The sequence below is a fragment of the Phalangium opilio genome, unplaced genomic scaffold, assembly GCF_054372755.1.
Source record: "Phalangium opilio isolate 3A_F unplaced genomic scaffold, DU_Popi_V2 ptg000062l_1, whole genome shotgun sequence".
Taxonomy (NCBI): Eukaryota; Metazoa; Arthropoda; class Arachnida; order Opiliones; family Phalangiidae; genus Phalangium; species Phalangium opilio.
Genome location: NW_028324179.1, coordinates 564,132 through 708,310, shown reverse-complemented (window position 1 = coordinate 708,310; position 144,179 = coordinate 564,132). Strand labels below are relative to the sequence as shown.

General features: G+C 40.1%; 6 protein-coding genes and 1 long non-coding RNA gene across 14 annotated transcripts; 3 read left to right on the top strand and 4 right to left on the bottom strand.

Moving 5' to 3' along the window:
- Positions 1 to 7,813: 7,813 nt before the first annotated feature.
- Positions 7,814 to 8,706, bottom strand: LOC149663428 (uncharacterized). Its single transcript, XM_089842199.1, has 3 exons — positions 8,298 to 8,706; positions 7,966 to 8,233; positions 7,814 to 7,870 (listed from the first exon to the last, which is right to left on the bottom strand). The coding sequence occupies exons 1-3, from the start codon at positions 8,704 to 8,706 to the stop codon at positions 7,846 to 7,848; spliced, it is 702 nt and encodes a 233-aa protein (XP_089698325.1). The 3' UTR covers positions 7,814 to 7,845.
- Positions 8,707 to 24,284: 15,578 nt separating this feature from the next.
- LOC149663427 (uncharacterized) lies at positions 24,285 to 34,647 on the bottom strand. Of its 7 annotated transcripts, XR_016368515.1 has the most exons (5): positions 34,452 to 34,647; positions 34,309 to 34,361; positions 34,154 to 34,233; positions 33,990 to 34,096; positions 24,285 to 25,336 (listed from the first exon to the last, which is right to left on the bottom strand). It is a non-coding gene; the product is annotated as an uncharacterized LOC149663427 (long non-coding RNA). The 7 variants fall into 7 exon arrangements; XR_016368512.1 differs by having other exon boundaries at positions 33,990 to 34,233; XR_016368516.1 differs by lacking the exon at positions 34,309 to 34,361.
- Positions 34,648 to 40,075: 5,428 nt separating this feature from the next.
- LOC149663426 (uncharacterized) lies at positions 40,076 to 52,395 on the bottom strand. Its single transcript, XM_089842198.1, has 3 exons — positions 50,788 to 52,395; positions 40,151 to 40,306; positions 40,076 to 40,087 (listed from the first exon to the last, which is right to left on the bottom strand). The coding sequence occupies exons 1-3, from the start codon at positions 52,393 to 52,395 to the stop codon at positions 40,076 to 40,078; spliced, it is 1,776 nt and encodes a 591-aa protein (XP_089698324.1).
- Positions 52,396 to 70,384: 17,989 nt separating this feature from the next.
- LOC149663425 (uncharacterized) lies at positions 70,385 to 70,802 on the bottom strand. Its single transcript, XM_089842161.1, has 2 exons — positions 70,675 to 70,802; positions 70,385 to 70,617 (listed from the first exon to the last, which is right to left on the bottom strand). The coding sequence occupies exons 1-2, from the start codon at positions 70,769 to 70,771 to the stop codon at positions 70,385 to 70,387; spliced, it is 330 nt and encodes a 109-aa protein (XP_089698287.1). The 5' UTR covers positions 70,772 to 70,802.
- An 8,203-nt stretch (positions 70,803 to 79,005) lies between these two features.
- On the top strand, positions 79,006 to 80,886 carry LOC149663424 (uncharacterized). The gene is made up of 2 exons (XM_089842216.1): positions 79,006 to 79,978; positions 80,056 to 80,886. Exons 1-2 carry the CDS (start codon positions 79,872 to 79,874, stop codon positions 80,732 to 80,734), a joined length of 786 nt encoding a protein of 261 aa, XP_089698342.1. The 5' UTR covers positions 79,006 to 79,871; the 3' UTR covers positions 80,735 to 80,886.
- Positions 80,887 to 85,031: 4,145 nt separating this feature from the next.
- LOC149663423 (uncharacterized protein F54H12.2-like) lies at positions 85,032 to 86,369 on the top strand. The gene has a single exon (XM_089842197.1). It carries the CDS (start codon positions 85,032 to 85,034, stop codon positions 86,367 to 86,369), a length of 1,338 nt encoding a protein of 445 aa, XP_089698323.1.
- Positions 86,370 to 92,519: 6,150 nt separating this feature from the next.
- LOC149663422 (uncharacterized) lies at positions 92,520 to 93,749 on the top strand. Of its 2 annotated transcripts, XM_089842215.1 has the most exons (4): positions 92,520 to 92,656; positions 92,715 to 92,822; positions 92,926 to 93,000; positions 93,097 to 93,749. In XM_089842215.1, the coding sequence occupies exons 2-4, from the start codon at positions 92,719 to 92,721 to the stop codon at positions 93,263 to 93,265; spliced, it is 348 nt and encodes a 115-aa protein (XP_089698341.1). In that variant the 5' UTR covers positions 92,520 to 92,656; positions 92,715 to 92,718; the 3' UTR covers positions 93,266 to 93,749. The 2 variants fall into 2 exon arrangements, with proteins under 2 accessions (XP_089698341.1, XP_089698340.1); XM_089842214.1 differs by having other exon boundaries at positions 92,520 to 92,822.
- The last annotated feature ends 50,430 nt before the right edge of the window (positions 93,750 to 144,179 follow it).

Sequence of the window (144,179 nt, the reverse complement as noted above, 5' to 3'; positions counted from 1 at the left end):
ATAAAGCTAGATTACCGACGACTGGTAATAAAGCTAGATTACCGACGACTGGTAATAAAGCTAGATTACCGACGACTGGTAATAAAGCTAGATTACCGAGGACTGGTAATAAAGCTAGATTACCGACGACTGGTAATAAAGCTAGATTACCGACGACTGGTAATAAAGCTAGATTACCGTCGACTGGTAATTAAGCTAGATTACCGACGACTGGTAATAAAGCTAGATTACCGACGACTGGTAATTAAGCTAGATTACCGACGACTGGTAATTAAGCTAGATTACCGACGACTGGTAATTAAGCTAGATTACCGACGACTGGTAATTAAGCTAGATTACCGACGACTGGTAATTAAGCTAGATTACCGACGACTGGTAATTAAGCTAGATTACCGACGACTGGTAATTAAGCTAGATTACCGACGACTGGTAATTAAGCTAGATTACCGACGACTGGTAATTAAGCTAGATTACCGACGACTGGTAATTAAGCTAGATTACCGACGACTGGTAATTAAGCTAGATTACCGACGACTGGTAATTAAGCTAGATTACCGACGACTGGTAATTAAGCTAGATTACCGACGACTGGTAATTAAGCTAGATTACCGACGACTGGTAATTAAGCTAGATTACCGACGACTGGTAATTAAGCTAGATTACCGACGACTGGTAATTAAGCTAGATTACCGACGACTGGTAATTAAGCTAGATTACCGACGACTTGTAATTAAGCTAGATTACCGACGACTGGTAATTAAGCTAGATTACCGACGACTGGTAATTAAGCTAGATTACCGACGACTGGTAATTAAGCTAGATTACCGACGACTGGTAATTAAGCTAGATTACCGACGACTGGTAATTAAGCTAGATTACCGACGACTGGTAATTAAGCTAGATTACCGACGACTGGTAATTAAGCTAGATTACCGACGACTGGTAATTAAGCTAGATTACCGACGACTGGTAATTAAGCTAGATTACCGACGACTGGTAATTAAGCTAGATTACCGACGACTGGTAATTAAGCTAGATTACCGACGACTGGTAATTAAGCTAGATTACCGACGACTGGTAATTAAGCTAGATTACCGACGACTGGTAATTCACTTTCCTTTGCAGGCGACTGTTCATACTAAATTCGGGACTTACACAGTAGCTTCTCCTATGTGGCCAATTTCAGTTGGAAAAGTCCACCAAATAATACAATATTTAAACTTTTAATGATACTAAATGAACGCCTCTCGTTATTGGGAGTAGATTAGTTGCAATGGGGCTGTTTTCGAAATCCAATAGAAATCGGGAACCCCTTGAATAGAAGCATAAATTGCTAATGGAGGCGGACATTAATAGTTACATGCTCTCCATAAATACTCCACTAATTATGACGGATAAGCAGGAGAAAGAGTTTCGATTTTCATCTCACTGTAGGGTTTGTCAGAAGAATTTCGCCGATGTTGATGACGATGATGACCGACCAGTACGTGACCATTGTCATTTAACTGGTCAGTTTCGCGGAGCGGTGCATTCATCGTGTAATTTGAAAATCAAACCTCCTAAATATCTTCCATGTATTTTCCATAATCTCTCCAAGTTAAGAGTTTGAATATGAAATTCTAAAATAGGACTAATAACATAACACTATTTTTCCACCTATGATTTACATTTAATTCTACAAAAGGCTGGATCTTTCAAAAATGAAAAACTGTCCTGCATCCCCTCAAACACGGAACGTTACATGTCGTTTACGTTTAGTAATATCCGATTTATTGACTCATTTAGGTAAGAAATTTCATTATTTTGCTTCGGTAAAAGTGATTATAGTAAATGTTTTAGATTTCTAAACACTTCATTATCCAATCTCGTGACGAATTTGGGTAAAGAAGGGTTGGGGAAATTTAAGGTTCTTAATAACTTATTTGATAAGGACAAAGCGAAATTGCTATTAAAAAAATTAACGTATCCATACGAATACGTAACTTCCTTGAAGGGTTTCGATGAGACAGCGCTTCCGGATAAAAAAGCGTTTTTCAGTACTCTATCAACTATCAGATAAAAGAATTGATGAAGAGGATTATGAACACGTGAAATTAATATGGAATACATTCCAATTGAAAAATATGGGTAAAAGCTTTTTATTTCTAACAAGAAAATCTAAAGGCTGAAGTTTTTAAAGGATTAATTTAAATATCTAGGTGAACTCCATGATCTATACGTGCTTGCCGACTCTGTTCAATTATGTTTCAAGCGATGCTTTTTTAAAACTGGGGTGAAACTAGAATTATTATTAGACATCGACCAGCATCTCTTCCTAGAATCGAAAATCCGTGGAGGAGTTTCTATGATAGCGCACCGATATGCCGCTGCCAATAAGCCGCTTATTTCTCAAACATATGATAATGATAAACCAACGAGTTACATTCTCTATCTGGAATGCAATAACCTGTGAGTTACATATTGATTTTTTAAAAAGTTACAAGGGGTTAATGTTAGTTTACCATTTCAGATATGGAACAAGTTTAAGCGATTATTTACCAATTGAAGGTTTTAAGTGGGTCCCCGAACCGGAATTAAATAGTTTAATGTCAAAAATCCCCGAAATACCCGATGATAGTAATCTAGGGTACATAATCGAATGGGACCTTCTTTACCCCCCGGAAATTCAGGAAAGTTGGGAAACCTGAGCGTTCAGGTTTCCCAACTTTCACCATATTGTCAAGTTGTGTTAGCAGAATTTAACATACCTCCTAAAGAATCAAATCTGAAATTAATTCCTAACCAAATGTCTAAAACGAAATATGTTCTTCATTTTAGAAATCTTAAATTTTACTTACAACAAGGTATGACCTTAACAAAAATACATAGGGCGTTAGAATTCAGACAAGATCGTTGGCTTAGACCGTTTATTGAATTCAATACCGAACAGAGGAAGCTCGCGCCCGACGAATTTACCCAATCGTTGTTCAAACTAATTGTCAATTCATTATTTGGTAAATCAATGGAAAACTTAAGGAAAGAATAGTATTTCATTTAGCTCACACGAAAAAAACGTTGTTAAAGAAAGTTAGTCAACCCTCGTTTAAAAGTGTGACAGTATTTAACAAAGATTTAGTAGGCGTTTCCATGCACCCCAAAAAATTACTTTAAATAGACCAATTTACATAGGGTTTTCTGTTCTTGAATTATCAAAACATCTCATGTTTGATTTTTACTTCAATTTCTTAAAGCAAGTATATAATGATCGTGTGAAATTGTTATTTACCGACACTGATTCATTCTGTAATGAAGTTCAAACAGAAAACGTGTATAAAGATTTAGAAAGACATGAAGATAAATTTGACTTTAGCAATTATCCTAAGAACCATTTTCTCTACAATGAGGTCAATAAAAAGCGTTGGGAAAGTTCAACGATGAAACTTCGGGGAAGCCCATTCACGAATATGTAGAGCTCCGTAGTAAAATGTACAGTCTTTTGTTGAGTGAAACGGACAAAAAACGTTGAAAGGGATTTGTAAAACTGTTGTGAAAAACAAAATAAGACACGAGGACTATAAAAATTGTCTTTTCAAAAGGAAACGTACGTCAGAGACCAAGTATCGATTCTAGTCTGAGAATCACGAACTTTATACCTTGAAAGTTCAGAAAGCCACGTTATCGTGTTATGATGATAAACGGTATATTTTGGAAGATGGTGTTTCTTCATTACCTTACGGGAATAAGGATATAGAGGAAAAATAACCCTATTTTGTATTGTGTGAAAATAAAAAAATATTACTAAAGCTAGATTCCCACTCGACGGAAAACACGACGGAAACCCGGCAGAAAGGGGCTCGATCGAAAAGTCTTTACGCCGAGCCCGACGGAATTACCGTTCGGCCGGGCGTAAGTTGTGTTCTATTTTTTCTGTCGTGTTCGGCGTTACGCCGGTGTCTCAGCCAATGAAATTATCATACTGACTACGTCATAAATTTCAAGAGCGCACGCATACGCGAGATAGATTGATAGCCGCCATTTTTTTGTGGTTGACCAAGAAAGAAAAATGAAACTTATGGAAAAAAAAGAGATTAGATAAATAAGAAAGATTAAATAAGGAAGATTTTATTGAGGAGGTTAGAAATTATCCCTTGTTGTACTTGATCAAAGCGACAAGGGGACAAATATATCAATTCAGAGTGCGAAATAGATGTTGTGGAAACCACTCAAATCTATCACGTTACCCAATAAAATCTACCGCCAAACCCTAAATTCAGTCGTAGTGTGAACGGTCTACCGCCGGATTCCGGCGTAAGTTAAAATTTCTTCCGTCGGCTGCGTGATTTCTGCCGGGTTTTTTTCGGTCGAGTGGGAATCTAGCTTAAGATGTCTATTATATCTAGTTGCGTTATTTTCCTATAAATAACAAGTGTACGAATAAACCATACTCATTCATAATTTGGATCCATGATGTTACGTAAGAGAATTATAATAGTCCCGTCTAAGGTTGCGGAGGTAGCTTGTGTATCACAGAGGGTAGTAATCGTGTCCGACAGGACCAGGGTACGAGCGCGGTTATGGATAATGTCAACCCTCATTCGGTCTATCTGGGATACACGTTCAGTAATGTCATCACGCAGGTTATTAATTTGAGACCGAAAGCAGCTTACATCTTCAGCAAGAGATTTAACTTGGGAGCTTAGGGCAGCAATACCAGCTGACCATGGCGTATAGAGTATCACAGGTGGGTCGCGAAGACTGAGGACGTTGGGAGGAAACTTCTAGAAGTTGTGAGGCTAGAGTTGAATAATGTTCACGTAGTGATGAAATGTCTTGAGGGAGGGAGGCCACATTTTGTTTAAATTCTGTGAAGTCTTTCATGAGTGACGCCACAGAGCGAAGCACCGGCGGCCCTTTCGCAACACAAACCGGGCATAGGAACAAAAAATTACTGCAATCAGAAGCAATGTGAAAAGTTGAGAGCTCGTCAGAAACATTGACGCAGGCAATGTGACACCACGCGAGACACAAGGTACATTGAAAAGCCTTATGAGATGCATCGACGTTAAGTTGACAGGAGGGACAGGGACTCTTTGATAACTTTTTTGGCACAGTTGTGGTGGTTTTGCGAATGGGAGTTTTTAATTTAGTTCGAAGTCCAGTGCGCTTGGAACGGGGTCTTGAAGCTTTAGCTTTGCATGGATTGTCAGGAGCTCCATCAATACCGAGCGTTGATGAAGACACGTTTAAGGATTGGCAGTTAATCTGAGTTTGGCGTACAGTGTCTGACTTAAGTATAGAACATGAGGGCAGAAATACCTTGGCTTCCAGTTTCCTAATTCGATCATCCTTGGCTTTTACTTCTTTGATCAAATCATCTTTGCTTAAGTGATCATAGTTAAAATTTTCCTCATCTTTCATTTCCTCTTTAATTGCCACCCTTTGAAGATTTACCAAACTCATTTCGGAATTTTGTAAAGAGAGTTTGTAAAATTGTAAATCTTCCCAGCTTTAACATTCGACCATAACACGACAATCTTTCAGAAAATCCATCATACTTCTAGCACAGTTTCACTGCTCCGTTTTTCTTGCCTTTAGGAAAAAGAATTTCCACTTTCATTAAGAGCTTTTCTTGTACATAGACACTTTGTCACTTACTTTAGTAGGAGCGCAACTTCGCAACAGAGAGAACGTGTAGCAGACCATAAAAAGAAAGATGGAATGCTTGTCAAATATGTTGTAACAGAGCACCCCTGGTAGAATTCTACAGGGCCGGTAGGCCCTTGTAGATATGACATGACACCCTTCCGTAATGTTAAAGAAAAAGTCACACCTTTTAGGGTTAGCGTCCCATAGAAAAAGCATTAAAAAATTTTCGGTTTTTTAAGGCAATTGAAGCCGGCCATACGGAAAAACTATAGCGAAGTTAGTTTTCGGGATACTTCTAAATTAACAAGCATTTATTAAATCGGAAACTTACCTGTTTCGATTTTTAATTAATGAATTCTAATTTTTGTAATTTAACTAATTAAGATAGTACGTCAAAAAATTACTTTTGGGTCAGATGTCAGCCTAACCTTTTTTATGCTACAAACATAGCCTAACCGGGTTAACCCTAGGTTTTTTATGCTGTATTTACTTTTACCAACAGTGGATTTTGCTAATTCATAAATATAAGTAACAGTGGTGCTGATTAATCCTGGAGTACAGTGTCGTTATGTAATTTAATTAGTCAAATAATTTCCATGTTTAGATCAGCGCAGATTTTTCCAATGTAACCACGTCAGCAACGGAGGGTTACGTTGTTCGCTATCAGGGTGGGAAATAATATTTTTTTTTAAACTGGACATTGGGCCAGCGACCCCTCTGGCCTGGAATAAATAAACTAGTCCATGACCACTGACCAGGGCGCGTCGTCTGCTAAATTGAAGAAGTGGATAATTAAAATATATTGCCTAATGTCTGGACTCTGGAAACCCTTGAATTTTCTTAGTGGTCCTGTGGACCACTGACCCCCCTTCGATTTAATTTTTAAGCTGGTCCAGGCAATTTTTAAACTGGTCATTTGCCCTGTGCCACCGCCTTATTTCCCACACTGTTCGCTATCTCCACAGTTCACATTGCCGTTTGTTTATTAGTTTAAATTGCTATGAATTGTTTAGGTATTTAATTTAATTACTGTTATTGAAGCCAAAGTTGCTAAACTATAGAATCACATCATTCATTAACATATGTTATAGATGATCTATATGTTACCGCAAATTTAGTACGTGGTATGATAAAAATTGAACACATTGTGTTGGCAAGAATGAAAAACTCTTCTAAAATTTACAATTAAGGTGCTTTGAAACTCATTTTATAAGCTAAATCAACACTGCCAAACCTCAATCCTTGATTAATTTAAACTTAATTAAGTATAATTAACGGGAATTTAAACATGAAATATACATTATGGATGAGAACTCGAGTAACTTTGAAATAAAATACTTAATTAAGATTAAAACTGCACAAGCTGTTAGTATAGCCCCATGTTTTCTATCTTATACTTAGTTTATTTAAATTATCTTTAAAGTACATTAATAGGCGCGAAATTCGAAAGTTTAAGGTAAAATAAGATTCAAAACCCGCTAAAAATTGCAATTAAGGTTAAGTATATATTGAAAGTCATTTTTAACCTAAATGTACACTGCCGAAACACAATCCTACGTTAATTTAAAATCAATTAAATATAATTAACGTGAAATCAAACCAAAAATATTCATTTTTTGGATTCAAAGCTCAAATAACTTTTAAATAAACTGTTTAATTAAGATTAAAACTACCCAAGCCGTTGGTAAATCCAAACATACTGCGGTGTCACTTGTTGAACGTTAAAGCGACCTTCTTCACTTTAAATCCCATGACCTGCTCAATCTGGCAATCTTTGAAAACTCAACTTTCAGGTACTTCCAGTCCCATTTGATATACAGGGTCTTCAGTGTAGGAGCTAAGTACCATATCAAAATTTTAACAACGGAAATCTACCTGAGGGAGAACTGACAGAAAGTTCATTGTTTTTTGAACACTGGAGCTGTTTACATTAGCGCAGTTCTTTCAACATTACCATATAAAATACACAGGGATTATGCGAGAAAAAACATCGTCTCTTTTTTTAAATAACTGTTTTATTTTTAAAAAATTATTGAAGAAAAAATTTTGTAAAAATTAAAGGACATTTTTCTAATAAAAAAAAATTATAATTTTAAACAATTGTAATTAGGAAAAAATAAAGTTTAAAATAATTCATAATATTAAAAAAACTATAGTTTAAAATAAAAAATTTCATTTAAAATAATAACACTTGAGAAAAAAAAAATATTTACAAACCAATTAAATTTTATTGTTAATGCCAATCCTGTAAGGAAATCGTTTAAAATTGTGACTTAAATTATAATGATGAAGGTCCAATTCTGTAATTGTTTTAGTTGTGATAAGGGACATAAAGCTTACGAATTTAACTTGGCCTCTAGTTCATCCAGGGACATGTCGTCCCCGGAGCCCTCCTCCTCCGCCGGCTCGTCCAAGGAGATATCCTCCTCAACCGGCTGCTCCCCAACGCCTTCAGGCTGGGCCGGCTCCTCCCCAGCGCCTAGAGGCTGGGCCGGCTCCTCCCCAGCGCCTAGAGGCTGGGGGGGCTGCACTCCAGCGCCCTGAGGAGGGGTAGGCGCCTCCCCACGCGGAATCTCCGCCAACGGATTTTGTTGGCCATCTTGGACCCCTTTCAACAGAATTGAATAATACTTTGTACATTTTGACATTTAAGTATCAAACGAATTTTATACCACGAACGCGGCTCCAACAGTCGCGTGCCAAGTGGCCATAGCGATCACAATTATTGCAACGCCGGCCTCTGGCGTTGCGACCGCTATGGCCAACATGGCCTATGCGGCCTCCACGGCCTACGTGACCTCCACGGCCCCCGCGTCCTACGTGGCCTCCACGGCCCCCACGTCCTACGTGGCCTCCACGGCCCCCACGTCCTATGTGGCCTCCACGGCCCCCGCGTCCTCCACGGCCCCCGCGGCCTCCACGGCCTCCAGGACCTCCGCGTTCTCCACGACTTGGAGGCGGCCCCATTTCCCCCGTCGCAATACGGCCTCCTCCTCCACCTTCCTCGCTTCCATTACTGTTAAGGTGCACATGGTGCACCGTAACATGGCAGTTTTCCGAAAAATAAAATAGTTTTTCCATTTTCGTAACTACAATTTGAAATAAAGACATTTATTTTTATGGTACTAATCTTTCTTTCACTCACGGACTATTTTCACATTCATGGAAGCTGATTTTAATAGTAAAAAATATTAACGGGATTGAAAAACAGGGAAGAAAAAGGTTGCACTGGAATAATCTTAAGTCTTATTAATTTTAACAGTCTTGTAACCTTGTTTATCTTAATTACGGGCCTGTATCGTAATTTTAATATTCTGCCTTCTTTCTACTTCCCCTAAGCCTTAGCTGCAGCCATGAAAGAAAGCAGCGTTCATGAACCGAGGCTTAAGGGATATATTTTGAAAAAAGACGTTAAAAAGATTTCAAAGTGAAAATATAAGCTGTTGGTGCTTGAAAGGCTACTAATAATGTAATTAAAGGCAAAATAAATTCTATTTGTTAATAAATTTTCCATTTAAAATCATATTCCATGACAATAAGTATAAAGCTAAATTCGCTTACTTCTTCTGGACGCAATGTTTTAAAAGAGTAAGTGCGTTCAGCAATCACAACCAAGTTCTCGGTTTAATGCCGAATTGTAATTTTATACGGAACCGTAACCCAATGCGCTTTTATGGTACACCTAGCTGAACGTTGCTAATGAAACCGGGCAATACGGTAAACTTAGTTTCTACATCTATAGACCTTTTCCGTGGTTTTAAAGATAAAATAAGAAAATTCAAATAATAACAGTTATATTTGCAATATTTCTTTATTTTTTTTCTAGGATAACGACTTAAATTGCAGGAAACAATCACATAATAATTTTAAAAGTCGCGGTATAGCAAGTTTGTACTGTTTCAAGCGACATCTCTAGGAAAAACATGTTGAGGCTCTCTCTTAGAAGGGACGGAAAACAGTATAATTTCGGCATTAATGTTCTGTTTGTAACCTTTTTCTTGATCTTAATATAAGTTTAGTCATTATGGGTAATTTCTTTACTAAACTACCTGTTTAAAGTAATAAGCAAGTGTTCAGAATCTATTTACAATGCCATACAATAAACGATGCGTCATTCTTGGATGTTCAAGTTGTAGTGACAATCTAGCCCAAGATGGTTCTTACAGTTTACATTTATTCCCGAAAGGTATTGTAAACCTTAACAAAAAGTGCCTTTTTGGGCGACTGGGGTATTTGGCTAAGTATTTCCCAACATAAAGGTAATGGTGATCTTACTGAAAAGTGGATTCTGGCTACAAATCGTGGTAAAAAGTGGAAACCGAACAAAGTTTCCGTTATTTGTTCAAAACATTTTAGTGACGACGATGTTATTGTTACTAAAGGGAGAAAAAGGATGTTACTTAAACCACATTCAGTACCAATTCTTGGAACAATTTTACATAACGAGCTTGAAGAGAGCTCAAATTCTAAAATTCAACTAACAGTACATGACGATATAAATCTAGTACATGTTCAAGCTTCTGATGATAATGAAAGAGAAACAGCAATTAAATCAAAACCAACTGAAGGTAACCCAGCGCTTGTAGATAAAGTCATGACACCCTGCATGGATAGAATTAGTATTGAAACAGCAAAAATTGGCACCGAATGTAAAGCTACGCAAACAGTCATTACAATGGCTTCAAAAGGTACTCAGACACTTAACATAAACAATGCTTGGTTTCAATCGAAAGAAGTTATTCGGGTATTGCTACTAGAAGAGAAAACATTCCGAAATGATTGATTAGAAACAGTATCAAAACTAACCACAAATGAAGAATGTAGTATGAAGAATAGTTCGAAAGAAGAAATGGAAAACACTTTTTAATATTTTAAACAGATGCCAGAGATATTTGTAAAGAATACCTTTTAAATTCCTTCCAAGCTTAATTGCAACAATTGCAAACAACATGCAACGGAAGATGAAGTCTAGAAATTGTGAAAGGAACTAAATGCAAGAGTAATTTTTACTAAACATTTTGTCATTAAAAATCAAGGACTATGACTATAGAATTGCATCAAAATAAATGTTTGCCTAATTTTCACAAATTTAAATAACATCAATGGCAGTTTTGAAAAATAGCCTCGCTTATTATTTCTTAATTTAATCCATTTTTGTGATTTCATTCTGTGTACATTATTTCAAATAAACGTCAAAATTATTGAGATCACATTTTCCATAATTATTTTAATTATTTCGAGGCTTATGGGTTAAAAGTTTCAAATTCCTTATAATTGAATAATCAGGGGTGTGCAGGTATCGCGGGTACCCGACTCGATATCTGAAACATATTTTTTTATGAGTCTGACAAAATCCCTATGGGTCCAGTTCATGACGCGCATGTTTCAATATTTCTGTCTTTCATAATTTAACAATTTAATTAGTAACAAGTTATTAATTAATATTGTTATGGGAAAATGGCTCAGCTTTGAAATCTAGGTTTTAATTGGACTGTAAGGAAAAACAAAGACTTGTCTGAATTGGACACGCGCAAGCTAATTTTAGGGATTTTGACGGACCCTAGGACCTGACGGGTAATTGAAAATTGAACCCTATACCCGCGGGTAAAATTTTCTATTACCTGAAGTTTACCCGCACAGCTCTTATCATAAGAGATTTAAAAGAAAGCAAACCTATTTCTTCATTAATAGACTTTTCCGTGCTTTTAAAGGAAAGAACAATATAGTTAGAATATTTCTTTATTTTTTTTCTCAAATAGCAACTTTACTACAGGAAATAATCACAACCACATAATAATTTTAAAAGTAGTAGTATATAACAAGTTTGTGCTGTTTCAAGTGACGACTTTAGGAAACGGTGTAGTTTAAGAAATATGTTTATCTATTTGAAGGAACAAACAGTAATTTTCATCAAAGAAGGTAAAAAACGAGTAGTAGAAGGCTTGACTGAAGTCTTCTGGCTTTGAAATATTCTCTCTGAACTTCCTATGTAGTCCTAAAATGCTTTGCCAAAGCTGCTAGTTCCGCTCCCGTTCTTCTTACCCTCTTTCATTTAATATAGTTTGAATTCCAATTGCAACGTGATACTTGTCGGTTTCAGTATTTCTTCACTAAACTCCCTTTTGCATACAGTCATGCCACCCTGCAACGAAGGAAGTATTGAAACAGGAAATATGTCACCAAATGTAAAGCTCAACTCTACCTGAATTTTACCACTTCTTCAGATTGAAGATTCCACGCGAGTTTTCTTCCACACTATTTAGACGCACGTTTAATGTTTGAATCAAAACTCAAATTTATATCCTGGTCATAGGCCTAGTTGTGAATTTGGCTGTTAATAATTTCAACAATATTTCTCAAACTCCATCTTTCTAGAAAATCCAATGGCGTTTTGCATTTTTGTTAGCCACCTTTTAATTCATACCTTTAGACAGACGTGGATCGTTGATATGGGTAGCAATGTGCAAGTTGTTGTTTTAAGTCATTTTAAATCAAAGCAAGAGTCATATTATATTGGCCTTGAATAAAGGCGTAGTTCAACTCACTAGATTATTACTTATTATTATTATTATTAATTAATTGGCCTAAGTTGGCTATAAGTTTACTAATTTCGAAACGTAGCATTTAATTGAACGTTCAAGTGTGCATTGCGATACGGCAACATTAAAATTGTATAACTTACGTTCGCGGGATCCGGAAATTTAGTCATAATTAAAAGAAAAGCTCTCACATAATACATAAAATTAAAATTTAACTTTGAAGTCATACAAACAAGAAAGATCGACCAAGGCTTGACTAAAACCATTGATCATCGTTAAAAAAACCCCCAAATTTCAATGGAGGGTTATTCTCCGCATCTGAGTGGGGCGCTGTTTGTAGGTCTTACCATGTTCCTATCTCTATGGTCTTACCCAAGCAATCTATTACCATGGAGTAATATTAAGTGATCCAAAGAGAGAATTGGTGTATTTTAATAAGAACTTACACGACAATAAATCTACTCCACGCAAAATATCCCACGGAAACGACAATCAAACTCAGCCTCTAAGCATGCTCTAAGATTTGCAAATTTCTTCGATAACATTTCAAACTAAACAGAACTGAACTGAATCATAAGCTAGCTGGAAAATATAACACGTTGACTCGTGTTCATTTTTGGCTCGAGGACAGATAAATTCTTGTATTTTTGAATTTATTTCACGAATTCTAGGTTATAGGCCTACTTTTCTCCAAGCCGTTTAATTACTTTTGCTGCAAGGGCTGCTTAGGGTTTACGCTTTTTTAAAAGCGTTCTAAGCTTAACTTTGCTGCTTTGAGGATTTATTAAAGTAAGATTTCTGTTGACTTTTTTTCTTTGTTTGTGCTGTATTCTTTTATGTTTCCTTTGTTTGTGTTGTATCCTATTTTTCTTCTCTACGGCTCCTGTTACACTGAATAAAATAGACCTATTGTGGCACACTGAGAAAACCTTCAGTGACTTGGTAATAGACCTATTGTGGCACACTGAGAAAACCTTCAGTGACTTGGTAATAGACCTATTGTGGCACACTGAAAAAACCTTCAGTGACTTGGTAATAGACCTATTGTGGCACACTGAGAAAACCTTCAGTGACTTGGTAATAGACCTATTGTGGCACACTGAGAAAACCTTCAGTGACTTGGTAATAGACCTATTGTGGCACACTGAAAAAACCTTCAGTGACTTGGTAATAGACCTTCTCTGGCTTGCTAAAAGACCTGTGGCTTTGCAAAAAAATAACTATAGTGACTTGGAAAGCGACCTTTTTGTGGCAACGAAACACATCTTTGTGTGCTAAATTTAAAAACTCAAAATGGTTTCTCGAGAAAAAGCTAGAAGGGACAAGAGACGTTTGAGACAACAAAGTCAAAGAGGGTTGATAGCTAAAACTAAGACTTTAGCGAACAAAAACAAATCAAAGTGCAAAAGGTACTATATAAAAAAAACAGCTCTTTCAGAAGAAAAAATCGAGTGATGGACTCAATCGCAAGTCTTTATTGACAAGTTCAATAAAAACTCAAAAGGTTTTGCAGGCCCCTAAAATAGGTGGCGCTTCTCGACAAATAAAAGTTGGTGCGAACCCGACTAAGAATTATGTTAAAAAAGTCTCCTTTAACAAAGGAATTTTTAAAACAAAAAATAAAAAAATGATTGCCGAAAGTTTCAAGCGGTTTTTGGTGACGCGACTTACGGACCGTTTAATGACGAAAAGAACTTTTGGTAATTCACGTAAAAAGCAAAGTTCCAAATTTGCATCCCACAAACTCCTATGCCAGTTGCTATCTGGAAAAACATTCTATTTAAAAAGGCGAATATATTCGGCCTACCATGCAAGGCGCTCGTTACTTATTGAAGATTTCAAAAGTTTCGCGAAGAAAGTGCAAGAAATTGGATTGGTGGATAGTGACAATTTTATCAAAGTCATTGGAGGAAAAAGGCTTCACAGTAGTCTGGAAGAAGCTTTTTATCACCAGACAACATATTTTACTTTGGGGAATGATGGCAGAATTTTGAAAAACGAGGACCACGAAACGCGTTTTGAAAAAATTTTGCAGTTCGACGAAAATGGTCTATTAATAAAAGTGTTAAGAGAAAGCTCTCGTATCGGCGAAAAGGTTAATGAATTATGGGTTGATGAAAGTGGTAATTTTATTGACCAGAAAAGACTGAACAAAGGCATTGAACGCTGCTTGCAAGTTAATGATTTAGGGGTTGTCACGAATCTATTCAATGCAGTAGAAAACGTGTCAGAGGAAAAAAATCCCAAAGCGAATATCGTAATTAACGAATCTGGGTTTATTGAAACCAAAGAAAAAGCTTCGTATTGGGAATGCAGCGACATTTGCAACGTTAGAGAGCGGGCAATTTTTAAAGTCGTAGCTTTCATTAACCAGGCGGCAAAGGCCAGTGATAGCGACCTAAATGAACTTTTTGGCTCTGATTTTGACGTTTGCTCCTACAAAAACAAGTTTTGCCAGAAATCCATTGTCAAATTGCCATTGGACGATTCAGATTTTGAAGTTAAAGTTTTGCCGTATCTTGGTCATTTCTTATATTGCTCTGAAAGCGAGGAATGCCAAAGTTACTTGAGGGCCTTCAGAGAACTGGCTCCGCATTACTCTGGGATTAGAACTATTTTGAGTAAAATCTACTCCGTTAGAGCGTTGCTTAACGCTTTTTCAACATTGACCGATGAGATTGAGCATGGTGATTACGAATCTCTTCAAAAAGTTATACCCAAAATTAGTAAAGTTGTGGAGGCACGTGGATTAAAAATGTCAAATGCCGAAAACGAGGCGACGAAAGGCGGTGAGAACGATATAAGGCCTTGTCTCGATGAGGGTGAAATCTTGGCTTTCTACGCTAAACAATTTGCTAGAGCTGAGCGTGATACGAATGAATTTCACGACACATCTTGCGATTGTTGCGCTAGATTATTGAAAAATTCTGATTTGAGGACCGTGGAAAAATTAGCATGCACTTCAGTTTTTGACAGCCACGCCTTTCTCATTTTAAGAGCTGGTCTACTGTTGAAAAATCCAGACTTTAGAGAAATGGACATGCTTTTATGCCCTTATTGTTCTAAAGAGTTGCAAAAGGGAAAGGTTCCAATTAGATGTTTCCTCAACGGCTTGGGGGTTGATGTTCCTCCGACCGAGGTCACGAGTTTGAACATGTTTGAAAAAGCCTTAATTCAGCTTGTGAAGGCATTTCACACTGTTGTCCGGTTAGGTACTAAAACTAATTCCAACATGCAGTTTGGCGCGGTGAAAGCTTTGAAAGGTAGAATCATATATTTGCCAATTCCAGTCCAAAAAAATTTGGATATGATACCAACAGCACTGCCTAAAGATCACGAATTGCACGTCTTGGTTAATGGTTTGCCCACTAGTGACAAAAAGATTTGGCAAAAAATTGTTCGCCTTGATGCTTTGAAAAAGGCCGTCGCTAAACTGAAAAAAATTAATCCATTGTACAAAGACATTGATATTACTCTTATCAATGAGGATTACATTTATGGCACCGAAGAGATTAACGGAACTATTGAAGACGAAAATTCATTAACTCCCGATGAATTATTGGCGAAAACGGATCCTCTGGCGCTGTTAAACAACCGCGACGAGGTCAATACAAACGGCTTCAGTACAGTTGCAAAAAATCCGCAAGCGGAATCGCACCAAATCGATATCGATATTATCAATGATGGTGTGATCGAATCAAATCTTTCGCCAGACGACCGTTATAAAATTTTAACTCAACCTGAGGCACTGTTGCGAAAACTCTCAAAAGATGAAGTGAATGAGCTGTACGATCACTATACAATTCACCCGGTGAATGTTCAGCCGTCAAAAGATTTGTTGGCTTCTTACCAAATGAAGCGTGTCGAAGCCGAGCCTATCAGTAATTGGGACAAAAATCTAGAATACATGTCATTCGTGCACTTGTTCCCAATGGCTCGCTATGGCAAGCACGACGAAAGACCGTTTGGGAAAATGACGGAAACTGAATACCGACTTTCTCGTCTTTTGAACGCGAATCCAATGTTTAGACGTGATTATGCGTTTATGTTCCATTTATACCAAGAGGCCGAAATGAAATCCATTAACAGTAGTTTGAATTACGTTCTACGCGTGAAAAAACCCATGAACGTATCGGTCAATGATTTCGTGAATCAAGTTGATTCTCGAGATTCGGAGCTCGAGAGCAATTTAGCGACTTTCATGGCCCACATTCGAGGAACCAAGGATTATTGGTATAAAGTTCTCAAATGTGTTTTGGCCATGATTAGGGAGTATGGCCCCCCTACTTGGCTTTTAACTTTTAATCCGGCCGAATACGATGACATTGAACTTCACGACCACCTACGACGAGTGAATGCTGACGTGCCAGGGATCGAATCTATGTCGGTGGCTGAACTATTAAATTTAGATCCTCTTAGCGTTAGTTTACATTTTCACAACAAAGTGAGGTCTCTCCTAAGCAACTTTGTGCTTTGTAAAGAGAATCCGGTTCTTGGACCGATAGCGCATCATTTTGTGCGCGTCGAGTACCAATCTCGCGGCTTAGCCCATTACCATTGCTTGTTGTGGGCCGAGGAAGCTCCCGTGATTGGTTCCTCTTCGGCAATAGCTATTTTAGAATACGTGCAGAAGTATGTCACGTGTTCAATCCCAAAAGCTGCTGAAAGTCCAGAACTTTACCGGCTAGTAAAAAAATTTCAAACACATAAATGTTGCAGCAGTTGCTACCGAAAGGTTAAGAGAGGAAATAAGGAGCTCAAAGTGTGTCGTTACGGTTTTCCTCGAAACGTTACAAACGTTGCGACATTGAACTCTGCTGAATCAGTTACGCGTCATCGTAAAATGAAACGAAGCCAGAAACGCCTATATGATTTGCCCAGAAATGAGAGCGAAGTTTTTATCAATGACTACAATCCGGCATTACTTTTGGCATTGAAAGCCAATATGGATTTGCAGTTTGTCGCCGATTCCTCGGAACAAGTGGCGATATACGTCACGTCGTACGTGACAAAGGGAGATCGGGCTGAAATGGATCAGTGTTTCGCAGAGTTGGCACACGAAAGCTTGTCTAAAAGACTGTTCGCTTATGGACTGAAATCTTTCACAAATAAATCGGTCGGTATTTACGAAGCCTTGGACATGATGTTGGGTCAGAAATTGTTTCAAAAGTCTGACAGCACCAAATTTATTAACACTAACGTGAAGGAAAACCGATCCAAAGTTTTGAAATGTTACAAGGATCTTGCGCGCTTGAGGGAAATTGATCCTGAAAGCGAAGACATTTGCCAACCAGGGTTTGTGGACGATAAGTATCCCAACAGACCCGATAGCTTGGAAGATTTAAGCTTGCGCGAGTTCGGCCGATTTTACGACTACGTCAAGTACTCGGAGGCAGCGAAAAAATCTGAAAATGTAATCGAGTTGAAAAATAATCTCGGTTTGATGAGAAAGAGGATTAAGCCCTACATAATAGAACATTACGTTCACGACCCAATAGAGGAACCAGAAAAGTACTGCCACTCTCTACTTATTCTGTTCAAACCATGGCGAAACGAAACTGAATTATTGGGCGAATTTGCAACCTTCGCTGAAGCTTTCAAAAGCTCATTATCGACGCTAAAACCCATGAGAGAATACCATGAGAAATTTTCGGTTTCCAAAGAAGTTGAAAAGAAGCGCAAAGCCTCCGAAAAAGCTAAAGAGACTTCAGCTCTTTCGGATACAGAAAGCTATGACGATGAAAATGCCCTTCAAGGGAAAGAAATCGTCGTTGAAACGGAAAATGCGATGCACGATGTCGAAGCCGCTATGGAAATTGATTTCGAGGGCATGACACTAGACCAAGTTGCACTACTCAACACTGATCAAAAAAGGGTGTACGACAAAGTCATGGATCACTTCACCCAAGAGGGAGGGCAAAAGGAAAATTTTTGCCATTTTGTGTCTGGTCCGGGTGGCACTGGAAAGTCCTTTCTTATTGCCACTATCGCCAACGCCGTTAGACGCCACTTTAAAAATGCCGGTAGTGTCGCGATCGCCGCTCCCACGGGCTTGGCTGCTCTAAATGTCAACGGCGTAACGTTGCATAGATTACTTATGTTGCCAGTAGAACATGGGCGTACCGCGGAATACCATTCCCTCAATTCCGAAAATATTTCCATTATGAAACAAACTCTGGGAAATTTGAAACTCTTGATAGTCGATGAGATCTCTATGGTGTCTTCGGTCTTACTAACTTACGTTCATTTGAGGCTAAATGAATTTTGGGAAATGAACAAGCCTTTCGGCGGTGTCGTTTGCATTCTCGTTTTTGGAGATTTCTTCCAATTGCCGCCTGTACAGGGTAATCCCGCGTTTTTAAAAGTCACTTCCCAGGAAGCGAGACTAAGATTTAATAGCATTGGTGGCACTGATCTTTGGAAGTATTTCCAATACGATGAACTAACGCAAAACGTACGACAGGCCGGCGACAGAGTTTATGGCGACCTACTTAACCGAATTAGAATTGGAACTGTTACAAAAGATGACGTTTCAACCTTAGAAAGTAGACTAGTTCCGGGAGGGAACAAAATTGAGGTGGCTATGAATCTTTACGTTAAGCTGGTTAAAGAAGGATTTCATCCCATCTGTTTGATGCCGAAATTGGCCATGTGCGATAAATTCAACATAAAAATGCTCGAAGAAAGCCGACAGAAAGTTGAATGCGTTGAAAGCGAAGACAAACTCGTTGATTACGACAAAAAAATTACCAAAAACATTATCAGGAGACTCAAAATGTTAGACCATGAGCCGTCTAAAACCGGAGGTCTTGAGAGCAAGCTGTATCTATGCGTTGGATCTCGAGTAATGGTTAGGAGAAACATCAATTTCGAAGAAGGTGTTATTAACGGCACCATGGCCGTTATAACGGGATTCCAAAAGAACGACCGTGGAAACATCATTGGTATCCGTATCAGAGTAGATCGGGAACCAAACGACGAGAACAATAAGCCCGACTTTGTAGTCGAGAAAATGAGCGTCAAGTTCTTGCTAATGACCAATGTATACGTGAAACGAACGCAATTCCCCATAATCTTGGCATACGCCATTACTATACACAAAAGCCAGGGAATGAGTTTAAAATGCGCAATTATGGATTTGGGATCAAGTTTATTTGGAACCGGCATGACATACGTTGCTCTATCGCGAGTGACTTCCTTGGCCGGTCTCCATCTCTTGCAGTTAGACCCGAATAAAATTATGGCAGATGGACGAGCCATTGCGGAGTATAACAGGCTGCGTCAAAAACACAGACCTGATCTTCCACTTATAGAAATAGTGGGGTCGGAAGCAAAGAGAGGTACAAAAAGGCCAACGTCGAAGAGTATTTTAGAAGGTGAAGGAGAGCGATCTGATGAAACGGCAAAAGAAAGACCAAATAAAAAGATTAGACTAGGTCTTCAAAGTGTAGACATTTTTCCCTTGAAAGGATTTGAAAATGGAGATGGAGTAACGTGCTACGCAAATAGCGTTTTGCAATTGCTCTTACTGATTCCGGAATTAAGAAACATGGTTAAAGGGCATAAAGGATCATTGAGCGATAAGCCTATTTTGACTTGCCTTCGTAACACTATTGAGCATCTTGAAAATTCAAATTCGAGTTCTGGCGACGATGGTTTCAATTTGCGAACGGCTGTTGGTCTGCCTTTTACCCACAAACAACAACAAGATGCTAGTGAATTCTTATGGGTTCTCTTGCCAAAACTTTGCGAAGAAATGGAAACTTGTGACTCTGACGCTCTTCAAGAACTATTATGGACAAAGTCGCAAAACGTTACCAAATGCCCGAACTGTCACCTTGAAAAAAGTTCTGGAAACATTATCCAAAGCTGCATCTTCACTCTTCCTTTGCCAAACCTCGCTAAAATTGATTGGAAACTATTAATCGAAAGGATGAGACCAGCAATGATGGCATGCGGAACTTGTAAACACAGAGAAATTAATGAACGTGATGTATTGATTTCTGCCAGTAAATACGTATTTCTGTGGTTTCCAAGAGATACTGTAGTAAATGGTCACCCTATTAAGATTTTAACCAAAATATCGGGATTCGAAAATCAGAAAGTGGTTTTAAACCAAAGCGTTTACAAAACTAGGGGCGTGATCATTCATAAAGGTTCATCTTTAAACCAAGGTCACTATCTGAATTTTATTCGAAAAGATAACAGCTGGTACGAGGTTAGTGATACAACAATCACCAAGCGTGACAGATTCGTCAGTAACTTGACTGATGTCTCAATTATCCTTCTGGAGAAAGTCTCTCCTTTTTAAAGAGAACCCAGCCTAACTAGCGTTGTTAGGGGTGATCACTAAAAAATGGTAAATTAAGGAAACATAGGAAATTTGCCCTTGAAATATACGGAGATGTTGGTGTAAAATGTAAGCGAGAAAATAATGAAATTGTGGGGAAAACTAGGGAGAATTTGTGGGGGAAAAACTAGGAAGAAATTGTAGGGAAAAAACTAGGAAGAAATTGTGGGGAAAAAAACTAGGAAGAAATTGTGGGGAAAAAACTATTGTGGGGAAAAAACTAGCAAGAAATTGTTGCAAAATAAACGAAAAGTACATAAATAAATTATCAATCAAAATCTACTTTCAAATGAAAAGTAGAAACTTCATTATAATTTCATGGTTTGAGAGTTTTACAAAACTATTCAAAATCTAATTATATTACTTTACGATTGCGAGTTAAATTCCAGAAATTTTGAAATTTCCTCGAAGCTATAGAAAGTATAGCTATAGTTATTTAGAAATTATCGAGAAACCCACAAGAAACTAATTCCCCGCTATCTATTGCTATTGCTAAGTATTCCTCACAAACGAAGAACGTTTAGAAATATTTCAAAATGTAAGTTTTCCATTTAAATTTCAATATATCAATAAAATAGTTCGCAAAATCAGAAGCGCCAATTAAATCTAGCAACATTCAATATCGTAATGCTGCCAAACAAGAGAATCGACCCCGTAATTAAGTAACATCGCTTGCGATTTCTCGCTATCCCTGATTCAACCTGTTTCCTTCTGCTGAAATATCCTCTAGTTGGCTGATGATTGAGAGGGGTGGCGGGGGGGGGGGGCGGTTATTTCCTTTGCCTTTGAGACAACGTGGATAACACGTTGTTTAAGGCCATACTTCCTCATATCAGTTAAAAAAATACAATGGCTATAATCTTCGAAGCAGGGTCCTATACAAAACTCTCTTATGGCCGATTGTATCTCCTTTTCCTTTCTCTTGAAGCTCATTTAACACGTGGTCAAAAATATATAGACATCTTCTTCAAGAAATGTTGGAAGAAATGTTGGTAGATTCTAACAGTTCTGAATTTACTAACTCATCAATAAGTTTTCTTCTTTCTCTACATCTGGCTCTAGACTCTCTTGCTTCTGAACTTTTCACACACACAGACTGTTGGTATGGTAACTTCATAGAAGGAACTCCGCTTGAATTTAACCGTCTTTTAGGCTTCGTTCCCATCAGTTCAGCTTTAAAATCTCTTACAAAATCTTCGTCTTTGAAATGTTCCGAGCAAATTCTTGCATAAGTAGTATTAATTTTAGGATTGTAACATTTAGAAATCCATATTCTTCGGATTTTTGAGTCCTTTGGTAATGTAAAGTGACTGATATGATTCTTGTCCACATTTTTAGAAGTTACGGAAAATTTATTATCACATCCAGTTATTGCACACTTTGCTCCACCGTACGGCATGTTAAATATTTTATTTAGGTTTTAAAACAAGTTAAAAAATAGGAACTAATCAAAATTAATTGATTTTATCTAAGCCTTGTCCATAACTTATAGCCTCTACGCTGTATATTTGAGCTATGGTCGTCTGCAGAATCTCCACGTACTACGTCACAGAGAGAGTCAGGGAGAGACCAATCAAATAACGAGAAAAAATCAAAAGAAAACGGCGCGATCGAGGCAACCTTATATAGTGCTTTCTTTTCGAACCTTTGGGTTAAGCCCCTATTTAGCGAAATCGTTCGAGAACCTATTCTATTCAATGGTATTTTGGAGAGATGCAGGGATGTTGAGTTTTTTCACGCTGGTAGGGGGTGTGTTGTCGATTGTCGTGACGCTAGCCTGATGGCCAACATGTCATAAGAGAAGCCCCTTTTTAGACCGTATTCACCATAAAGGGTTCCCCTCTCTACAAAAGTGCAACCATACCTATTTTCAACTACTCTTTTTGATCATACCGACATTCTTATATTGGTCAGGAAAAATAGGGGGTTGACCTTTCATACGGTTGCTACAATTTGAAATAATTTTCATTGGTATACTACCTGTATTTCCTTCATTTGATTTTCCGTAATTATTTTTTAGACCAAATAACAACAAGAAAAATTAGTTGTCAATGTTAACAGGGATATTTGTTAAGAATGATGTGTGCACTAAAGGAGCTAGAGCAAATGACTCGCGACACTTGTCTAGAGTCAACTCTTAATTTGGAAAGTACGTTCGTTATTACAATCCCAAAAACCCAAAAAATCTTCCCCATTAAATAAAATTCTCCGATGTCAACGTTAAAATTCCTAGTTTTTTCCACACATTTTTCCCAAACCAGTGGCAACACTACATCTAAACCAAGAATAAGCGAACAAACAATCGTTATTCGTCGAACTCCGAGCTCCTATTTGATCCCCCCCATATAGTAGTATTAAGAAAAATTAGGCAATAACTTTATATAATTTTAAAAGCATTCTCATATATACTGAATTTGGTTTCTTGAAGCGGATAAAAAAGGTAGTTTTAGGCGGGACTAGGGTAGCGTATGGTCGAAAAGAGGGCCCAACGTAAGGGTCCCCGCTTATTTTTAACATCTTTGAAACCCAATATGATCTGGGCATCGCCATATAAAAATAAGGCTTCCATTTTTCTAGACTCCTGAAAAGGTGTTTGCCAAACGTTTTTCATTTCTTTACGGGAAGTTTTAAAACATCCAACCCATCTCCGGCCAAATGTTTAGAGAGAAGAAAAAAAAAACGCATCTCAGTTTAATCCCTCGATTTCTCAAAGAAAACCTAATCCATAACCTAAACTCGGTATGAGCACTTCGAAAGAGTACTTACTATACAGGGTGTTTCTGATAAGTCTGCCATAAATTAGAGATTGTGCTCTTATAGGGTCAAACTGAGTGGAAAGTGTAAGCAGAACTTTATTTACAACGATAGGGGCCAATCCATGCTTTGGGAGCTCATATCTCTGCACGTAACTAAATGTTGTAGACCCCATCCATGATCTGGTGACACTTGCCACTGACTCAGTTTGACCCTAAGAACACACCTTTTAATTTACGTCAGACTTATCGTAAACACCCTGTACATACCACCATAACTTCCAAGGAGACCCGAGGACCGCGAAACAAAGACGCACATATGCAGTTTAAACGGCAGCCGACATAAATAAATATGAGATCCCAATACAAAAAACAATAAAAGCCATGGGAAATCCTCGAATCATTCCATGAGAATTTTTATTTTCAAAATCTCGTGCGGCGTTTTGCTTTTCCTTGTGACAGAGAAATTTTGTTTTGAATCACGTGACACGGTGGGGTGTTGTTTTCTTTATTGACAACCAAACTTTAACTTGACATATTTTATAATTCAGTTATGTTTAATGCATTTAATCTTTCGAAATTAGGGTCTAAATAACATGAGGTTTTTTAATAGGTTTTTGGAGAGTCAAATATTTTTAAAAACAAAACAAATCTACAAAAACAGGTGGTTATACCTGAAACGCTATACTACACCTTTATACTATGAGCGACGAAGCGTTAGAAAATTCGTAATGTCACCGTGTACCTTTAAAAAAACCGCTCTGATGTATATTTACGCTTTCTTCGACAACATCTAAGGATTAAAAAAGTCCCCTTCTTCCCTGGCTGCTTCTTCCCGTATACTTTAAGGGAGGAATTCTTTTTTTCTCTCTCTCTCTCTCTCCAAAGAGGCGGTATATCTGGTGTCAAATAACGGACTTTTTTCACTAAGAGTATTAGAAGCATGGGGTTTTCAAATCTCGATGGGCTCTAAACAATATTTTTAAGCCTAGGTCTAATTTAAAAACATTAAAACCATTATGATTGGAGATATCACGTTTTTATTAAAGAAAAGAAACTTCTACAACTATAGAAAAGAAACTTCTACAACTATAGAAAAGAAACTTCCACAACTATAGAAAAGAAATATGCTTTTTTTCGGTTGTCGGTTTATTATTAATTCTTTACTCGCGACATACGTATTAAAATAAAAGCAATTTCTGTTTCATAACCGTTACTTATCAAGAAATATTTACAAGATTATAACGATTTGAGATTAATATCAACTTTATAAAGAGGATCTTGTACTTAAGTCTTGTTAGTGGGGAAATAAGTAACCCCGTTTTTAGTTTTAAAAGGAAACAACAAAATGGTAAAAAAAAAAGTATTCCCCATCAATTATTAAACATTCGAGCAAATATTCTTTATTTGCTTAAAATTATTAACTAACTAGTAATTAATTATAGTTACATTTCTATAATGAAAACTACCTTAAAACTTTTATAAAAGAAAATTTTGACAAGGATGTTTTTAATTTTGCGTGCATTCTAAAAAAATCGAAAGAAAAAATTCAATAATTATAAAGTACTCTTTCTTTTTATAGAGAGACTTTTTCTTGTAAATAACAATAAGAAAAAGGGGTATAGAGAACTAAAGAAAAAAAAGAGTTTCGACTGAATCTTTCAGGGTTATTAAAGTTTGCGGTCATGGTTCAGGTACATTTTCAAAGGATTTGGTATGGGAAGGAGGTTAATTTTCTCTCTAACGAACATCGTATAGCTTTCCTCTTCCATTTCAACGTCATTTGGATCTTTATCTTCATAGGCCACCCTTTTCCAAATAATTGGGGGTTGCCATTGACGGAATGATCTTCTGAAAGCGCTAGAGTTGTTAGATTTGTCACTCGCGGATGAATCGGGAACAGTTTTACACAGCCGCCATGGTTGAAATTTTTTTCAAAAGTAGCGAGCATGGCGTCAATCAACTGGCCCATGTTGAACAGTTTGCTCGAAGATCCCGGCATGGGCCTTTATGGCATTTGGCTATTTCCTCTTTCACGTACCCAATGGTGATGCAGTTCATCTTGAAGACTAAACGATAAACGGATATTCAATGAATAAACAGAAGTAGTCACCTGTACTTAACATAAGCCAATCAGCGGTATAAGTAACAGCGTTAAGTTTGCCGGTGTAACGAGACAACAGTAAGTGTTTGAATAGATCAGGGCTTTTAAAAGGTTAGGTATGGCTAAAACCATATTACCTATGCGTTACTTTTTCACCCAAATAACATTCTCGGCCAAAGGGGTTTGGGCTAATCAAGAACGTTATTTGAGTCAAGCTTGACCCTAGTAATGTATGGCTAATAGTATTACCTATATATTACCTTTTCACCCATACGACTCTTTCCAAAGGTATTCCCCATTATAATAAAAACGGCAACCATCTACGTAGCTATACTAGCGTACCCCATGTATAGTAACAAGAATCCATACATTTAAGAGGAATCATTCTGTAGCCTCCCCGACTCCCTTTTATAAGTCGCCAAAGATTGAGTGAGTAGCCCCTCGACTCCCATTAAAAACAGGCAATGATTAAGTGAGTAGCCCCTCGACTACCTTTAAAATCTCCAAACATAAAGTGAGTAGCCCCTCGACACCCACTAAAACAGGCAATGATTAAGTGAATAGCCCCTCGACTTCCTATTAAAATCTCCAAAGATTAAGTGAGTTGGCCCTCGACTCCCACTAAAAACAGGCAATGATTAAGTGAGTAGCCCCTCGACTCCCTTTATAAATCGGCTATGAATAATTGTGTAGTCCTTCGACTCTGCTAAACTGGCCAGTCATTGAGTGTACTCCATTGAATTGAAAGATCGCCGATTAAGTTAGTAGCCCCTCGACTCCCTTTATAAATCGGCTATGAATAAGTGGGTTGCCTCTCGACTCTTTTAAAATCGAAAATGATTGAGTTATTAGTCCCTCGAATCGCCAATCATTACTTATGAATTAGTGAATAGCTCCTCGATTCCCTTTAAATATTACCAATTATTAAGTATAGGTCACCATTGAATAAGTGAGTAGCAACTCGAGTGACCTTAAAAATCGCCAATGATTTAGCGAATAGCCCCTAGACCCCCCTTTTGAAATCGCCTATGGATAGCCCCCTATAGACTGCCTTTGACGCGTAAGCGTTTGAAAGAGAATTTTTCTTAGGGTTACGAATAGGAAATACGTAAGCGATTGAAATGAATTTGGTTTAGGGTTTCGTTTTCATTCTCTACTTAAGTGAGGCTAAAATTTAATATCAATTATAGCATTTCCCAACGTATGTCAGCGAAATGCTATAATTGATCGTGACATTTCCCAACGGATGTCATTTAAAAAGTTTCTTCAAAAATATGTGGCATTGCGCATCCGCACCGAACTCTTATTTAAATCATGACCGCTTCTTTTCCGTTTTCACTCTCCCTTTAAAAAGGCGAACGATACTTTTTCTTCAGACCGAGTGAAAATAATAGCCCATCGTTAGATGTTCACCAAAGGATGTAGCGAAAAACCCTGGATAAAGAATGCGCGTGAGCTTGAAATTTTATTATCACGCTATAGGATCGGCAACTCCCTATCTCGAACGACAGCTTATTCCGTATATACTCTATTACAAGATCGGTTGTCAGCACTCGCAAACCTAGGTCTCAATTTAATTTAGCCTTGCGCGTGCTGACAATAGGCTAAAAAACTTCGGGATATTTTAAACGATTTTAAATCCTGAGGATCCTGAAGTTTTTTGTCTCTTGACAGCACGTACATGGCTAGGTTACATCGAGACCTAGGTTTGGGCGTGCTGACAACCGATGTTGTAACATGAGTATATACAGCATAAGCTGTCGTTCGAGATAGGGAGTTGCCTATCCTATAGCGTGAAAACAAATTTCACGCTCTCAGGCATTCTTTATCCATGGAAAAACTATCGCGCTACCTTTAAGATTGCTAAATTATTATCCGTAACCTGAAAAATGAAAAGCAAAAAGCACGCGTCTTCTATTCATCGGATTCTATTCTTAATTCTGGGCACCTGACACCCTTATCCCGCGTCTAATTGCCCCGCTTTCAATTTGAGAGATTCTCCGCACTTTCCAAGAAGGACAATCGCGTTTAAAGATACGAGATCCCACGCATTTTTATAAACCAGCTCAATCCATTCAAACAATTACCATTCAATTACTAATTTTAATTTGTTGAGAAAATTAATTAACGCGCAAATATGGCTAATGGTAATAAAAACATCAAACTATATAATGAACCTAATGATTAGGTTAATGTAATTTGATTACTTGATCGATTAAACCATGAATAAAACCCGAAAATTCTAAATTAGACGGGGGCGCGTGCTACGAATTGCCATTTGTTAACGCGGGTTTAACATGGCTTTGCCTGTCCATGGGTCAGGTGCTATGAGTCTAAGGTAGCATGGAAATTGACCAATTTATTTATGGAAACGTTTTTAAAGATTTAATATGTAAAACGTAAGACAATTTTCCATTTTCTTTGTGTTACTTAAATATTTGGGATCGAAAGGACTTATTTGACCACGGGACGAACAATACTAAACGGGCCATAGAGCCCAACCAATGCTAATTAAGCTGACTTGCCCCTTGGTTGGCAAAAATCCGGGCAAAACTAGTTTTTGCCGGGACACGTGGAAAAAACCGGCAAAAACTAAATTCATGGTTACAAAGTGGTAAACTAGCGAGTTTTAAGTGCATTTTCGTGATGTTTGTTGATGTTATGTTAGAAAAACAACAATAGTATTTTTAATTTTTAAATTTGAGATGGTTATTGATGTATTTAATGTTTAGTATTCAAATTTGCCAGGCGTCTTTCCACGAGCATTTGTCAACAAAACAAAAGTAGAAGCGGTTTCATTCTTTAACCTATTTCAAAGTTTTCCATTAATGAAAGACAAGAGTAGAAACATTCTTTCTATCGAGGCTGAGCTATAACATGTCACTATATTTGGTTGGTTACATGGCCAATAAGAAGCGTGTGGAAAAAGAACTGAATTTTCTAACGCTCTCTAGAGTAGTGGCACTTGTACCAAATGCTAGTAAATTAAAAGCATAATGATAACTGATATCAGAAGGGAATAAGCGAGAAGGGACACACTTTATATCTCCATAATGCTTTACACTCGTAACAACAGTCTTACCAACCTCAAATCAACTACCCTTAACTGATTGGCTATCTAACTTCTGTCTTAGCTGTGACGTCACATAAGAAGGTAACGTCTCGGTTGACGAATAAAAAGTAGTTTTGTTTACAACTTTACATTGAAGGAGATAAAAATAGCCGAATTTCAAGTTGATAAACGAAATCAAGCTGTGCAATTAATTTAGATACAAGGGAATTGAGAACATACCAAAATCAGATAATTTGAAAGTATTAAATTGATGAAAACTAATTATTCTGAATTAATATTAAAAATACAAATTAGTTTCAATAAAATACATACTGGAGGTTATAATTACACAAGAACGAAACATCGACAGCCCTAAGCCTTTGGAGAATGAAAATCTAGCAGACAAATAGGCCGCTTGATAACGCGGACTCGGAGAACTTAAAGAACTATATTTGCAGTAAATTGGTTAAAAGCTGTGTACTTAAGCAAAGTTTTCGCGGTTTTCTTGAATTGGTCGGACTCTCGTTACCAAAGCAGGCTCCAATGTCTCCCTTCTCTCTTATTCCCTTCTGCTGATATTAATTTTTTTTATATTTATTTGGCTTCAAGTTGTGCGCGAATATTTAACGAATAATTAGTCAAATACTTTGCATAGAATTCGGGAAAAAACCTTAAAAAGTGGAAAAAACCGCGGAGACAAGTTTTTGGCACCGGTTTCAACCTGGTTTAAACCGCGCGGAAAAAACCGCGGAAAATTTAGCTTTTGCCACCCGGTTTTAACCAGGTTAAAACCGCGGTTTTTTCCACCCCTTGCAAAAACTTGCCAACCCTGTGGTGGGTGGGGTTATGAAAAATACTGAGGCAAATTCTGGAAAAAACCAGCGCCATCTAGACAAAACAAGGCGTTGTTAGCTCAGCTGCTTCCAAAAAAATGCTACTATCTGCCGCTAGACAGCGAATTAACGAGTATTTTTCAAGTTTGACTCCTTATAACCCATTATTTAGCATTGTCCGTCCATGATTCCACCTTGGTGGATCACCAGATTGAGTGGAGCCTAAAAGCTAGCCTATACCCATTACTAGAGATGGGCCGATACCAGTTTAAACCGATACCGATATGATCCGATACTTGGGAAACCGATACGTACCGATACCGATATTTTACCCGATCCTTCGATTAAACCGATATCAAACCGATACCGATATGGTATCGGTATCGGCCCATCTCTATAGATGATTCTCGATCCAATTTCGGTACTTGAGACTATAAAACTGGTTTATCATACGAAAAACCCATTTTAGACACTAGTTACGTTATCCAAAAATAGATGAAAAACTGTGCTGTCTCAGAGTTTAGGTCTTAAGTATTTATTTTCTTCAAAAAATATCGGGTAGAAATATCGGTTCATTTTTAACCGATACCGATATATCGGTTAAAGCCAAATATCGGTACCGATACCGATATGGTATCGGTATCGGTCCATCTCTACCCATTACAGAGGGGCTTGCACCCATGGATGGCAGTTTAAAACACCTTCTTGGGTTACCTTGAGACTACTACTTAGGTGGCATCTAGTGGACAAAGTAGCGAGGGTCTTTTACGTTCACGCAAATTAGAGGTTTGCGGTTAACCGTTTAAATCGAATATTGCGATCCGGTATTCAATAAGCCTTATATATTTCGTCGCGTGATGGCGCTAGATGCTATTCATCTATAAAGGGATCATTCATTAAAGCATGAACCTTCTATAAAATGAACCAGAATCTTAACGGCAGATTCCATGTTAAAATTTTCTAGCTAAAGTGTCCCAAAATAATAAAGAAAAAAAAAGCTAGCAGACGACAAGGTCTTGGTGAGAGAGACGGTACAATGCAGGGTGGGAAATAGGGATTTTTTTTGAAAATGAAAATTGGGCCAGCGACCCCCCTGGCCTGGAATAAATAAACTGGTCCATAACCATTGACCAGGGCGCGTCGTCTGCTAAACTTTAGAAGTTGATAAATAAAATAGTTGAGATAATGTCTGGACTCTGGTTTGGTTACCCTTGAATTTTCTTACTGGTCCCGTGGACCACTGACCCATCGCCCTTCCGATTTAATTTATAAACTGGTCCAGGCAATATTTAAACTGGTCATTTGCCCCGTGCGACCGCCTAATTTCCCACGTTGCACGGTACAATTTAAACAAGTAAAATGGCCGCTTGGTCTCATTTCGCTAAGCCTTGGGACCAATGTTAATTTTTTTGCATCTATTTCAAAGTGAAGTTTAATAAAGCAATTAACAATAGTTAAAATAAGGATTTGCGCCTTTGCCAATTGTGAAAGTGATTCAAGGAAACTGAAATGGAAAAACGAACGTTTTGTACCCTTCCCAAAACCACCACGTTTGTTTACGTTGCACCGCGGGTGAGCGTACCTTGCGAAATTGGCGAGCAACTGCGCAAAGAAAAAAAAAACCTCCCAGTTTCTTTCTGGCAGAGAGAATTTAGAAGGGGAGTGGAAGGCCCCCCCTTTGACTCTATTAAACGTGATGACGCCCAAACAAGATGTCGCGTTGAGCTTTTTGGGGTAGGCGAGTTTCTGGTCACGTGTTCTAAAATCTATCTATTACAAACGCATCATACCGGAAATCGACCTGCCTAGATAACGTTTAGCAGACGACGTTGCGCTACATTCCAAACCACCCCTTCCACTCCCCTTCTAAATTCTCCCTGTTTCTGGTCCTTCTAGATTGATGGCTCATGATTAAAGTAAATTTTGAAAACTTTATTATTTAATTTTTTTATTATTAAATATAATTGTATTAATTATGCTAAAAGCTGAAATTATAAATCGAGAAGCATAGACAGCGCGACAACTAACATAGGATAACCTTGTAGGAAAAGAACTTCTATTTTAAAGACCCCCAAAACGTAACCCTCATATTTATTTTCGAAGTTTCTACACATTTCTATTCGTCTTGATCTAGTTAATGGAGTCACGCGGGGGAAAGGATTGAAAACCGGTAAAGAAATCTATCCATAATCTGTTGATCCCGAGACCGGGCTCACTAAACCTGTATTATCTGTACCTATGTACTGTTCAAAATAATGAGCTAAGGCTCTTCCTTTACGGAAATCCATAAACAGAGTGAAACAATATTTAAGCTTTCCATATATGCGGCCATAGATGGCAGGAAATTCCACTTTGTTAGTAGGTTGGAGTTGGTAGTACCAAAGAGAATATACCAAGAGGAGCAGAAACCTTGTAAATGGGGACTGGTTGTTCACGTGACCGCGTCGTCTGCTTAAAAATTACCTTTAGTACGTCAACCCTTTGCCACCACCAAAAATAAGCAGCCGACGTAATTTAACCCATAACAGGCGTCGCTGCTTAGCCAATCAACAAAAACCGGATGGATCTAGTTACTCCGAAACCGTGACTGCACAGTGCTTTTCAAAAGCCTTGTGAAAGGCTAGACTTTCTGCTCCTCTTGGTATATTCTCTTTGGTAGTACTTGCGTAATCTAATACATAGTTTACAGGCATGGAGGATTCCTACCATTAACACAAGGAGACCAAGCGACTTAGTGTAAAATCGTCTGCTATTTTACACTCTAAGTTGCCCGGTCTCCTTGTGCAAATGGTAAGAATCCTCCTCGCGTGTAAATAATGTATAAGAGAAGAAAAATGTGACTGAGGTGAACGCTCAACGAGTTTTAGTAGCTGAGACTGACGTGAGCTCGAAGTTAAATATCGAGCCCCGCTTGAGCCCGAACTTTATAAAGCGATGTTCCCGAGCCGCGTCCCGTTATTTAAACTGTAACTGTTCTGTCGAACCCCGGTCAGAATTTCTCAGATTAGCATAAGTCAGATCCGATCCTAGTTTAAGTCTTTAAGAAGACAAGTATTTAAATTAAGACAAGGTTGTAAGTGCAAGATTCGAATTTGGTGGGGACTGAATAACATCAGTGACAATAGTGACATCTAGTGGTATATTTTGTGTATATTTAGTATTCTTGTATATCCACTCGGTGTGGCTCTTGTTGGTTGCTCTTTTGTTATTATTAACCCGCTGCCAACTCTAATACAAGGCCTCGAAATGTACGACAAAAGCATTTTTTATGTGACATTTTGAATTTGCGCTTAGTAACCGTTAGATGGCTTTTCTGAGGCGAATTTTCGCGATGACGAAAGTAAATTCGTACTGCGCAGTCTCCCATGACGTCACGTGGGAAATAAGGCTTTTTTTAAACTACTAAATAACCTGGTCCATGACCATTGACCAGGGCACATCGTCTGCTAAACTAGAGAAGTGGGTAATTAAAATATTGGAGTTTATAATGTCTGTGTCCGAATTCAGCTGCCAAAGAAATATCCTCCTACCTCTCCTAAGCTCGCTCATTGGTCAATCCAAATCAAACTTAAGGCATTTCATTGGCAGTGGCAGTTTATGGGAAAAACTTAAGGGCTGTGATAGGTTCAAATTTCCATGCAGACGCCATTGACACGTGTCAAAACGAACACCAAATTTAAACTAGTATTTTTCGAACCCGGAAACCGTTCAGCATCATGAACCGGTTTATTGACCGGGTTTTCTGCTTTCTTTTTCGAGCCGAACTTAGCAGATTACACTTCGTCGTTGCTAACAATTTCCCATAGTTTTGAATTTGCCGCCAGTTTAAAACCTCAGAAAAGCGACATCTAGCGCCATTTGTGAAATCCTAAATGCCACCCCCCTTTTATTCCTATCGCAAGGCCTAGTATTAGAGAAGGCAGAGATCAACCATGCGTGATTATTTCCCCGACGTTAAGTCCTTACTCTGCAAATATAACACAGGTAGCCTTTCATAAAGGGAGCCCTTACAAAACTATCAAATTTGAGTCCGAGCTGAGCTCAAACTTATTATAACGATGAGCCCGAGCCTGAGCTGAGACCCGTTATTTAAATAATCAAATTTGAGCCCGAGTTTAGATTACTTTAGAAAGTGAAAATTTCGTGAGCCAGCCCGAGCCGGACTACTTTTTATATTCAAGAGGTGGGGGTTACTGGTCCTTGGGACCACTTTATCAATTGCAAATCTATAGAACCAGAACCAAAGCAGGGACCAGTTTATTATTTTGAACACTAGAGGGGGGGGGTCACTGGTCCCAAGGGCTAGTTTCAAAAATACTCTAACATCCCAGACTGCCAGTACAAAAACCCGTAGGTAACGAGCACGGGAAACTTAAGGAGAATAAAAGGCCCTTAACACTCTCAAAAATATCGACCAATTACGTCTGAATCGGGCCAAAATATCTTTTCTAGGCACAAATTGCGGCTCTGTAAACGAACGGGGGTTAATTTTGTATGAAAACCAGCTCTAATATCAAAAACGGATCAATGTAATTATATTTCATTGAGAAACGTCGTCTGCTTATATTTCAACCGCACCCACAAATCTTAAGGCGCCTTCTATTGGTCAAAAATGTCTCTATTTTCCGGACCAGTTAAATAATTCGGTAATAATAAGTACAAAGGAGGGTTCGTGATGTCATTAATACCAAATTAAGAGTGAATTGAATTGAATGGGGGGGGGGGCTTCTTACCCAATCGGTCAATTCCTCGCTACTAAAATATTCTTCAGCGGGAACAGCAGCGTTGGCGTGACTTTGCGCGGGCGTACCCGAAGACGAGACCACGGAACTGTTGGGTACTACAAGTAAAGAAGAACTTGAGGTCGGAGGTGTGCTGTGTTTGGGCGTTCTACTACCATCGCTTCCTGGCCCCGATCCACCCCCGCTTTTACGATGCAGCAATGGACTTTTCTTGCGTTTCATAATCTTAGTTAGGCTTAAAAGAACACTCACAATCATAATCACTTTAATGTAGAAATAATTAAAGGTCAAATAGAGTAATGGCACCTACTTGCCTTTGACTGTATTAAGCTCTATGGGTAGTTAACATGGAGTGCCACTACTCTATAGTCCAAATGGTAGTTTATTAACCAAATTAGTGTAGAAAACTTAATTAAAATCCTAATGATAAACATTTTAATTAAGAAGACTTACCCTAAGGTTCCTCGATTCCTGAATGACGCGTTATTAATTATAAATTAATTAACGCAGCTTATTATCATTAAGCCTTGGTTCTTTTCCTTTCCCGTTGGAAAAGATGAGTAAGTGGAGGAATATGGGCTATTTATATCTCACTTTGAAACTGTACGAATAACAATAATAAAACTTGGCTCCATGTTTAAAATTGTAACAAAATGGTAGGATTGCACTTTACGTGACCCACCCAACTAACAATGGTTTCTAGTTAATTGGACCCTGAGGAGTCCGAAAAAAATAGTTAAAAAATTATTTGGCCGCCGCAAGTTGGTCAAAAATTTTTTTGAAAATTTTAAAATCCATGCACTTACCGCCATTGAAGTCGCTATCCCCTTAACGCATTCTGCACTCAATCTTTAAAAATAATCCGAGGGTGACTGTGAAAAATTGACGTACTCGCGCCGGAGTTATAGCTATGGATTTTTTTAGGCTTACGGAAACCGTTCATTTCTTATAAAAGGACGGAAATATAAATGCGAGAAAAACTGCAATGTTTTGGGGAAATCTTTGAAATTTTGGGAAATGCCGTCAAATTTTTTTGGGAACTTGATAAAAGTGAAGGACGATATTTTGGAAAAGGTGTCAAATTATTCGGGAATTTGATAAATGTGAATGACGATATTTTGGAAAGGTGTCAAATTATTCGGGAATTTGATAAATGTGAATGACGATATTTTGGAAAAGGTGTCAAATTATTTGGGAATTTGATAAATGTGAATGACGATATTTTGGAAAAGGTGTCATATTATTCGGGAATTTGACAAATGTGAAGGACGATATTTTGGAAAAGGTGTCAAATTATTCGGGAATTTGATAAATGTGAATGACGATATTTTGGAAAGGTGTCAAATTATTCGGGAATTTGATAAATGTGAATGACGATATTTTGGAAAAGGTGTCAAATTATTTGGGAATTTGATAAATGTGAATGACGATATTTTGGAAAAGGTGTCATATTATTCGGGAATTTGACAAATATGAAGGACGATATTTTGGAAAAGGTGTCATGTTATTCGGGAATTTGATAAATGTGAAGGACGATATTTTGAAAAAGGTGTCAAATTATTCCTGAATTTGATAAATATGAAGGACGAAATTTTGGAAAAGGTGTCATATTATTCGGGAATTTGACAAATGTGAAGGACGATATTTTGGAATATGTGTCATTATTCGGGAATTTGATAAATGTGAAGGACGATATTTTGGAAAAGCCGTCAAATTATCCCAGGATTTGATAAATGTGAAGGACAAAATTTTGGAAAAGGCGTCAAATTATTCATGAGTTTGGTAAATGTGAAGGACGATATTTTGGAAAAGGCATCAAATTATTCCTGAATTTGGTAAATGTAAAGGACGATATTTTTGAAAAGGTGTTTACATTTATCAAATTGCCGAAAAATAGGCACTCTTTCCAAAATATAGTTGCAATGACTACCAAAATATTGATGTTGACGTTTGTTAATTGACCAATAGTTTGTCGCCTTTTCCAAAATATAGTTGAAATAAATTGACGCCTTTTCCAAAATATAGTTGAAATAAATTGACGTCTTTTCCAAAATATAGTTGAAATAAATTGACGCCTTTTCCAAAATATAGTTGAAATAAATTGACGCCTTTTCCAAAATATAGTTGAAATAAATTGACGCCTTTTCCAAAATATAGTTGAAATAAATTGGCGCCTTTTCCAAAATATTGTTGAAATAAATTGGCGCCTTTTCCAAAATATTGTTGAAATAAATTGGCGCCTTTTCCAAAATATAGTTGAAATAAATTGGCGCCTTTTCCAAAATATAGTTGAAATAAATTGGCGCCTTTTCCAAAATATAGTCGAAATAAATTGGCGCCTTTTCAAAAATATAGTCGAAATAAATTGGCGCCTTTTCCAAAATATAGTCGAAATAAATTGGCGCCTTTTCCAAAATATAGTCGAAATAAATTGACGCCTTTTCCAAAATATAGTTGAAATAAATTGACGCCTTTTCCAAAATATGGTTGAAATAAATTGACGCCTTTTCCAAAATATAATTGAAATAAATTGACGCCATTTCCAAAATATAATTGAAATAAATTGACGCCTTTTCCAAAATATAGCTGAAATAAGTTGAAGCCTTTTCCAATATATTGATGTTGACATTTGCTAACTGCCCAATAATTTGTCGCCTTTTCCGAAATATTGTTGAAATAAATTGACGCCTTTTCCGAAATATTGATGTTGACATTTGGTACTTTCTCAATAATTTGTCGCCTTTTCCAAAATATTGATGTTGACATTAGGTACTTTCTCAATAATCTGTCGCCTTTCCCAAAATATAGTTGCAAAAAAACTAGACTCCTTTTCAGAAATATTGACGTTGACATTTGCTAATTTCCCTATAATTTAACACCTTTTCTAAAACATAGTTGCAATAGCTCTACGCCTTTTATTTCAAATTTTTTTACAAAAAAATCAAATTTACCAACGATTGTTAATTGACCAATAGTTTGTCGCCTTTTCCAAAATATTGTTGAAATAAATTGGCGCCTTTTCCAAAATATAGTTGTACTCCCATTCACATTTGACAAATATCCCAAGGATTTGACACATTTTACAAAATAATGTTGAGTGAATTAAAAAAAATCCCCGAATAATTTGACGGCTTTTTCCAAAATTTACCGTTATCAATTATCGAATTCCCAAAAAATTCAACGATTTTCCCAAAACATTTCAGTTTTTCTCGCATTTATATTTCCGTCCTATTATCAGAAATAAAAGGTTTCCGTAAGCTTAAAAAAATCCATAGCTATAAAACTCCGGCGCGAGTCCGGCAATTTTTCACAGACCTCCTCGGCTTATTTTTAAAGATTGAGTGCAGAATGCGTTAAGCGGATAGCGACTTCAATGGCGGTAAGTGCATGGATTTTAAAATTTTCAAAAATTTTTTGACCAACTTGCGGCGGCCAAATAATTTTTTAACTATTTTTTTCGGACTCCTCATGGTCCAATTAACTAGAAACCATTGTTAGTTGGGTGGGTCACGTAAAGTGCAATCCTACCAACAAAATTATAACAGCGCTATTTAAAACCACAAAACCTACAGTTAAACTTCAGGAGTATCATTTACAAGTCAAGGATTAGTTTACCCAGCTTCTCCAGCCTATCACGGCAAACGGGGGAACACTATATTACCCCAAAACTACTAACATATTCCCGAATTACACCAAAACCTAAGAAATAGGAGAATTCATCCTATACGTCGTCTGCTAAAATATTCTAAATGACTTCGAGCTACGGCTTTTCGAGGTAAATAAGTGTCAGAGGGGATAATAGAACCTTTACATTGTAACAGTGTGGGAAGTAAGGATTTTTTTAAACTGGACATTAGGACAGCGACCCCCCTAATCTGGAATAAATAAACTGGTCCAGGACCACTGGCCAGGGCACGTCGTCTGCTAAACTAAAGAAGAGGATAATGAAAATGTTAGAGTTTTAATGTCTGAACTCTGGTTACCCATGAGTTTTCTTAGTGTTCCCGTGGACCACTGACCCCCCCTCCGATTTAATTTTTAAACTGGTCCAGGCAATTTTTAAACTGGTCATTTGCCCTGTGCCCCCGCCTTATTTTCCACACTGGGGGTACGTTCAGTAACGAAAATCTCAAAGAAATCGCTGTTTTCTTGATGTTTGGTTGATGGGCTCGAGACGTCACAGTGACGTAAAAGGTTGTTGAACGGAAAAGTCACATTTTGAAGTTAGCGCTGTTTTCGAAAATGGGGTTGGGGAAATGTCTTACTGGCCCTCAAAACGTTACGAAGCGCAAATGGTTCTTGTCCACTATTAACGAACTCGCAAATAATGAAATTGTTTAAGAAAATTATGTCCATTTGAATGGTAGAAGTATTTTTGTAAAGAAAACTAATACAATTACTGTTGAAATAGCATTATTGGAATTTAATTTTTAAATCCCGCGCCAACAACAGTCAAGCACTACGTCACGCCATCAAAAAAACCATATCGATTAGATGGTTTTTCTGATGAGCAAGCGCTGAGCATCATGACGTCAAAACCGGAAACGCGAAAAAGCGTACAGTAGGGCTGTGCGAATAGTACTTTTTAAGGTATTCGTCGAATACCAAATAGCAGTGTTTTTGGGAGCCATCTCTCGGCTCGGAATAGGAAAATGACCAAATAATTTGACCAAATAGTGTGAAGTTCAAAAATTCGACCAAATTAAAATTTCAATAAAACTATTCTACCAAATTTCAAATTTATAAATAATGGGACACGGAAAGGTACTATTGAACGGCTGAAAACTTATTTTTGAACGAATCAAAGGTTTTATTTTAATCAAAATTAGGTTAGTTGTCAATATATCCCTATTCGCTTTGCAATGTATGACCTCTTCCATGATACTATATTTTTTAATAGGTATACTATAGTGACATATTATTAGGAAGTTCAATAATTAGCTCCGCAGCGAGAAGTTGATAATAACCAGTACCCTTTAAGTTAAAACCTTTAATGATTTATTCTTGTCCATGAACTTCTAAAGACTGAGTGGCTGATTCCAGCTATAGTCTCCTAGATCACGCGACTCGGTGAACGCGGGTAATACTTAACAGTAGCCACGTCAGAATTTTAAGGCTGTGTCTGCCGAGTCGCGTCATCTACGGGGCCACGGTCCAGCGGACACTATGACAGCGCCCATAGGGATAGGAGCGTAACATTTATGTTCCTATCTCAATAACAGCGCCCTCAAATTCACAAAATCAACAGAAAAATTCAAAAACTGGTTGCGAATACCAAATAATTTGGTCAATAGACTGTTAAAAACATTCACTTTCACATTGTTTTATCCGCTATAGAATAGTCGGTTTTTCGAAGCTCATTATTTGGTATTCTAGAATTTTGAAAACCATTATTCGATTCGTCGGTGCGAATAGTAAACGTCAATTTTGACCAAATTATTTGGTCCGACCAAATAGTAACGAATAGTCTGCACGGCCCTAGCGTACAGTAGTGAAAATCTGGCATCGCTTAGTAAGCGCTGTCATCAAAGAGGGTTACTGAACGTACCCTGGTACTGGCTAGCGAATAGCACCTGGTGAGTCATTTTGGAAGTAAACACAGAAATAATTGATCATTTAAGAGTAAAATGAACATTTAATGCGTAGTAAAAATGTTTGGTAATTTACCACTTACCGGTAAATTACCATTGTAAAATTACGGTATGATATAAAACGGTAATTTACGCGGTATTTGGTATATTACTAATACTGATACGACTACTGACAACTAGTACTGGCTATGATCAAGACTGTCGACTACAAGAGACTCAGTCTAGAGTATACACGCTAGACAAGATCAATAGTCAATAGACTGCAAAACTTTTGTAGGGAAGTTGTAGCCAAGGAGTACTAACTACTTATGAGTAGAATTAGAAGAAAATGTGTTGAGCTAGAAAAATACTAATAATGAACCCCGAATTAATAAACTGGTCCCACCGTCTATTTTTTACAAAAACCATAATTAATAAAGTGGTCTCTGGGACCACTGACCCCAAGTTTTGGAATAAATAAACTTGTTTTGGACTTGTAAACCTGTCTTATTTCCTACCCTGCACGGGAGACGAGAAGTGTAATACTTTTCTAGGTAATGTGTCTTATCCCTTCTAAAATACCCCTGCTTTGGCAAGCACGCTGACGAATCGCCATTCCTCGATTTTCCCTTCTCGCCTCTCTCTCTCTAGTCTCTCTACGTTACTCAGCAATAATTTCTTCGTTTCCATTTCTCGGAAGACCGCGCGGCACGGTGGTACTCCATTGTCACCGGGCCGCTTAACACGGGTTGAAATTAGATTATATTGTAATGAAAGTGACTTCAAGTTGATTAAATTAAAAGTATGAAGTTCCGAGAGAAGTGCGGACTTCTCTGAGAAGCCTTAATGCGCTCTCGGAACGTAAATACGGCTTTCTTAGTTAGAACACAGAAACCTTTGTTTCTCGCTGATGTCGATGGAAGTTTAAACAATTCAACATTATGTGTAAACAAACTGACTACTGTAGAACGAATAGGAGGCAGTGAAATAAGCAAAGTATCTTCGTAAGAACTTGTACTATTAATGCTCAATGTATTTTAAATATTTCAATATCGTGGTACGGTAGGCTTGGCCTTGTAAGCCACGCCAGACGTAACTTCTCCCTTCCAATTTGTTTGAAAAATATAAATAGCGGTTTGAAATCTTTGTTTCATGGCAATGTTTATTATGAGTAGACATGTTTGAGATAAAAGGATTTGAATAGATTTTGATATTGCAAATAAATAGGAATTTAATCTGGTTTAGATATATCTCGAATTGGAAATAATAGAAATATCTTTGATTCAAAATCGGTTTTAAAAAAGTAAATATCTGGGATTTGAAACGTGCCCTTGGGGGCTGCAAATATCTGGGATTTGAAACGTGCCCTTGGGGGCTGCAAATATCTGGGATTTGAAACGTTCCTTGGGGGCTGCAAATATCTGGGATTTGAAACGTTTCTTGGTGGCTGCAAATATCTGGGATTTGAAACGTGCCCTTGGGGGCTGCAAGTATCAGGGATTTGAAACGTGCCCTTGGGGGCTGCAAATATCTTGGATTTGAAACGTTTCTTGGGGGCTGCAAATATCTGGGATTTGAAACGTGCCCTTGGGGGCTGCAAATATCTGGGATTTGAAACGTGCCCTTGGTGGCTGCAAATATCTGGGATATGAAACATGCCAGCCCTTGGGGGCTGCAAATACCTGGGATATGAAACGTGCCTGCCCTTGGGGCTGCAAATACCTGGGATATGAAACGTGCCTGCCCTTTTGGGCTGCAAATATCTGGGATTTGAAACGTTTCTTGGGGGCTGCAAATACCTGGGATATGAAACGTGCCTGCCCTTGGGGGCTGCAAATACCTGGGATATGAAACGTGCCTGCCCTTGGGGGCTGCAAATACCTGGGATATGAAACGTGCCTGCCCTTGGGGGCTGCAAATACCTGGGATATGAAACGTGCCTGCCCTTGGGGGCTGCAAATACCTGGGATATGAAACGTGCCTGCCCTTGGGGGCTGCAAATACCTGGGATATGAAACGTGCCTGCCCTTGGGGGCTGCAAATACCTGGGATATGAAACGTGCCTGCCCTTGGGGGCTGCAAATACCTGGGATATGAAACGTGCCTGCCCTTGGGGGCTGCAAATACCTGGGATATGAAACGTGCCTGCCCTTGGGGGCTGCAAATACCTGGGATATGAAACGTGCCTGCCCTTGGGGGCTGCAAATACCTGGGATATGAAACGTGCCTGCCCTTGGGGGCTGCAAATACCTGGGATATGAAACGTGCCTGCCCTTGGGGGCTGCAAATACCTGGGATATGAAACGTGCCTGCCCTTGGGGGCTGCAAATACCTGGGATATGAAACGTGCCTGCCCTTGGGGGCTGCAAATACCTGGGATATGAAACGTGCCTGCCCTTGGGGGCTGCAAATACCTGGGATATGAAACGTGCCTGCCCTTGGGGGCTGCAAATACCTGGGATTTAAAACGTGCCTGCCCTTGGGGGCTGCAAATACCTGGGATTTGAAACGTGCCTGCCCTTGGGGGCTGCAAATATCTGGGATTTGAAACGTTTCTTGGGGCTGCAAATATCTAGGATTTGAAACGTTTCTTGGGGGCTGAAAATATCTGGGATTTGAAACGTTTCTTGGGGCTGCAAATATCTGGGATTTGAAACGTTTCTTGGGGGCTGCAAATATCTAGGATTTGAAACGTTTCTTGGGGGCTGCAAATATCTGGGATTTGAAACGTTTCTTGGGGGCTGCAAATATCTGGGATTTGAAACGTTTCTTGGGGGTTGCAAATATCTGGGATTTGAAACGTTTCTTGGGGGTTGCAAATATCTGGGATTTGAAACGTTTCTTGGGGGCTGCAAATATCTAGGATTTGAAACGTTTCTTGGGGGCTGAAAATATCTGGGATTTGAAACGTTTCTTGGGGGCTGAAAATATCTGGGATTTGAAACGTTTCTGTGGGGCTGCAAATATCTGGGATTTGAAACGTGCCCTTGGGGGCTGAAAATATCTGGGATTTGAAACGTGCCCTTGGGGGCTGCAAATATCTGGGGTTTGAAACGTGCCCTTGGGGGCTGCAAATATCTGGGATTTGAAACGTGCCCTTGGGGGCTGCAAATACCTGGGATATGAAACGTGCCTGCCCTTTTGGGCTGCAAATATCTGGGATTTGAAACGTTTCTTGGGGGCTGCAAATACCTGGGATATGAAACGTGCCTGCCCTTGGGGGCTGCAAATACCTGGGATATGAAACGTGCCTGCCCTTGGGGGCTGCAAATACCTGGGATATGAAACGTGCCTGCCCTTGGGGGCTGCAAATACCTGGGATATGAAACGTGCCTGCCCTTGGGGGCTGCAAATACCTGGGATATGAAACGTGCCTGCCCTTGGGGGCTGCAAATACCTGGGATTTGAAACGTTTCTTGGGGGCTGCAAATATCTGGGATTTGAAACGTTTCTTGGGGGCTGCAAATATCTGGGATTTGAAACGTTTCTTGGGGGCTGCAAATATCTGGGATTTGAAACGTGCCCTTGGGGGCTGCAAATATCTGGGATTTGAAACGTGCCCTTGGGGGCTGCAAATATCTGGGGTTTGAAACGTGCCCTTGGGAGCTGCAAATATCTGGGATTTGAAACGTGCCTTTGGGGGCTGCAAATATCTGGGATTTGAAACGTGCCCTTGGAGGCTGCAAATATCTGGGATTTGAAACGTGCCCTTGGAGGCTGCAAATATCTGGGATTTGAAACGTGCCCTTGGGGGCTGCAAATATCTGGGATTTGAAACGTGCCTGCCCTTGGGGGCTGCAAATACCTGGGATTTGAAACGTTTCTTGGGGGCTGCAAATGCCTGGGATATAAAACGTGCCTGCCCTTGGGGGATGCAAATATCTGGGATTTGAAACGTTTCTTGGGGGCTGCAAATATCTGGGATTTGAAACGTTTCTTGGGGGTTGCAAATATCTGGGATTTGAAACGTTTCTTGGGGGTTGCAAATATCTGGGATTTGAAACGTTTCTTGGGGGCTGCAAATATCTGGGATTTGAAACGTTTCTTGGGGGCTGCAAATATCTGGGATTTGAAACGTGCCCTTGGGGGCTGCAAATATCTGGGATTTGAAACGTGCCCTTGGGGGCTGCAAATATCTGGGGTTTGAAACGTGCCCTTGGGGGCTGCAAATATCTGGGATTTGAAACGTGCCTTTGGGGGCTGCAAATATCTGGGATTTGAAACGTGCCCTTGGAGGCTGCAAATATCTGGGATTTGAAACGTGCCCTTGGAGGCTGCAAATATCTGGGATTTGAAACGTGCCCTTGGGGGCTGCAAATATCTGGGATTTGAAACGTTTCTTGGGGGCTGCAAATATCTGGGATATGAAACGTGCCTGCCCTTGGGGGCTGCAAATACCTGGGATTTGAAACGTTTCTTGGGGGCTGCAAATGCCTGGGATATAAAACGTGCCTGCCCTTGGGGGATGCAAATATCTGGGATTTGAAACGTTTCTTGGGGGCTGCAAATATCTGGGATTTGAAACGTTTCTTGGGGGTTGCAAATATCTGGGATTTGAAACGTTTCTTGGGGGTTGCAAATATCTGGGATTTGAAACGTTTCTTGGGGGCTGCAAATATCTAGGATTTGAAACGTTTCTTGGGGGCTGAAAATATCTGGGATTTGAAACGTTTCTGTGGGGCTGCAAATATCTGGGATTTGAAACGTGCCCTTGGGGGCTGCAAATATCTGGGATTTGAAACGTGCCCTTGGGGGCTGCAAATATCTGGGGTTTGAAACGTGCCCTTGGGGGCTGCAAATATCTGGGATTTGAAACGTGCCCTTGGGGGCTGCAAATACCTGGGATATGAAACGTGCCTGCCCTTTTGGGCTGCAAATATCTGGGATATGAAACGTGCCTGCCCTTGGGGGCTGCAAATACCTGGGATTTAAAACGTACCTGCCCTTGGGGGCTGCAAATATCTGGGATTTGAAACGTTTCTTGGGGGCTGCAAATATCTGGGATTTGAAACGTTTCTTGGGGGTTGCAAATATCTGGGATTTGAAACGTTTCTTGGGGGTTGCAAATAACTGGGATTTGAAACGTTTCTTGGGGGCTGCAAATATCTAGGATTTGAAACGTTTCTTGGGGGCTGAAAATATCTGGGATTTGAAACGTTTCTGTGGGGCTGCAAATATCTGGGATTTGAAACGTGCCCTTGGGGGCTGCAAATATCTGGGATTTGAAACGTGCCCTTGGGGGCTGCAAATATCTGGGGTTTGAAACGTGCCCTTGGGGGCTGCAAATATCTGGGGTTTGAAACGTGCCCTTGGGTACTGCAAATATCTGGGATTTGAAACGTGCCTGCCCTTTTGGGCTGCAAATATCTGGGATTTGAAACGTTTCTTGGGGGCTGCAAATACCTGGGATATGAAACGTGCCTGCCCTTGGGGGCTGCAAATACCTGGGATATGAAACGTGCCTGCCCTTGGGGGCTGCAAATACCTGGGATATAAAACGTGCCTGCCCTTGGGGGCTGCAAATACCTGGGATTTGAAACGTTTCTTGGGGGCTGCAAATATCTGGGATTTGAAACGTTTCTTGGGGGCTGCAAATATCTGGGATTTGAAACGTTTCTTGGGGGCTGCAAATATCTGGGATTTGAAACATTTCTTGGGGGCTGCAAATATCTGGGATTTGAAACGTGCCCTTGGGGGCTGCAAATATCTGGGATTTGAAACGTTTCTTGGGGGCTGCAAATATCTGGGATTTGAAACATTTCTTGGGGGCTGCAAATATCTGGGATTTGAAACGTGCCCTTGGGGGCTGCAAATATCTGGGATTTGAAACGTTTCTTGGGGGCTGCAAATATCTGGGATATGAAACGTGCCTGCCCTTGGGGGCTGCAAATACCTGGGATTTGAAACGTTTCTTGGGGGCTGCAAATGCCTGGGATATAAAACGTGCCTGCCCTTGGGGGATGCAAATATCTGGGATTTGAAACGTTTCTTGGGGGCTGCAAATATCTGGGATTTGAAACGTTTCTTGGGGGTTGCAAATATCTGGGATTTGAAACGTTTCTTGGGGGTTGCAAATATCTGGGATTTGAAACGTTTCTTGGGGGCTGCAAATATCTAGGATTTGAAACGTTTCTTGGGGGCTGAAAATATCTGGGATTTGAAACGTTTCTGTGGGGCTGCAAATATCTGGGATTTGAAACGTGCCCTTGGGGGCTGCAAATATCTGGGATTTGAAACGTGCCCTTGGGGGCTGCAAATATCTGGGATTTGAAACGTGCCCTTGGGGGCTGCAAATATCTGGGGTTTGAAACGTGCCCTTGGGGGCTGCAAATATCTGGGATTTGAAACGTGCCCTTGGGGGCTGCAAATACCTGGGATATGAAACGTGCCTGCCCTTTTGGGCTGCAAATATCTGGGATGTGAAACGTTTCTTGGGGGCTGCAAATACCTGGGATATGAAACGTGCCTGCCCTTGGGGGCTGCAAATACCTGGGATATGAAACGTGCCTGCCCTTGGGGGCTGCAAATACCTGGGATATGAAACGTGCCTGCCCTTGGGGGCTGCCAATACCTGGGATATGAAACGTGCCTGCCCTTTTGGGCTGCAAATATCTGGGATTTGAAACGTTTCTTGGGGGCTGCAAATACCTGGGATTTGAAACGTTTCTTGGGGGCTGCAAATATCTGGGATTTGAAACGTTTCTTGGGGGCTGCAAATATCTGGGATTTGAAACGTGCCCTTGGGGGCTGCAAATATCTGGGGTTTGAAACGTGCCCTTGGGGGCTGCAAATATCTGGGATTTGAAACGTGCCTTTGGGGGCTGCAAATATCTGGGATTTGAAACGTGCCCTTGGAGGCTGCAAATATCTGGGATTTGAAACGTGAACTTGGGGGCTGCAAATATCTGGGATTTGAAACGTTTCTTGGGGGCTGCAAATATCTGGGATATGAAACGTGCCTGCCCTTGGGGGCTGCAAATACCTGGGATTTGAAACGTTTCTTGGGGGCTGCAAATGCCTGGGATATAAAACGTGCCTGCCCTTGGGGGATGCAAATATCTGGGATTTGAAACGTTTCTTGGGGGCTGCAAATATCTGGGATTTGAAACGTTTCTTGGGGGTTGCAAATATCTGGGATTTGAAACGTTTCTTGGGGGTTGCAAATATCTGGGATTTGAAACGTTTCTTGGGGGCTGCAAATATCTAGGATTTGAAACGTTTCTTGGGGGCTGAAAATATCTGGGATTTGAAACGTTTCTGTGGGGCTGCAAATATCTGGGATTTGAAACGTGCCCTTGGGGGCTGCAAATATCTGGGATTTGAAACGTGCCCTTGGGGGCTGCAAATATCTGGGGTTTGAAACGTGCCCTTGGGGGCTGCAAATTTGGGATTTGAAACGTGCCCTTGGGGGCTGCAAATACCTGGGATATGAAACGTGCCTGCCCTTTTGGGCTGCAAATATCTGGGATGTGAAACGTTTCTTGGGGGCTGCAAATACCTGGGATATGAAACGTGCCTGCCCTTGGGGGCTGCAAATACCTGGGATATGAAACGTGCCTGCCCTTGGGGGCTGCAAATACCTGGGATATGAAACGTGCCTGCCCTTGGGGGCTGCAAATACCTGGGATATAAAACGTGCCTGCCCTTGGGGGCTGCAAATACCTGGGATTTGAAACGTTTCTTGGGGGCTGCAAATATCTGGGATTTGAAACGTTTCTTGGGGGCTGCAAATATCTGGGATTTGAAACGTTTCTTGGGGGCTGCAAATATCTGGGATTTGAAACGTGCCCTTGGGGGCTGCAAATATCTGGGGTTTGAAACGTGCCCTTGGGGGCTGCAAATATCTGGGATTTGAAACGTGCCCTTGGGGGCTGCAAATATCTGGGATTTGAAACGTGCCCTTGGAGGCTGCAAATATCTGGGATTTGAAACGTGCCCTTGGGGGCTGCAAATATCTGGGATTTGAAACGTTTCTTGGGGTCTGCAAATATCTGGGATATGAAACGTGCCTGCCCTTGGGGGCTGCAAATACCTGGGATATGAAACGTGCCTGCCCTTGGGGGCTGCAAATACCTGGGATATAAAACTTGCCTGCCCTTGGGGGATGCAAATATCTGGGATTTGAAACGTTTCTTGGGGGCTGCAAATATCTGGGATTTGAAACGTTTCTTGGGGGCTGCAAATACCTGGGATATGAAACGTGCCTGCCCTTGGGGGCTGCAAATACCTGGGATATGAAACGTGCCTGCCCTTGGGGGCTGCAAATACCTGGGATATGAAACGTGCCTGCCCTTGGGGGCTGCCAATACCTGGGATATGAAACGTGCCTGCCCTTTTGGGCTGCAAATATCTGGGATTTGAAACGTTTCTTGGGGGCTGCAAATACCTGGGATTTGAAACGTTTCTTGGGGGCTGCAAATATCTGGGATTTGAAACGTTTCTTGGGGGCTGCAAATATCTGGGATTTGAAACGTGCCCTTGGGGGCTGCAAATATCTGGGGTTTGAAACGTGCCCTTGGGGGCTGCAAATATCTGGGATTTGAAACGTGCCTTTGGGGGCTGCAAATATCTGGGATTTGAAACGTGCCCTTGGAGGCTGCAAATATCTGGGATTTGAAACGTGCCCTTGGGGGCTGCAAATATCTGGGATTTGAAACGTTTCTTGGGGGCTGCAAATATCTGGGATATGAAACGTGCCTGCCCTTGGGGGCTGCAAATACCTGGGATTTGAAACGTTTCTTGGGGGCTGCAAATGCCTGGGATATAAAACGTGCCTGCCCTTGGGGGATGCAAATATCTGGGATTTGAAACGTTTCTTGGGGGCTGCAAATATCTGGGATTTGAAACGTTTCTTGGGGGTTGCAAAAATCTGGGATTTGAAACGTTTCTTGGGGGTTGCAAATATCTGGGATTTGAAACGTTTCTTGGGGGCTGCAAATATCTAGGATTTGAAACGTTTCTTGGGGGCTGCAAATATCTGGGATTTGAAACGTGCCCTTGGGGGCTGCAAATACCTGGGATATGAAACGTGCCTGCCCTTTTGGGCTGCAAATATCTGGGATGTGAAACGTTTCTTGGGGGCTGCAAATACCTGGGATATGAAACGTGCCTGCCCTTGGGGGCTGCAAATACCTGGGATATGAAACGTGCCTGCCCTTGGGGGCTGCAAATACCTGGGATATGAAACGTGCCTGCCCTTGGGGGCTGCAAATACCTGGGATATAAAACGTGCCTGCCCTTGGGGGCTGCAAATACCTGGGATTTGAAACGTTTCTTGGGGGCTGCAAATATCTGGGATTTGAAACGTTTCTTGGGGGCTGCAAATATCTGGGATTTGAAACGTTTCTTGGGGGCTGCAAATATCTGGGATTTGAAACGTTTCTTGGGGGCTGCAAATATCTGGGATTTGAAACGTGCCCTTGGGGGCTGCAAATATCTGGGGTTTGAAACGTGCCCTTGGGGGCTGCAAATATCTGGGATTTGAAACGTGCCCTTGGGGGCTGCAAATATCTGGGATTTGAAACGTGCCCTTGGAGGCTGCAAATATCTGGGATTTGAAACGTGCCCTTGGGGGCTGCAAATATCTGGGATTTGAAACGTTTCTTGGGGTCTGCAAATATCTGGGATATGAAACGTGCCTGCCCTTGGGGGGCTGCAAATACCTGGGATTTGAAACGTTTCTTGGGGGCTGCAAATGCCTGGGATATAAAACGTGCCTGCCCTTGGGGGATGCAAATATCTGGGATTTGAAACGTTTCTTGGGGGCTGCAAATATCTGGGATTTGAAACGTTTCTTGGGGGCTGCAAATATCTGGGATTTGAAACGTTTCTTGGGGGCTGCAAATATCTAAGATTTGAAACGTTTCTTGGGGGCTGCAAATATCTGGGATTTGAAACGTTTCATGGGGGCTGCAAATATCTGGGATTTGAAACGTTTCTTGGGGGCTGCAAATATCTGGGATTTGAAACGTTTCTTGGGGGCTGCAAATATCTGGGATTTGAAACGTTTCTTGGGGGCTGCAAATATCTGGGATTTGAAACGTTTCTTGGGGCTGCATATATCTGGGATTTGAAACGTTTCTTGGGGCTGCAAATATCTGGGATTTGAAACGTTTCTTGGGGGCTGCAAATATCTGGGATTTGAAACGTTATTATTATTTTATTATTATTTTATTATTTTTTATTATTTATTATTTTCAATTTGACTCTATTTTACACAACAAAGCTATCAAGGCCAAGTCTAAAAAGACTTATGGGCCAACGCAACTCATTTTCGACAGAGCCTTCTCAAATTAATACAAATAGTAAGAGTGAATAGTTAAATAAAGTAGATTAATTATATACAGTATATTAATTGCTTGGTTCAGGGTCACGTATTGTTACTAAAATTTGAAAATTGAGGAGAGAAGACGGAAGGACGGAATTATATTAGTGGGGGTTTGTAACAAATAACTTGGCAATATTTTTAAATTGTTGTAGATTAACAGCATTATGTTTGGATAAAGAATTATACATTTTTGCACCTTTGTAGAAAATGGAGTTAAGTTTTTTTGATGTTCTTGAGTAAGGGAGTTTAATGAAGGGCTTTATACGGGTATTGTATTTTTTTGTACCTTCCAGATCGAAAAGATTGGAATTTGTAATTGTCAAAGATTTATATATAAACACCAGGGAACAGTATTCGTATAATTGAATTATCGTCAATATTTTGAGGCTATTAAATAAAGGTGTACTATGCTCTTTAAAAACTTTCTAAGAATTAATATAATTACTCTTTTTTGCAATAGGAGTAGCCTATTAATATTGTACTCAGTGGTATTACCCCAAATTGGGAGGCAGAAAATAAGATGTGGATATATTAGTGAATAGTATAACTGGTGACACAACTTGTCCGTAAATATACTCCTATTTTTTGCTATAAGATATGTACTATAAGAGATTTTTTTAGCAATTTTGTCGATATGTGTATTCCAGTTCAACTTTTCGTCAATCCATAGCCCAAGATATTTTACCTCCCCAACTCTTTTCAATACTATGTTATCAAATTCTAGGTTGCAGCCAGAAGGGACATCTTTCTTTCCTTGGTTCTTAAAAGTTATATATACTGTTTTTTCCGTGTTAATTTGAAGGTTATTATTTTTCAGCCAGCAGCTAATCAGCTGAATATTATAATTAAAGCGATCAGTTAGAATTTCATAGTTTGCATCCGTGTCAACTACCGAAGTGTCGTCTGCATACAGGGTTATGATATCATTATCAACTGTTCTTGTTAAGTCATTAATAAAGATGTTAAACAGAAGAGGAGACAATATTGAGCCTTGAGGGACCCCACACGTTACGCAGCTCAAGTCAGAATAATTGCTGTTAACCCTCGTTTGGCTGCAGCGATTTGTGAGATAGGAACTAAGCCAATCATATGCGGGGCCCCTAATTCCTAGTCGATACAGTTTGGCTAGCAGAATTTTGTGATCAACCATATCGAAGGCCTTTCTGAGATCTAGAAAGAGAGCTATCACATAATTACCCTTATCTAACCCTTCTATAATTTGTTTATATACTCTGGCTACTGCTGAGTCTACTCCTAGATTCTTACGAAAGCCGAATTGCTTTGAATTAAGGATATCGTATTTATCACAGAAGATTAATAGGCGTTGATTAAAGCATTGGTCGAGTACTTTGGCCACTACTGATAGCAAAGATATGGGTCGGTAATTGTTGGGGCTGGTGGGATCTCCGTTTTTAAAGATGGGTGTAATTATCGCTTTTTTAAGAATTTTCGGATAATGACCACTTGTAAACGTTAGGTTTATTAAATAAGTTAGAGGCTTTAGTATATATAGTTTTATCCTTTTGAGAATTTTAGGCGCTATCCCATCAGCCCCTGGGGCCGATCCCTCCCGTACCTTGTTTATAGATGTGAGGACCTCGTTTTCTTCTACCGGTATCAGGGCCATGGAATTCGTAATATGTGTAATATTTTCTAATGTGGTTTGGGAATCATGGGTGTCCCTGGGGACCGGGGGCTTAGTGAAGAACTTATTAAGCTCATGTGGTGTGATTTTTATGGGGTTGTTAGCCTTGTTTTTAGTTTTTCCCAAAAGGTTGTTTACAACTTTCCATGTGTTTTTTAAATTATTCTGCGTCAGCAGTTGCGAGCGGAAATAGCTATTTCTTGTATTTCTAATAGTGTTATTGCAGCGGTTTCTGTAAAGTTTGTATTTGTTGATATTTTCGGTTGACGGGTGTGACTTAGCTAGTTTTTTATAGTGGTTTTTCGTGTGTATGAGGCTTTTAACTTCTGCCGTGAACCACAGGTTCGAATTCTGGCATTTAGATTTATTTTTATTAACGAATTTTTTAATTGGACAGTATTGATTAAGTCGACTAACAAGTTTTTCTAGGAACCAGGCATATGCCTGATCTACACTACCAATTTTATATATATCACTCCAATCCATCGCCGCGATGTTAACTGCAAAGCCCTCTATGGCAGTTTTTGTAAAATTACGCCCCATAAAAGATGTGGTATCTACGGCAGATGTGCCAGTCGTATCAAAAGTAGCTAAAACCGGGTAATGATCTGAGACATCCCAATCGGTGATAACCCTTACATTAATATCAAAGTTAGAGTAGCAATGGTCAATCATAGTAGCGGTAGAATCAGTGACTCTAGTAGGGACATTTACCAACTGGTCAAGACCATAACTTAGTGCCAGGTCAATCATATGTGCTACTTCATTACCCGGGGCCAACATATCAACATTAAAGTCACCAAGAATTATTTTATACGTGTTCATATTGCCCATTTCTTGTAGAAGTACTTCCATTTCTTCTGTAAATTCACGGACGTTGCCCCTGGGCCTATATATCACACACACATAATACCCACCAACCTTAATTCCGTATGATTCTATATTATCTTGCATTCTTATAAGTTTAGGTTGGATTTCAAATTCAATTTCACTTTTAATATAGAATCCAATTCCCCCACCCCCTCTTGTGCTACGTCCAAGACCCACAAAAGTGTAGCTACTTAAAAAATCGTAGTAGGTGTCTCTATACCATGTTTCGGTCAGAGCAAAAATATCTATTCCCTCTTTATGGTTAAATGTTGCGTTACAGAACAGATAAGGAAAATTTGCACTAGCGCTTCTAATATTATGATACAAAATTTTAATCATTGAAATATAAAACTAAAACAATTAGATATACTAGGAACATAATTGAGCATCATTGTTTAGTTACTTTTTGCATTTCATAATCATACTTGTATCTATCATTCCCAACTTCAATTTGGTTTGTACTAACAAATTTGTATTTTTCAGGACGCATATTTTTGACAAAATTTCTAAGTTCGTAACGTGCTAGGTCCTGCGCGGGAGTATAGTCATGCTCCACGTATATATTTGATCCTTTAAGCTTGGGGCTGGCTTTCAATATGTCTAACTTCTGATCATAAGTATCTGCTTTAAAAATTATAAATCTATTACGTCCTGTCTTGTAGGGCCCCCTCCTGTACACATTGCTCTGTTTAACTTGAAATTCTAGCTGAAGCTGATCATAGAAAAGAGTCACCACTTTTTGGGCCAGTGAGTTGCGCGATTCAGTTTCCTCGTCAGATATACCCTTAATAACTATATTGTTCCTTCTAGCTGCAACTTCCATGTTTTCAATCTTAAAGTTAGCCTTAGCAATTTCCTTTTTCAAATCTACCCTTTCATCCTTAAATTTATCTTGCAGCAGATTGATTTCATGTTCAAGAGTAGGAAACTTATTTTCTAGGATAGACACTTTCGTTCCAAGACTACTAATCGAATTTTCAATGTTTATCATTCGCGTATTAACATTAGTTAGTTCCGTATATAGTGTGCCTAATTTCCCATTCACCGTAGTGAATTTACTGTCAATATTGTCATTCATTTTTTGTAGTTGGGACATAATGCCGTCATAACCTATTACCTTATCTGCCATTGGGCAGTTTCTTTCCGCGTTATAATCAACAAAAATTACAAATAGGCCACTCTCAGACAGAGCTCTAGACAAGAAAATAAATAGAAATTGCAAATTGCACACTTATATTTACCTAAAAAAATAGTAAAGTCCAGATTAGCCGAAGTTTACTAGAAGTTATGCTTATGAGCTCTGTCTGAGTTGTGAAGAGATAACACGTCGGTTGCCGTTACACGAAACCTCGGTCGGGCCGCTAGTCCAAAGGTCACACTATGAAGTTCACAATCAAAGCGGGAAAAAAAAAAGTTTTGGTTTTTTGGCCAGCGGAGACTTTTTAGCAACAACGTTGATTGGTAACCGGTGTTTTTTAGAAATCAGCAGCACGATGATCGCGGTATTTCCGTTTTCTCGTTTCGATGAATTAAATCATACTGTGGTTCATTTGTATCGGATTGGCATTTAGACCGCAAATAGTATAACCAGCACTGGAATAGAGTACAGCAACTAAAAAAATAGTAAAGTCCAGATTAGCCGAAGTTTACTAGAAGTTATGCTTATGAGCTCTGTCTGAGTTGTGAAGAGATAACACGTCGGTTGCCGTTACACGAAACCTCGGTCGGGCCGCTAGTCCAAAGGTCACACTATGAAGTTCACAATCAAAGCGGGAAAAAAAAAAGTTTTGGTTTTTTGGCCAGCGGAGACTTTTTAGCAACAACGTTGATTGGTAACCGGTGTTTTTTAGAAATCAGCAGCACGATGATCGCGGTATTTCCGTTTTCTCGTTTCGATGAATTAAATCATACTGTGGTTCATTTGTATCGGATTGGCATTTAGACCGCAAATAGTATAACCAGCACTGGAATAGAGTACAGCAACTAAAAAAATAGTAAAGTCCAGATTAGCCGAAGTTTACTAGAAGTTATGCTTATGAGCTCTGTCTGAGTTTCTTGGGGGCTGCAAATATCTGGGATTTGAAAAGTTTCTTGGGGGCTGCAAATATCTGGGATTTGAAACGTTTCTTGGGGGTTGCAAATATCTGGGATTTGAAACGTGCCTGCCCTTGGGGGCTGCAAATACCTGGGATATGAAACGTGCCTGCCCTTGGGGGCTGCAAATACCTGGGATATGAAACGTGCCTGCCCTTGGGGCTGCAAATACCTGGGATATGAAACGTGCCTGCCCTTTTGGGCTGCAAATATCTGGGATTTGAAACGTTTCTTGGGGGCTGCAAATACCTGGGATATGAAACGTGCCTGCCCTTGGGGGCTGCAAATACCTGGGATATGAAACGTGCCTGCCCTTGGGGGCTGCAAATACCTGGGATATGAAACGTGCCTGCCCTTGGGGGCTGCAAATACCTGGGATATGAAACGTGCCTGCCCTTGGGGGCTGCAAATACCTGGGATATGAAACGTGCCTGCCCTTGGGGGCTGCAAATACCTGGGATATGAAACGTGCCTGCCCTTGGGGGCTGCAAATACCTGGGATATGAAACGTGCCTGCCCTTGGGGGCTGCAAATACCTGGGATATAAAACGTGCCTGCCCTTGGGGGCTGCAAATATCTGGGATTTGAAACGTTTCTTGGGGGCTGCAAATATCTGGGATTTGAAACGTTTCTTGGGGCTGCAAATATCTAGGATTTGAAACGTTTCTTGGAGGCTGCAAATATCTGGGATTTGAAACGTTTCTTGGGGCTGCAAATATCTGGGATTTGAAACGTTTCTTGGGGCTGCAAATATCTGGGATTTGAAACGTTTCTTGGGGGCTGCAAATATCTAGGATTTGAAACGTTTCTTGGGGGCTGCAAATATCTGGGATTTGAAACGTTTCTCGGGGGCTGCAAATATCTGGGATTTGAAACGTTTCTTGGGGGTTGCAAATATCTGGGATTTGAAATGTTTCTTGGGGGTTGCAAATATCTGGGATTTGAAACGTTTCTTGGGGGCTGCAAATATCTAGGATTTGAAACGTGCCCTTGGGGGCTGCAAATATCTGGGATTTGAAACGTGCCCTTGGGGGCTGCAAATATCTGGGATTTGAAACGTGCCCTTGGGGGCTGCAAATATCTGGGATTTGAAACGTGCCCTTGGGGGCTGCAAATATCTGGGATTTGAAACGTGCCCTTGGGGGCTGCAAATATCTGGGATTTGAAACGTGCCCTTGGGGGCTGCAAATACCTGGGATATGAAACGTGCCTGCCCTTTTGGGCTGCAAATATCTGGGATATGAAACGTTTCTTGGGGGCTGCAAATACCTGGGATATGAAACGTGCCTGCCCTTGGGGGCTACAAATACCTGGGATATGAAACGTGCCTGCCCTTGGGGGCTGCAAATACCTGGGATATGAAACGTGCCTGCCCTTTTGGGCTGCAAATATCTGGGATTTGAAACGTTTCTTGGGGGCTGCAAATACCTGGGATATGAAACGTGCCTGCCCTTGGGGGCTGCAAATACCTGGGATATGAAACGTGCCTGCCCTTGGGGGCTGCAAATACCTGGGATATGAAACGTGCCTGCCCTTGGGGGCTGCAAATACCTGGGATATAAAACGTGCCTGCCCCTGGGGGCTGCAAATACCTGGGATTTGAATCGTTTCTTTGGGGCTGCAAATATCTGGGATTTGAAACGTTTCTTGGGGGCTGCAAATATCTGGGATTTGAAACGTTTCTTGGGGGCTGCAAATATCTGGGATTTGAAACGTTTCTTGGGGGCTGCAAATATCTGGGATTTGAAACGTGCCCTTGGGGGCTGCAAATATCTGGGGTTTTAAACGTGCCCTTGGGGGCTGCAAATATCTGGGATTTGAAACGTGCCCTTGGGGGCTGCAAATATCTGGGATTTGAAACGTGCCCTTGGAGGCTGCAAATATCTGGGATTTGAAACGTGCCCTTGGGGGCTGCAAATATCTGGGATTTGAAACGTTTCTTGGGGGCTGCAAATACCTGGGATATGAAACGTGCCTGCCCTTGGGGGCTACAAATACCTGGGATATGAAACGTGCCTGCCCTTGGGGGCTGCAAATACCTGGGATATGAAACGTGCCTGCCCTTTTGGGCTGCAAATATCTGGGATTTGAAACGTTTCTTGGGGGCTGCAAATACCTGGGATATGAAACGTGCCTGCCCTTGGGGGCTGCAAATACCTGGGATATGAAACGTGCCTGCCCTTGGGGGCTGCAAATACCTGGGATATGAAACGTGCCTGCCCTTGGGGGCTGCAAATACCTGGGATATAAAACGTGCCTGCCCCTGGGGGCTGCAAATACCTGGGATTTGAATCGTTTCTTTGGGGCTGCAAATATCTGGGATTTGAAACGTTTCTTGGGGGCTGCAAATATCTGGGATTTGAAACGTTTCTTGGGGGCTGCAAATATCTGGGATTTGAAACGTTTCTTGGGGGCTGCAAATATCTGGGATTTGAAACGTGCCCTTGGGGGCTGCAAATATCTGGGGTTTTAAACGTGCCCTTGGGGGCTGCAAATATCTGGGATTTGAAACGTGCCCTTGGGGGCTGCAAATATCTGGGATTTGAAACGTGCCCTTGGAGGCTGCAAATATCTGGGATTTGAAACGTGCCCTTGGGGGCTGCAAATATCTGGGATTTGAAACGTTTCTTGGGGCTGCAAATATCTAGGATTTGAAACGTTTCTTGGAGGCTGCAAATATCTGGGATTTGAAACGTTTCTTGGGGCTGCAAATATCTGGGATTTGAAACGTTTCTTGGGGCTGCAAATATCTGGGATTTGAAACGTTTCTTGGGGGCTGCAAATATCTAGGATTTGAAACGTTTCTTGGGGGCTGCAAATATCTGGGATTTGAAACGTTTCTTGGGGGCTGCAAATATCTGGGATTTGAAACGTTTCTTGGGGGTTGCAAATATCTGGGATTTGAAATGTTTCTTGGGGGTTGCAAATATCTGGGATTTGAAACGTTTCTTGGGGGCTGCAAATATCTAGGATTTGAAACGTGCCCTTGGGGGCTGCAAATATCTGGGATTTGAAACGTGCCCTTGGGGGCTGCAAATATCTGGGATTTGAAACGTGCCCTTGGGGGCTGCAAATATCTGGGATTTGAAACGTGCCCTTGGGGGCTGCAAATATCTGGGATTTGAAACGTGCCCTTGGGGGCTTCAAATATCTGGGATTTGAAACGTGCCCTTGGGGGCTGCAAATACCTGGGATATGAAACGTGCCTGCCCTTTTGGGCTGCAAATATCTGGGATATGAAACGTTTCTTGGGGGCTGCAAATATCTGGGATATGAAACGTGCCTGCCCTTGGGGGCTACAAATACCTGGGATATGAAACGTGCCTGCCCTTGGGGCTGCAAATACCTGGGATATGAAACGTGCCTGCCCTTTTGGGCTGCAAATATCTGGGATTTGAAACGTTTCTTGGGGGCTGCAAATACCTGGGATATGAAACGTGCCTGCCCTTGGGGGCTGCAAATACCTGGGATATGAAACGTGCCTGCCCTTGGGGGCTGCAAATACCTGGGATATGAAACGTGCCTGCCCTTGGGGGCTGCAAATACCTGGGATATAAAACGTGCCTGCCCCTGGGGGCTGCAAATACCTGGGATTTGAATCGTTTCTTGGGGGCTGCAAATATCTGGGATTTGAAACGTTTCTTGGGGGCTGCAAATATCTGGGATTTGAAACGTGCCCTTGGGGGCTGCAAATATCTGGGATTTGAAACGTGCCCTTGGGGGCTGCAAATATCTGGGATTTGAAACGTGCCCTTGGGGGCTGCAAATACCTGGGATATGAAACGTGCCTGCCCTTTTGGGCTGCAAATATCTGGGATATGAAACGTTTCTTGGGGGCTGCAAATACCTGGGATATGAAACGTGCCTGCCCTTGGGGGCTACAAATACCTGGGATATGAAACGTGCCTGCCCTTGGGGCTGCAAATACCTGGGATATGAAACGTGCCTGCCCTTTTGGGCTGCAAATATCTGGGATTTGAAACGTTTCTTGGGGGCTGCAAATACCTGGGATATGAAACGTGCCTGCCCTTGGGGGCTGCAAATACCTGGGATATGAAACGTGCCTGCCCTTGGGGGCTGCAAATACCTGGGATATGAAACGTGCCTGCCCTTGGGGGCTGCAAATACCTGGGATATAAAACGTGCCTGCCCCTGGGGGCTGCAAATACCTGGGATTTGAATCGTTTCTTGGGGGCTGCAAATATCTGGGATTTGAAACGTTTCTTGGGGGCTGCAAATATCTGGGATTTGAAACGTTTCTTGGGGGCTGCAAATATCTGGGATTTGAAACGTTTCTTGGGGGCTGCAAATATCTGGGATTTGAAACGTGCCCTTGGGGGCTGAAAATATCTGGGGTTTTAAACGTGCCCTTGGGGGCTGCAAATATCTGGGATTTGAAACGTGCCCTTGGGGGCTGCAAATATCTGGGATTTGAAACGTGCCCTTGGAGGCTGCAAATATCTGGGATTTGAAACGTGCCCTTGGGGGCTGCAAATATCTGGGATTTGAAACGTTTCTTGGGGGCTGCAAATACCTGGGATATGAAACGTGCCTGCCCTTGGGGGCTGCAAATACCTGGGATATGAAACGTGCCTGCCCTTGGGGGCTGCAAATACCTGGGATATGAAACGTGCCTGCCCTTGGGGACTGCAAATACCTGGGATATGAAACGTGCCTGCCCTTGGGGGCTGCAAATACCTGGGATATAAAACGTGCCTGCCCTTGGGGGCTGCAAATACCTGGGATTTGAAACGTTTCTTGGGGGCTGCAAATATCTGGGATTTGAAACGTTTCTTGGGGGCTGCAAATATCTGGGATTTGAAACGTGCCCTTCGGGGCTGCAAATATCTGGGGTTTGAAACGTGCCCTTGGGGGCTGCAAATATCTGGGATTTGAAACGTGCCCTTGGGGGCTGCAAATATCTGGGATTTGAAACGTGCCCTTGGAGGCTGCAAATATCTGGGATTTGAAACGTGCCCTTGGGGCTGCAAATATCTGGGATTTGAAACGTTTCTTGGGGGCTGCAAATATCTGGGATTTGAAACGTTTCTTGGGGGCTGCAAATACCTGGGATATAAAACGTGCCTGCCCTTGGGGGCTGCAAATATCTGGGATTTGAAACGTTTCTTGGGGGCTGCAAATATCTGGGATTTGAAACGTTTCTTGGGGGCTGCAAATATCTGGGATTTGAAACGTTTCATGGGGGCTGCAAATATCTGGGATTTGAAACGTTTCTTGGGGGCTGCAAATATCTGGGATTTGAAACGTTTCTTGGGGGCTGCAAATATCTAAGATTTGAAACGTTTCTTGGGGGCTGCAAATATCTGGGATTTGAAACGTGCCCTTGGGGGCTGCAAATACCTGGGATATGAAACGTGCCTGCCCTTTTGGGCTGCAAATATCTGGGATATGAAACGTTTCTTGGGGGCTGCAAATACCTGGGATATGAAACGTGCCTGCCCTTGGGGGCTACAAATACCTGGGATATGAAACGTGCCTGCCCTTTTGGGCTGCAAATATCTGGGATTTGAAACGTTTCTTGGGGGCTGCAAATACCTGGGATATGAAACGTGCCTGCCCTTGGGGGCTGCAAATACCTGGGATATGAAACGTGCCTGCCCTTGGGGGCTGCAAATACCTGGGATATGAAACGTGCCTGCCCTTGGGGGCTGCAAATACCTGGGATATAAAACGTGCCTGCCCCTGGGGGCTGCAAATACCTGGGATTTGAATCGTTTCTTTGGGGCTGCAAATATCTGGGATTTGAAACGTTTCTTGGGGGCTGCAAATATCTGGGATTTGAAACGTTTCTTGGGGGCTGCAAATATCTGGGATTTGAAACGTTTCTTGGGGGCTGCAAATATCTGGGATTTGAAACGTGCCCTTGGGGGCTGCAAATATCTGGGGTTTTAAACGTGCCCTTGGGGGCTGCAAATATCTGGGATTTGAAACGTGCCCTTGGGGGCTGCAAATATCTGGGATTTGAAACGTGCCCTTGGAGGCTGCAAATATCTGGGATTTGAAACGTGCCCTTGGGGGCTGCAAATATCTGGGATTTGAAACGTTTCTTGGGGGCTGCAAATACCTGGGATATGAAACGTGCCTGCCCTTGGGGGCTGCAAATACCAGGGATATGAAACGTGCCTGCCCTTGGGGGCTGCAAATACCTGGGATATGAAACGTGCCTGCCCTTGGGGACTGCAAATACCTGGGATATGAAACGTGCCTGCCCTTGGGGGCTGCAAATACCTGGGATATAAAACGTGCCTGCCCTTGGGGGCTGCAAATACCTGGGATTTGAAACGTTTCTTGGGGGCTGCAAATATCTGGGATTTGAAACGTTTCTTGGGGGCTGCAAATATCTGGGATTTGAAACGTGCCCTTCGGGGCTGCAAATATCTGGGGTTTGAAACGTGCCCTTGGGGGCTGCAAATATCTGGGATTTGAAACGTGCCCTTGGGGGCTGCAAATATCTGGGATTTGAAACGTGCCCTTGGAGGCTGCAAATATCTGGGATTTGAAACGTGCCCTTGGGGCTGCAAATATCTGGGATTTGAAACGTTTCTTGGGGGCTGCAAATATCTGGGATTTGAAACGTTTCTTGGGGGCTGCAAATACCTGGGATATAAAACGTGCCTGCCCTTGGGGGCTGCAAATATCTGGGATTTGAAACGTTTCTTGGGGGCTGCAAATATCTGGGATTTGAAACGTTTCTTGGGGGCTGCAAATATCTGGGATTTGAAACGTTTCATGGGGGCTGCAAATATCTGGGATTTGAAACGTTTCTTGGGGGCTGCAAATATCTGGGATTTGAAACGTTTCTTGGGGGCTGCAAATATCTAAGATTTGAAACGTTTCTTGGGGGCTGCAAATATCTGGGATTTGAAACGTATCTTGGGGGCTGCAAATATTTCGGATATGAAACTTTTCTTGGGGGCTGCAAATATCTGGGATTTGAAACGTTTCTTGGGGGCTGCAAATATCTGGGATATGAAACGTTTCTTGGGGGCTGCAAATATCTGGGATTTGAAACGTTTCTTGGGGGCTGCAAATATCTGGGATTTGAAACGTTTCTTGGGGGCTGCAAATATCTGGGATTTGAAACGTTTCTTGGGGGTTGCAAATATCTGGGATTTGAAACGTTTCTTGGGGGCTGCAAATATCTGGGATTTGAAACGTTTCTTGGGGGTTGCAAATATCTGGGATTTGAAACGTTTCTTGGGGGCTGCAAATATCTGGGATTTGAAACGTTTCTTGGGGGCTGCAAATATCTAGGATTTGAAACGTTTCTTGGGGGCTGCAAATATCTGGGATTTGAAACGTTTCTTGGGGGCTGCAAATACCTGGGATATGAAACGTGCCTGCCCTTGGGGGCTGCAAATACCTGGGATATGAAACGTGCCTGCCCTTGGGGGCTGCAAATACCTGGGATATGAAACGTGCCTGCCCTTGGGGGCTGCAAATACCTGGGATATAAAACGTGCCTGCCCCTGGGGGCTGCAAATACCTGGGATTTGAATCGTTTCTTGGGGGCTGCAAATATCTGGGATTTGAAACGTTTCTTGGGGGCTGCAAATATCTGGGATTTGAAACGTTTCTTGGGGGCTGCAAATATCTGGGATTTGAAACGTTTCTTGGGGGCTGCAAATATCTGGGATTTGAAACGTTTCTTGGGGGCTGCAAATATCTGGGATTTGAAACGTGCCCTTGGGGGCTGCAAATATCTGGGGTTTTAACGTGCCCTTGGGGGCTGCAAATATCTGGGATTTGAAACGTGCCCTTGGAGGCTGCAAATATCTGGGATTTGAAACCTGCCCTTGGAGGCTGCAAATATCTGGGATTTGAAACGTGCCCTTGGGGGCTGCAAATATCTGGGATTTGAAACGTTTCTTGGGGGCTGCAAATACCTGGGATATGAAACGTGCCTGCCCTTGGGGGCTGCAAATACCTGGGATATGAAACGTGCCTGCCCTTGGGGGCTGCAAATACCTGGGATATGAAACGTGCCTGCCCTTGGGGGCTGCAAATACCTGGGATATGAAACGTGCCTGCCCTTGGGGGCTGCAAATACCTGGGATATAAAACGTGCCTGCCCTTGGGGGCTGCAAATACCTGGGATTTGAAACGTTTCTTGGGGGCTGCAAATATCTGGGATTTGAAACGTTTCTTGGGGGCTGCAAATATCTGGGATTTGAAACGTGCCCTTGGGGGCTGCAAATATCTGGGGTTTGAAACGTGCCCTTGGGGGCTGCAAATATCTGGGATTTGAAACGTGCCCTTGGGGGCTGCAAATATCTGGGATTTGAAACGTGCCCTTGGAGGCTGCAAATATCTGGGATTTGAAACGTTTCTTGGGGGCTGCAAATATCTGGGATTTGAAACGTTTCTTGGGGGCTGCAAATATCTGGGATATGAAACGTGCCTGCCCTTGGGGGCTGCAAATACCTGGGATTTGAAACGTTTCTTGGGGGCTGCAAATACCTGGGATATAAAACGTGCCTGCCCTTGGGGGCTGCAAATATCTGGGATTTGAAACGTTTCTTGGGGGCTGCAAATATCTGGGATTTGAAACGTTTCTTGGGGGCTGCAAATATCTGGGATTTGAAACGTTTCCTGGGGGCTGCAAATATCTGGGATTTGAAACGTTTCTTGGGGGCTGCAAATATCTGGGATTTGAAACGTTTCTTGGGGGCTGCAAATATCTAAGATTTGAAACGTTTCTTGGGGGCTGCAAATATCTGGGATTTGAAACGTTTCTTGGGGGCTGCAAATATTTCGGATATGAAACTTTTCTTGGGGGCTGCAAATATCTGGGATTTGAAACGTTTCTTGGGGGCTGCAAATATCTGGGATATGAAACGTTTCTTGGGGGCTGCAAATATCTGGGATTTGAAACGTTTCTTGGGGGCTGCAAATATCTGGGATTTGAAACGTTTCTTGGGGGCTGCAAATATCTGGGATTTGAAACGTTTCTTGGGGGTTGCAAATATCTGGGATTTGAAACGTTTCTTGGGGGCTGCAAATATCTGGGATTTGAAACGTTTCTTGGGGGCTGCAAATATCTAGGATTTGAAACGTTTCTTGGGGGCTGCAAATATCTGGGATTTGAAACGTTTCTTTGGGGCTGCAAATATCTGGGATTTGAAACGTGCCCTAGGGGGCTGCAAATATCTGGGATTTGAAACGTGCCCTAGGGGGCTGCAAATATCTGGGATTTGAAACCGGCCCTTGGGGGCTGCAAATATCTGGGATTTGAAACGTGCCCTTGGGGGCTGCAAATATCTGGGATTTGAAACGTGCCCTTGGGGGCTGCAAATATCTGGGATTTGAAACGTGCCCTTGGGGGCTGCAAATATCTGGGATTTGAAACAAGCCCTTGGGGGCTGCAAATATCTGGGATTTGAAACGTTTCTTGGGGGCTGCAAATATCTGGGATTTGAAACGTGCCCTTGGGGGCTGCAAATATCTGGGATTTGAAACGTTTCTTGGGAGCTGCAAATATCTGGGATTTGAAACGTGCCCTTGGGGGCTGCAAATATCTGGCATTTGAAACGTGCCCTTGGGGGCTGCAAATATCTGGGATTTGAAACGTGCCCTTGGGGGCTGCAAATATCTGGGAAGACTCTGAATTTCGCGAGAAGGAGAGGGCCAGCATGGTGGAGAGAAGGGTAGACCGTTACTTTCGCGATAAGGAGAGGGCCAGCATGGTGGAGAGAAGGGTAGACCGTGATTTTCGCGATAAGGAGAGGGCCAGCATGGTGGAGAGAAGGGAAGACCCTGAATTTCGGCAAAAGGAGAGGGCCAGTATGGAGGAGCATAGGGAAGACCCTGAATTTAGGGAAAAGGGTAGGACCGATATTGCAGAACGAAGGAAAGACCCTGAATTTCGGGAAAGAAGAAGGGCCAATATGGCGGAACGAAGGGAAGACCGTGAATTTCGGGAAAGGGAGAAGGACGATATGGCGAAACAAAGGGAAGACCCTAAATTTCGGGAAAAGGAAAGGGCCAATATGGCGGAACGAAGGGATGACCATGAATTTCGTCAGAATGAAAATTTCGCTAGCTCCTTCAGGAGGGCTATTTAAAAGGATGACCCAATGTATGAAGAATTTTTATATTCTGAATCGATTAAGGATGTACCTACGCACAAGTGAGAATTATGTTCTAGACTTTGTTTTAAGAACAGCTCGACCACAATTAGTTTAGAAACTTTTCAGGCACGCGTCGGATTAATTGCCAGTGTTTTGACTCCCTTAGTGTAGTTATGCATGCCTTGTCATCTGAAGGGTTGGTTCCGAAATACAGCCCCGTTAATGGCTTTTTTTTCCTGTCGTAAATGAGACTATCACAGGGTTATCTAATCTCGAGCAACGGCTTGTTAGCTCTAGAATTCCCTTCATTCAAATACGATCTCTTGGCTGTGATTCGCAAAAAGGGTTAAAGGGCACCGTTGTTAATGTTCCTTGTAACGTGGACACGTCCTGGTCCGTTTTACCAAGGTTGCCTGACAACACGCATACATTACAAGTGAAATTAATGCGTCGCATGCAGTATAATAACCCATTTTTGTTTGAAACAGTGCGCCCTAAGCTTATTTTAGCCGCGCTTAAGGCTTTGATGCAATCACCTCTTTATAAGAAACATTCCATCACTCTTTCGGAGGACCTCATGAACACGTTGGTGCAAGAAACGGTTGATTTCGTCGTAAACGAAAACGACAGAAATATTGCTCAAAGTGAAGCCGCATAAGTGAACGAGACTCCCTCAATCGAAGGTGATGGGCAAGTGGGCAAGAGTGTCAATGTGCAGGAAATTGATAGTGACGAAGAATGGGTTGAGGAAAAGGAAGAAGAAAGCGTCAATTGTGGAGCCGGAGATTCGTTGCTATTATCAGCTGATGATTTATTGGACACTAATATCACGATAACCTTTGCACCAGGAGAAGATAGCCGTCCCGTGTCTTTGCTATACGATGAAGATTGTGAAGAACTGTCCTTTCCTCGAATTTATGGAGGGCAGAAAAGGGATATTAGGGTCAAATGCAGCTATCAAGATATTGTAAAATGGGAATTCCTGTCTTCAGACAGAAGTTGCGCTAGTGACGTCACCAATCTATTTTTTAAATGGTTAAAGATTGAGACTATGAAAGTCAGTCAAGCAATTCAAATTTGTTTACGCAAAACTAAATCTGCTGACGGGCGTGGACTAACAGCGGGGACACTGAGGTTGGAAGGTGGAATTGAATCGCTACTTCACCATGACGATGGTTTCAGAATACTGGAGCGCCTTCGCAACTCCCCCGCATTTTGGCAACGAAAATCGAGGGACCTTTTGGCCATGGTGAGACAACTCGGAATTCCTACGTTTTTCCTGACTGTAAGCGCGGCCGAAACCCGATGGCCTGAGTTATTAAATGCGTGGTTGGTAACTGCTGGCAAAAGGATAACGAATAACCAAGACATTGAAGCTATGGCTTTCAAAGATAAAGGCAAGTTGATTCAGGAGGACCCTATTACATGCGCAAGATATTTTGATTACAGATTTCAAGCATTATTAAAGTACCTCAGGAGCAAGGTTGGACCTCTGGGGCTAGTGGTGGACTACTATTATCGAGTTGAGTTTCAACATCGTGGGTCGCCTCATGTGTACAGTGTAATTTGGGTTTCCGGCGCTCCAAAATTAAAACCGGATGGTTCAAACACTGAAGAAGTCGAGACTTTTGTTGAGCGCTTCATTTCTTGCGCCAAATCAGAAAATGAAGATTTGGTTAACCTGATTCCTCTTCGAACGCACATACACACAAGAACGTGCAAGGTGAAACGGGGAGAAGAAACGATTTGTCGTTTTGGAATTCCTTGGCCTCCAATGCCGAGAACATATGTACACGATCCTGTTTTAAGAAATTGGACAGAGGAATACGGTGAATATATCGCATTGGAATATAAGAAAGTGGAAAAAGCTATAGCGCTTCTGACGACTGAAAATTCTCCTAAAACATTTGAAGAGTTTTTGCGGCCTCTTCAAATGACGGAACGGGTCTATATTGATTGCGTTACGTTCAATCTTAAGAGAAAAACCATTCTCCTGAAGAGATCTCCTTTGGAAGTAAGAGTGAACGCCTACAACAAAGACATTCTTAGATTATGGAGAGCCAATATGGACATTCAATTTGTTCTCGATGCTTACGCGTGCATTATGTACGTCATCGCTTACATTGGAAAATCACAGCGTGGCATTTCCCAATTACTTATGGAAGCTATGAGAGCCGCTAGGCAGGCGGGCTCTACTGTTAAAGAAAGGCTTAAAGTTATCGTCAACAAGTTTCTCACTGGTCATGAAATTTCCGCCCAAGAAGCGGCGTACTTGTGCCTGCAGATAACCGTGTCTAAGTCTAGTAGAGCTACCATCTTTATCAACTCAAATATACCAGAGAAACGAGTTCATATTCTCAAGCTAAAGAGTCAGCTTGATGATTTGCCAGAAGATAGTACAGATATTTTTTCGGAAGGCCTAATTGATCGTTACCCATTAAGGCCAGATGATATGGAATCAGTCTGTTTGGCTGAATTTTCAGCTTGATATGAATTGAGGTCGGCAAGTTTCAAGTCTAAACGAGGATGAACGACATGATAGCGAGCCCGAATCTAATGTAGCTTCGGTTTGGATCGCTTTGAAACATGGCCATGGGTTTGTACGCAAACGTACACAGGCAAAAGTTCTCCGATACAGGAATTACAGTATCGAGAAAGATACATTGGATTTCTACAGAGAGCAAATTGTCTTGTTCTATCCTTGGCGCGACGAGGCCACAGATGTTTTGGAAAAAGATTTCAAAGAAGTGTAACGCCAGTTTTTGGGTTTATAAAATAAACCCAAAGGAGAGCGAAGAGTATTTTTTTGGGTTTTGTAAATAAACCCCAGTAGGGGATTGGCTCCACGTTTCAACGTAAACGTGCCTTTGTTAATCCTTTCTAGAGCCCCCAAAAGAGAGGGCCGAGGAAAGGTAGATCACTTCTGACCACGGAACCGAGAGGTCGCTAAGATGTATCTCGTAGTTTCTCTTTATGTAAATAAACTTCCAATTTTTATTTAATGTTATCTGGAGAGAACAATTATTTTGTGCGCGACATGCCTAAAACGTCCCTAACAATAAAGGCCTAGCAATCCCGCGCTACAAAATTGGTGGAGGCGCCGGGCTACTATTTTTGATGATTCAGTAGGAAAGCTTGCCCATGAACCCAATTAATCATAGTTAAAAAAATTATCTCCGCTTAACCGAATTCAAAACTACGAACGAGCCATCATCGAGACGAAAAACGGACAAAAACCATCCTTGGAAATCCAGCAATCCTGACGAATTAACCCCAAGAATATCAGCGTTTTGTACCTAATATCCTCGTGGACCGCATCCCGTAAACGAACTAGGCAAGGCAACTATCCGACGAACAATACACCAAAGACAAAATAAGCCTTCAAGCCCTTCCTGAAGTTCATCCAGTGAAGTGAAGATCAACCTTTTCTCGTTAAAACGAACTTTTGAACTATTAATCCGGATAACTCAAGACTACTGGAATCTGAAGAAATTTACTTAAGTACCCAAATTTACATTTATAAATATTAAGTGCATTTGTTACATATTCAGAGGTTAAGTTAGCGCTAGATAATTTTTAAAATACTATTTCTGCTGTAAAACTTTATAGTATTGTGATAGAGTAGGCCAGAATCCATATCTCCTAAAACCCAAAGGAAAGACTAGCTTTAAACCCTAGTATAAATTAATAATTAAATCCCAACGATGGCCGACCAATATGAGGAGGAATCGTTAGAAGGTCAGGTTAAAACACTGGCTGAGAGCATGAAGCAAATGATGGAGTTGCAAAGACAATGCAACAACATCTATATAACGGCATAGGGGATCGTCCACAAAGTACTCCTACGCGTAACGCGACTCATGTATACAACGTGGAGGACCTACCTAACCCTAACCGCGTGGCGAACAATGGCCACCGGCCAAACTCCCGCTCAGAACGCCCGAGAATTCGGCGCGAAACGGCTACTTTATATCGAACTTCAATCAAAAAACCTGTTTCAAATATTCACTGCTGGACAGATTCTACAATTGTCCTGGCCTGGGTCACGTCGCCTCCTCAACGTTGGAAAACATTCGTGGCCAATAGAGTCGCCGAAGTGCAAGAAGCACTGCCTAACGTTCAATGGCACCATGTTTCAGGTGAAACAAATCCAGCAGACTGTGCATCACGAGGACTTCTGGCAAATGAGATGGGTCAACATCCGTTATGGTGGCATGGACCTTCATGGTTGCCGTCTTTCAAACCTGAAGAAAGTTCACATCACGTAACGGAACCAGAAGAATGTCGTGTCGAAGAAAAACTAGTCACACTAGTCTCAGCACCATGTCAATTGGACAACTCCATGCTAAACAACTACTCGTCTTTTAAAACTTTTTAACGCAAGAAGACCTAAGGATCAAAGAAAAATCGGTCCACTTACTCCAGATGAGCTTGAAACAGCACTACTGCATTGGATCCGACGAGCGCAACTTGAAACCTTCGCCGAAGACTTCGATCGGCTAAGGCAGCCTCCTCCCAAAAGCAAACTATTACCACTACACCCGTTCTTAGATGAAGTGGGTGAGTTCAGACCCGAAAGACTTGTCGGCTTTAACTCCAGGACATTTCTAAATTGGATGCCCGATAACTGCCATACCTGAACCAGACTTAACCTCACAAAAACTCAACCGCGTATCCCATTGGGAGTTGAGCCAGAAACTTGTTCAACACTTCTGGAAGCGATGGAGTAATGAATATTTATCCCGACTACAACAACGCCCAAAGTGGGTCCTACCAAAACCAAATTTGAAGGTCGGTAACTTGGTATTACTAAAGGACGAGAACATGCCCCCCACAAAATGGAGGATGGGCCGCATAACAGTATTGCATCCTGGGACTGATGGTCACGTTCGCGTGGTAACAGTAAAGACAATGGACAAGGAAATCAAACGACCGATTGTAAAGCTATGTCATCTTCCGTTGGATAGTTGAAGCTAGTCGTTCAAGGGAGGCGGGATGTTCAGTAGATCAATTTCGTCGACCGTATAGTAGGCGAATAAAAAATATCTTGGAAGTTTTAATTTATTATTTATCTATTGGGACTATGAAAAAACATGTGTCTGCTAAAATTATTTTTTATTCCTCTATATAATACCTGAAAGTTGATTGTAAACGGGTTCTTTTTTGGTTTGACATTGTTATATTCACATACGATGATTAGTGACTAATTTTAAATAAATGGTTTTACTTAGTTAAATTTAAAGTTGAGTCGGTTACTTGTTTTCTTTGTCGTACACGTTCAACCTTTTCAACATTCAAGTCAAGTTCAGCAAATTTAAGGGCTTGCCAGAAATAGGTCGGAGTGACCGTAACGCGAAACGCGTTGATAATTGGCAGCTATAAATACGCCGTAACTCGATTCAAATTTGGGTAAACAATAACGTTATTTTCATTGTGCGTTTTTTGGTTTAAATACTCGCCGAATGCGATTTTGAAAAAGGGTAAATCATCTCCGAGGTATAATTTGAGAAAATTTGTCGCCCAGCATAGATGCCTGAGACCGTTCAAATTACGCGGTACCCATTCTAGAAGCATTGAGGCAAATTCGGGAGCCATGACAATAACGCGCTGATCACGCTGGTTCAAAATGGCTCGTGTGATGTCGAGTGGTTCGCCCTGCTTCGAAAATAATTTTAAGTTTCTTTCAAATAGAGTAGATACAACTTGCAAAAGAACTCGCAGCTTTCAGGCTCTCTAACGGAGCCGCAAGATTTCACGAGTCTTCCAAAATCGACGTAATGAATGTTGAATTAATGCGGTATAACACTCTCAATGGGTTGTTGGAGGTTAACGCTATAAACGTCTTCGTTTTGAGAGTCAGTTGGCGAAACTTGGGAGAAGATTGATTCGTCCTGATCACAGTTGCGAAATTTGCCAAATCTTAGGTCAAGTTCGTCCACTAAATTTTTTTTATAACCGACACGCATTCCTTTGAAAAATAAGCAAGCAATGGCTTCAGCCCCATAAACATTGAAAAAATCACCTAGAAATAAAAATAAAATTAAAAGACTAAAATTTACTCCCAATTTTGAATACTCACGCAGAGTAAAAGTTGGAATTAAATGTTGTCCTTCTATAGCTTCCTCCGGTGTTAATTTTATGTTGTTGAGGCAATTGGTCAAATGAAGTTGAAACATGGTGTGGATGTTCAACAAGTTGTTTCTAATGTGATTCTTGAACAACATAATCGAACATTTGTACAAAGCAAAACGTACAATTGCTTTCTCAGCCAAGAATTTTCCGGTATATGAGTAAGAACTAACGAGATTGAGTTTGGATTTCGAAGAAACAACGAGTTCCAATCGAGCAATGTTAGAGTAACTTCGGCCTAAACTAAGCATCAAATTCCATAAGACCCGGATGCAAGTTAGTAATTTACGTGCGTTAAATTTCGCCAAATTGGCTGGCGTTCGGCTGCTTATGAATTCGGTCGCGAAATTGATCAAGAATGTACTAATCTCGGGTTTGGCGAAAAGGGTGGGCTTGTTTAAATGTATAAATTTGGCAAAATTCATGTACATTCTTGCCATAGTTACGCAAACTTGATTTTCTTCAAACGATTCGTCAAACAAATAATAATAATTACCAAATCCTTTCAGAGCCCCAGTGGCGAAAAACAGAATGGGATAACAACCTAAAGCTTTTCCAAGTCCTTGAAAACTGAAAGGTTTCGCCAGGGGCGCTGCAGTCGAACGCGTAGTGCACCAAACTTTCCAAGACCAAACCTTCGTTAACCGGTAAATTATTAGTTATAAAATATTCAACATTCTGCGACTGTCCCGCACACATAAAATCGAAACAAAACATCGTGCGACGAGAAACTACACCACCCTGAGATAAACGACGGTTAAAATTCGAGAAAATACATCTCCAAACCGATGGAAGTCCGATAAAGAGATGACTCAGGGAGCACAAATCCAAAGGAGAGTCAAAGTTAGAAGGGGGAAGGTACTCTATAACGGCCGGGCACCATGGTTCTCACGCGCACCTACCTCGCGCACACGTGATCCTTTGAGAGGGAAATTCAAAAAGGGTATACCCGAAAATACGGTTAGAGAGAAAGAGAGAGGGGGAACTAGCACGCACGCGGCACGAGTATCCGGAGTATCGCCGAAAAACTTAAGCCTCGGCCAAACAAACTTCTCTGATTTTTTTCTCTCTCGCTTGCGCCGATTGCGCATGTGCGCCACGCTCCTAGAGAGCCAGTGGCACTGGTAACGTTTTTGAAAGGGGGGCTGACGGAGAATTTGGTCTCTCCGGCTCTCCTCTATTTTTGTGCTCACTGGATGACTAGAAGACTCGTTCCAGAGTAATCTGCGTTATTGCGGCTCTGATTCTTGCGAGCGAAAGTTGCTGTATTACGAGTTTTACGACATTCTTCTAGAGAAGAGTGTAAACACTCTTTAACTAAAGTTCTTAGGCTTTCAAAATTAATGAAATCGTCCTCCTCTTGCCCGTAAAAGCACAAGTAGAAATTGAAGTCCGCCGCCTCAAACAGTCTAGCGCTCCATACATTTTCTTGCGAAGCTAACATTCGGCTACCTTTTACGAATTTCGACGTTTTAATTTTTTCAAACGATAATTTCAGGTGCATGTCCACATTCTTGGATGGCAATAAAATGGACCAGCTGTTACTAATAATAACAATGGCATCAATCAAGGGAACGTGGTCAAACTCCTTGCAGCGTGAGGCTTCCATTCTGCCAACAGGTTTCTAGCTGCAACAGAATAACCTTAAAGACAGGTGTTGGCTAGAAGACGGCAAACTGATCCCCAACGAGAAAACCTAACCAAACCTAGCCTATGCTATGCTATGAGTAACACCACCATTATTACTATGCAGGCTCAGTTTGGCGTCGCATCCAACAACACCTTGGTGTAGACAAATGTAAAAGTGAAAAATAGTTTTGAGATAACTTTAACATTATTGAAATTAATAATACTTTTATTTTAAATCGATATATATGAAGCATTTTTTTTCAATATATCAAACATTTTTTTTTTTTCAAAATATCAAACTTTTTTTTAAAAACAAACATTTTTTTCAAAATATCAAACTTTTTTTCAAAATATCAAGCCTTTTTTAAGAAACATTTTTTTCTAAATATGACGCACTTTTTAAATTTATTTTCTTATTAAAATAAAAAAAAATAAATTTAAAGTGTGTCTAAATATGAATTTTTTTCCAATATGAAACTGGTTTTAAATTTCCTTTCTTATTAAATGTAACCTTGTTTTTAAATATGAAACTTTTTTTAAATATGAAAAGAGTTTTTAAATTTCACTTCTTACTCATTACGAAATCGGAAGAGTCCAAAAAATAGTGTTTAGAGACCTCTTTTACATCACCGTGATTAATACGTAATACTTGGCTTTAAATATTGCCTTTTATTTACTCATTCTCATTGAGATGTTTGATAAATCACTTTCAATATTATAAAAAATCTGCGAGCCCTCGCTCTCAGATTTAGAAATAAAAACTCCAGCTTTCAGGCTCTCTAACGGAGCCGCAAGATTTCACGAGTCTTCCAAAATCGACGTAATGAATGTTGAATTAATACGGTATAACACTCTCAATGGGTTGTTGGAGGTTAACGCTATTTTGAAATGGGACTATAAAAACTATATCCTTACATTACAACTCCGTCCATTTTACTTTAGTCTTTCTGACTTAAAAAAATATACCGCTCGCGCATGCGCTTGGGGCATATGAAGAAAAACCTTATTTCCCAGCATGCAATGTAGTACTAGCTTTGACCGTTGAAAATTTTGAAGGGTTTTATTTCATGGTCTATTATAAGAAGAAAATGTATGCTTCGCCTCTTGCAAATAAACAAGTAGTAATTTTTTATCCAATTGGGAAAATATTTTATTATCTTAAATTGTTTTTTTATTTCATTTTTCTTCAAAATAAACTTGAAATGCCGTCACCGTCCACCAATACATCCTCTAGGGACGGTCTAGAGTCCTCGGTTGGTTGTTGGAATCTTGGTCTCCTTTGACTCCTAGACCGTCTTAGGGGTGGCGGCTGAGTTGGTGGTGGTGCCATTGATGATACGGTGACTGCGAATTCCTGAGGTTGGGGAGATGCAACAGGAACTCCGGATGGGGACGGTGTTGTTACATCCATCGATTCCGCGAAAATGTTTAGAAACATCTCCCCCCGCTCTCGGTTCTCAGTGGAGGTTCTCGGATCCCATAGCTGCACCTAACGGCACGCACATACTTATTTATTACATTTTCATTATCTTTATTTATAAATCAAAGTTTCTTATATTACTCACCTCCATCACCCCACCGCAATTGCAGAATTTTTCCTTCAGTTTCCTTACATTCGGGAAGTATGGGAGATGTACCTCCACGACACCCCTTCCCTCCCTGCATACCATTTCATTAAAGTACATGTTGTGCATGACTTGTATGGTGTTAACCATTTCCTTGAAGGTGAAATTTAACTCGGACGCTTGGCCACGAGTAAATTAAAATGCTTTCGTCTACGTACTACCGTTTCTAGTCATTTTGCGCTTACCATTTTATTACACAAAGTTCCGTATTTAAATACAAATATCGACGGCTTGTATAATGTGATAAGAAGTTATTAAGGATTAAATTAAATAAAAACTTTACGAAGGATGTTAAGTTTTGATGAGTGTATTGAAAGTTCTGCAACTTTCGTTGTCTTTATTGTATTATTTTTGTCATATTTATAACAAAATTAACAGGTGTTAATTGAAAGAATGAAATTTTCCGAGCGTACGACGAGCGTTGAATTTCTGTTTTGTTATTTTTCTTATTTCCCATCTTAAGCCGAATTAATAATAAACTCGGTTTGGCAAAATTAAAAATCGTGTTAAGAAAACTTACGTAAATCGACGCGCTAATTTCCTAGAGTTATACGAAAGTGGCAACATAAATTTTCCGCTAAAGCCGTACTCTTTTTTACGACTTTCGTATTATTCCAAAATAATAAAATACCGACTTTAGTACGTTTTCTACAAGTTTTTTAATGAAATTTTAACAAAACACCTTTATCGATTTAAAAATTATAACGGCGATAAATTTCATTCTCCCATTAAAATAAACGGATGAAAAATTTTAAAACCGTAATTTCCCGAAACGGCAAGTTTTTTTTTCTATTTTAATCTTTTAAAGATTCGAAAAACTTTTCGAGTTCGTTTTCCAAGTCAAAATGAATTTGAAAAATTCCCTCCTCGGTTTTCTCGATATAAACGCCGTATTCTTCGACGAGGTTATTATTTTGCAAATACATCCTTTCCAGGGAGAAAAGAGCCAAATTGAGGACCGACGTCAATCTTGCAGAATGTGGCAGCAGTTTGCCAAACTAACCCGAAATAGGAACGAAACATTCTGCCGGACTCGCGATGCAAAAAAAGATTCAGACCAATGAACCAACTGGCAGAATGACACGAATATGGTCAAAAACCAGTCATTTTAAATTTGTAAATGACCTTTAACCATATTATATGGTCAATAGTAATTGAAAGTTCAACAGTAATTAGTTTAATACTTAAAATTAAAATATAATTTTTTTGGGACGGGGTTAAAATTAAGTTGGCAATTTCGTACAGAGTCAAGACTCGTTCCTCCAATTGGGATAACACTCCGATTCGCCTAATAAGTAAGTGAAAATCAACTATTCTCCTTAAATCTTCCCGACTAAACCCTCGAAGGTAATTTTTTAAAATTTTTAAGCTTTCGCTAACGAAGCGGTTGTTCAAATACAAATCTTGATGCTCGAGAGCTATAAAAATTTATTTTGAATAAGGCGGAGAAACTAGGCTTCGCGACGCGCTAATCAAAGGCACGACTATGAAAGTTTTTTTGCGCTTGGTATTGAGAAACGCGAAAAAATAGTTGTTTTCGTGATATTTTTCATCCAAGTAATCCCCGAAACTGATTTTAGAATTATCGTAACCGTTCTCTAAATAACTTTTAACTAAGCGAATGGCCCAAGAAAGCTGCCGCATACCGTTGAAGTTGCGCGGATGCCATTCTAACAATCGCGAAGCGAATTCGTGGGCCGTTAACAAAACGCGACTAGTATGGAGATTTAAAGCCGTTTCGCGAGCGCCGTGTTCGTCCCGTTGCTTCGTAAAATATTTAACGGAGTCATTGAGGTGTTTATATAAGAAGTCGCAAACGTACTTGGAGTCGTTTGGTACATCCTCGATGTTCGCGCAACAATTTATCAACGATTCTAAATCTACGTAATTATCGCTAAAGTTTCTAGGCAAATAACTCGATAGACTTTGTTCGAAATCGAGATCGAAAAACGTGGCGTCACTCGGGTCTAAAGGCGATATTTGAGTAAATATAGACTTGTTCCAGGTAATGGCGGAAATTGTTGTACTTGAGCCCTAGTTCGTTAATCAACCATCGCGGATAATTTATACAATAACCGGAGAAGAAGAAGCAAGCGATGGCTTCGCCGGCTTAAACGTTGCAAAAATCCCCTAAAACGTAAAAAAAATTTCTCTTACTTATTTTAAAAATTATCGAGTCAAAAACAGTTAACACTCACTTATGGAAAAGGTAAAAATTGAGTGTTCCGTTTCGATAACGTCCGATTCGTTTAAAATTATTCTCCGAAGGCAATTATCCCGATGTTTATTTATGAGTGCGTGTACGTTTAACAAGTTGTTCTGCGCGTGAGTTCTGAAGAGATGACTACGGATTTTGAAAAGGCCTTTCGCTGGCGGCTCATTATCTGTTGCCGATTTTTTTCTTTTTTCTACAATATAATATATATGCCAAGATCATAGACTTGATCTTATAAACTGATTATACTATGTACTCACCGACTGGACGGTTTTCTTAGTAACTTGTATTTCACAGCTAGTTTTCGAACTATCATTGATTATTGTAACCGAACCATTAAAACTAATATTTTGGCCCTGTGAGGTTTTCCCCCCGACAATACCACAAGTGCATAAATTCGTGCAATCTTTATCGTTTTTTATGCACGGGTACCTGTTAGACTGGCAAACTGACCGGCAAACGCAAAAATCAGCCCATGGCTCTACGTTTTCTAGTGTGGAATTTGACATTTTCACTACTGAACAGAGTTCTACGCTTTTCCAAAGTGAACTGAGTAAAGTGAAAAATTTCAGCTACAGTCCACACCACCGTGCCAATGAAACGTGTAGCTTGGCGGGGTAAAGGCGCCTTATGACCAAAACCGAAGGGCCGTTCACTCGTAATCGGTACACGACGTACTTTAAACGAGCTTTACTGTATAGCGTACTAAAATGGTTACACATAACTCGTAAGAGGTTTAAGGTGAATCTGAGTGTTTAGCTCCTTGTTGAAACTTGCCATAAAATTCTTCCAATAAAACCTTCACTCACCAATTACGGGAAAAATAAAATCAACCCACGGATTAACCCTTTTAGACCACCAACCTCTAGAAATACATTCGAAACGTTTCACTCCCCACCTTTTTTCTCTTCTTTATTCAAGAACCCCTGCTGCTTGTAAGAGCGTCATATCGCATTCAGAAGTCAAACTAACTATTGCGATAAAAGTAGGGAGCCCCCAAACCAAACCCGGGCTTTTAAAATAAAATGAACTTGAAAATTTCAAACCAAAACTTGTAAGCCGCAATTGGCTTTATTATTGTATAGTGTTTGTATATGCAATTCTTTCCTACATGTCCTATAACACATTTCAATATTTGGTTGCGATTCTGCTCCCTCTCATATTTCAATTACCATGTCAACGTTAAACTCCTACACATATTACGTTACTAACACGATTCAATACATTAAAATATGACCAAGTTCTTTGTTTTCCCGTTAAATAGTCGCGACGACGTTTTGGATGTCAGTCGCGTTGAGGGATTTGGAAGCGTCAATGATTCCAGTATGTGTGAAAGCTTTCCGTATATAGTGATATCATGGAAATTTGTTTGAAGAGACCAAAGAATTACAGATTTTCAGGACCTAAAACCACGAGGTTTCAGTTGCTGAAAATGAGTATTTCTTCGTCTCTTGTCAGCACGCACAAAGCTACGAATGTTTACTTGGAGGGCTAGCAATTGGTAGGCTTTCTCGAAAAGACAAGAAACCGGAGTCTGATAGCCCAAAATCTTCAACTGATATAGCCACATCCGATTCTTCTAGACGCGACTCATTTATTGACGAGATATTGCGGTCTTCACTCGATGCTATATTTAGAGATGTATCTACCGCTTTCACCTGAACTTTTCGATACCTTTTTTTACGAGAGCGCACTTTAGACGGATGTGGTTTGGAATTCCTACCCATTTTCAAATCAAATCGAAGCGATTTAAATATTCAAAATTATCAAGAAAACTAAGGATAATTGCACGTCCGATATGTAGGTCAGAAACAGAAACTCTAAATACTGGCTTCCAAAAAAAGCTTTCAAAGCTTCCAAAAATAAAATTCTGGGTAGGGGGGTGAGAAAAACACATAAAAACGATAGGACAGTGAGAAAGTCGGGGTCGGACATTATTTCAAACTTTATTCAAAATCCATACTATCGTTTTTACTCGTGCGGGGGAGAATCCCCCCCTCGCACGAGTATTGCTCCCGGTTTTTCAAGGTCTCTCTCGCATGGCTTTGGCAATGCATGGCGACAGGAATACCATGTGTTCGGGGCTTTTCATCCCCGTCACTCCGATTTGGATATTTTTTAAAGTAAACACTTATTTGGTGACTCCACCAGAACGAACTCTAGTTGAATCCACAAAAAAGGATAAATAGACTCCGCCTCCTCCTAAGCCCGAGATGGTGCCTTAGTTTAAGGAGGTGGCGCGCGGTGCTTTAGGCATGGTGCAGGTGGATAGCTTAAGTCTTTAGAAGGAGTTGTCTGCTGCGAGTTCTGCTGTTTATATTTATAAGACTCTCTCACAACTGGAGGTATCAGCCAGGCTGGGAAATAAGCATAATTTTTAAACTAGTCATTGGGACCAGTGACCCCCCTAATGTCCTAAATAATAAACTGGTCTCAGGACTGGTCCCAGCCTTTGTTCTCCTATAGATTTGCAATTAATAAACTGGTCCCCAGGACCAGTAACCCCCACTTTTTGAATTAAAAAACTAGTCCTAGCAATTAATAAACTGGTCCCCAGGACCAGTAACCCCCACTTTTTGAATTTAAAAACTAGTCCTAGCAATTAATAAACTGGTTTTGGACCAGAGGAAGTGTGCTATTTCCCAGGTTTATATTTATTAGACTCTCTAACAACTGGAGGTATGGCGTCTAGTAAAGGAATTTTTATCTAATGCTCTCTTTTTTAGCCCCTATTGTTTCACTTTTTATTATCTTACATATCCCGCACGAGTGTCCTTTCTGCTGGGGCAGCTTGTTAGTGGTTTCTCAGCTCTTTTGGTATAATTTCTGATTTCAGGAAACTTTTCAACCACTCGGTCGCTCCGTTGTTTACACGCGCGAAACGCCCCTCATTTCCTATTGTATTGGTTTTTGAAAACTGCTCGAATCTTCCCTAAGTCTTACTTTCTCCATAAATAGCTTCTGTTTCTGGAATCAACCGGGCCAATCTTCGGAAAAGTCTATCTTTACTAGTAATATCTAGACCGTCGATAACATCCTAGAAAAAATGTTGTTTTATATATATCAACGGCTCTAGATATAAGTAGGGGAAATATGCCGTTCCCAGTGCAGGTACAGTGGAAGGCAGGGAGGATTGAGGATTGAGGATATGAGGATTGAGGATTGCAAGATGGCGGGTGAGAAAACGTATGCCTTTTTGATTGACTCACCCCTCTCTCAGACCTACAAGTGGGCGTTTTTTGATTGACTCAGCCCTCTCATCCCCGCACCTGCAAGGGGTGTTTTTGACAGGTCAATGAAGCGTGTTCGATTCTCGGATGTAGAAGTACATACATTGGAGTATGAAGATAGGGTGAATTTTGATTTAAGAAATAAACAGTATTTTAATATGTTAATTAGATTAAAATTTGAACCATTAATTTCGCCCGTATTAATCAAATGGTTAAGGGGGTATGAAACTCCAGATGACGTTGGGGGAAAATAAAGAATCCCCGTAAAAACCCAGCTCTACCGATTATTCTAGATCATTCTAGATCATTCTAGAAAAATTAAAATTCCCCGTAAAACCCAAGTTAACGTTGTTAAAGGCCATGACGTAAAATGTACAGTCAAAGTTGTAGATTGTTCGAGAATAATCTTCCCGAAAAAACCCACCATTAATGTACAGTCAAAGCTAGGATGATGATCATATTAAATGGTATAAATAGCCAGGACCCCAAGTTAAACCACCATCACAATCTCACTCAAGCTCGACGAGGAAGGAAGGACCATCCAACAAGTACAATGTAAGTATAGTTTTTGTGTACTTATTATTTTTAAAGTTATAGTTTGGAGGTAAAACTTAGTTTTTTCCATTCGACAGAATGTCTGCCGTAGTGCTATTTCCCCTATCAGATGAGAAAGTAATTGAGGTTACCCCGAAGTTAGACGTACGACTAGGGTTCAAAGACAGTTCTACGGGACTCATACTTCACCAGTCCGATTTCCACGAGCTATACGCCAGGAAGGATGAAATATTCAAGTTCTTCGAAACCGACGACGCCCCGGAAACGTCATGGTTCTTTACCGGTTCTGAAACGAAGCGTGTGGAGTTGCGAACATATCGAGACCGTAAGATTATAGACATCAGGGAACTATACCCTGGAACAGGTGCTATGTACGGCAAGTTCTTCCCGACAAAGAAGGGATTCGCCGTTGGACACTACCTTGCCAAGACGTTAATGGATACGTATAAAGACGTAGTCACATTTCTTAACGAGGCGAGTCGAGTACGTGTGTTATTAAAAAATTGTATTGTAGAACAATTGAAATCAAACATCCGTAAATGTTGTTACGGATGTAGTATTGATCACCCCTCTCAAACTCAACACGATTGTTTGAATGGGTGGGAAATGCGTGTTTCAATGAACTTTGACACCGCGATAAGTAATCTTGATTATGTTGAAATTTATAAGATATTTACCCTAAGCACTTTTTTAAGTGACGAATTTTGTAAGTCTATGATTGGTCAAATCGTATGTAATGCCAAAGAATATTTGTGAATAAAAAACAACTTGATTCTTAAAAAGTGATTCATTCCTTAAAATGGACTTCAGCTTACAACACCCATTTAACGGTCTCATAGCCGGGGCGACACAATCGGGAAAATCATACTTTGTAGCTAACCTTATAAAGTATAGAGATATATGTATATCACCCCCTCCAGATAGTATAATATGGTGTTACACTGAATATCAACCGAAATTATTTAATTCGGTATTAGATCACACGCCTTCTGTAGAATTTCACGAAGGTATATTAAATGTGAATATATTAGACCCCAATATCAAGAATTTTGTTATACTTGATGATTTACTTTGTGAAATATCTAATAACAAGGATGTAACTAATTTGTTCATACGGGGATCGCACCATAAAAACACCTCTGTTTTTATTTTGATGCAAAATTTATATTACCAAGGGAAGGAAATTAGAACATTAAATTTAAACGCCCACTACTTGATAATATTCAAATCTCCTCGAGATAAATCGGCTATATTTCATTTAGCCAAACAGATTTGTCCCACCAATAGTAAATACGTTATCGACGCGTTCCATCAGGCAATTGCTAGAGATTTTGGGTATTTATGGGTTGATTTAAAGCCAACGACGTCAGATGATCATAGACTACGGACGGGACTCATACCGGGCGAAGAAGCCGCAGTCTATATTCCAAAATGAAAAGAGTGCATACGCATCAACATTTCTTAAAGTATCTGACTACTTGTAATGCGTGTCAGAGAAAATACGCTATCAAACACGCTAGTAATGACTCTATCAAGGCCATAGTGGAATGTTGTATAAATGTCCTACGCGGTAACGTGAAGTTATCAGATGACCAGAAGAAACGATTGAAGAAGCACTGTCTAATGTTACGGAAGTTATCTAAACAAAGCACCGTAGCAAAACGAAAAAAGATCCTTATTCAAAAAGGTGGTTTTTTACCTCTCTTGTTAGCACCCCTTTTATCACTTGTTAGCACTGCTGCTGGTGCAGCTATAAGTAGAGCAATTAAAAATGGCTAGAAAGATGATTTTGGTACCTGAAGAGGTTTACCGCCGATTAAACTCACAACCAAAAGTTGAACATAGTGAAAATTTGGATACGAAGACTATTTTGGTAGACAACAAATTGAACCAGACGCAAAAAGTTAACATGTACAATCATTTACTAACGAGTGCTATTAACAAAAGAAAAAAGAAGAAACCTGTTAAACAACAGAAAAAGAAAGATTGGTATTCTGAAATAGCCATGACAATACCAGATTCACACCTCAAACCAGCCATTGCCTTATACAAGTGGATTGATATGAACTCCAAGATTAATTGGTCTCCTAACGGGGAACTTATATACAGGGGACAACCAATCGTCGGGTCGAATATTATGGATATTTTACACGAATCAGTTAAAGGTTATAAAAGTAAACCGAAACACAATGTCGTTGGAATAAATCAGTTTTACGAAATGTTAATAAAAGAAAATGTACCAAAAACTATCGTGAGAATCAAATTCCCATTTGGAAACTCTACGAGTGTTGTACCAAATACCTATCTCGATGTGTCTAAAAGCGATTTACCGAGCATTGATTATTATCCCCCAACCCCAGATTCCCACTACGGTAATGGTCTCCGCACCTGGATAAACTTGAAATAAAGAATATATATCAATACCACGTTTCATTTCTTTCACAAATTACTTACACGTTACCATGGAAGGATGTAACGACCCTTCTCCCACAGGGCTTCTAGCCTCCCTGTCCGTTTCATTTTTAAATAATCCCAAAGTTATTACGGCGCTTTTGATATTATTTCTTATTATAATTATCGAGTTATCTGATTTCGCTTATTGGTATACTCAAAAAACCTTAAACTGCACGACTAATGGATAAACTAGAAGAAATATACTTCAATGAAAAAGATCCGGGGAGCTTCGGAGGTGTTCAAGGACTATATAGGGCTGCGAGGGAAAAGGGGATTAACGTTTCCTTAAATGATGTTATTGAGTTCCTACAACGTCAAGATACGTATACACTGCACAAACCCGCGAGGCACAACTTCAGAAGGAACAAGACTATTGTGTACGGTATAGATGAACAATGGCAACTTGATCTGGCAGACATGCAAAACATTAAGCGTCATAATGACGGATATAGATTTCTACTGTGCTGTATTGACGTATTCAGTAAATTTGCTTTCGCCGTCGCTATTAAAGACAAGAAAGGACCTACGATGGTTGCGGCGTTTAGATCCGTTTTAGAGTCTGGTAGAAAACCCAAGATTGTTCAGTCGGATCATGGGAATGAATTTCTAAATAAAGAACTGCAAAGTGAATTGAAACGTTTGGACATCAAGTTTTTCGCCACACACTCGGAAGTGAAATGCAGTATAGTTGAACGATTTAATCGAACCTTGAAGGAGCGAATGTACCGATATTTTACACAAAACGACACCTACAAATACATTGACGTATTACCCGACTTATTGGAATCGTATAATAACAACTACCACAAATCAATTAAATGCAAACCCACTGAAGTGACAGAGGAAAATTCGAAAGAAATCTGGTTAAATTTGTACGGAAAAGTAAACTTTTCGCCGCCAGTTTCATACCCCTTTGAAATTGATGATTTAGTTAGAATTAGCAAAAATAAAAGAACGTTTGAAAAAGGGTATTTGGCCAATTATACCGAAGAACTATTCAAAGTAACAGAACGAATCCCGAGAGATCCACCGGTATATAAACTGAAGGATTTGAACTCCGAGCTCATTTCCGGTGTGTTCTACAAAGAGGAAATACAGAGAGTTGGCAAGGACCTAGAAAACTGTAAATTTAAAATTGAAAAAGTATTACGAAAACGTAAAAAACCTGACGGTACTAAAGAACTCCTCGTACGGTGGAGAGGGTATAGTTCCGAATTTGATTCCTGGGTGCAAGAAATCGACGTAAAATGAGTTTCTACATCACACTACCCTCTGACTCGTCAACGCAATATTTCAAAGGAAATACTATAAGCAAGTTCAGAACGTATCTACCAGAACCTATAATTCTAGAGGGATCTCACGAGGTTGCTCTGGCTGAAATAAGCTATCCTAGAACTTGGAATAATGTAAAAAGGGAATGCGCAGTTCGCATTTGGGATAATTCGTTCGTAGGTGTTGCTTCGGATGCAATGGATGAATTCCCAGAAGAGGGATCTGGTTTTGGTGAAAGTGGACAGACAATTAACGGAGTGAATGAAAACCGGGGTATATCGATAATTATACCTCCCGGATATTACGGTTCTGTAGAGGAATTACTCGAAATATTGTCAGCCGACGACGATGCTGGTGCTACTGAAAAAATAAAATCTAGGGTTGAGTTTTCATACAACAAACCAAATCGACGGGTGATGGTTGAGTTAAAAGGGACGAACCAACTTTATATCCCAAGCGAAATTGCCATTATATTAGGGTTCACGAGGAATTCCAAAAAAGACTTCACTGTGGTCGCCTCTATGACGGCCCCATTCAGTTGTGATATGGATGCTGGAATGCACTCCTTATTCGTATACTCTGATATAATTCAGTCTCGATCGGTAGGAGACTCTGACGTCCCTCTCTTAAGAATTATAAGTATCAACGGGAAAGATGGTGACACGGTGGAAAAAGAGTTTGCTAAACCCCATTACATGCCCATAGCGAAAAACAACTTCCAAACAATTGAAATAAACATTATGAGTGAAATGGGTAAACCGGTTAAGTTCGAACGTGGGAAAGTTCACGTCACTCTGCATTTTAGGCCCAGAAGAACTTGGCACTTGTTATAAGAACTACGTTGAATTCAATCTCCGCCCCATTTATGACGTGATTGTCAAAGTGTAAGGATGTCTCCATATAATACGGGTCACGTTTCTGTTAAGGATTATGAGGACTATTATCTAAATCAAATTGGACATGGATCCATCCCAGTATATAGAGGTTTGGCCGTGCAACGTGGTTATGGCCTGGGGTCAATTATCTCCTCGGCGTTCAGATCGGCCATGCCATTACTTAAAAGGGGTGCCACGTTCCTAGGTCGAAAGTTTTTAAACACTGGCGCGAAAATTGCGACGGATTATACAAGCGGTGTACCCATTAAACAAGCATTGAGAACTAGGAGTAAAGAAGCGGGTAAGGAAACATTGAGAAGGGCCGCCGAAGAAGTGACCAAGCTAACTGGAAACGGACGTAAAAGGAAACGCAAAGTGTCACCCATCATCAGTTCTGTTCGAGCTAAGAAGAAGAGAAGGTCGTCATCTTTACACCCGGATATATTTTCATAATGTCGCTCGCACACCCAAACTCTATGAACAGCGTCAGCTCGGAACTAAATGTTTTTCACGTACCCTATACCCAAACTGGGATAGTAGGAAGTCAATGGGTGGAGTATAACTCTACCTCCAATGTGGATGAAAATCAGGCTATTATATTTCCCGTCACCGGGAACTCCGAGACATACATGGACTTGAAAAACACGCTCCTGCATTTACAAGTAAAAGTGGTTAAAGCGGATGGGTCTCTACCTAAAGCCGCTGTGTACGATGCGAATGGTGATATAACTACTCAGGCGGATAAAGTTGGACCCGAAAACCTATTACTCTCCAGTCTTTTTAGTGAACTACACGTATCGTTGAATGATAGATCAGTTACATCATGTCCTCAACAATACGCATACAAGAGCATGATTCAAACGCTATTGACATTTGGTGGTCCAGCGAAAAAGAGTTTTTTGACCGGGGCACTATTCTACAAAGATACGGCGGGACATTTTGACGACTTTTCCGAAAATGAAGGGTTTTTGAAACGGAGTGAATTCGCCCAAAATGGGGTTATAGACTTGATTGGCGTCGTACACGCCGATATATGTCAGCAAAATCGCTTTATCCCCAATCTGGTCGATGTGAATTTTAAATTTATCAAAAGTCCCAACGAATTCTGCTTACATGCGGATGGAAATAAAGCGAAAGTTATATTTACCCACGCTTCGTTATTCATAAGAAGAGTTAAACTAACCCCCGAGATTATGATATCACACGCCAAAACCCAGGAATTGGCTACGATGAAATACCCCATAACACGTACGGAATATAATACGTTTTCCATATCTCAAGGAAGTAAAATAGCAGTCAAAGACAATTTATTTAGCGGTCAACAACCGAATAAAGTTGTAATTGGATTTGTAGACCAGAACGCGTTTTTGGGTGATTATAAAATGTCGCCTTTTAATTTTAAAAATGAAGCGGTGACTCAAATCACCTTATCCGTTGATGGGGTTAGCGTACCCCATAAACCCTTAAGCCCCAACTTTAAGGATAACCTATGTATGAGATCGTACGCCAATCTCTTTCTTCAAACCGGACAATGGAATATCGACGAGGGTAATTTCATTGACCGTGACGAGTTCGCCAATGGTAATGCTCTTTTCGTATTCGACTTGACCCCCGACCTGAATGGTAGTTCGACTGAAAGTTTCAACTTTATAAAGAACGGTAGTGTCCGATTGGAGTTAATATTTGCCGAAGCGCTACCGGCTACAATTGCCGTCGTTTACTATTCTGAATTCCAATCTTTGATTGAAATTGACAAAAACCGAGCTGTTCTATTCGATCAAAGCTCATAATGGACTCCCAACAACTTGAGAGAATATTAAGGCGCGATCCATACGCTAAAAATCTGTTTAGGGGTATTTTTGCGGCGGATAAACTACCACTAACTGTTAAAACGTTTCCCTCTCTATACATTGTGAATACTGACACCTCAAAAGGGGGAGGAAAACATTGGACGGTTATATACATTTCGAGGAAAAAGAATACTGAATTCTTTGAAAGCTATGGAAATCCTCCGGATTTATTTAAATTTAATGATTTTGTAGAGCGAAACAGCCTAACTGTTACGTTTAATTCACGCCAACTACAGGGGGAATTAAGTCAAACTTGTGGCGGATATTGTGTCTATTTCTCGTTGTATAGATGTAGGGGAGTTAAAATGTTTGATATAATAAAACGATTTACTAAAAATAAAAATGTTAATGATCGTATGATTTCCGAATATATGTATAAGAATTACTCAATAAATTTGTCATAATTTTTCTCTTTATTTTGTATTTTTATGCCCGTGGGCTAGTGTCGTGATACCGTCATTCAAAATGTGACGCTTATCGTCACATGGGTTTAAACACAGTTTGGTTTGTTTTACAGTTTTTAAAATGTGCTTGTCACTGACAATCCTTATCATCTCCGCGGTGGTCAGCTCGCGGTTCAGCAAGCATTCGCGATAATGCGCGTGCCGGACACGTTTCTGCACGACGCGCTTGCACACGCCCTTGCACGTCTTTTTCTCTCCCTTGGCCGACAGGATACTGTACATTTTGGGTCTCAGCCCACAGAACTCCGCGATCGGTGTCCCATCTAGTTCATCCTTGAATTTACCAAGGCGTTTCTTGTTCACATCGCTGTGAAGTGGATGGTCACGTGGGTACCCCGAGAAGTCGTACATATCCGACTGAGCGGCGAAGTCTTTGTACAAGTCTTTGGTTTCTATGTGATACGTGAGACTGTCTGTAATTATACGTAATTTCCGCAAATGTTAATGTAAATGTTATGCTAAAGTAAATGATATATATAAGGACGTAAAACTTACCAGTATCTGTGAAGAGGAGTTTTGCTTTCTCCCCGTATTGTGCCCGAATTACATCATAGTGGAACTGGTACATGAGCAATTTTGATAGATCCAGAATTGCGAAACCCGTGTATATCGGTCGATTTAGGACCAGCTTCTTTTTTGCGGAGTTGATTCCAACTAGTTCGTTGTGGAATATGGTGAACCGTTCGAATGCTGGTGAACTAGCCTTTTTAACGGCTTTTTCGGCAGTCGTCACTAGTTGGAAATCCTGACGGTTCCGAAGGTTCTCCATCGTTTTTCCTAAGGGAGAAAGCAAATCATTATTATCCATACTATTTTATGTTCATTCTAATTTTATAAATACATACCAAACACGGCATTGTTCATTAATTTAAATAGGTCCTTCTCGAAATCATCAGTCGCCTTCGTCCTCTTCTCGGTGTTAAATTCTATGTACCCCTTTAACCACGCTCCTTGTTGAAACTTCAAAATTCTGTGAATTTTGCTGATTCTCAGCCCCTTTGATACGTAGTACTTTAAATTACGATAGTGAACCACGTATCGTTCCTTCTTGTTTAGGTTGGGGAGTAGTTTGGGTAGAGATTCCTTGATTTTGATGTTCAGCGAAGTCATCTGCTCTTTGGAATAGTGAGAGAGCATCTGGGGTTTTATGGATATGGATTCTGGAGCTAGTGGATAGCAGTTGTGACTATCATGGAGATATTCGGGGTACTCCATATCCACTTCAATAATATAACCCTCCGGCGAGTCATCTGGGCAACTTAGAATTTCGAGCTCGGAATTGGGGTTGGGTTCTACCCACTGGAAATTCCTCATGGGTAGAGCGTCACACATGACCGTCCCATAAAGGTTGTTGCAATCTATTATCGTTGATTGTTAGTATGTGAAAATTTAATTTAGGATAACTTGTATATCTTATCTAGATATGTGTTGTTGGCCGCAGCGAAGCGATGACTTATCATGGATACCCCTCCCCTAATCCCCTTTTCGATGAAGAGGTGCATGTTCTCATCCAATAGCAAGTCTAGGTGCACCTTTGACATGCATAGAGCGGCTTGCCAGGCAAAACCGGGTAAGGTATATGAGTGTGCAGGGTCTAGACGATAGTACGTCATGCACATTTTGCGGAAGTTTTGAAAAACATCCGCTAGGAGGAGAGTATCGGACAGAACATACAAATCGTGGTACCCTCCTTTAAAAAATGCAATACAAATATTAGCAAATGTTCGTCTCGAATGAATGTTATCATGATCATACCCAAATTCCGAATGTTGAATGATTGCCACACGTTTTGAGCGTGAGTGTAATCATCCTGTTTAAGGGGCTCGTCCGTAAGATCGTTGTAGAAACACTCAATTGGCGGTAGTTGCTTTTCGGAGAAGCGCTTCTCGGAATCCATGTAAGTGTAGGGGTATACACCCTTCCGAAGAAGTAATTTAACTTCAGCCGGATTGAAAACGGCGTTCATGAGTGGGAATTTCTCTTGTCCTCCTTTCGCTACATTTGACACCAACGATTCGAGGGATGCAGGCAAGAATCGGATGCTATGCACAAAGCGTAGATTTCCCAGCGTGAATGAAATGTATGTCTCACTATTGGTTGCTATACAGTCAATCTTTTTGTTTCGAATCATCGCAATTTGCTGCATGATGAGATGCGCATCGTACCTATTCGGTAATCGATAATTATTAAATAGATCTAATTAGACATAATGATTATTTAAATTACCTGCTGAGATTGTGCATCACAACTGGTATGAATTTTGGTGCTTTCAATTTCAAGTTGCAACTTTGACACGCACCCCCTCTATATTTTCCAGTGTAGTGGTCGTGGTCGCGCGTTTTGATTATAGATACCGTGAAGGATTCTTCACAAACGTAACAACAGGTCGCAGCTTCGTGTGAAGCTTCTTCGACCGTTGTTAATTGCATTGGTTTGTTCTCCTTCAGCTTCCCAACGATGATGTCGGATTCATCCAACAGCATTTTCAGGAATTTTATTGCCCCGTCAACTCCTCTGTATACTTCGTGTTTAACGAGATTTCCTATGATAGCATGAATAATTGTAAGCTAAATGGTTAATCCATTTAGGGGATTGGAATTTACCGGTTGGTCCGACGATTGCGTATGAAAAACCACACGCCTTATGTAACGCCAATGTAGTTGTTGAAGACAACGATGTGTCTGGTAAACATGTTGTCACCTTTGCGAGAATCGATTCAAAATCGGCTACAATAATATATGGAACCTATATCGATGTAATGAAACATTATAATTTTGTCTTGCACTTGGTTATATTTAGTAAATTATCATTTGATTCCATCCAAAGTTTTTAAATTTCAATGTGGGTTCACTATGCGGCATAATCACGCGTTGCGGGTCGTGTACACTACACTCACGCACGTGATTATCGTGAACTGCTTCGGTGGCGCTTCTCTTCAAGCAATATCGGCAGTAGAAGGATTGGTGACAATGTTTCGTGAAACCGTTAAACAATCGGCTAAGGTGGCGAATTAACACGTAGTGTTTTGATTTTCCATTGGAAACCAAGAGGAGATCAATTTGTCTAGATTCATGCACTTTGTTCTCGCTTACGTAACGTGGAAAATATCCTTTTTCGTACGCGAAAATATTCACTGATAAATTGTTCACCTCCTCAAACCGTTTAAGTTTAAATGTATCTAATTCAAAAGGGAAAGTGATTCCACACAAATCGAGCTCGTTCTCGTACGGCCTATAATGTGTTACACGACTTGGGGTGATTAAAGCCGGATGGAGTTTTGCTATTATCGACCACAAGAAACACTTATTGTCAGTTGGATCTTCCGGGTTAACATTTACCGTTGCCTTTTTATTTTCAATCACGGGTGGTAATTGAAAATATGTTCCACCCACTAGGGGTAAGTACTGGATAATGTTGATTTGTATAAATAATATTCGGTCTAAAACCCACCCACTTCCCATAGCTTCGAAGCTAATCATACTCTCGGCAATTTTATCTCGACTCAAGTCGATTTGTTGTGGGATAACTTCCGGTGCCAATGTGGCATGCGTAAATCCTCGGAAATATGGGCTAATTTCGGTTTCAGCGCCTGTATTTCCAAGTTCACGTGTATACCGCGCGCGAACCGTTAAATACCATTTAATCCCCTTTTTAACACTCAATTTGTTTCTGAGATATGATTCTAGTTTTTCCCGGTGTTTGTTTATGAATAAAATCGGGTCCGTTACACCGTCAGGGGCGGTGATTCGAGCCGAGAAAATCGCGTTATCGAGCGCGTTAATCTCCTCAATGTCCGGTTGTTGACTCCCGGGTTGTTCTACCGCGTTTTGTTCGGCCTCCCAATTGTCCATAAATTCATTTAACCCGACGTCATCTTGCGAGAGTAAAACATCACCATCTTCATTTTCCCTACCTCCCCCATCTTGATTTTGTCTATCCTCCCACATCTTTATAAACTCATCAAGCCCTTCGATATCTTGGGTAGATAACGGGTCATCTGGAATTGGCGCATTTTCTACATATAAATTAGGAATTAATTCCTACACCAATTCAGAAAAGATAGATTGTCTTAAACCCCTGGTTGTTAGCTACACCCTATGCATCAATGTGCAGCGGGTAAGACACCTTACAGGGGAAATCAATAAACCAAATATTTACCATTTTCTACTTTTCTTTTCTTTCCTCCGTTTGTCGGAATCGGTGCCGCTTTTCTCTTTACGGGAGAATTGGGAGGGCTGACGCGGTGTGACGGTCCGGGTTGCGGGGTTGGTGGACGCGTATTATTTTCCGCGACTTTATTTACTGCGGCTCCAACGTGGTTCATTTGCCGTTGATGGCGGTTTAAATTATCTTTCCGCGCATAACTCTTATTACAAACTGGACACGCAAAAGAAATATTACCATGTTTGGTCCGCATATGACGACTAAGGTTCGGCTGGTTGGTGAAGACATCGGCGCAAGTAGAGCAGGAGTACATCTTGAAATCGAATGTGACATAGCACCCATTTCACCTCCCTTTTATACAATTTTTAGGCCTACGTATATATTGTTTCACCCTTTCCAGTGATTCCCATTGGATAAAAATATTGGCAGCCTTAAACAGTGTATTTTTCTTGGATTTTCCGGGGTTTCCCCATCAACGTACAGAAATCCAATTGCGCCTGGTTTAAGAAGGTGTAATATGGAAGACCCAAAAAGAACCTTCTAGAAACAATGGAATGTTCTGGAATCGGAAAGAATATTCTAGATGGTCCAAGATGACCGACACTTCGTTGTACATCCGAATTCGGCTTATATTGTAGATAGTGTAAAGTCAACTATGACACTTTGATGTGAAGACTCCCTCGAGTCTAAGAAATTTACTCCTCCGATAAAAACCCAACTTGTATCTTTAACAATAGTAGCAGGTACACTCGTACACGAGGGGTTTGACACCCGAGTTCCGAATGTATATATATGTTATAGCGTTTGACCACCCAGGATAGAGGCTGAATATCACCTCGATCGAGAAGTCAAGTTGACATGTTTGGTTAAGACGCACGTGTTTTCGCCTTCTAGATGGTTCGAAACGAGGGGTCGGATACGTACTAATTCAATGTACCATGTCCTTTAAGTTATCAGTATATTTTGAACAAGTGGATGACCACCCAGCTAAGCTTGATTTCTTCGCGCTTTTTGGGTTTTTTGGGGGAATCCCGAATGAAACCAGTGATTCATAGATGTATGGTTTTTAATCCTACAATTCATACTAACTGTTTGAAGTTCTATTGTAATTTGGAGAAATTCCGAGGAAGGGTTAGAGGTTTTCATACTACATGTTGGACCCAGGGGCATGGGCCATTTTTGAAAATTTGGTCACAACGATTTTTTCTGTCCTAGTGGCAAGTTGAGTCCCATTAATTTTTTAAAAACTTTTAAATTAAATTGAAAATGGTTCTGGGTCGCGTCCCTATGGGGGACATGTCTTGGGTGTACGCACCAGAAACTCCTCCTCCACTAATAATTGAGGAAATGGAGGAAGATTTTATCTTAGATGAGGGAGATAATGAGGTGTTAAACTTCATCGTCGAAAACGGAGATGATGCTGACTCCGTAAACACTTTCCCAATCATCCATTCCGGGGATATGTAAGTGTATTTTTCTATTATTATTGTTGTGTAGTATCAATACTTAAGATTGTTTTAATGTGATTAGCGCCGACCTCGGTGATTTTGATGATTTTGATGAGGAAATTGTTCTCAACATAAATTGTGACGGATACCGGTAAATACATCCATATTTATACACCCCACCATTTGTACCGCTAATTGATTTCGTTTAGAATTATGGACACCATACGGGTTTTGTTACTCCCCAGCATGGCCACCCCCTCCATCCAGGCCCTCTTGGTCACTCTAGAGGACATTATTGCGGGATATATACGCCCAAGGTGTGTATTGAAGATATAGATAATATATTGATTAATTATTAATTATTAATTATTACTAGTATTTCATTTATTTGTTAATATATTTTTCTACCCCTCCGCTTAGTCCGACAAGGGATGCCAATGGGGCTTACCCCACCCCGGACGGGGGATCACCATCCCCTAACTGCGATGGATATGGGTATGACACACTATCAAATATTTAATTCTATTTACATTAATTACAATATACATATATTCGCTAAAACAATTTTTTCCTCTTATGTACTATTATCAGCGTTCAAAACGCCATATTCACGCTCATGATGAGGAGGCGGGATGCTCGCAATAATAGTGGGGAGGAACAGGAGCTCGCCGCCCACCTCGACAGGGCGGTAATTGAGCATGTTGGGATTGCGGTCAATCGGAGTATATGTGATAATTACGCGGTGTCGTATAAAATTTAAAAAAAAAAAAAAACATAATAAATAAAAATAAAACTATATTCTGATTTTTTTAATTTTATTCGTCTCCTAAATTTTTATTTACAATTTCTTTGTGGTTATAAATCCACTCGGAAAATAATATACATTTTGAGAGTGCACACAAATACTTCTTATTATTACGGACAGTTTTATGATTAAGCATACATGTAATCATCGGACCATCATCGTCGATTTCGTTGGCTTTGGGACATCCTACTCCATTCAAGTCTATAACTTCACGATTAATAAGGTTCAACAAAAAGAAGCACTTTTCCTCCCCTTTACAGAATACATGGTCGTAGCCTTGAACAGCAGATCGTAGGCACTCCCCAAGTTTTTCGTAGGGCGTTACTCCATCATCCCATCCCAGACCATGTAGGTTGTTTAGGAGCCACCTGTTCTGACGCACAGTGTCGTATGTAAGTTCTTTTTCACTGTATGGGGGCGCGAAAGACCATGAGCCAACCCTCGGAGTTTTCTCGACGCTTGTAATGGCTACCTCCTTCGCGATTTGTTCCCGTTCAACTCCAACAATTCGCCCGGTAAGAAAATCAAAGTCAACGACCACGGATTTCTTAAGCCTTGGTGAAGGAAAAAAAAAATCCCCCATTAACACTGATATATACGGTTCAAACTTTAACTTTAAAAAATAATAAGTACACAAAAACTATACTTACATTGTACTTGTTGGATGGTCCTTCCTTCCTCGTCGAGCTTGAGTGAGATTGTGATGGTGGTTTAACTTGGGGTCCTGGCTATTTATACCATTTAATATGATCATCATCCTAGCTTTGACTGTACATTAATGGTGGGTTTTTTCGAGAAGATTATTCTCGAACAATCTACAACTTTGACTGTACATTTTACGTCATGGCCTTAAACAACGTTAACTTGGGTTTTACGGGGAATTTTAATTTTTCTAGAATGATCTAGAATGATCTAGAATGATCTAGAATAGTCGGTAGAGCTGGGTTTTTACGGGGATTCTTTATTTCCCCCCAACGTCATCTGGAGTTTCATACCCCCTTAACCAATTGATTAATACGGGCGAAATTAATGGTTCAAATTTTAATCTAATTAACATATTAAAATACTGTTTATTTCTTAAATCAAAATTCACCCTATCTTCATACTCCAATGTATGTACTTCTACATCCGAGAATCGTACACGCTTCATTGACCTGTCAAAAACACCCCTTGCAGGTGCGGGGATGAGAGGGGTGAGTCAATCAAAAAACGCCCACTTGTAGGTCTGATAGAGGGGTGAGTCAATCAAAAAGGCATACGTTTTCTCACCCGCCATCTTGCAATCCTCAATCCTCATATCCTCAATCCTCATATCCTCAATCCTCAATCCTCCCTGCCTTCCACTGTACCTGCACTGGGAACGGCATATTTCCCCTACTGATATATTTTCACTAATAGACGATGGCCCTGCCTCGGCAGACACTCCCAAAACAGAAAATGCCCCCCTCATCGCCGGTTCTTGGGCTTGTTGCAGCCTTTTTTGAGCCGGTTGTCTTACGGAGTCTCGTTGGCTTCTTGAACGGGCACCGCTACTCCTAGAACGTTTTTTAGGAGACGGGGTGGGCTATAAAATTTATGTTTTGTCCTTACATCATATGAAAAGTAAAAATGGGGGCTATCATTCAAATCATGCGGGCATGCAATATTTATCCTCAGATGCTTTATGTTAAAATAGTCTTTAAATAAATCTGGCCAATTAACAAAGAATGACTTAGGCTAGTTTCACGCTATGCAACGCTTGATGCGGCGGTCGCAACACTAAATATCCCGGACCGTCAAACTGGCCATATTTTATATTAATTTCAAAAAGTCAAAATCTAACCTCCAGCTCGGGAAGTTCTTCTGAGGATGTATATTCGTTGGGATCCTCATCTTTGGAATGCAAATTCTCGCTACCTCTTTCCAATTCTTCGATGAGGTCCCGAGTTGGCTCCCCTGCTCTTCCCACAATAATTTGAGGGTCTGGGGCTCGTGAGGTGCTAGGAATTTGCTGGTTTTTGCAAACTAACACCTATTTGCCCACAACTCCGCAGTTACACAGATCGGTGCACTCGACACCATTTGCCTTGGGCTCGAGTACACACAGACCGACACGAACAACAATTAGAAAACGGGTCGGATGAACCAGATTTCATTGGAATTGGGAAGTCTTCCATTTTTTTGCACTTTCTACTCTCAAGAACACTAGTTTTAAAATGAAATGAAATGGTAGAGTGTGGGTTATGCCTGATTCGGCCATGGGAAAAAGTGAAGCAAGCAATTTTAGCATGGTGGCGTTAAAATCAAAGGTCGTGATCAATTTTGGTTTCGTGCATAACAAGCAATGGATAAGGAAAATTAATCGGTGTAGACGCTGTACCTTTTACTGCAGTGTAAGGATTATGCTTAACCTTTATAGGTGGAGTAGAAAATCAAGTGATTTTTTTTATAATTTTTTTACTAATTATAAGAAGAAAATGTATGCTTCGCCTCTAGCAAAAAAACAAGTAGAAAGTTTTTATCCAATTGGGAAAATATTTTATTTTCTTAAATTGTTTTTTTTATTTCATTTTTCTTCAAAATAAACTTGAAATGCCGTCACCGTCCACCAGTACATCCTCTAGGGACGGTCTAGAGTCCTCCGTTGGGTTTTGGAATCTTGGTCTCTTTTGACCCCTAGACCGTCTTAGGGGTGGCGGCTGAGTTGGTGGTGGTGGTGCCATTGATGGTACGGTGACTGTGAATTCCTGAGGTTGGGGAGATGCAACAGGAACTCCGGAAGGGAACGATGTTGTTACATCCATCGATTCCACGAAAAGGTTTAGAAACATCTCCCCAAGCGCTCGGTTCTCAGTGGAGATTCTAGGGTCCCATAGCTGCAGTTAAAAGCACGCACACACACTTATTTATTACATTTTCATAACGTTTTTGAAACACAAAATGAATATTGTAAAGGGGATCGGGGTACGCTACGGTTACGATATGTAAACTCATTTTTAATTTATATCTATTTGCTAATTTGTTTTTTTGGTGTATAAAATAAATTGAATTTAAAACCGAAAAATTGGTCCCTTTTATATAACTAATACTAAGCATATCTTTTGTTTCTTTTTCTATTAAGGCTAAACAACTTTGACGCTAAAAAATATAAGCTTATTTTAAATAAAGAGAAATATATAAAGCCAAACAAAATTTATTTATTTTAAAAAAATTTACAAAAAATATTTTTAACATTTTTTTTGCCCCCCCTCCACTCTCTCGCTCACGGCAACGAGAGGGTTTGCACGAGTGCACGAAAGCCGCTGAAATTTAGATAAAATCATAAAATAATGGGTAAAAACTCACTCGTGAGGAATAAAAGTACATTTGTTGTACACGACCTGCCGAACTTGGTTCAGCAGGTCTTGCATGAGTTCATTATCCTCGACGAGTACCGCCAGGTACATCGTGATCTGATATGAGGCTACGAGTAAATAGAGATTATAATTTCATGTTATAATGAATAAATTAAATGAATCACTTACAAGTCAACATTGATGTTAAGATCGTCCTCTCCCGGCCGTGGCATTACTTGCCAAGGATAGTATATAGCCGGGAGAGGAATGTAAGGCGCTGGTGAGGGAGTCCTCGGTGGGGTGGGCGGCGGTGAAGGGCTGGGCGGCGGAGACGGGCTGAGCTGGGGCCGTCGCTGCGGCCCAACAACGCAGCGAGGGCGTTGTGGTACCCTGTCCCCGAACGGGACGTCCCCGGCGAGTCCGAAAACTTGCCGGGGGAATAAGGAGTATCGATGCCATGAATATAACTATAGAGAAAGATTTTTTAGGTCTTCTCTGAAAAACTAAGTTTTTAAAAAAGTTTTTTCTTACCATGTTGATGAAAGGTCGATCGTTTGATACATTTTAGGATTTTGAAACTATTTTATTTATTTATTTCGATTGGTATATTTTACCAAACACGCAAACTCGATAGTCACTATTTACAAATTCTTCCATCACAACATTTATTTCTATATTGTCCGAACGCTTTGGATATACATTTAAGAGATGGTTTAATCTTGTTTGTGTCATCTTGCTTTGCAGGTAGGTCTTCAAACGTCTTAACATAGAAAATGATCGTTCAGTACTAGCTGATGTAGCTGGGATTACTATCAGGTTTTCTAGCAGTCCCTCAACGTTGGGAAACAAGATTCTAGTCTCATTCTGAAAAGATTTTAGCTTTTGGCAATAGCCATCGACGGTCATCTTTTCGTTATTTTCAAGCAATCTCGAAAGCATCTTTAGCTCGACTGGATGTCAATCCCACGCTTCTCGATGACACTTTTTGTGCAATCATCCCAGTTATCAGGCATTCTCAGAGCGCTTTCCATCGCCATGTATTCATAAAAATCTGGCTGGTCAAATCTAGATTGAAGTTGTGTACACATTGTGTCTAAAGCTTCGAAATAAATGGATCCATGAACTTTGATATCTCTATCTTCTCGAGGCGCTGCATCGGCTCTCGCAGACAGTTGACGGTTTTCCAAACGCCTTGGTACTTTCTGTGGCCTACTTAAAGCTGGTGGGACAAGACCGTACTCTTCAATCTTGTTTTCTGTACTGATCCACAGATTCTCAAACTCTTTCTCGTTGCGGATTGACTTAAAATAATTTGACACAGTGTCAACTGCTTTTTTTTGCACCCACTACAGTTTCGGCAGCTTTCTGTAGCGCGATGCTTAGTCTCTCTGTCGGTTCAAATACGGCCAAACATACTTGAAGACCGAAGTAAACGGAGCCTTTTAGAAATTGGTCATGTAATCCTATTGCCTTACAAGCGACATCAACTTTCGAATGGGCTAATTCATCTAAGAACTCCAAAACTTCTTCGTAATTTTTTAAGAGCGATAACAAGGCTGGTACCCGAACACTCCATCTCGTGGGACAAAGAGGACTTGGTAAACATTTTTCTAGATTTTCATGAGAAGCTTTAATATCATTGAAAAATGCCATCTACTTCATTGCACCAACCTAGGACGTCTCTCAACAAAGGAATAGCTTTAACCGCGTCCTGCAACGCAAGGTTCAGGCTATGATTACAGCAATGTACGTAGAGTGCAATCGGTTGTTTGAATTTCATTAAAGATTGAACACCCTTAAAAGCGTCTGACATGTTTGATGCGCTGTCATAACATTGTCCTCTTAAATTTTGAATGCTCAACCCGAAGCGTTGCAAAACATCCATAATTATCTGAAACGAGCTTTCACCAGTTGTACTACTGGTTTCGTACAATCCAAGAAACAACTCTACTGGTTCTAGGTCCTTAACAATTCGAATACAAACAGAAACTTGTTCGTGATTACTTATATCCCGAGACACGTTGACAATTAGGCTGAATATCTGATCAGGTTCTATTTCCGAAATTATTTCTCTAAGTAATCGGTGAGCCAATAGCTGGAGAATTTCGTTTTGAATTTCATCAGATGTGTACGATTTTTTTCTCTCAAGAAAATATTTAAGCTCAGGTATATCAGTTTTTCTTAGTTCATTTAGCTGACTGAAATTTCCACTCTCTGCAACGTGTCCTCTTAGTGCTAGACCCTGGCGAGCTAAGTACTTGACATTTTCAAAAAGTGCTTTAAGCGCGACTCTAGCCTTACGCTGCTCTTCCATTTTAGCATCAGAAAGCTGCGAGATAACTGGTGTAACACTAGTAGAAGCGTTTAGCTTAAACAAAGCTTGTTTGTGAATATTACTATTGTTATGAGGAAAAAAACTTTTCAGCAGCTATGTTCCACTTTCGGAATCCTTTTCCATTAAGCAGATCAGACTCTTCAAATGTTTTCAAAAATGCACTATTAAGGAGTTTTTTATGTTGAGCTCTTACGCCATGAAAACATGAAAATCCATGTGTGGTTTTATGAAAGTGAAGCCAAGGGTACTCTTTATAGAATCTTTTCTGAAAGTTAAAATTGAGACCTTGAATAACCTGGCTTGGAATGAGTGCGGATTCTGGCTGGTGAGGCTTTTCGATCAATGAATAAACTTTAGATTTTAAAGCAGTTTCAACTGTTTCGTTAACATTTTCTGCCTCCCCACCCGAAGATAACATTGCAGCAGTGTCCGGTTTTCTCGCTTGCAATGTTGAACTGTCGAAAAATTCAAGTTCATTGGTGGTTGAGCATGTGGAACCTAAAATCGTCAATTTATAGAGTTGATAAAAAATGGTTGTTACTTTTTCCCCAAAAAATTAGAATAGGTATTCTTTACACAGTACTTGGACACTTATTTATATGGCCAGGGCTTAAGCGTTTTTTGAAGAAGTTCGTTATTTTCTTTTCGCCGCTCTTTTTCATCTTGCAATTTTAGTCTGTTACCAATAATAATCTAATCTTTGACTGACAGTTTCGAGACTAAAATTATAATAAACCATTAATGTGATTCACTTTCGAAATCAAGCCTTGGCAACGCGGGAAAAACAACAACGTTAACTGAGACAAAGCTGCTCATGCAAGGAGGATAGCCGAGCGCCCGAGCCGTAGCGCATGCGCCATGAGTCAGATGAAGTGGCTTTTAGCGCCATCGCGGTGTTCTATTTTTCCCTATAATTAATATGACAATAATACATTGCATTTTAGTCTTAAATTCTTTTTAGGAAGTACAAATATTTAATTTACACAGATTTAACAATTTTTATTTAATTATTAAATAAAATAGTTTGTTAATCTAGGGGGTACGGTACCCCCCACCTAAAATTTACGGGGGTACATTGTACCCCTGTACCTGCCCCTTGTTGCTGCGCCACTGTATTGAAGCATAAAACTAATTAAAACCAACTTGCCGATAGTTAATGCCTGTGTTATCGTTAAAAAACTAAATAGGTCATGTGGGCTTATGTACAGTTTTCAGACATAGAGGCCTGGTTACTTGAAGCTTAGTAATCTAGGCGCTTTTGAACGCCAAGTAGTAGCCCGGCCTCCTCGCGTAAATTGTACGAATACTTTAAGTCTGAGATTTATTGTTCCAGGCATTATTTTCCAAAAATTTTGTTGTATACGTAATTTTTCGTAAGTTACCATCATGAATTGATTGATCAACTCCCTCCGATTTCATTGACGTTTGCCTGAAAATCGTTTTACATGACACAAAATTTATCTAACCGTCATTCAAACATTCCAAAGAAGGATTGTCTTCGTTTTCAGCGTATGGGTAGCTCTCTTTTAGCTCTTGAGGCATGCAATTTTTTTTCCAAATTGGAAATAGTTCCACTATATATTTGTAGGCTTCTACGATTTCTGGTTTAAGCTGTTCCTCTAGCGATGTCGTATAGCCATATTTTGCGACTTGACATCCAAAATAAAAATGATTAAATGAAACCATGCGAATTAGTCGAAGGAAATCAGCTTCGTCGTAAATATTTCAAAGTGGCACTTACACACTAGTTTTACTATTAGTAAAGTCACTAAATCAGCGAATGGGCTCTCTCCTTTCTTGTTTAATCTTTTTGAAGATTTATTTATGCTTGAACTAAGCTTTGTTCGCCTAAATGTTAATAACGAATAAATTTAATTTATCATAACCTGTTCTATCAAAAGGTGCACTTGTATCGATAAATTGAGGTTTAAAGTTTAGCGATTTTAAGCGGAAATTTTTCAATTACATTTTTACGTTCGGGTCACCGTTATGGACTTATGATTTTGAGTGTTTTTCAAATCATTCCTAAAATTTAATGAAAATTATGCTAATTATATGAATTTAATACGTTTTCAACTGCGCGTGTTCAATATAAAATCTTCGAAGAACTGGACGAGCGAAATAATATAAAGTACACCGTAGATTAAATTTATACCGCGCTAACTTATTAATTTAAAGTACGAGGTTCATGCAATTTGATTTTCGCTTGTAGCATAGGTAACTCTCCCATAAAAAAATTCCTCCCGCTCATCAGTTATCCATGTACGACTTAGATGCTATAAATGGTTTTTCTTTCTTACTTTTCTTTGGGGTAACATTCGTACACAATTTTGAACCACGGATAAATTTTTTGGTTTTGTCCTTGCACATGTTGGGAATTTCCTCCTCCAATAAATAGAGTCCGTTAACCTTTTCCATGTTAATTTCAGGGTTTGAGCAAAACAATATTAATAGACCGATAAAAAAATTCGCCTGTAAGTTGTTTTTCAGTCAGTAGTACTGGATTTTGAAATGGAAGTCAGTTCACTTCGGTTCATATTATTCTCGATTCTACTTGAAATCCTGAACTACGAAGATTTTTTTCATTACTTTTAGTTGTCGTCTGCTAAGAGTCCTCGTTGTTATCAACAACGCAGTTAAGCATAGATATAGAAATACACTATTATAGCCTAGATACACTACCTTTGATTTAACGCTCGAGACTCAATGAAGCCAAAAATCGAATTTTGCCCCTCGGCATGTATGATCGGTAGGGTGGGGAATAAAGCGACACTAGCCACCTAACGGCAGACGGGGAAACTAAAAATAAAAATGTTCTGTTTTTTTATTTTTTCCTATACAAATTATTGAAAAAAGGCGGGAAATTCATTTAGTAACTTTCATATTTTTAAAACTTAAAAGCTTTTGGCGTTGTTAAAAAGGATAATCGGTAAGTGGAAAGTGAATTTTACTAATTAGTAAAACCGTTTAGAATGTCTTTTTGAACATTTTTAATGCAATAAAAACCTGAAATTGATTAAATATCTCATTTAATGAGTAGGCTTAGAAATGGTTAAAGTTTGTGCCGTTCCTGACTGCAAGCCTTTGAACAACAAAAAAATATCATTTCACAGGCATGTTGGTTTCACTTTTTCTAAATATGAAATAATTTATACTCGTTGTTTTCATGTAATTAAGATTTCCACAATTAAACAAACGGTTATAGATAATATAATTAGTAAGTCATCTAAATTCAGTACATTTATTTACAATGATAATTTATTCTTAGATTAACACTTAATTTAATTATGATCAAGTTAGATTTAATTTAATTTCAATTATCTTTACTACATTTACGATTGTGGAAGCCGAGGCTTAGTACCACATGGGGCGGATATCCTATACCAACAATGATAAACAATTCTACGGGACCGACCGAGGCTTATTCGGGGTCCCTGTTCGGGCGCCAATTTTATGTAACCCTCTGTAGGATAATTTAACTAAGGGAGTATCTCCCGAGGGCCATAAAAATAGAATAAAGACGACTTACTTTAGATGTCAAAATAATTGAAGACGAGTCTTCCAAAACTTTATTAATATTAGAAAAATAGGGATAAACCCACTAGACCGTACTCTTTACAGTATGAAAAAATAAAAAGGCAACCGTTCAGTCCGAGCGCAGACTAGAGACTGACTAACCAAAACATAGAAATTATAATCTGAGGAGGGACATGTAACATGGAGGTATAACACCCTGCCAGATCCAAGGAGTAGAACTCCAGGAATCTGGCAGCCATGTTACAAAATTGTTAAAAACGTTGAGTTAAACTTATCAAAACTACTCTGTCTCACCAAAAACACTTTTAATTTCGGCAAAATTTCACACCGATTAAGAATTTGGGATACATTCTTTAACGGTGCATACTCCAGCTAAGGGTGGGGATCAATAACGATCTTGAGGGCATAATAAAATGATTGTAAAAATAACTCTCTCTGACACGTTGAAGGAAAAACTCCCTTCAGCATTTCTTTGATCTACCGTACAAGGGTCTTTGGTTTAACAGTAGAAATCATACCATCTCGAATAGTGACAGTCCTTGTTAAAAGCTTAAAGAGGCTACTATATGCCAATTTTTTTATAAAAGAAAATTATTCGGTATGCTCATCCCTCCACGCTAAATTGACTGAGTCTAATTTGATACTATTTTATTTATTTATTTCGATTGATATATTTTCGATAGTCATTATTTACAAATTCTTCCATCACAACATTTAGATCTATATTGTGCGAACGCTTTGGATATACATTTAAAACGCAGAGATGGTTTAATCTTGTTTGTGTCATGGTGCTTCGCAGGTATGTCTTCAAACGTCTTAACATAGAAAATCATGAAAATGATCGTTCAGCACTAGCTGATGTAGCTGGGATTACTATCAGGTTTTCTAGCAGTCCCTCAACGTTGGGAAACAAGCTTCTAGTCTCATTGTGAAAAGATTTTAGCTTTTGGCAATAGCCATCGACGGTCATATTTCCGTTATTTTCAAGCAATCTTGAAAGCATCTTTAGCTCTAATTTAATTGACTGGATGTCAATCCTACACTTCTCGATGACATTTTTTGTGCAATCATCCCAGTTATCAGGCATTCTCGGAGCGCTATCCATCGCCATGTATTCATAAAAATCTGGCTGGTCAAATCTAGGTTGAAGTTGTGTACACATTGTGTCTCAAGCTTCGAAATAAATGGATCTATGAACCTTGATATCTCTATCTTCTCGAGGCGCTGCATCGGCTCTCGCAGACAGTTGACGATTCTCCAAACGCCTCGGTACTTTCCGTGACCAACTTGAAGCTGGTGGGGCAAGACCGTACTCTTCAATCTTCTTTTCTGTACTGATCCACAAATTCTCAAACTCTTTCTCGTTGCGGATTGACTTAAAATAATTTGAAACAGTGTCAACTGCTTTTTTTGCACCTACTACATTTTCGGCTGCTTTCTGTAGCGCGACGCTTAGACTCTCTGTCGGTTCAAATACGGCCAAACATACTTGAAGACCGAAGTAAACGGAGCCTTTTAGAAATTGGTCATGTTATCCTCTTGCCTTACAAGCGACATCGTCTTTCGAATGGGCTAATTCATCTAAGAACTCCAAAACTTATTCGTAATTTTTTAAGAGCGTTAACAAGGCTGGAACCCGAACACTCCATCTCGTGGGACAAAGAGGAATTGGTAAACATTTTTCTTGATTTTCATGAGAAGCTTTAATATCATTGAAAAATGCCATCCGTTTAGGTGAATTATTAATAATCACTCTTACTTCATTGCACCAACCTAGGACGTCTCTCAACAAAGGAATAGCTTTAACCGCGTCCTGCAACGCAAGGTTCAGGCTATGATTACAGCAATGTACGTAGAGTGCAATCGGTTGTTTGAATTTCATTAAAGATTGAACACCCTTAAAAGCGTCTGACATGTTTGATGCGCTGTCATAACATTGTCCTCTTAAATTTTGAATGCTCAACCCGAAGCGTTGCAAAACATCCATAATTATCTGAAACGAGCTTTCACCAGTTGTACTACTGGTTTCGTACAATCCAAGAAACAACTCTACTGGTTCTAGGTCCTTAACAATTCGAATGCAAACAGAAACTTGTTCGTGATTACTTATATCCCGAGACTCGTTGACAATTAGGCTGAATATCTGATCAGGTTCTATTTCCGAAATTATTTCTCTAAGTAATCGGTGAGCCAATAGCTGGAGAATTTCGTTTTGAATTTCATCAGATGTGTACGATTTTTTTCTCTCAAGAAAATATTTAAGCTCAGGTATATCAGTTTTTCTTAGTTCATTTAGCTGACTGAAATTTCCACTCTCTGCATCGTGTCCTCTTAGTGCTAGACCCTGGCGAGCTAAGTACTTGACATTTTCAATAAGTGCTTTAAGCGCGACTCTAGCCTTACGCTGCTCTTCCATTTTAGCATCAGAAAGCTGCGAGATAACTGGTGTAACGCTAGTAGAAGCGTTTAGCTTAAACAAAGCTTGTTTGTGAATATTACTATTGTTATGAGAAAAAACTTTTCAGCAGCTATGTTCCACTTTCGGAATCCTTTTCCATTAAGCAGATCAGATTCTTCAAATGTTTTCAAAAATGCACTATTAAGGAGTTTTTTATGTTGAGCTCTTACGCAATGAAAACATGAAAATCCATGTGTGGTTTTATGAAAGTGAAGCCAAGGGTACTCTTTATAGAATCTTTTCTGAAAGTTAAAATTGAGACCTTGAATAACCTGGCTTGGAATGAGTGCGGATTCTGGCTGGTGAGGCTTTTCGATCAATGAATAAACTTTAGATTTTAAAGCAGTTTCAACTGTTTCGTTAACATTTTCTGCCTTCCCACCCGAAGATAACATTGCAGCAGTGTCCGGTTTTCTCGCTTGCAATGTTGAACTGTCGAAAAATTCAAGTTCATTGGTGGTTGAGCATGTGGAACCTAAAATCGTCAATTTATAGAGTTGATAAAAAATGGTTGTTACTTTTTCCCCAAAAAATTAGAATAGGTATTCTTTACACAGTTCTTGGACACTTACTTATATGGCCAGGACTTAAGCGTTTTTTGAAGAAGTTCGTTATTTTCTTTTCGCCGCTCTTTTTCATCTTGCAATTTTAGTCTGTTACCAATAATAATCTAATCTTTGACTGACAGTTTCGAGACTAAAATTATAATAAACCATTAATGTGATTCACTTTCCAAATCAAGCCTTGGCAACGCGGGAAAAACCACAACGTTAACTGAGACAAAGCTGCTCATGCAAGGACTATAGCCTATCCGTAGCGCATGCGCCATGAGTCAGATGAAGTGGCTTTTAGCGCCATCGCGGTGTTCTATTTTTCCCTATAATTAATATGACAAAAATACATTACATTTTAGTCTTAAATTCTTTTTAGGAAGTACAAATATTTAATTTACACAGATTTAACAATTTTTATTAAATTATTAAATAAAATAGTTTGTTAATCTAGGGAGTACGGTACCCCCCACCTAAAATTTACGGGGGTACATTGTACCCCTGTACCTGCCCCTTGTTGCTGCGCCACTGTATTGAAGCGTAAAACTAATTAAAACCAGTTAATGCCTGTGTTATAGTTAAAAAACTAAATAGGTCATGTGGGCTTATGTACAGTTTTCAGACATAGAGGCCTGGTTACTTGAAGCTTAGTAATCTAGGCGCTTTTTACCGCCAAGTAGTAGCCCGGCCTCCTCGCGTAAATTGTACGAATCCTTTAAGTCTGAGATTTATTGTTTCAGGCATTATTTTCCAAAAATTTTGTTGTATACGTAATTTTTCGCAAGTTACCATCATGAATTGATTGATCAACTCCCTCCGATTTTATTGACGTTTGCATGAAAATCGTTTTACATGACACAAAATTTATCTAACCGTCATTCAAACATTCCAAAGGACTATCTTCGTTTCCAGCGTATGGGTAACTCTCTATTAGCTCTTGAGGCATGCAATTTTTTTTCCAAATTGGAAATAGTTCCACTATATATTTGTAGGCTTCTACGATATCTTGTTTAAGCTGTTCCTCTAGCGATGTCGTATAGCCATATTTTGCGACTTGACATCCAAAATAAAAATGATTAAATGAAACCATGCGAATTAGTCGAAGGAAATCAGCTTCGTCGTAAATATTTCAAAGTGGCACTTACACACTAGTTTAAGTGGCACTTACACACTAGTTTTACTATTAGTAAAGTCACTAAATCAGCGAATGGGCTCTCTCTCCTTTCTTGTTTAATCTTTTTGAAGATTTATTTATGCTTGAACTAAGCTTTGTTCGCCTAAATGTTAATAACGAATAAATTTAATTTATCATAACCTGTTCTATCAAAAGGTGCACTTGTATCGATAAATTTAGGTTTAAAGTTTACCGATTTTAAGCGGAAATTTTTCAATTACATTTTTACGTTCGGGTCACCGTTATGGATTTATGATTTTGAGTGTTTTCAAATCATTCCTAAAATTTAATGAAAATTATGCTAATTATATGAATTTAATACGTTTTCAACTGCGCGTGTTCAATATAAAATCTTCGAAGAACTGGACGAGCAAAATAATAATTAGTCCACCGTAGATTAAATCTATACCGCGCTAACTTATTAATTTAAAGTACTAGGTTCATGAAATTTGATTTTCGCTTGTAGCATAGGTAACTCTCCCATAAAAAAATTCCTCCCGCTCATCAGTTATCCATGTACGACTTAGATGCTATAAATGGTTTTTCTTTCTTACGTTTCTTTGGGGTAACATTCGTACACAATTTTGAACCACGAATAAATTTTTTGGTTTTGTCCTTGCACATGTTGGGAATTTCCTCCTCCAATAAATAGAGTCCGTTAACCTTTTCAATGTTAATTTCAGGGTTTGAGCAAAACTATATTAATAGACCGATAAAAAAATTCGCCTGTAAGTTGTTTTTCCCTCAGTAGTACTGGATTTTGAAATGGAAGTCAGTTCACTTCGGTTCATATTATTCTCGATTCTACTTGAAATCCTGAACTACGAAGATTTTTTTCATTACTTTTAGTTGTCGTCTGCTAAGAGTCCTCGTTGTTATCAACAACGCAGTTAAGCATAGATATAGAAATACACTATTATAGCCTAGATACACTACCTTTGATTCAACGCTCGAGACTCAATGAAGCCAAAAATCGAATTTTGCCCCTCGGCATGTATGATTGGTAGGGTGGGGAATAAAGCGACACTAGCCACCTAACGGCGGACGGGGAAACTAAAAATAAAAATGTTCTGTTCTTTATTTTTTTCCTATACAAATTATTGAAAAAAGGCGGGAAATTCAAGTTGTAACTTTCATATTTTTAAAACGTAAAAGCTTTTGGCGTTGTTAAAAAGGATAATCGGTAAGTGGAAAGTGAATTCTACTAATTAAGAAAACCGTTTAGAATGTCTTTTTGAACATTTTTAATGCAATAAAAACCTGAAATTGATTAAATATCTCATTTAATGTGCAGGCTTAGAAATGGTTAAAGTTTGTGCCGTTCCTGACTGCAAAAGCCTTTCAACAACAAAAAAAATATCATTTCACAGACATGTTGGTTTCACTTTTTCTAAATATGAAATAATTTATACTCGTTGCTTTCATGTAATTAAGATTTCCACAATTAAACAAACGGTTATGTCATAAATGGCTCGCGGCTATAAAACGGTTGGACTTAGTGCCGGGGTCCGATGATTACATGCATGCTAAATCATAAAACTGTCCGTAATAATAAGAAGTATTTATGTGCACTATCTAAATGTATATTAGTTTCTGAGTGGATTTATAACCACAATGAAATTGTAAATAAAAATTTAGGAGACGAATAAAAATGAAATTCAAATTGTAACTTTTAATGAATTTACTTTTATTTTTTCATAGTTTTTTTTCAAATTTGGTACGACACTGCGTAATTAGCGCACAAACTTTGGTTTACCACAATGCCGACATGTTCAATTAAAGCCCTGTCGAGCTGGGTGGCGAGCACGTGCTCCTCACCCCCATTTAAACTGTTGTGGGCATCCCGCCTCCTCATCATTAATTTTAATATGGCAGTTTGAACGCTGATAATAGTAAATAAGAGGAAAAAATTCTTTTAGTGAAAATATACATATTGTAATTAATGTAAATAGAATTAAATATTTGATAATGTGTCATACCCATATCCATCGCAGTTCGGGGATGGGTGTTCACCATCCGGGGTGGGGTAATCCCCATTGATATCCCTCGTCGGGCTAAGGGGGGAAGAATCCCAAAATATATTAATAAATAATCTAAAACCTGGCTATATTTTCAACACACACCTTGGGCGTATATATCCCGCAATTAGGTCCTCTAGGGTGACCAAAAGGGTCCGGATAGAGGGGGTGGCCATACTCGGGAGTAACAAAACCCGTACGGTATCCATGATGCTAAACGAAATCAATTAGCGCTAAAAATGGTGGGGTGTAAAAATATGGATGTATTTACCGGTATCCGTTACAGTTTATGTTTATGATAATTTCCTCATTAAAGTCGTCGAAATCACCCAGGTCGGCACTAATCACATTAAAACAATCTTAATTATTGATACTAAACAACAATAATAGAAAAAAATGCACTTACATATCCCCGGGATGGATAATTGGGAAAGTGCTTACGTAGTCAACATCAGCATCGACGATGAAGTTCATTACTTCATCAGCTCCCTCATCCAACATAAAATCATCCACTATTTCAGCTATTATAAGCGGAGGAGTTTCTGGTGCGTGCACCCACGACATGTCACCCATTGGGACGCGACCCGCAACCATTTTTTAAGAGGAATTTTTGCATAAAATAAAAAATAATGGGACTCAACTTGCCACTAGCACAGAAAAAATAGTTGTAAGTAGAATATTGAAAATGGCCCATGTCTCTGGGTCCAACATGTAGTATGAAAACCTCTAACCCTTCCACGGATTTTCACCAAATCACAATAGGACTTCAAACAGTTAGTATGAATTGTAGGATTAAAAACCATACACCTATGAATCACTGGTTTCAATCGGGATTTCCCAAAAAAAAACCCAAAAAGCGCGAAGAAATCAAGCCCGATTACTGGGTGGTCGGTTACCAGTTCATAATATACTGATAATTTAAAGGACATGGTACATAGAATAAGATGTATCCCACCCCTCGTTTCGAACCATCTAGAAGGCGAAAACACGTGCGTCTTAACCTAACATGTCACTTGACGTCTCGACCGAGGTGATATCCAGTCTCTATTCTGGGTGGTCAAACACTATAACATATTGTAACCATCTTAACCCAAAAATCAAATTAAATTTTTGAATAATCGTTAAATTAATAACAAAATACCTTAAATTAACATTATAAAGATAATACTAGCCCTTTAAACTTAAACCTATCCCTTTAAAAAAAACTGAAAAGAAATTCTTTCATACAAAAGAAAAGGAACTAGCCCCTCAATGTTAACACAGAACTTTCTAGAACGATCCTATACCCCTATATCCATAGTGCAAAATGAAATACCTAGCAACTAAAATACTTTCCAAGAACCCAGAGAAATGTCACGCTGATTTAGACCCCAAGCAACAAGACCTTGAGGCACTATCCTGGTACCTGGCCCGAGAAACTTCTAGAACATTTTTTTTAACCCTTAAACTGACCAATCCCCATTTGGTCCCAGATTTAAAAGTTTTGCCTATTCGTTGATAACATGAATCCGCCCGGCTACGTAATAAATATGGTCCACTATTCGCCAAACCAAAGTCAATCAACAAACATTATTGTCCCAGAAATCCTTGCGAGAAACTAGAAGTTATATATACGAAGTCCCTCCTGTCCCACCCTCAGTCGATTCCTGAACTGCTTAACGAGACCCTGTCGGCTCACCCTTAAGAAACCCTTAAAAGTCCGGAGTATTATTTTATATCGGAGATATTTTTTATTCATTTTGATCCCTTTATTTTTCATCAATTTGAATCCCTAAGTTTTCGGAAGAGAATCGGAGAGATTTTTTATTCAATTTGATACCTTTATTTTTCGTCAACTTGAATCCCTATTTTTTCGGAAAAGAAACTCGGAGACATTTTTTTTAAACCCCTAAGTTGAAGAAGAGAAGGAGCGCGAGTGCGCGAGATATTAAAAGAAAAAGAAAATAATTAACCCTTGAATCGCGTAAATCGAGAAAGAAGAAACAAAAAAGAACCCCTAACCCTTAAGAAGAATATGGAAGAGGAGCAACTTGTCGTAAGAAATTAAAAAAACTTGAAACTATTTTGATAAACTGACTTGAAACTATCGTTAAAGAACTTAGATTATGGTTAACGGATTGATTCATTTTTTTTAAATCTTAATTTTCTATTTTTGAATATTATTGTTTTTATTGCAAAACTGCACGATTTTAACCCAAACACCCCTAAAATTTAAATTTGAAACTTAAAGGAGACATTCCATAGAGGATATTACTTTTGATTTTTGTTTAATTTTTTATTTTGACATCTATAAAAGTGTGTGAAAATTTATGAATAAGATGGAATATTATGTTGAATATTAAAATTTGGATTAGAATCTATTTTGACTCTCAATAGACACATACCATCAAACGCGGTCACTTTTGATTCAGAAATTTTATGAGCCCCTCGTTCCCGTTAAAAGGCCTTAACTTTCCACAACTGACTGCATTCTAACATCTTGTCAAGCGTTAGCGAGGTTGAATCATAAGTGAAAAGAGGTAGGTGTTTGTCTTGCATCTTCACCCCTCTAGTAAGACGTCGAACACCCAACCCCACCCCCATAAACAAGAAATGAAGAAAGGCAGATTATTAAAAGGCTTATAATATATATACATTCGGAAATTGGGTGACAAACCCCTCGTGTACGATTGTACCTGCTACTATAGTTTAAGATACAGTTTGGGTTTTTTTATCAGAGGAGTAAATTTCTTAGACTCGAGGGAGTCTTCACATCAAAGCATCATGTTGACTTTACACTACCTACAATATAAGCCGAATTCGGATGTACAATGAAGTGTCGATCACCTCGGACCATCTAGAATATTCTTTCCGATTCCAGAACATTCCATTGTTTCTAGAAGGTTATTTTTGGGTCTTCCATATTACACCATCTTAAACCAGGTGCAATTGGATTTCTGTACGTTGATGGGGAAAATTTGAAACCCCGGAAAATCCAAGTAAAAAGACACTGTTTAAGGCTGACAATATTTTTATCCAATGGGAATCACGGGAAAGGGTGAAACAATTCTACAGGGCCGGTAGGCCCTTGTAGATATGACTTGATACCGTTTTGTAACGTATATACGTGTACCTAGAAATTGTATAAAAGGGAGGGGAAATGGGTGCTATGGTCACATTCGATTTCAAGATGTACTCCTGTTCCATATGCGCCGATGTCTTCACCAACCTGCCGAACCTTAGTCGTCATATGCGGACCAAACACGGTAATATTTCTTTTGCGTGTCCAGTTTGTAATAAGAGTTATGCGCGGAAAGATAATTTAAACCGCCATCAACGGCAAATGAGCCACGTCGGAGCCGCCGCAAATAAAGTCGTGGAAAATAATACGCGTCCAACGTCCCCGCAACCCGGACCATCACACCGAGTCACCCCTCCCAATTCTCCCGTAAAGAGAAAAGCGGCACCGATTCTGACAAACGGAGGAAAGAAAAGAAAAGTAGAAAATGGTAAATATTTAGTTTATTGATGTCCCCCTGTAAAGTGTCTTACCCGCCGCACATTGTTGGATAGGGTGTAGCTAACAACCAGGGAGTCCGATCAAAACGATCCAGACATTGAGGAGGTGAACGCGCTCGATAACGCGATTTTCTCGGCCAGAATTACCGCCCCAGAAGGTGTGACGGACCCCGTTTTGTTCATAAACAAACACCGGGAAAAACTAGAAACTTATCTCAGAAACAAACTAAGCGTGAAAAAGGGAATTAAATGGTACTTGGAGGTACAAGTGCGGTACACTCGGGAGTTGGCTAAATACTGCCACTGAGGCAGAAGCTCTACCATTCTTCCGTGGATTTATGCATGTAACGATGACACCGGAAGTTATTCCGGGGCAAATTAACTCGAGTCGAGATAAGATCGCCGAAAGTATGAGCACCTTCGAAGCTATGGGGAGCGGCTGGGTGTTGGATCGAATAATATATTTACAAATTAATATCATCCAATATTTACCCCTCGTTGGAGGTACATACTTCGAATTGCCACGTGTGATTGCGAATAAACGGGCTACAGTGAACGTTAACCCAGAAGACCCCCGGGATAATAAGTGCTTCCTGTGGTCTGTTTTAGTGAAACTACACCCGGCTTTAGTCAACCCAAGTCGCATAGCGCATTATAAACAATACGAGAATGAACTCGATTTATATGGTATTAAATTCCCCTTCGAACTAGATGCATTTAAATTGAAACGATTCGAGGAGAAAACCAATTTATCAATTAATATTTTCGCGTATGAAAAAGGATATTTTCCGCGTTATGTAAGCGGAAATAAAGTGCATCAGTCTAGGGAAGTTGACTTGCTATTGATGTCCAATGGTCAGTCAAAACATTTCGTATTAATTCGTCACCTAAGTCGACTGTTTAGTGGTTTCACGAAGCACGATCATCAATCATTTTACTGCCGGTATTGTTTAAAAAGAAGCTCAACCGAAGCGGTCTATAATGACCATATTCGCGAGTGTAACGTGCACGACCCGTAGCGAGTGATAATGCCGCACGATGAGCCTATTCTGAAATTCAAAAATTACGGATGGAATCAAATGGTAATTTATTAGCAAAATGATAGTTTGACAAAACTCTATAACAGCTTCTCTTATAGGTGCCATACTCCATTGTTGCGGATTTCGAATCGTTGTTGACAAAGCTTGCTACGTGTCTTCCCGAAACCTCGCTATCATCAACCACAACTTTGTCGCTTCATGTAGCTTGTGGGTTCTCCTACAGCATTATTGGTCCAACTGGTAATTTCAAATCTGTGAAACAATACGATAGACATCTAACTAAATACTCAATTCAGGAAAACTAGTTAAACATGAAACGTATAGAGGGCGTGACGGTGGGATGAAGGTTTTAAAAATGCTCATGGACGAGTCAAAAACAATAGCCGAAAATTCGAAAGAAAATATCCCAATGGAGCTAACGGTGGAAGAGGAGGCCTCGATCCAATCCTCGAGTCGCTGTTACGTGTGTGAAGAGGTATTCCTGGAATCATCAATCAAAACACGCGACCATGATCATTACACCGGAGCGTATAGGGGAAGCTCGTGTCAGAGCTGTAATCTGAAATTAAAAGCGCCGAAATTCATCCCAGTCGTGATGCACAATTTAAGCAGGTAATATATATTATTATTATATATATTATTTTTATTATTATTATTTTACCCAACCGTTTGATTTTTTAATTAACAAATATGATTATTGAAATAAAGTTGATAATTATGGCTTTCAAAAGTAATCGCGTTGCAGCGATGCGAAGGTTGCTAAATGGAAAGGATGGATCTGATTTTAGCAGCGTTCCTGAAAATATTGTGTGTGCATTTTTTGACGAATGCACATGTTTAAAAAGAATGCTAGTTGTAGCATTCTGCATATTGAATTCAATATCGGAATACAATTTTTTGCGAATCATTCGTTGGAAAGATTGTTCAAGGCAGGACGAACGTAAGGTTTCAGATCTTTTCATTTACATGAAAAAACCGGAAAATCATAGATAGAGTCATCTTAATTAATTTATTATTTACTATCACCGATTTTTACGAGATTTGGTGGAATTTCAGTGAATATATACGGCAGTACGCAAGGGGACCTGCCTAAACAAAACTCCCTATGAGAAATGACGTGTGGCCACCTCCACACATTTTAAGCAAATTTTATATAATTTTCTAAATAAGTGCCCGCCTTTCCAAAATATGTTGTTTATCATCCCAAATAATGTTACACCTTGTAACCCTCAATAGAAATTAACTAAATAGGGAGATTCTCCCGAGGGCCATAAAAATGAATCAAAGACAACTTACTTTAATTATCCAAAAAAATAGAAGAATTTATCTTCTAGACTTTTATTAATACCTCCAAAACAAAGGGATAAACCCGCACTAGTCATACACTTCGACTGTTTAACTAAATAACAACTTGCTCTCTCTGCGAGCTGAGTACTGACTGACTAACAAAAAAATCACAGAGATTTTGATCGGAGGAGGAGCATGTAACATGGAGGCATATATACCCTGCCAGATCCAAGGAGTAGAAACTCCAAGGAATCTGGCAGCCATGTTACATCCCCCCTCTTTAGGAACTCTTTTTACATAGCAATGAATAATAACAATATGAAAAGGAAGGTTACCCCGAGGAACCTTAAATGTTTTTAGCAGGAGTGAGGTAATTTTTTAATTATCACAATTTTTTTTTTCTATTTCTTGCTTTCTTCTTTCTTGTGTTTGTCTTCCAAACGGGCTAGTCTTCGGGCTTCCCTACGTTTCTCCCCTGCCTTACTCCTTTTTTTGGGACAGTGCGATACTACATGATCGCCGCTTTTATGGCATCGCCAACAGAGAGTGTGCAGCCATTATACCGATCCAAGATGGCGGCCACTCAAGGTCGAGGGGGCGAGTTTTCCCGTTCTCCTCACTTTATCTGTCAAAATTTGATTGATTGTATAGGCTTATAACAAGAGATGGTTTTGTAGGAATAAAGACTATAATATAAGGTTAAGAACATTTATTTCGCAATATCAATGATATTAAATAGATTAATGAAGCTTCATTTGGTATTAATAATAAAAAAAGTCTGCAGACATACCCCCCAATTAATTAAAAATACAAAAATTATATATACAAATTAATTTTACAAATTTACTTAAGATACCCATAAGGGGTTGTGGTGTAGTCTGGGAAAACTCTGACTTTATCGACGACGACTTGATATGTTTTTGTTTGATCTATTGTAATGAGGGTGTGATTGGGCAGGCGACGTATTTGGGGACCAATGGGTACTTGTACAGAGTTCATTTCTGGTTTACCATTGTTGTTTACGCCTAATAGTTTCTTCATTATATCGAAATTGACGTGATTCTCAGTAGACGAATTTAAATAAAATCCTTTAACTTTAATTATGTTAGTGATTTTTTCTGTTGCGGGGTCGTAAATATTCATTGAATAATTTTTCGCACCAGCGCTTCCAAACTCACAAATATAGGCGTCTTTGCCGTACGGTTCTAACTCATTCTTTAACTCACCAAGATAATCTCCTGTGGGTAGTATAGGGGCTCCATCTGGCGAGAGGTAGATAAGGCTGTCCGTATCCATATAAAAACATAAGTCTCCCACCATTTCGAGATGTTTTAAGAGGTGAAGGCGTGCCATAGTCGTAGTATAGCATGCTATAACCACGTTTGTATGCTTGTGAACGATCTCGTTTTCTGCAATATCTTCTGATTTGACTAAGATGGTATCATCGTTTAAAGTCAATAGACTTTTAACCTCTTTGTCTGGGTTAAGAAGTAACTCGTATAGGGTTTTGGCGTCTTTTATTATATCTGTTGAGGTGTGTCTCGTATTTTGTCCAAACTTTCCCCAAAAAGAGTTCAACATTAGCTTACTCAGGCATCTTAAGCCTTCATTCTTTTCTATTTTATTTATGTCTAAATCGATCCCCTCGACGTCTTTGTAATTTTTGACGTACTTTTCTTTATCCTCTTGGGTGATGCAATCAGCAGGGAATCCGCTAGCAAGGGTTTTATATTCAAGGAAGGCGTTTACGTAGTCTTTAAAAAGCCCGCCTTGTTTAGTATTGGGATCGTATTGTGTTACCTGGTACGACCAAGCTTCATACATCCGCGTGATTTTGTATCCTCGCTCCACGGCGTATCTTAGTTCATCGGTAACCCAAGTCCCCCGCAGCTCTCTCTGATCAGGTGTGTGTACGCAGTCACCTTGAAATTGAGTTTTGCAACAGGTGTAACATAAGGGGAATGTGAGCTTACCGTTTATCCTAGCTGGCAAAACCGGATGTATCAGATTTTGGGCCGGAAGTACGTCACATTTGAGAAGTCCATCAAAAGAGAAGATGTCGGGGAAATTATCCAAAATAATTTTAGGGTGTCCGATAGGAATTTTTCCCGTTTTGTTGACGAATGGGTATAGGCTAGTGAAGTCAACGTAGTGCATTTTTTCTGTACCCGTTGTTTTATGGTATAGCTTGTTAGCACCGCAGCGTCCGCCGAAGAAAGCGTCGCGAGGGTTCAGTCTTTTGGATGTTTTAACACGAATGTCGTTACGCTTTAAAAAGTCATTAATTTCGGGGTTATTTATTTATTTTGTCTTGTTGCCATTCACATTCCCATTTGACATTGACTGTATGTCCCAGGGCCTCTAGTTTGCTAATTTTCTTCTCGGTTTTCGTGTGCCTGGTGTTTAATGTTTCAGTAGGGTCACCATGTAACATCTTGTTTCTATTGATGGGAAAGTGTATTTTGCATCCATGATAATAGCATCCCATATATTCGAACACTTCTTTGTTGTTTGAACAATAGCCATCTACCTTTAGGGTTTGGATTTTAACCTCTTTGCCTCTGAACGAGGATTGAATAGGCACATTTCTCTCATGAGCAGTCCATTCAAGCCATTCAATGGCGCCTAAAGACTGGTTCTCACCAAGTCTGTAATAGTTTGAGGGAATGATGCTAATGGTGTTCGATTTGAGATAATTTTTTCGATACACATAGGAACAGACCCCTGGGAGGGTAACTGAGCCGCAATTAAAAGGGTCTACGGTAGTGACTTTAAGCAAGAGTGACCGAAAGGTTAAACACCCTAAAAATAGGAGTAGAGTGTCGTTTTCGCAATAATAATACAACTCATTTAAAAAATTAAAGCCTTTGCCCTTACTGACTTCTGAGGTATGCCATTTCATAAAAGCGTCCAAGTTTTTCCTAGTGAAATACTGGCACCCGTAAGCTTCTGTGGGGGGTAAAGTATTTTCTAACACGTAGTTTGTCTCCTCCTGTCTGTCAATATCGAACGCGTGATCAACTACGTTGAAAAGAAAATGGGGAAAGTACCACTTGGCGGCGTTAGGGAGGCCGAAAGTGGCGGGGAACTTAGATAAAGCTACGGGGATAAAATTGTACGAATCGAGGAATAATAGATTAGAGAGCTTCATCTCTAAAATACGCGTACCGTTAATTTTCAGAGTTTCGGGGACAAATTTCTCGTCTCGGTTAATTATTTCCCTAATTAATAGTTGATTGTCGTAATTGCTACCAAAATGGGACAGTACGATAACTTTTTTCACGTCGAATAAACTGACTAAGTAGTCTAGGAAGGCAGCTATGGGTTTTCCACCAGTGAAACGTTCTTTGCGAGGTCCAAATTGGTTGCATTTGATGCAATTAAAATCTAGGGATTGCTCTTCTATACAATCTTCGCAAACTGAGATGCTAACGCATAAGATGGCTTGATGTTCATACGCCCCCAACTTCTCCTGGCATATTTTCGTCTGTATGCATTCCACATCAAAGAAAACATACATTAGTTCAGGTATATTACGGCGTGGTTTTTTCGAGGGGATAGCGCTGAGGTTTTTATCCTTAATCACTTGAATGTAGCATAAATGATCGCTGGGTTGATGTTTTCCACATACTTGACAATACATTTCTCCACAAGTGTGTTTAGCCTTGCGGCTAGCGAAATCAATTGTTTTAAAACAGTTTTTACAAAGGTAGAGCCTCTCACAAAGAGGTTTTTTGTTACCTGCTGGGATCAAATGACTGTTATAACAGTCGTCGCCCCAGAATTTTCGCAAACATGACCCACATGTTTTTTCGCCACCGTGACAAACTGTTGGACGCATACATTTAAAGCACCAGTCGTTGCATTTATGAGATTGAATACGCCAGTAGGGTGTGAGACACTTCTCGCAAAAGTACTCGTGACTAAAAAGAGGCTTTAAATTGGTAATAACGTTGTAGTGATTACTCTCGTTAAGTAGAAAGAGGCGTGGTCTGGTGTCTGTAGGGTCATTTTCGCCTAATATTAAAATGGGTACCCTATTTTCGAATTTATATACAAAGATGGAGTAAGCCGATAAATATAGTTTAAATTTCTGGAACGAATCGGGTGTCCCGCATTCAGATACGACGACTCCCGCCTTTTCACATAGCTCTAAAGCAGCTGTTTTTTGCAACGTGTTTCCGGTGGTTATTTTGGATATGGTCATGTAACGGGTTTTGGCCTCTTTGTTGTTTTTGTCGTTCATGTAGTCACGATGCGAAACAGCTACACAAAGACCTCGGGCCAAGCATAGATTATCGGTACTCGTAATCCGAAGGATTCCTCTCCTATCTTTAGAGAAAATATCGAAGGGTTTAAGATGACGACGCTTAGATCTGCCATACCCTTCGGGAATTCTCACTATATGGAATACTATTTTTATGGGACCTTGAAACAAATGTTCAATTTCGTCGTCGTAAAGCAGTTCGGCTAGTTGGTCAAAGAGAATAGAGGGATCTACTTGGTCTAGTCTTTTAAAGGATAATTCTAATTCAGACCTGCAATTTATACCTAAGCTTCTCAATGTTATTTGAACATAATCTGTTGCTCTGTACTCATTTAACACGTGCTCTGTAATACTACTTATACTGTCAACGGGATCGTCAGTGATGTTTAGAACTAATTCTCTACCGTACATATTAAATTGTTCATAGAATATTTCGCTCTGTTCCAAGATTTCGCAATAAGGGACATCCTCAATAGGCGAAGGGGGGCAGCCGCCACCCCATTGGTCGTACATATTGGCCGCGGCTTCTTCCGAGTCCATGAGAGATTCTTGTTCACTGGGTAGGTAGTCGGAGAAGTTCAGAGATAGGTACTCAAAAGGGTCGTTTTGTTGACATTCCTGATTCAAAAATGCCGCCATCTCTATATCGTATTGTGGATTGTTGAAATCTGCGATTAAGGATTCTTCCTGGTTAGTGGGTAGTAATTCATTCCGGCGTCTTTCTATGCGATCGGCGTAAGAAATATTTAAAGGTCTAGGAATTAAGTTACTTAAGTGGTTTAGTTGGTCAATTGTATCGCAGTCTTCCGGTGTTCTAGGGACGGTTCTCATGTATTCAATGACATCAAGGAATGTCTGAATTATATTTAAACCTCCAAAAGGAAGATAGGTGTGACTAACGAACGTAAAATTAACGGCAGATTCCATATATATCTAAAGAACTGTTCTTAACAACTGGATTCGTGAACGGAACCCTGGATCCTGAGGTTCGTCTATGCCGGAAACAATCTGTAAAAAGCTTCGCCATTTCTACGGAAACCTGGGAAAAGCTGATGCCGCGCTTACCCGTTTTAGCGGGCTGGACTGCCGCCCATGAAGCCAACAATTTCGAAATCGTTTTAAACGATACCCCTAATGAAAAGACAACAGTTGTGGCGTACCATAACACATGCCATATTAAAGACTTAATAAAGGAGGACTCTATTGTTTTGACCAGTATGGAAACAGCGGCATTGAACCGCGTTTCAGGAGCTGTAAAGGAGCATCTCGTCAAGATAAATAACCATGCAATTGTGTTTACACACATGGCAGATATCATTATAGAAATTTATAAATTGTCATAAATATCATTATAGAAATTTATAATGATATTTATGACAATTTATACGGAGACCCCGATCATATATCTTGCTTAGATGACTAACCTGAAAAATTCGACGCTGTGGTGGGGTACTTCACCAACTTTATAACGTCATACCAGGTCGTGACGAAATTCAACAATGTTCTACAAGAAGAAAATCTTGAAAATTATTTTTATAATTATAATTTATTTTCTGTAATTTCGGGGCAAGTAACTTATTTAAAAACACGTATGCATTTATTAACTCATTTTTAATTTTATTTGTATTTAATTTTATGAGTTTTATGTTTAAAATAAATTGAATTGAACTAAAAACTGTTCCATTTTATATAGCTAATACTAAACATATCTTTTTTCTTCTACTGTTTAAGCCTATGAAATTAGAGTTTAGAAAAATAAACTAAACTTTGAAGGTAAAAATATAAGCTTAATTTAAATAAAGAGAAGTATATAAAGTCAAATCAGAATTTATTTTTTTTTAAAAATTTACAAGATTTTGTTTTAAAAACATTTACAAAAAAAAGATTTTCTTTTACATTATTTTTTTTTAAACCGCCCACCCCCGCCACCTCACGGCCGGATGAGGATCTGCACTAGTGCCGAGAACCCATGGAATAGTACGTCATCCCAGTTCTCGAACACTAGTGCAGCAGGCGCCGGCACCTCCAAAAAACGTACCCGGCGGTACAAGGCCAACTGCCCTAGCTCGAGGGTTACACTAAGGAAGAGAGAGAGAGTAAAATTAGTTATTACTTGTTAATATTATGTATAAGAAATGTATTTAGCTTACCGGAACCCTCGGCAGTTAAAGGCTAGGAGGCTGTAATAAAAATTATAAAATTTGGTTTAAAAATTTGGTTTAAAATTTTTTACCGAATAAAACCTTTTAAAAATACTTACTCATCAGGGATGAAGATCGAATGATTATAAATGACCTACCGAACCTGATTCAGCAGGCCATTTAAATAATCAGCATCCCCAATGACCTCCGAAAGTACCACCAGGTACAATTGGACTTGGTAAACGAGGCTACGAATAAATAGAAATTATAATTTCGCGTTATATTACCCCAAAGATAAAAGGTTCACTTACAAGTCACTATTGACATTTAAGTCAGCCTCTCCCGGCCGAGGCATGGCTTGCCACGGATAGTGTATGGCCGGGAGAGGTTGATAATAGTGTTGAGGTTCGGGCGTCGGCGGTGGGGTGGGCGGGAGTGACGGACTCGGTGGCGGCGATGGGCTAGGTGGCGGCGTTGATAACGCTGGGCTGTCCGGTCGCCGCTGCGGCCCGACGACGCACTGAGGGCGTCGGCGGTCGGGTTCTGGTGTCCAGGAACTGTACGACCCCTGTGAGTCGGAGAACTCACAGGGGGAGTACGGGGTGTCTACACCATGCACATAACTATAGAGAAAGATTTTCTAAATCTTCTCTCAAAAAACTAAGTTTTATAAAAAAAGATTTTTTCTTACCTTGATGCTGAAAGGTCCATTGGATGTTGTTGCTGGTTGTTCATGGTTTGCTTGAGAGAAAAATGGTGCCTTTGGGGTCTGAACATCGGGCTTTTATACCTTTTACTATGGTCAGGGAGTGTTCGAGATCAAACACGTGTCCCCAAGATGGTTAGCATGTACAAGGGTAAAAATTTTCGCGGGCAAATTGGTCCGAAGCCATGTCATTGGACCACAGTATATCTCCTTTTAAGGAGATTTTTGAAAAATTGCCCCCAGCATTTCTTTATTTGCTCATCCAAGCTTCTTTGGTTATCAGTACAAGCTTCTTTAACCGTATTTACCATCTCGAATAGTGACAGATCATGTTAAAGGCTTATAGAAGATACTATAGTGAAAGGCAGGACGATGTCAACGCGCTTGTGGTGCTGGCCTACCCGCGTGAACCGCGCTTTTTCCCCCCGCGAGCCGTTTGGGGGCGTCCGACCGCGTTTAGGGGGGTGGGGGTCGCGAACCACGCGCGCGCGTTTTAATTAATCGTGTTTAAGTATGAATGATAATTACAAATTTGTTTCATTCAAGTATTAGACATGATACCATTCACTACACCTCATTACATGATTCTTATGAAAACAGTAAGAGATCTTATGCAATTAGTGGCCCTTTCTAAACAATTAGCACCCAACAACTCTAAATTTATAGTAGAATGTTATTTGGACGCGACAGAAAAACCATACGGGTATTTACTTTGTGATTTAACCCAAAAATGTCATTCCGATTTAAGGTTTAGAACAAATATTTTACCGGGAGAGCAAATCGTCATCTATACTCCCAAGAAGAAAACTATATAATTAAACAACATTTCCTAAATTAAATCATTCTTTACGATGTCTCCAAAGAGAAAGGTCAAGAAAACATCGTTGAATAAAAAGAAAAAAAGTTTAGCTGCTAAAAATATCAATTTAATAGCCGCTTTGGGGCAATTAAAAAAACCACAAAGATTAGCTATTCTTAAAAATTCTAATAGAGAAATTATTGATTCAATTAGCGAGTGTTGTCATAACGCTTTACAAGGCGCCATCAATTTGAAACCAGACGTTTATAATAAACTGTGTAAGCATAAGAAACATATTCGAAAAATCGCTTGCAAAAATACTCATTGGAAAGACAAAAGAGCTATTTTATCTAAACAAACCGGAATTTTTTTTTACCGTCCTTTTTCCAGTAATTTCGAGCCTTTTAGGCGGATTATTTGTAAAATGAATAAACAGTTAGTTTACGCTAATAAAATGACCTTAGTGCCTTTGGAACAACAGCAACACGAACAAAGTCCTAACCCACCACCACCACGTCAATTAATAACTACAACAAACAATGATATTTCAAAAAACAATGCAGTGTTATCAGAGTTGAATAAAGAGATGAACCTAATTATCTCAAATCCTACTTTAGATGAAAGAACCAAATGGGTTTTTTACGAGGAAGCCTTGAAAAGGTACCAGAGCATCTTGAAGCCCCGCCCATCGAATAAACACGACACCTGGATTAATATGTTTCCACTGAAATATAGGGGAGCAGCGAAAAAGATATTTGATCATTTGACAAGTAACACCCATAGTATACGTTGGGATGATGCGGGGGTTCTTTATGTGAATGACCTTAAGATCCCTGATTCTGATATAGTTCAACTAGTATATTTTACTATACAACCTATGCTCTTCAACAAATACGGGGTAACTCGTTCGCTTATGGGGATTCCCCCTACAGGATGGACAGAATTTGAACCTTTTGTTCAAAACTTTCTACCTCCTAAAAGTAAATCAAAGCTCCCCTCAGCACAGCCCTCATCAATCAAGACATCGCCTCTCTCCGTACCCTTAAAAAATAGGCTTCGACCACGATCGTATTTAAGAGCGAAGAAGAGATTAACTTTTGACAATAAAGCCAGCCCCTTAATATTAAAGAAACAACCTTTTAATACCAAGGGTACAGTATGGGAGGTCTATCGCAGCTCCAAAAAGAGGAAATCTTAAAGGACACTTATCTCAACAGCAAACACAGGTCAGGGTTCACGGGTTTAGCCCCCTTGTACAAGGCGGTTCAACATCTTGACATTTCGAGAAGCGATGTCAAAGCCTTTCTAGAGGCCACTGACGTTTACACACTACATAAAACTGCTATAAATAAATTCAAAAGACGTAAAATCCCTGTATTTAACATCTCGGATAGAGTCGAAGTTGATCTAGCTAACTTGGGGTCAATCGCCAAGCACAACGATAACTACAGATACCTTATGGTAGGCATTGATTGCTTTTCCCGAAAAGCTTTTGTGGTACCCATGAAAAGAAAACACGCTGTCGAAGCTACGAAAGCTCTCGAAATAATCATCGAACAAAGCAAACCTAAAGCCATCTGGTCCGATTTAGGAAAAGAATTTATTAATTCAAGTACGCAGAAACTTCTAAAGAAAAATAAAATCAAATACGGTTCTATGACGTCAGAAAAATTCCACTGTCCTTTTGTAGAAAGATTAATTAAAACTTTAAAACATCGAATATTCAAAATGTTGACTCATTTCAATTCTCATAGATATATTGATCATTTGCCGGACAAAGTTAAAGGCTACAATGCCTCTTATCACTCCGTAATAAAAATGGCACCCGATAATGTTTCCCCATCTAACGTTCTGGACGTCTACAAAAACATTTACAAGCCTGAATTGAGAAATAAGCCTACTAAAAAAGATGTCAAATTTCGTGTTGGTGATTTTGTAAGAATAAGTAAGCTCAGGAGCAGATGACAAAGGAGTCTCGGACGCTAGCTTCCACAATATAGAGGGCAATGGCACTCGCGTACGTCACAGCAGTAGCGGTATCGTTTGCCATAGAGGCGCTATCAGACATTATAGCAGACGATGCTTTTGGTGAATTATATCTGGCACTAAAGTCTGCTGGGAATGTTTTTGTAATAACGGACTAACGGTGGCTACTCAGGTTCGTCTTATCCGATCGCGACATAAATATACACAATATAATTACTTTATTCAAACAGCTGTAACCGTTGGTATTAAGATAAAAGATAAGACTACATTTTGTGACTTTAAACCTACTAAATAGTCAAATTAAGTCCAAACTAGCAGAGAAACCCAGGTAAGGCTTAATTAACAATTTGTGCCCACTGGAATGATTGGGGTCGGGTTTTCAAAAGATAAAAGCAAGGTTTTAAAAGATGCCGAAACACAATGTTATATATGTGTTTTAAGGCCAAAATATTCCGTATTTCTTTTGAATTAATTGACTGCTACAAGAGGTTGGAAACGAAATCACTGTCTCTTACTTTTTGGGCTTTAAAAGATCGTGAGTGATTACTTTTCCCAACCTCTTGTAGCTATCATTTAATTCAAGAAGAAATTTAGAAAAAAATAACTGAAACACATTTTAGGTTTTTAATAATGTACATACGTTACTCGCTGGGCTTTTCATGGTAGGATTGCACTTTATGTAACTAACTCAACTAACAGCGGTTACTGACTAATTAGACCACGGGGAGTTCGGAAAAAATAGTGAAAAAATTCTTAACCCGCCGCAAGTTGGTCAAAAATTTTTTTGAAAATTTTAAAATTGCATGTACTTACCGTAACCCCCGAGGCCCGAGATGTCGAGACAAACCTAACTCCGTCGTCTGCAGCCGAGCTCGATCTTACCAAATGGACTCGCGACGAAAATAGTGTTATAGCGTATTCTAGATCTTACTAAGAAAAGCAAAATCTACAAAAATTATGAGATTTATGCTAATAATATTTGAAAAGGTGGATTTTAATTGAGAAAAAAATTAGGAATAGGTCTAATTCTATTTGAGTTGTAAATGAAAGCATCAAAATTTTGGAACAGGCTTCAAATAATTTGGGAAGCAAATGATCGTAAAGGCAAAATTATGGAAAATTACGCGAATTACTTAGAAATTAATGGCAAAAAGGAGTCATATTGCACAGCAATATTTTGGAAAAGGCGTCATATTTTACAGCAATATTTTGGAAAAGGCGTCATATTTTACAGCAATATTTTGGAAAAGGCGTCATATTTTACAGCAATATTTTGGAAAAGGCGTCATATTTTACAGCAATATTTTGGAAAAGGCGTCATATTTTACAGCAATATTTTGGAAAGGGAGTCGTATTTTACAGCAATATTTTGGAAAAGGCGTCATATTTTACAGCAAAATTTTGGAAAAGGCGTCATATTTTACAGCAATATTTTGGAAAGGGCGTCATATTTTACAGCAATATTTTGGAAAAGGCGTCCGATTTTAGAGCAATATATTGGAAAAGGCGTCAAATTTTACAGATATATATTGGAAAAGGCGTCAAATTTTACAGCAATATTTTGGAAAAGGCGTCATATTTTACAGCAATATTTTGGAAAAGGCGTCAAAATTTACAGCAATATTTTGGAAAAGGAGCCATATTTTACAGCAAAATTTTGGAAAAGGCGTCATATTTTACAGCAAAATTTGGGAAAAGGCGTCATATTTTACATCAAAATTTGGGAAAAGGCGTCATATTCTACAGCAATATTTTGGAAAAGGCGTCATATTTTACAGCAATATTTTGGAAAAGGCGTCATATTTTACAGCAATATTTTGGAAAAGGCGTCATATTTTACAGCAATATTTTGGAAAAGGTGTCATATTTTACAGCAATATTTTGGAAAAGGCGTCATATTTTACAGCAATATTTTGGAAAAGGCGTCATATTTTACAGCAATATTTTGGAAAAGGCTTTTTCCAAAATATTGCTGTAAAATATGAAGCCTTTTCCAAAATTTTGCTGTAAAATATGAAGCCTTTTCCAAAATTTTGCTGTAAAATATGACGCCTTTTCCAAAATTTTGCTGTAAAATATGACGCCTTTTCCCAAATTTTGCTGTAAAATATGACGCCTTTTCCAAAATTTTGCTGTAAAATATGACGCCTTTTCCAAAATTTTGCTGTAAAATATGGCTCCTTTTCCAAAATATTGCTGTAAATTTTGACGCCTTTTCCAAAATATTGCTGTAAATTTTGACACCTTTTCCAAAATATTGCTGTAAAATATGACGCCTTTTCCAAAATATTGCTGTAAAATATGACGCCTTTTCCAAAATATTGCTGTAAAATTTGACGCCTTTTCCAATATATTGCTGTAAAATTTGACGCCTTTTCCAATATATTGCTCTAAAATCGGACGCCTTTTCCAAAATATTGCTGTAAAATATGACGCCCTCTCCAAAATATTGCTGTAAAATATGACGCCTTTTCCAAAATTTTGCTGTAAAATATGACGCCTTTTCCAAAATATTGCTGTAAAATACGACTCCCTTTCCAAAATATTGCTGTAAAATATGACGCCTTTTCCAAAATATTGCTGTAAAATGTGACGCCTTTTCCAAAATATTGCTGTAAAATATGACGCCTTTTCCAAAATATTGCTGTAAAATATGACGCCTTTTCCAAAATATTGCTGTAAAATATGACGCCTTTTCCAAAATATTGCTGTAAAATATGACGCCTTTTCCAAAATATTGCTGTGCAATATGACTCCTTTTTTCCATTAATTTCTAAGTAATTCGCGTAATTTTCCATAATTTTGCCTTTACGTTCATTTGCTTCCCAAATTATTTGAAGCCTGTTCCAAAATTTTGATGCTTTCATTTTCAACTCAAATAGAATTAGACCTATTCCTAATTTTTTTCTCAATTAAAATCCACCTTTTCAAATATTATTAGCATAAATCTCATAATTTTTGTAGATTTTGCTTTTCTTAGTAAGATCTAGAATACGCTATAACACTATTTTCGTCGCGAGTCCATTTGGTAAGATCGAGCTCGGCTGCAGACGACGGAGTTAGGTTTGTCTCGACATCTCGGGCCTCGGGGGTTACGGTAAGTACATGCAATTTTAAAATTTTCAAAAAATTTTTTGACCAACTTGCGGCGGGTTAAGAATTTTTTCACTATTTTTTCCGAACTCCCCGTGGTCTAATTAGTCAGTAACCGCTGTTAGTTGAGTTAGTTAGATAAAGTGCAATCCTACCCTTTTCATTATCAATTTTAGTCTAAAAAAAAGATTAAAAAGCCGTTGAAATCCATTTTTTAACTCTAATACCCGTTAAGCCTAGGCTAATTATAAGCAGACGATACGTAATTTTAAAGAGAGGCTCCAGACGCGATTTCCCAGATCTCCTTTCGAGACTTTGCAGCCACGCTATTGGTTGGAAAATAAAGCTCAAATTTCCTACGAGAGGTGGCACTGGCGTAATGATTTTGGTTAATAACCGTGACGTTCGCGGATCCCATTGCCCTCTACATTATGGAAGCTAGCGTCCGAGACTCCTTTGTCATCTGCTCCTGGTAAGCTTAAACCAGAATTTTCTAAAGGTTATGAACATAATTTCTCGACGGAAGTATTTGTCATTTCCTCTATTCTGAGTTTCAGAAAACCAGTGTTATATCGTCTGAAAGATTTGGACGACAAGCATATAAGCGGGTTGTTTTACTCTGATCAGCTCATTCGAACAGTGGAGCCCAAACTGTTTAAGATAGACTCCATACTCAAGAAACGTAAACGTAAAGGGAAATTAGAATATTTTGTATCGTTTATCGGTTTACCTAAATCACAGAACTCTTGGGTAACAGCCGAAAATGTCCAGAAAATCTGAATTCTATTTAACGCTACCTAGCGACGCTAGTATGGACATCTACCCTAATAACACTATGGGTAGTTACTTACATCACTAAACTACCGGATCCTATTAATTTACAAGGACAGTGGGAAATTTCGTTAGTAGAGATAATATATACAAACAGCTTCTACAATGTAATATACAAAACCAATAAGAGAAAAACACCTGAAGATTCATTGGATGATGACAACTTTAAAAAACCTAAAAACCCCAAGTCATGCGACTTAACATACCAGGTTGAACGAAAAGATACAAAACTGACCAGATACGAAATCTATCAACTGCATAATATACCGGCTGGTCATTACAAATCACTAAACCACGTTGTGGAAACTATCAATACTTCCAAAGTATGCGAAAAAACAGCTTCTTTATTTCATATTAATGAAACGACGGGACATGTAAAACTAAAAACCGATGCCTCTGGTGATACAAAAATTATCTTCAAGACCCACAAATCATCAGCCGACATCTTGGGGTACAAAGACCATCTCAATATACAAGGTTTGAGCGATAGACCAGCCAGATTAAGCTACCACGTACCATCTCAATTATATATTTATTGCGACCTGGTAGAAGGGGAAATTGTCGGTAACATCCACGCCCCTCTCTTACGCATTATACCCATCGAAGAAAAGAAACACGGGGATACCGTGTGCCTTACTTTTGTCTCACCCCATTACGTCCCTTTGTCAAAACATTATATTAGCGAGGTTGGCATTTATATAAAGGATCACATGGGTGAACCGGCTTTATTTCAGTTTGGACTGTTGCACTGTAAAGTTCATTTAAGATGCGCAAGTCCAACGCGTTAGATAACAAAAGATGTGTCTACACGGATTATTATACTCAACAAGCGATGTCAGGCGGTGGTCTGACTTTTTACGTCGGCAAACAGGGACAACACGGACACGGACAAAATGGACATGGCATAGGGTCCTTCTTGAAATCTTTCGGAAGATACGTATCACCTTTCTTAATTAAAGGGGCAAAGTTCCTTGGTAAACAGCTTCTGGGCACATCTTCAGAGATTATAAACGATGTCGCCGCTGGAAAGGATCTGAAAACTTCCGCTAAAAGAAGGTTCACCGAAACGCTGGATGATGTACAACAACAATACGGTAGAGGAGGGGGTGGCAAACAAAAGAAAAGACTAGCTAAAAAGAAAAAATACCAAAGAGAAAGAAATCTATAAAACAAAGCAACACAAACAAATTTAAATCAGATAAACGTAAACTTTCATTCAAAACGGTTCGCGATATTTTCTCTCCCTAAAAAATGACCGAAGCTTGCAGTACTGGTTTCGATATTTTCGCCACCCCTCCCCTTCAAACGGCCATCTAAAATTCCAAATGGGTTCCGTATCAACCTTTGACTTCCTTGAAAGGTGACCAACCTATTGAATTTGAAGTAACGTCTAGCGGTAGCGAATACGTGGATACAGCCTTAACAATGCTGTACACCAGAACTAAAATTGTAAATGAGGATGGAACCGCTTTAACAGCCACTGACGAGGTTGGACCCGTAAATAATTTCCAACACAGTCAATTTGAGCGTGTCGATTTGGAGCTGGGCGATTGCGCAAAAACACCCGCTGCTAGTAACTACGCGTACACGGCTTTGCTTTCGGCTCTGACGTCATACGGTCCGGCGGCTAAAGAATCTCATTTGGGGGCTTTTTTGTTTTACAAAGATACAAGTGGAAGCATGGATTCGCTTACAGAAAATATGGGTTTTGTTAAACGACAGAAACTTACAGCATTATCCGAGGAAGTTGAGATGTATTCCAGCCTTTACGTAGACATGTTTAATATCCCTCGATATCTGATAAACGGCGTTTCTATGAAATTAAAATTACACAGAAGCAAACCTAATTTTTGCCTTATGGGTAAACTTCCCGCGGCAGGCACTGGTTATAAACCCGTCATCGTGGAAGCCATATTATACGTCTTAAAGTTGCAATTAGCCCCTAAAATTCTAATTGCTCATGAACAAGCCTTAAGTATTAAACCAGCCCAATATAGTTACACTAGAACGGAAACTAAAATATTTACAATCTCGCCAAATATCTTAAACACATCAATCGGAAACATCTACCTGGGTACCCAGCCCTCAAGGATTACAGTAGCTATTGTAAAGCATACTGCTTACAATGGAACATTGGATAGTGACCCTTTCGACTTTGGACATTGGAATGTCAATCATCTAGCAGCATTCATCAATTCCGAACAATACCCATCCAGAGCCTTAAGACCCAACTACAGTAAAAAGCAATTTGTCCGAAGCTATTACACTTTATTTTCGGGGTCAAACTGCCACTACAATGACAAGGGGAACAATATCTCTATGGACGACTTTGCCTCGGGTTACGCCATTTACTGTTTAGACTTAACACCTGATGGTTACGCGAGTCATTCAGATCATTGGAGTCCCACGAAGCAAGGACAATTAAGATTAGAATTGAGATTTGAAAAACCCACACCCACTACTCTTAGTTGTATCGTATTAGCCGAATTCCAGGCTTTGTTACAAATAGATAAAAATAGAAACGTGTCAATCGTTTGTTAAACAAATAATGAACGCCGATCAGATAACACGCTTTCTACGATTCACACCACATTTCCTAGGTGTTTACCCAAGTGATTTATTACCCGAAAAAATTGACAAGTTTCCTTCATCTATTATAATAAATTTAGACAATCACTATAAAGACGGGTCCCACTGGGTATGCTGTTACTTTGATGGAAACAGAAGGGGTTATTATTTTGACTCCTTGGCTTTAGGGAACTTTCTCCCCTCGATTAAAGAATTTGTTAAAAGAAATTCAAGAAAATGGTCCTTTAACAAAAGAAGACTTCAAAACTTGTAAAGTTCGACATGCGGACTTTATTGTATTATGTATATAATACAAAGAACGAAAAGAAAGAGCCACAAATCATTCATGAAGCAGTTTGGACGAGATTGCTTGAAAAATGACGTCATTGTTACAAACATGTTGAAGCGCGCCCGTAAAGATTAACTTAATCCTTTTGTTAACAAATACTCTTTGTAATCTCTTTTGTATTTTTAGAAAATAAATGTGTCACCTTTTTTTAATACTGTTTTCTTTTATTTCATATATTAAGGAATTTGAGGGGGAAGGTAAAAAAAGGGGGGGGGGTAGTAAATTTAGGGGGGATATAACTCAGATATTCCTATAAGAATTTTCATTCAGCATCATGAACTCCGAGCTGCAAAGATATCACTCTTTTTACTCCTGGCCACAAGATAAAAACTATAAAAAAGCTTTAAGCAGCGCGGGGTTTTATTCGTTACATACTGATGATCTAGTACAATGTTTCGAATGCAACGGGATTTTGCTAGCATGGAAACCGACCGATAATCCTTACGAAGAACATTTAAAACATTTCCCTAAATGTAATTTTATCAGAGGTAGGCTTACTAAAAATATACCCTTTACCATTGATGAAACAGAGACGTACACCAAAAATATAAAAGTCAAGACTGAGGAAAATCCACCGGAAAAACCTCAAGAAAACCCGGAAGAACTTTATCACACCTTTAAAGTCAAAACTAAAGATCTCGAAAGATTAGTTTTGGAACTCTACGTTAGAAAACAACTTAACGCGTTGTATATTAAAGAAAGGCTTAATGACTTACGTAAGATTTAAAAATAATATTAAAATTTATCTTCTTCCTTACGAAGATAGAAGGAATTATTTTAGAATAAATCAAATGCATTTTAAAATGAAAATTGAAAAAATATCTTTAATATTAGAACCTATACTTTTAAAGAAAATAAAATAACTTTTTTACTTTATATGATGGTCTTTATTCCTACAAAACCATCTTTTGTTATAAGCCTATAATACTTCAAGCCTATACAATCAATCAATCAAATTTTGACAGGTAAAGTGAGGAGAACGGGAAAACCCGCCCCCTCGACCTTGAGTGGCCGCCATCTTGGATCGGTATAATGGCTGCACACTCTCTGCCAACAAATAACCGTATTCCAAATTAATGGATGCCTTGCGTCAGAGATAGTAGAAGGGACTAACATTTTCGGGAAGACTCTTTTGGGAACCCAATCCATCGAACCAAAACGTTCCCAATTATCTTCATCCACATCAAGGAATTCCGGTAAAGGTTGCCATTTATGGGAAGAAGGAAATGGGAGTGGATTAGGAGATGCGTTTACTCGAATAGGGTCAGGGTGAGCAAGAGCTAGCGCCCTAAGTTTATGGTATGCCGTGACGGGTTCAAGGACTCTAGGTTGTGGAGTAGCGGGAGGCAAGTGTAGAGTCAGCGAAAAAGGGTCGAAAGCCGCTTGGGAAATCACTTCTGATATAGGGTTAAACCCGGAAGTTTCTTCTTGACAGGAGGAAGAAGAAGAAGAAGGATCTAGCAATTCCTTTATCTCTTCCTGAGGAACTTCTATAATTAGAGATTCTTCCTAAGCGAAAGGACAATTGATTGCAGAATGCCCCTGGGAATAGCATAAAGGGCACGAAATTTTTGAATTTCTAAAACGATTTGGCATGTAGCAATCGCATGCTTTGTGTCCGAAATCACCACAGTTTCGACACCGTTCTTGATCTTGTTGATCAGCTGGGCAATACTTTTCCAGTATCTCGATAGATTTGCCAGTTAAGCTTGGGGGGTTTCAATGTCCTACATTCTTTTTGTCGAATTCACTTAGGTAATTCGAAATACCACGGAGCCTCTTCAGATTTTTTCGCCATCTATAAAGATATTTTATTAATAAGGTCTCTTATTAGCTTGGGAGATAAACTCCCATGGGAAAATAGAGATTGGCTCTCGGGTGAAACAAAAATTTTCGCTGGTTAGGTTCGGGACCTTATTATTTTGGAGGTAAACTTGGACCTCATATTTCGACCGTAACCGTTTATTATCAGGAGGTCGATAATAGATGTCAACTTCATTACCTCCTGGCTGAACCGTCGCCCGTTTACACACCTCTCGTCGCCATCCCAATCGAAAAGGTTCTAAATAACTATCGGGTAAGGTAGCCCTGTTTAATCTAGGAGTTCTCATAGACTCTGAATACGTGGTCGAGGAACTGTCAGACGCACGCAGCGATTGGGATTGCGATTGAGAATTCTGTTCAGGAGCTAAAATCTCCTCCGAAAAGCCAAAAGAAGGAGAATAGTGTAACGCCGGTTCCGATATTGACTTTCAGAAGACGTTGATTTGTGTTCCGGCGTTAGAATTTCTTCTGTAAAACTGGAAGTTGACTTGTGTAGCTCTGGTTCCTCGACTGATTTTTCATGATCAGACGGGGAAGCCCCCCCCCTGCCGCAGAAGGCGGACTATCAGTAGATGGATGGTTGAGCTGGAAAGCTCGCATATCATGATAGGTATGGAGTAGGAGAGGAGGGTCTTCAAAAAGGGCCATGCCCGGTTCACTATCAGAGTCCGTTGGTTGATGTGAATCATCTGGAATTGCAGGAGGGATCTGTTGATCCGCTGCTTGATCATCTAAAGTAATTGATGTCGACGTATGAGGGACATCTGAAATAGCAGGAATGATCGGTTGATCGACTTCCTGACCGTCCTGAGGCGGTGACGGTGAAGTAGAAGATGATGATGATGATGATGATTCAGATGAAGTAGTTGAGGAAGTCGCCGTAGGAGGGTGGTCCATGGTACCACCGTTCGTTGCGGCACTAGACCCAGGATCATCTGCAACTTCGGGCTGGGAAGTAGGGGCATTTCTGGCATTATCGAAGACAGCTACATTTGTCCAGTAGAGTTTCAGATGCTCTAGGTTAACTTTCCCTATATTCTCCCCTGGGTTAGCGTCCTCTAACTCATAGACTACGGGAGAATGTTTTGCAACTATTTTAAAGGGACCTGCCCATTTAGGACTGAGTTTCCTCATAATCTGACCTGTCGTACTTGATAAAGGGTGTGTTTCCATCCATACTAGAGTTCCTACCTCAAATTCTAGAGGGTCATGACGGAGGTCATAGTATTTCTTCTGGTGAGCTTTGGCTAACTTAGATAATTCATTACTGAATTCTAATTGTTCCTTAAGAACTTTTAAAGCTTTTGTACGACTGGGGTCATCAGGGTCCAGAATGGGTTCTTCAATTTCTAAATCCCAAGGGAGACGTGGCTGCCGCCCTAAATTCAAAAAGAAAGGGGATCTTCCCGTAGTTTCATGGGGTGCAGAATTAATTGCAAATTGAAGAAGGTCAAGGGATTCACCACATCTATCATCATGATTCCCTTCATAAAATGATATAAGCTCGCCTATTACTCGATTGACTCGTTCGGTGGGATTTCCCTTAGGCGTATAACGGGTAGTAAACTTTGGGTTAATTCTAAAAGCTCTGCAAGTTTGCAGCCAAAGTTTCGAGGTAAATTGTACCCCTCTATCACTAAGGATAGCTTTAGGAGCTCCCCACCTAGAAATAATAGACTTAAGTTTATACAAATAATCATGTAAGTTATCTAAATTCAGTATATTAATTACAAAGATACTTTTATTTTTAATTTATTATGTAAATTAATCATGATTAATCTAGAATTAATTTAATTATCTTTAAACATTTACCACGTGGGGGGCGGATATACCGACAATGATAAACAGTTTTTCTACGGGACTGACGAAGGCTTAAGGCCTAGTCATATCGAGTCCCTGTTCGGGCGCCATTTATGTAACTCTCTATAGCTATTAACTAAATAGGGAGATTATCCCGAGGGCCATAAAAATGAATTGGAGACAACTTACAGTTTCAGATCCAAAAATAAGAGAAATAAATCTTCTTACTTTTATTTGTACTTGAAAATCAAAATAAAAAGGGATAAACCGGAACTAGTCATACACTTTGACTGTTTCACAACAAAACAACTTGCTCTCTCCGAGAGCTGAATACTGACTAACTAACTAAAGAGAAAAAAAACAATCACAGAAGATTTTGATAGGAGGAGGAGCATGTAACATGGTGGCATATATACCCTGCCAGATCCAAGGAGTAGAAACTCCAAGGAATCTGGCAGCCATGTTACACTATCTTGATTTTAGGTGAAAACGACCCCGATGAAAATAACCATTATAACGTCATTACAAAATTAAGGCCACTTTTTGGCCGGGACCGATTCTGCCAAAAATGCCTCATCCCTTATTGGCGAATACAACCGCATAAATGTAATGGCTTTTGTTTTAGTTGCATGAGACCCACTATCTGCCAAGGCCACGAAAAAACATGTGTGCATTGTTTACGGAAATTCTTAGCCGATGGCTGCATATTTCGGCAATAAATCAGGATTATATTTGTGGGACGCAAAATATTGATGGCGGGGAAAATTCATTGATTCCCGAGGAATTACTGAGCGTAATAGATCCAGAAGCGCTGATCATCGATAGTTGTGATGCGGTGCCACATGCTTCGCATGCGCTTACAAACAAAGTGGTGGATAGCAGTCAAGACATGCAAGGTGACCAAAACACGTCGAATATTGGCGTGCCAAGTGAGGATCAGTCAAACCTTGCAGAAGACAATTACGCAATTTTAACACAGCCCGAGGCTTTGTTGCAAAAACTTTAAGAAGGCGAAGCCAATGATCTGTACGATAATTACTCTACTCATCCGGTGAACGTCCAGCCACCGAAAGATTTATTGGGTGCTTACCAAATGAAGCGCGTCCTAGAGAGAAATATTTTCGAAGTAAAAAGTGTTTTTAGAAAAAGGATTTCTTACCTTGTTGAAGAGAGATCCATGGCTTGATCTTCTTCTTGTTGGTGGTGGTGGTGGTCCTTTGGTGCAATTCGAGAGAAAATGGTACCTTTTGGGCTTCTTGTTGGTGGTGGTGGTCCTTTGGTGCAATTCGAGAGAAAATGGTACCTTTTGGGGTCTCAACCCCATCATTTTATACTTATTACTAGAGTCAAGGCGTGTTCAAGATCAAACACGTGACTTCTATGTATTTAGCACGTACAAGGGTAAAACTTTTCGCGGACAAAATTATCAGAAACCTTGTCATTGGACCTTTTCCGCTGGCCGGACTTCGGTGTTAGTTAGTCCAGGTTCTTTTGACTTCGTTTTCGGTATCTTGTCCACAAATCGGAAAGGTTCGATCATCTCCACAACTTCCTCAAAGGACTCGGAGGAAGGTTGAGGTCTTTCCCGTGGCACTTCTTGGGGAGGTGTTCCCTCAGGAGGTGGTCTGATTGGTACTCTTGCTGGGGAGAAAGGTTCCTTTGGGATGGTGTTTTCCCTTTCTTGCACGCCTTCTGCAGGTTGGTTTTCTTCTGGTACCTGTTGAGGCGGTACTCTCTCTGGAGTTGGCACTCTTGCTCTCCGTGGAGAGATAACTGCTTCGGGTTGATTGTGTTCATCTCTCTGGATATGTGCTTCAGCGTTAGTGTCAATTTCGTCTGATTCTCCTGGAGGAGGCGTCTCTTCGTTGTCCTCTAACGGAACTTCAGGAGTTTGGTATAACTTGAGTTGTGACATGTTAATTGGGCCGATCTTCTGTCCCGAGATCATATCTTCTAGGACATAAACTAGCGGACTTCTCTTCTCTATGATCTTGTAGGGGCCCGTCCACTTTGGACATAGTTTGGCCATTCGTCCCAAGTTAGCGTTAGATAGGGGGTGAGTCAGCTTCCAAACGATCGTCCCAATGTCGAATTCTAGCTCTTCTCTTCTGAGATCGTAATATTTTTTCTGTTTGGCCTGGGCCAATTTTGAGAAAGTCTTGGTTAGTTTCCACTGGTCCTTCAAGGTCTTCAAGGTTTCCGAACGATCTTCGAATTCCTCAATGGGCATCCCTATGTCGATGTCCCAAGGGAGTGTCGGTTCTCGTCCCATGTTTAAGTAAAAGGGAGATCTTTTAGTCGTTTCGTGGGGCGCTGAGTTTATCGCGAACGCAAGAGCGTTCAGAGTTTCATCCCACGTTCTGTGATTACTTTCGACGTATATGGAGATGGTTTCTCCGAGGACTCGGTTTACCCGCTCAGTGATGTTCGACTGAGGGTGATACGGCGAAGTGTGTATTGGTCCGATGGTAAATAGTTTGCACGTGTTGTGCCATAGGGACGACACGAACTGAGTTCCTCTGTCGCTAAGGATTTGCTTTGGAGCTCCCCATCGACATACGAAGTTCTTCAATGCTAGGGCGCATGCGTCGGCTGTTATTCTTTTTAAAGGAACTAGTTCTACGAATTTCGTCATGTAATCCGTAAAGACGAGAAGAAATCGATATCCTCTTCTGCTGATCGGAAAGGGTCCCATGATATCAACTCCTATTTTGTCGAAGGGTCCAGTCGGAACTGTAGATATCATAAGACCAGGAGTCCTACGGTTACTGATCTTATACTGTTGGCAAAGGACGCATTCTTTGACGTATTGTCTGACGTCCTTATCGAGATCGGGCCACCAATATCTGTGTCCTACTTTTTCTCTTGTCTTGTATTTTCCTCTATGGGCAGATAGAGGATGATCATGTAAGAGTCTCAAGGCTTCTCTTCTGAGAGATTGTGGTAGATAAATCCTCGCTGGACGAACTCCCGACGCTTTTCGGTGCACGAGGTTGTTTACCATCTCGTAATCTGCGTTGTCTGGAGGATTATTTTGTCGAAGTTGTTCAATGATTTCGCGAATAACAGTGTAACAAAGAAGCCACCCCTCCAACGTCGTCTGCTTCATCTCTTTTTTAAATTACCATTTTTCACACGAGTGGCGCCTTAAGCGCCACTGGCTTTCATTTTTGTTAAAAAATATATTTTTGGCGGGGATAAAAACCCCCGCCGCCGCTGTCAGTCAGGGAGTAAAATCTTGTAACGCGACAAGTACAGACGCGCTTTTTGTTATAAATAAATTCAAGTGAAATATTAAGATACCTCTGCGTTATTTCTGCCTACCACCATGGACTATCTGGTAATTACTTAGTCATGATCAATAAGATCTTTAAGCGGGTAACCTGGGAACTTTTTAACTGCTAGTTATTTATTAAATTCTTTGAGGAATCGTGAAGTTAGGCCCTTTTCCTACTTTTAAAACTTTACGGTTACATAAAGTGGCGAGCTTGCCAGGACCCGTTAAGACTGCCATTACCATTTATACTTAACGCGTACTTGTGAACTTTACTTGTGCCATTGCTTGAACTCATTAACTGTCGCGTCATGAATCCACCCGATCCGCATGCTTTGATCGCCGCGATTAACGCGCAGTTACCGGGATCCCATACTCCCCCGAGGGGGATCACTCCCCCTCCAAGACTCGGTACTAGTCCTTCGCAAGGACAAGCGGCTGGAGGACTCCCACCTCCGCCGCTGCCACCGCAAGGTGCAGCGTCAAATATTTGGCTACAAACAATTCAAACCCTAGCAACTACTTTAGCAAATGTAGGCACTAGACCAGCTGCCAAAAGTAGGCCAAAACCGCCCCCTCACTTAATATTTAGTGGTGTCGAAGGTGAAAGCGCGCCGGAATTCCTTCGGACTTTGACGGAATTCGCGGACTATCACAGCATGTCAGGAGATGACATTATCGCGCTTCTACCCCAAATATTGAGGGGTCGTGCATTAATTTGGTTTAGGGACTTGAACAGGCCAAATCAAGTACTAACGTGGCGTACCGTGAAAGGCGCATTTAGAGACTATTTCTTTTCGGGTAGAGCGGAGGAATCCCTCCGCCTAGAAATAGCGCAATTTAAACAATCCGACAGTGTATCTTTTGACACGTTCATCGCGAGTATCACCGCGATGAATCAGAACCTACGCGTTCCGTATACGGACTCTGAACTGACGGTATTTGCAAGCGTAATATCCTCCCCGAAATACGCATCCATGTCTTTCACGACAGCATAAGGACAATGCGCAGCTTCATAGAAAAGGGCCGCGTAACAGAAGAAATTTTACGGGCGACCCCTTCTAGCGCATTGTATCCTAGAGACAGTGCAAAGTCTACCCCGCGTAAATCCAGTGGGAGAAGAAATTCTCCCACAGCCGCGGTTTTAACAAAACCGCAGGGGGGAGGTGCGACATCAAAGGTTGCGACGCCAAACGCAAGACTTTCCAATAGACCGACACCGGCTCAGACAGAGCAAAACGACTTAAGTCACATAGAATGCTATAAGTGCGGATGCTTAGGGCATTATGCTACCGCCTGTCCGAGCAAACAAGAGGTCGCGCAAAAACACGCTTCGGGAAACCCGAAAGCGGGAAGGCAAAAAGGGGATCGTCTTCCCGCCACGCGACGAAAGTAAAGCCCCCTACGGAAATTGGCTCTATGGATGTGCGTCGCTGTGAGGTTGATCCTCCCGTGGCCAAAGATGCCGTATATTCGCATGGGACTTTCGCGACCAGACTAGATTCCGGCGCTGATGCTTGTTTTATCAGCTTATATCAGTGGCGTAATTTAGTCAAAACTTTGAAACCAGACTTAGTGCTTCCGGAAGAAGAAGAGACTCAGTGTATAGTGTTAGGCGATGGACGTTATACCTTCACGAAGGGACGCGCGCGAATAGACTTCCGCTTAGGACAGTTGAAACTAACGCAAGAGTTTCACGTCGTTCCGTCATTGCCAAACGATTTTATTTTGGGGAAAAACTTCCTCTATAAACATCGTGCCATTTTGGACTTCGGTACAAAAACTTGTCAGATTGACGGAACAACGTTTCCATTCGTGTTAAATCTCCCGGGGTTAAAGACTCCAACACCTCAGATTATCGAGGATGTTGAACAAGCTGTCGCGTCGCCTACACTAAGTCCTAAACAAAATGAAGACTTAAAAACCTTATTATTACGATTTCCAAAACTATTTTCGGAAAAAGCGGGACGTACGAACTTAGTATATCACGAGATACATACTACCACCGATGTTCCCGTTAGTCAACGCGCGTATCGTGTTAGCGACGAGAAAAAGCGGATTATTGAAGATCATCTTCACGAAATGATCCGCGACGGTATCGTGAAGCCATCCGTTAGTCCTTACGCGTCGCCGGTGGTACTTGTCCACCAGAAGTGCGGAAAAATAAAGTAACCGTGAAGGACCCTTACCCGCTTCCGAGAATAGAAGAACTATTAGGAAAAATGGGCGCCCCAAAGTTCATTACAGCACTGGACTTAAAGAGCGGCTATTGGCAGATAGACCTCCATCCGCAAGCGAAAGCGAAGACTGCTTTCATCACGCATGCGGGAAAGTACGAATTCGAAGTACTTCCGTTCGGTCTATGCAATGCGCCGTCGTCGTTTCAACGACTCATCGACGAAGTCTTCAGGGATGGACATCACTTTTCCATCTGTGTCTATCTGGATGACATAGTCATTCCATCCAGTACTTGGGCAGACCATTTGCAAGCCTTAGAATATGTCTTTCACCGACTGTCTGAAGCAGGACTTACGCTTCAGACCAAGAAATGTCGCTTTGCGCAAAGCGAAGCGACCGTGTTAGGGCATATAGTTAATGAACGAGGGATTCACATTGATCCCTCTAAGACTAAGGCTATAGTAGACTTTCCAATCCCGAAAAACGTGAAAGCAATCCAAAGATTTCTGGGCATGGCGGGATGGCATTCACGATTCATCCCGCAGTATTCCAAGATCGTTGCCCCGTTAAATCATCTTAAGAAGAAAGACGTTCCATTCCAGTGGAAGGAAGAACAGCAGAAAGCGTTCTAGGCCATCAAGGATGCGATCTGTATGGCGCCTCCTTTAGCGGCTTACAACCCTAAGTTGCCGTGTATCCTGACAACGGATGCTAGCGACGCCGGACTTGGAGCTTTCCTGTCGCAAATTCAAGATGACGTCGAGGTACCTATTGTCTATGCCAGTAAGCAACTGACCGACGTCCAGCGAAGATATACCACCACGGAAAAGAAATGTCTTGCCATCTATTGGGGAGTTGGAAAGTTCCGGCCATACTTAGAGAATATACCATTCACTGTGATCACCGATCACAAAGCACTCCAGTGGTTGTTCACCTTGAAGGAGCCGAATTCTCGACTTGTACGTTGGGCAATGTACTTGCAAACGTATGACTTCAAGATCATACACAAGAAGGGAGTTGAGAACAAGGTTGCGGACGCATTATCAAGAGCGCCTGTCTCGCTATTAGCCATGTCGTTGGAAGACATGACTTCGCCGTCCTCGTCAGAAGATTCCAGTCCAGCGGAGTCCTCTTCAATGACGTCGACCTCGTCCTCAACCAGTAGCGGATTAGCTCCTCCCGCCAATCACGCATTGTACCAGTCTTTCACGCTGGAAGAAGTGCTGAAAGCCCAACAAGATGAGCAAGCCACACATGACATCATAGTCCAGTTATCAGGAGATAATCCACAAAGACATCGGTACTACGAACTGAAGAACGATGTCTTGTATCGGAAGGCCTATGGTAGACAACCAGCAAAACTCTATTTGCCACAGCGGTTCCGGCGGGACGCCATCCGCTTATTTCATGACCACCCTCTATCTGGACATCGAGGTCGAGATCGTACCTTCGACAAAGTACGAGCCAGATACTGGTGGCCATCGTTCCGGCAGGACGTTACCGAGTACGTCCGCGGATGTCCTTTGTGTCAAATGCACAAGGCCCGCAATAGAAAACGTCCAGGTCTCATGCAGCCTACGGCCATTTCTGAGCCATTTGATTTGCTGGGAGTGGACATAATGGGACCTCTACCGAGAAGCCGTCACCACCACAAGTACCTCCTGGTTTTCACGGACTATGCCACCAAATTTGTCGAACTTTATCCGATGAAGAACATCACCGCCAGAACGTGCGCGAAGAAACTCGTCTCCATGATAGTTCGCTACGGATGTCCGAAAGCCATCGTAAGCGACAATGGGACACAATTCGTTTCTCAACTTTGGAAGGACATTCTTAAGATGTTCAAAGTCAAGCCACGATACATCACTCCGTATCATGCTCAAAGTAACATCGTGGAGCGCACAAATAGAGTTCTGGGCGAAATCATTTCGATGTTCGTTGGTCGAGATCACCGAAGATGGGACGAGAACTTGCCATTCATCCAGTTCGCCATCAACTCGACTACACATACGACAACAGGAAGAACTCCTTTCTACCTGAACATGGGTAGGGAACCGAGATTTCCCTGGGACTTAGACGTGGGGATGCCAGTAGCGGACTTTGTTGAAAGGTCCGCCTCACTCTCAGCTTTAGCGAGGCAACTTGCTTTGTCTAAGGACCTTGCCAAGAAAGCGCAAGCACACCAGAAGCGCTACTACGATCAAAGGCGGGAAGGAATTGAATTTCCCGTTGGTGCGCTTGTCTGGAAAGAGACGCATCCTTTGTCTCAAGCGGCACGTGATGTCGCCGCTAAGTTATGTCCCAAATGGGATGGTCCCTACAAGATCGCGAAGAAGCAAGACCGCTTGCGATACAGATTAGAAGACCCAGAAACCGGAGAAAATAAAGGGATTGAGAATATCGCTCATCTCAAGCTTTATTGGTCAAACAAGGATGTCTGCCAACCGGCCGGAGGCCAGTCATCCTCAACGTCAAGTAGTTCATCTTCAAGTTCTACCTCGTCACCATCCGTACCTACGCTTCAGGACGCTGGAGTCAGTACTGGTGACGAACGTCGTGAGACTCGACGAGAACGAAGACGACGACTGTTGAAAGACCAAGAAGCGCAGACCGAGTCGTCTGGAGAAGAAACGAGGAGACATCAAACCTCAGCTTCATCCACTAATGGATCCTCTGATTCCCCGTCGGAAGAAGTTCCTGAGTCCTTCCCAGAAGTCTCTGATCTTCCTGAGGAATCTGAGCCAGACGCATTCGCCTTGTTCTCAGATCCTCCCGCGGTCTTCCGAGTGAATCGGATGCCGCCAGACCTTTCTCCACCTTCCTCTCCTGATAGGAGCTCGAGGGAATGAGACCAACAATGATGGCATGCGGAACTTGTAAACACAGAGAAATTAATGAACGTGATGTATTGATTTCTGCCAGTAAGTAGGTATTTCTGTGGTTTCCAAGATTTACTGTAGTAAATTGTCACCCTATTAAGATTTTAACCAAAATATCGGGATTCGAAAATCAGAAAGTGGTTTTAAACCAAAGCGTTTACAAAACTAGGGACGTGATCATTCATAAAGGTTAATCTTTAAACCAAGGTCACTATCTGAATTTTATTCGAAAAGATAACAGCGGGTACGAGGTTAGTGATACAACAATCACCAAGCGTGACAGATTCGTCAGTAACTTGACTGATGTCTCAATCATCCTTCTAGAGTAAGTCTCTCCTTTTTAAAGAGAACCCAGCCAAAATAGCGTTGTTAAGGGTGATCACTATAAATTGGTAAATTAAGGAAACATAAGAAATTTGCCCTTGAAATATACGGCGATATTAGTGTAAAATGTAAGCGACAAAAAAATTAAATTGCAGGGTAAAAAAATAGGAAGAAATTGTAGGGGGAAAAAACTAGGAGGAAATTATAATTATAATTATATATTCCCCGCAAACGAATGGTCCCTACAAAATCGCAAAGAAGATAGACCGATTGCGATATCAATTAGAAGACCCAGAAACTGGAGAAAACAAAGGAATTGAGAATATCGCTCATCTAAAGCTGTATTGGTCAAACAAAGATGTCTGCCAACCGGAGGGAAGCCAGTCATCCTCAACGTCAAGTAGTTCATCTTCAAGTTCTACCTCGTCACCATCCGTACCTACGCTTCAGGACGCTGGAGTCAGTACTGGTGACGAACGTCGTGAGACTCGACGAGAACGAAGACGACGACTGTTGAAAGACCAAGAAGCGCAGACCGAGTCGTCTGGAGAAGAAACGAGGAGACATCAAACCTCAGCTTCATCCACTAATGGATCCTCTGATTCCCCGTCGGAAGAAGTTCCAGAGTCCTTCCCAGA

Excerpts from the sequence above, each read along its gene's own strand:
- LOC149663423 (XM_089842197.1), top strand. The coding sequence starts at position 85,032 with ATGTCGCTCGCACACCCAAACTCTATGAACAGCGTCAGCTCGGAACTA.
- LOC149663424 (XM_089842216.1), top strand. The coding sequence starts at position 79,872 with ATGATGATCATATTAAATGGTATAAATAGCCAGGACCCCAAGTTAAAC. Across the intron at positions 79,979-80,055 it reads GACCATCCAACAAGTACAAT|AATGTCTGCCGTAGTGCTAT; the intron begins GTAAGTATAGTT and ends TCCATTCGACAG.
- LOC149663425 (XM_089842161.1), bottom strand. The coding sequence starts at position 70,771 with ATGTTTCAACTTCATTTGACCAATTGCCTCAACAACATAAAATTAACA. Across the intron at positions 70,618-70,674 it reads AATTCCAACTTTTACTCTGC|GTGATTTTTTCAATGTTTAT; the intron begins GTGAGTATTCAA and ends TTTTATTTCTAG.
- LOC149663422 (XM_089842215.1), top strand. The coding sequence starts at position 92,719 with ATGGACACCATACGGGTTTTGTTACTCCCCAGCATGGCCACCCCCTCC. Across the intron at positions 92,823-92,925 it reads GCGGGATATATACGCCCAAG|TCCGACAAGGGATGCCAATG; the intron begins GTGTGTATTGAA and ends CCCTCCGCTTAG. Across the intron at positions 93,001-93,096 it reads CCTAACTGCGATGGATATGG|CGTTCAAAACGCCATATTCA; the intron begins GTATGACACACT and ends TACTATTATCAG.
- LOC149663428 (XM_089842199.1), bottom strand. The coding sequence starts at position 8,706 with ATGGAAAAACTATTTTATTTTTCGGAAAACTGCCATGTTACGGTGCAC. Across the intron at positions 8,234-8,297 it reads CTGTTGGAGCCGCGTTCGTG|GGGTCCAAGATGGCCAACAA; the intron begins GTATAAAATTCG and ends TTCTGTTGAAAG. Across the intron at positions 7,871-7,965 it reads CTAGAGGCCAAGTTAAATTC|GATTGGCATTAACAATAAAA; the intron begins GTAAGCTTTATG and ends ATTTCCTTACAG.
- LOC149663426 (XM_089842198.1), bottom strand. The coding sequence starts at position 52,395 with ATGGAAGTACTTCTACAAGAAATGGGCAATATGAACACGTATAAAATA. Across the intron at positions 40,307-50,787 it reads TGTATGCAGACGACACTTCG|CGGCCCGGTGACAATGGAGT; the intron begins GTAGTTGACACG and ends ACCCGTGTTAAG.